Source organism: Mytilus trossulus, chromosome 12 (genome assembly GCF_036588685.1).
Source record: "Mytilus trossulus isolate FHL-02 chromosome 12, PNRI_Mtr1.1.1.hap1, whole genome shotgun sequence".
Classification (NCBI taxonomy): domain Eukaryota; kingdom Metazoa; phylum Mollusca; class Bivalvia; order Mytilida; family Mytilidae; genus Mytilus; species Mytilus trossulus.
Genome location: NC_086384.1, coordinates 54,026,979 through 54,171,157, shown reverse-complemented (window position 1 = coordinate 54,171,157; position 144,179 = coordinate 54,026,979). Strand labels below are relative to the sequence as shown.

Below are 144,179 nucleotides of genomic sequence, written 5' to 3'. Positions count from 1 at the left end.
GTTTAATAAGTTGCTATTTATTTAATCTCACTTTTCGGGTTAAAATTCCACAGATAAACCCCATTGAGGTGTAAGAATTATTATAAATTTATATATTTTCGTTATAGATATGCAAAAAATTATGTCTGTCTAAAGAATTATTTTGATTTGAAATTATCTGTTAATCTGCAAAACATATATAATTAATTAATATTGCAATGATTAAAACAAATATATTGAAAACTAAAACGATTATAAAAGTTTAACTTTGCACAAAATTGTATATGAATATTCATATCATTGCTCTCTGACGTTAAGTAACTGTGCCTGGAATAATTTTCAATCAGACATGAATTAATTTTCAAACGAAAATTCCAACGGCCTATTTAATTTAATGGGATCTTACTGAGTCTCGCACTTATATATGATTTTAAATCAATGTTTATTTCACAACATTAAATCAACACAACACGTATTTTAAAGTTCTGTACTGGTTATACAAACTATTGAACTGTATACGTAAGAATAGAACAAAACTTACCAGAATTACCTTGTTCCAATAGAACTTGACAGTGTGCACTTTTTCGGTACCATTATTAATTAGATTGATTTTCCTTTTCCAACAATAAGCAAGGACATTTCTTTTCTAAAAACGAGGAAGTTTGTCGACATTAAGTATTCTACATACTGAAGTAAATCTAATGAAATGAAACAAATTAGTTTAATCAGATGACAGAATTTGTTTAGACATTAAGTATGTCAAAGTTGGTTTAGAATTGATTATCATTGTTTGAGATTAAAGATCACAGAGAATCGGTGCAGCTAGATTGATTTTTTATTTCGTCAAATAGCTATAGTCTTTGAAACAGACAAAGGAGTAGTGTAACAGATTTAGGTTTTTATGTAACAAGCAAAGTTACTTTATAACTCATATTTTTTTGTATTGACAACGTGCATCAATTCAAGTGACAGAATTAAACATATGAATAAATTAATAGTATTAGGGGGGTGGGAGTATTCCCTTTCACATGTAATTTCTTTCCGGAGTACCTGAGTTCAATGGTATCGTCAATCAGTTATTAGACTTATTGCACTATCGGTCTGCTTGCTCTCTTTTTTTAATGGAAATAGAAACAACACAGCAACCAGCAACACGCACTGAGTTCCTGACTGAAAGAAATTGATAATGCAAGTATAGGGAATATGTCAAAGAGACAATAACCTGACCAAAGAACGGATAACAACCGAAGGCCACCTATGGGTCTTCAACTGGGGAGATAATCCCGAACCCGAAGACCAGCATATCAAGACTAGGACGTTCAACAATCTTTTTATCGGGAACATTGACAAACATAAAAAAATATATATAAAAAGTCAGTTTAAAATGATTGACATATCAAATCGTCATTTTGTACACTTGTGTATATGAAATAGATCAAAATTTTACTATAACTGGTATATATGAAGATTGTAAGATGCGCATGTCTGTTAAGAGCATCATTTACGGAAATGGAACAAGGCAAAAAGAAGAAAAAACATCCGATTCAGTCCAAAAAACACGACAAATATTTTTGCATTCATAATTCATCTGAATGAAAAAAACTATATCTTTCTAGTATCTTTTTCCAACCTTTATTCTGACAGGTGTAGAAAATTAACGGGTGTCTTCTATTCCGTCCGCAATTTTACGGAAAGTAAAGTCTATATTTAGAATCATGCAGTTGAAATTGAAACTACACATGTATGATATAAATAGAACATGTTATTTTCGCTGTATCAAATTTAAATTTCGAAGGGATAGCAATTGTTTTTATCAAATGCAATTTTGAAATAAATACAAAAAAGAAAGTGTCACAGTGGTGACGAGTGGTGTTATTGTAAGTGACAAGTGAACATGTTTCTTCTCAAGTCTCAATTTAAGATAATTACTGAATATAGTAATCATTCTCAATAATTATAAGGGGCCCAAAAATAATGTGAAACTTGTAACGGCCGTGATTTTAACTAAAAAACAGTTGTATCTTATTTTCATTACGTCAGCAGAAATACTAAAAAAAAATCTATGTTTAACGAACTTCAATTAACAGTTTAATGATTTTGCTCAGTCAGATCTATTTCGTCTCATGAGCCGTGGTGCTTTGCACCAATGGTTTTGTCGTTAAGTTTTTAATTGTATATTTTAGAATCTGGCCAACAGACCAATAAATTGAAAATCTTGATCATGTTAAGCATCTGCCAACTTTAAAGCTTTTCCCCATGTAGCATGTGTATTGTTGACGTGTTATGCTTTTAATTTCAACAGCTCGTTTCTCAAATCGAAAGTCAGTTACATCCATGTTTTGCCCCTGCAACTGGGACAATACCCCTAATGCGCCTTGACATGAGGAACACAAACGTCACGTGTAAACCAAAAATCTCTGTGTAGTGATATTTGACACATTTCTATGATAAACAAATGACTGAGCTGAACCATTAGTGTTAATTTAGAAAGTAAGGGAACACAGAATAAATGTGTAAAAACCATGGAGCTATTAAATGTGTTCAAAGTATTAAAATTTCAAAGAACTTATTGTGTTAAAAATGGGATTTTTTACCATGAGGAGCCACATCGCAAAAGGATACTTGGGGTTCGCTAAATTACGGAAAAATGAATCACACTTCGTACCCCGAAAATTTAACCACATATGTAAAAATGTCTCAGCTTCGAAACAAGTCATCATACATATACAAGTTTACGATATGGGCTGAGCAACAGAAGAAAACGTTACCATTACGGCCTATGGAGAAACGATTGCGCATATTGCCCCAACTGAAAGTCGGGGGAGGGGGTATTGTTTTACCCCTGTCCGTCTGTCCTTCCGTTCGTCCCATTATTAGTATATAGTTATTTGGCATAACTCTTCATACTGTTTGATTCCTAGGACGTTTTCACTTTGCTGTCTGTTGAGTTGTTAAGTACGTACACTGCGCTTTAAAATAAACGATTGCCCTTTCAAACAACATGTCCATTATGTATTCCGTGTGTATTGAATGGATTGACATGTCATAAAATGTGTCTATATTGTTTATGATCGATTAAGCTTGTGTAATATGATTTTTCAAAATAAATATGAATTTATAACTTCATAAAAGTCATGGCTCGTACAAGTGTCTCTTACCAAAAAACACAATTACCGTCCTTGAGGTCAAAGTTCAAGGTCACATGAAGTTCAAAATTTTAAGAAGGCACACCACCTCATGATGCTACATACACATGCCAAAGATGTACGGCCTAGATCAAAAGGCAAAGAAGTTATGGCCTACATGGTTGTATTTTTCACGTAAACAAAAACCATAAAGTTGACCTTGAGGATACATTTAAAGGTCACTCAAAGGTCATCATAATGCAAGACACTTAACCCTGTGATGATACATTCACATGCAAAATAGCTAAGGCCTAGTTCAAAAGACAAACAAAAATATGGTCATTATGTACTTTTTGAATATATTTCGCTCTTATTTCATGAACCAATTTGATGGTGTGGCGTAATTTAAACTTAAATACAAAAAAGTCTAACGGTTAAATTTAATAAAAAATTGCACGAACAACAACCGACTAGTATAGCACTTAAAATGCTTAGCTTTATGAAAAAATAAAAAATAAAAAATTCTTCAAATTTTAGAAGAACAGCATTCACTTTTGGGGGCTAATTCTCATACCCCCTATTAAAGTTCTGGCAAAATTTTAAATCCAGAACAAAAAACTTACAAGAAAGGGTATCAGTGAACTAATATTTACCACAGATATCATTATTAGCTATGCTATTGTCAATTTAAGATTAAATTTTTTTTTTTTAGCAAATTTAACCCTATACCCATATTTCAGAAACTTCCAATTTTGACCGATACTAGTATGTAAAAGATGCCATATGTGAGTTGCCAAATCTTTTAAACCTATTTTTCAAATCTTTTAAAAATTTTACAAGAAGTTAAGGTTGGCCTATTTAATCAATGAAAAAAAATAATAAAAAATAAACGCAGACTTTTTTTGGGGTAAAGTGTTGGGTACCCCCTTAAATGTGTCACATTTGCTTCATGTAGTTCTGTTGTTTGTTTACTATACAGTCAGTTAAGTGCTTGATTTTATCGCAGTGTTAATTATGAAATAACTTCCGCAATGATCTTCATAAGAAGCATTGTTTGATAATTGTGTCCGCATTTTGGCTTTAAATGCATATGACATTTCATACAATAGTATTGAATATCTAAAAACAAATCAACTACTATAGAGAATACGTGTAATTCACATGCATGAATAAATTCTTTTTAAACCAATATAAAAGCATATGGTATGATTTCAAATGAGACAGCTCTCCACAATAGAACAATTGATAAATATGTTACTAAATTTTTGGTCGATTGTTTATTGTTTCTTCCCGTTTAGAAGTTTCAATAGTGTTGGAAATAATAAATAAAACAAATTCAATGAAATATCCTGTTTGCCTTGACGCGTAATGATATTCAAAACGTTTTCTTGAAACGATTTTTATTGCTTTTTAAAATACTCAACAAGCAGGGTTTTGCATAATGAAATATAGAGATTTCATATTTGGTCCGTTTGATACTAAGTAACGTTACACAAATTCTTTCAAGTGCTGTATATAGTTTAAACATTAGTTTAGTTATTGTTGATTATAAAACAAGTCATTAAAACTCCCATTTAACCCCTTTTCACTTTGCAGATGCGAGGACTGCATTGTCGCGTCATAAGCTTGCTCTTTTTTTTAAATCTGCAAAGCTGTCTTTTACGTGCAAGACTAAAATATTACTATCTCTTAAAAAATGTCATCTATTTATCGTCCCCTACCAAAGGACCATTACCGTTTCTCAAATCGATAGTCGTAAATAGTGTAAAGGAAGAGCCCGAAATTCAGGCGAAACGGGAACAGAGCCATGAACCTTTGTGTTAGTAGTCCGAATGTTTACTTCCCATGAGAAATGTACTTTTAATCAAATGTGGGACATATGTTTTTTTTTGGTAATTATCTATCACTAAGCCAAATTTTGTTATCTTGTAAAACAACATTTTTAAACAACAAATATTCCAACACAGTGTTATAATGTGAAAATAACAATATGTGATGTAAAATAAGATGATATGATATGAAAATGACATCATCATTTCATGATGTTAAAATGACATTATATGATATATAAAAAATAAATAATGAGCTCATATGGCATTAACTTGATGCCTGTTCACTTGTAACTTATGATTAGAAATTATCCACTAACCTTATGGGTCAACTTAGCTCATTTACCGCATCACTACAATTAAAATAATTCCAAAAGGGAAACTAACGGTCTCATCTATATAAAGAAAAACGAGAATTGAGAAACACTTATGAACCACATCAAATAACGACAACCACTGAAAATCGGTTCCTTACTTATGACAGTTGCAAACATATGCAGCGTGTTTAAATGTTTTAAAAGGTAACAACTCTTAACCTTATCTGAAACAATAGTGTAACATCATAACATAGAAAGACACATTTTAAAATATCCCTAGTCTGTTTATACTGAGATTGCTGGAACTCTGGCTTTCACTTATTAAAAAACTGTCCGTTACGATACAACAAAGAGTACCTAATATGGCATTAAACACAAACAAATAATCTCCCATGTTGATGTGATTCTTTATTTCAGATATATTCAACAGAAGAGGTTTTAGCCAGATCGCGCCTTTATCAAGCGATAATGCGAGCGCGGTATTCAAATAAAAAATCACTTTATTGTTAAAACAATTCAAAAATAAAACATAAAATGTATTAGTAACTAGAAGTCATTGCCACTTCAAAGGGATATTTATTTGAACTTATTTTCTGAAACTGATAAATACATTTAGTTAATATTTTACAGCAACTGTACCAGACCCACCACAACCAAATGGTGACATACACATTCAAGGAACGCGTGTTGGAAGCACAACAAAATGGCGATTTGACGATGGACAAGACATGAAATATTTTCAATGGAATTATGGAAAAGGTCAGCCGCAACAAAGAGATGGAGAAAATCGGCTAGCTATGCAAAAAATATGGGGTAGTCTGTGGCATGATAATCTTGCTTCTACAGAAGCAATGTTTGTATGTGAAATCCTACTATGAATGGACAGGTTTTTGGTCTGTATTCAAGTCTGGAAGAACAAGGATTGTTTATTTGTTTGTATTTTTGCCAACGAATGGATATCGCTTACTTGTTGCACATGTTCAGTTTTACTTGTAGATTGCAAAAATAACATTTAAATAAGCAAAACAAATACTAGTAACTTTTTTAGGTTAATTAAAGTAGATTATTTATTGTTTTTTTTCTCTCCAACAAATGGATATCGCTTACTTGTTGTACATGTGCTCTTTTGTTGTTTGTTTAATGAAAACGATACTATTTAAATGAAAATGAAATTAAAGAAATAAGTCTGAGTAACACAACGTAATATAATAGATTTCGAACTTACAAATCAATTATAAAAGTTTTGTACCATATTATCTTTAGGTTTTTGTTTTAAGTACATCTCAAGAAATTCACAAAGCGTTGGCAATAAGTAGTAACAAAAATAGTGAATGATAAGTCCTGCTTCCGTTGACGGGTATAGAGGTTTTCCAACTGATTTTTCTTAATAATGATGTTGTTTGTTTTCAATTTCTCAAGCGGCATGTTCTGAAATAGTGAAATATAATTGCATTGATTAACGTTATAGGAATGTTACTTAGGGGGCTTATGTTTACGATTTGATAAAACAAAAAATCTCTGTATTAAAGTCTAAAATAACTGATTTGTATCTAAAGTTTGGCCAACAAATAATTATCGTTATAACTTGCGGCGTCTGTGCTTTTTTATACCCTTATTTTTTTTTTACCAACAATGTCGAAAGAAATAAAAGTTGCTAAATTTAAGTTTGATTGAAATAACTTCAGATCTATATTTGCATTTTGCAAAAGACTTCATAACGCTAACTTGTATTGCATGTGTAAAAAAACCAAAACCACATAAAAAAGAATAAAACATAGCTTAATTTGAGTGTCATTGAAATAGATGATTTATTTATTTGTATTTTTGCCAACGAATCAATAAATAAAAGCAATAAATAAAATAATAAATAGCTTGAATTTACATTATATTGCAATGAATTGATTTAATTGTATTTGCTAATTGTTGTGCAAGAGATAAAAATGTCCTCATTTGTTACTGTTATATGTAGTTGTAGAAGAACTCAATGATAATAGATAAGGTGTTTTGTTTTGTCTCTGTAAACAAATGATACATATCGAGTTATGTTCTATACCACGGGTTCAACCGAACAGGAAGCATTTATACAAAGCAGAACGGCACAAAACAAAAACTTTCTATTGGATGTAGAGTTTTAGCATCCAGTCGTTTAATTCATTCGAAACATAATAAAAACATGCAAATAACTGTTTCTCTTTACTAGAAGTTTGATCAACCGTGTACATCACCAGCACAATCCAAATTAAAAAAAATATTTCCAACAATTCACTATTACATGATTGAAAAAAATAGTATTTAATAATTACTGTAAATTTAGCAGTGTACATGTTAATCTATTTAATTGTACAATTGTTCAACCCACATTTTTTCCTGTAACAAGTGGAAAATGGCCATTGTTATATTATAGTTCGTTTCTGTGTGTTTTACATTTTAACGTTGTGTTTCTGTTGTGTCGTTTGTTTGCTCTTATATTTAAGTGTGAATTCGCATTGCTATCAGACGTATCACGGTACTTTTCTATGTATTTAGTTCTGATGTTATATTTGGTATTCTCATCGAATTTTGTATAATGCTTAGTTCGTTTCTGTTTGTGTTACATTATAATGTTTTATTTCTGTTGTGTCGTTGTTCTCCTCTTATATTTAATTCGTTTTTCTAAGGTTTAGTTTGTAATCCGGATTTTTTTTTTTTCTATTGATTTATGAGTTTCGAACAGCGGTATTCTACATGTACTGTTGCCTTTATTTACTGGGCCCTTTATAGCTTGTTGTGCGATGTGAGCCAAGGCTCCGTGTTGAAGGCCGTACTTTAACCTATAATGGTTTACTTTTTAAATTGTTATTTGGATGGAGAGTTGTCTCATTGGCACTCACACCACATCTTCCTTTATCTGAAAGTCATTTGAATCGAGAGAGTTGTCTGCAACTTGGACAACAATAAGCCATTTTTAGAGCCGACGAGAGTCCTAAATTCGCTCAAGCGGTAATTTTGTATGTAATGCATTGGATTGTTCACATAATGATGTATTTTCTCTTATCTTTTAACAGTTTCACGTTGCTTAATATGTAACCAACACGTATAAGGAAATAAAATCCATGAAATACAATTAAATGTAAGAGGGTTTCCTTGTTTAATTTATACAAGCTACAAGTGAACAGGTTAGTAAAAACCTATTATTTGCATATGAGCAACACATATAAAACTATTGAAGTTACTATCCCGTTATATGTTCAGTACTAAAATTTCAAAATATCAAAAAACGCGAATTATGATGAATATGCTGTCAGAAACAACTGGCCAGTTCCGACACTGATAAACCAAATACAGGCGATTAATGTGGCTAGTTTTTTGTCTACTAATTACTTCGTATTGTTATATTATGGTTCATCTATATGTGTATAACATTGTTATGTTGTGTTTTTTTGTGTCGTAGTTCTCTAATATTTGGAGCGTTCCTTCAGTCTTAGTTTGTAACCCGAACTTGGTTTTGTTTCAATCGATTTATGCATTTTGAACAGCGATATACAATTGTTGCGTTTATTTAGTGACTTCCATCGGAGAGTTAATTGTTATAAGTTAAGAAAGTCTATCCAGTAATAAAACACGATAGGCACAACAATAGTCAAAATTTAATAATAAAACTTTTCAGCCGCATAGAACATATTTAAGCCTTTTTGCTTTTGAGGGAACACCTACAGGAGCTACTAACACTGCTGTATTTGGAATCCCCAATAACCTTTCAATTATGAACTGAAATATTTTCTTCACCAAATTACTCATAAAATTTTAATTTTATCATGAACATTTGGTTTGAGGCCTTTAACCAAACTTTGAGCTATGATGGTTATTCTATTCATTTTTTGTTTATCATTCTACAATAGTAAAAGATATTTTTGTTTTATATGAAGAAAAAAAAAAAATCAGTAACACTCTTTAGTCACTGGATATATACATTTAGAAAACGATTCAAGAAACTTAACAGGTATATATACTAATATATAGTGAAGAAAAAAAACAACACAAACAAATCTATTATTACACTTTGATGCATGGTTAGACAAAATGTAGTCTGTTCTGAACACAATATTTTGAGAATAATAATATCAAAATAGTTTTTGTCGATGTTGCACTTCCGTATTTCTATTTTCACTAACAAAATTATTAAATATATATACATATACTACTCGTATAGGTTTGAGTGAAAGGTTTTGTGTTTATTGTAGACAGAATGATTTAAATAAACATGTCATTGAAGATATAAAAAAAAAATGTTTTGCTAGAGTGGTAATAATATGCAAATTTGTTAACGATCCCTTTTAACAGTGTAGAAGGTAATATAATCTATTTTGTTTAATGAGGAAGATTTTATTTATGTTTCATGATGTCACAGCCAAAATCTTACATGAAGTACTTGCGTTTATTTTATACTCATAATTCCTTACCTGTATATGATGTTGGTTGCTCTTATGGTATGATTATGACAACAAAAGATTTTTTTTTTTTTAATATTATGGTATATTTTCAATGTGGGTTTTTCAGTCTCTTTTTAGAGTGGCTCTTCTATAAATTGATCTGTTGATATTCTATAATGTTTTATATCAAATGTTAACTGTAATAAATTATTAGTTGTTGTTGTATAACTCCTTGAAGGACATTATTACAGTTATATAACACCTTACAGGAGAGTATTACAGTTATATAACACATAACAGGATATTATAACAGTTATATAACACATAACAGGACATTATTATAGTTATATAACACATAACAGGATATTATAACAGTTATATAACACATAACAGGACATTATTACAGATTTATAACACATAACAAGACATTATTACAGCTATTTTACACATAACAGGAACTTATTACAGATTTATAACACATAACAGGACATTATTACAGTTATTTTACACATAACAGGAACTTATTACAGTTTTATAAAACATAACAGGACATTATTACAGCTATTTTACACATAACAGGAACTTATTACAGTTTTTTAACACATAACAGGACATTATTACAGCTATTTTACACATAACAGGAACTTATTACAGTTTTATAAAACATAACAGGACATTATAACAGAAGCATTTTGTAACGACACAATCATCTGGTCGTAATTTTTAGATATAACTGTGTGAACTTACTTAAACCATGTATAAGTTTTTTGGATATAGAGAGCGCGACTCGCAAAAACACAAATCTTATTAACCAAGTCATATATATGTATGCATAAAAGGGATGAAAGATACTAGAGGGAGAGTCAAACTCATAGATAGAAAATAAACTGACAACGACAAGACTAAAAAAAATTCAAACAGACAAATGATAGGACAGAAGACACAACATAGAAAACTAAAGACTTAGCAACATGAACCCCACCAAAAATGGGGGTGACATCTGGTGCTTTGAAAGGGTAAGCAGATTCTGCTCCACATATGGCACCCTTCGTGTTGCTTATGTTATTACAAATCCGGTAAATAGTCTTATTCGGTAGGTCAAATTTCGTGAAAAGGGAAGAATATTGTAGTTACGACATTCGAAACATATCCGATATCATCTGTGGAACGTTTATTTCATAATAGTCAACTAACTTGACCATGATCGCACCACGATCACCACGTTCTGAAATGTATTCAGATCGTGGTGAGGTCGCGGTGTGATCGGCTCGAAAATATTAATTTTCGTTGTTTTCACGATGATACTATGTCCTTATTACGGTTCTCCAACGATCCCTATACGATTAAACCTCGTTCTCACCGCTCACTTTCAACGATTATCATGATCCTACAATGTTCATTACGTTCTAACTTTGACAATATCACGAACTATAGGATTGCAACACGATCTTACTACGCTTCAACTGCGATTATAACACGTCCCTACCACGATCATACAACGTTCATACCGCAATCTCAATACGCTGTAAGCAATAACGTCAACATCGTGTTTCGTATTAATACTATTTTTTTTAATTTTTATTTATGAATAATACGTAGATTTCTCGGAAACAACGCAGCAATGTCACCAAAATCTACCAGAACACTTGCGTGTGGTGGTAGGGGTAGATGTTGAGGCTGAGGGAGCTCTGATAGTAACGAATCCTGATCCAGTAGAGATGACCGACCGACGAATCAAACCTGACTCACAATCTATATCAAATGACGATGATGATCGCAGTAAGGTCGTAATAAAGTCGTTGTGAGATCGTAGTGTAGTCCCTCCGAATATAATCACGCTTTTACTACGATATCGCTACGTTCTTATTGCCGCTTATACGATCCTACCGCCGCGAAGTACCTGCGCTCTAACTACGCTTCTTCTTCGACCTGATTTCGCCTCAGCCACACTAGGATTGTTTTAACACGTTCAAAGTTGGCCACGCTCATCATGATCTTAAAGTTCTCACCACGACCATGCTTGGACCTTACTGCGATCTTAACGATGACACTACGATCGTCAAAATCTTCATTTGTTCACAGATCGTAGTGCGATCGATTCGTAGTGCGACTGCGGTATAAGTATCTCTATCCTTTTTATAGTATACGCACATTCAACTTGTTTGCCATTTACACAAGTATTTCCCTTTTAAACTTAAAAAATATGAAATAATTAGTCTTTTTTGTATACTTGTATAGTCGACTTTAAAAGGTGCCGAAATGAAACAAATGTACCGATAAAATTGAGAAAAACTTACGGCTTACTTTATATCACAATAGTTTGGTGTATGGATGCTTTCTTAATCATGTTGCATAATGTCGTGCTTTTCTCTGTCTGTTTTTACACTAAATCCAATGGACGTTGAATGTGTTTTACTCACTTTATTTCATTTTTCTGGGCAGAGTTTAGCCAGTTCGCTCATAATAAACCAGTCCTTCTATAGATAGATGTTTTGGAATATGCTCATCAATGAGGTGTCCAATCATCCTTTTGTAAATTGCTTTGATGACACTGATTGGTGATTGAATGAATACTTTCAAAAAGGAAATAAATGCTATAGAAACGAAAACATATTTACAACATGACAAATGATAAACAGCAGAGATCAATACATATAAATCAATACAAGAAAGCAAATAACATTAAGTAACAATATGTAACACAAATTTTTAAGATGTAAAACAGGCTATAAAAATTAGAAATCATTTATCATTATAACGGCAATCATTCTTATCACACACATCTTCAAATAGACTGTCATTATGCAAATTAAAACGTACGCTCCGCCCGATCAGTTGAAATAACATTGGTAATACGGATTGATGATTTGGTAATAGATGAATGATTTTTTATCAGTTTATTGGCTTTGAACTAGCTGTCAGTTAACTGGGAATACTCTCAAATTTGTTCCTAGTGTATTTTTGTTGTTTTGATATACAAGTACCCGGCAACGTCCACTTGTATTTTTGTACATCTGATGAGTTAAGCCTTTTTCAACTGATTCTTCTAGTTCGGTTTTATGTTTTACTGTTAAACTCATGTCCAGGTTAGGGGGATGGTTGGGATCCAGCTTACATGTTTAACCCCGGCACTTATGTTTCAATGTGTCTGTCCCAAGTTAGAAGCCTGTTATTCAGTGGTTGTAGTTTGGTTATCTTTTACATATTTGTTTTTCGTTCATTTTTTTTATATAAATAAGGCTGTCAGTTTTCTTGTTTGAATTGTTTTTTATTGTCATTTCGGGCCCTTTTATAGCTGACTATGCGGTATGGGCTTTGCTCAATGTTAAATGCCGTACGGTGGTGACATAAAATTGTTAATTTCTGTGTCATTTGGTCTCTTGTCTCATTGGCAAGCACACCATATATTCTTTTTTATATTATATCTAATATATTTTTATTTTGTAAATAGGGAATCAAAATAAAACATAAAAAAAGATCTAATATACGCTTTGTTTAATATTCTACAAAAGAAATATATGACATTACAATATTGTACGATATTCATGATATAAAAAGTGAAAAAAATTATTTTCATGCATACTAACTAAGATAATTTTATACAAACAGTCGGAAAGCTGACTCCGGTTTGACCCCATTTCTTAAAGCAACAATGGAAGTCATGTAATTACCATACATGTATATGGACTTTTTTTTTAACACAAAAAGTGAAGCTTTTAACTTATATTTTGGAAAGTAGTTTTACTGCTGTAATCAAATTATTTCAACACAGAAATAAATTTCTACTACATTAATATAAGGGGTAGCCATTAGAAACGACCGTTGTTGCTACTTTCCTAAGACAAAAATGGGACTGATATTAAAACTCGCCATTCTGAAATTGCGTTAATTTCGCGGAACAAAAATTCGGCGCCAATTTGGAAGGTTTGTTGTCTGTGTCTTACTTGGCATTAAGGTCAGAAATAGATTACTTTCGATTATTTAAGAATGGATTTTATTATTTAAAGAAAATAATACTTAAACATTTCAAATTGGCCGTCTTTTAACAATTCCGTAATGCCGGTGATCGTTGTTTATAAATCATGCGAAATTGTCTGTTATTTTTTCTTCTTTTTTCACAAATTTACAAAGAATACATAGACTATACAAAAATATAATAATACGTATACCAAAGTTAACAAAAAGAATCAAGTATAACGTTCTATCACCACTAAGAAACCCCGTTTGTACTAAATTAAAAAAGATAGACATTTTTTGATATAGTAGTTTTTTTGGTCTTACACATCGATGTCACCTCGCATCTGAACACAATGTACACACATTTAGTAATGACGAGTTTAGCTGGAAATATTTGGCTGGATTAATTATTCTCTTTAAGTCAGTGAAATGTTTGACCTATCTAAAACAAGGTAAGAAAATCCTATACTGTCTGTGCTAAACCTTAACTGCTTTAGATGACTAACACAAAACTCATACATACTTTATGATAATAAACATTTTTGTGATTAATGAATCCTGATCAATCCTGCAGGAATAAAATAAAAAAAGTCCCATCTTAAATATTAACTTAAAAACAATCTATGCCAGACTTGCATTTAAAACATGTAAATACTGACATGAAGTGTGACTAACTTTTGACTTGCGATCTAAAACATAATTGTTGACTTAGCACTCAAAAACTGCTCTGAAATTCTTATATATAAATATAAAAATGCATAGTTATTATTTTTTTTTAATAGAAAAAGAAAAATATGAGAACGAGTCTTTATGCTCTTATTTATTTCAAGTTCATGATTAGAACCATTTATCTATAATTGGTTTGGTGGTGGTTTTTTTGTCATAATGTGAGACCATTTATTAAAAATTGCATGGAATTAACGAATAGAAATGAATCACCGTGTATAACGCCACATGCGGGGTGTCGGCTATGTTTGACATGGGGTGGCAAATTTGAAGCGACGAAAAAGTAACAAAGTAAGTTCAAGCATCAAAATTTCTTATTTTAGGAACTCTCAGTACCATATAATGTATTGCACGGAAGGAACCACAATATAATCTATTTTCTGAAAGCAGTCGTTTTCAGTGCTCAGTTTTCTCAAACACTTCGACCTAGTTTTCCGTGTTGCAGATTTTAAGGCTTTATATGCAAATTTCTGTATAAAAAACTACTTTACACAACTACACTCAGTATTATTTATATATAATTGTATTCCTCCCATGGACTTCTACCAAATTCCTATTTCTTAGTTAAAATTAATTGGTTTTAAAACTATTATTCGTCAGAATGTAAAGTGTCGCTCGGGGTGTCAGATTTTGCATCTCAAGGGGTAGAGGCTTATCATAAAAAAAGATATATTTGCATGTAAATTAGTCTTCATATGATACATTTTATTTCAAAGGCAACTTCTTTACTATGACAAACTAAGGGTACTTCCTTTTGCCTGTTTTTAGTCTTATAAAACATGTGCTTTAAATTTCATTCATAGTAAAAAATGGCTCAAAATATTTAGTTTTAAAGCTGGTAAATAATTTCAGTCATTACTATGGTCAGAAATAGTCAAGGCTATGGCTCAATAAATCTGAACCTGAAACCTGAGGGAAAATCACATAATAGTCCTCAGTTTAAGATCTGCCCGAAACCTCCACCAACCAAACTGCATCATACTTCATCACCAGGTCTTGTGAACTTTGTTCATCGAAAATTGAAATGGTATAGACTATCTCTGCCGTTACAGCCGTTATAAGATAAGATAAAGATAAGATAAAGATATTATAGATATTATGCTTCAAGATGAATGGTTTGGACACATTCGTTCGTGCCACCTCAGTGAGCTGGAATACGAATATGTTTTTCCACAAGCGCATCTGTATTGTTCTGGATTTTGATGCTTACAAATCAAATGCTTCTGCAAATATGTTTTGCACAAAAAAATAGTTTTACAGATGTCACATGCATACTGTCTTGTCCTTTTATTGTTAACTTTACAATTTTTAAAGTGCTGTACAACATCTCTGAAAGAGTGTTTGCATATTAGGACATTCTTTCTTTGTTTTATATGCGACTTCTGGTGGCGCTTTGAAGCATAGTTGTCTTTAAAATTCTTGTCACAAATTGAACAAACCAATGATTTTTGTCTATGCTTAAACCTCACATGATTATTCAATGCCATTTTTGCATTAAACCAAGCACCACACTCAGCACAAAGGTGGGTAGTTTTTTTTTTATGTGTGTGTCCTTCTTTTGTGTTTTTTTAGTAGGTCCATCGTACGGAATGACTTTTCACATTTCCTAGCTACAAGGATGCTCCTCTCCGTTATGTATCTTTATGTGCTTATTACGGGATGACACGTGCTTATGTCTTTTGGTACACACATGACAAACAAAATGCTCGCCAACATTCTCTTCGTGGTCTATTTCAAATCCTTCTCGTTAATTCCATTACTTTAGCAAGAAAATATATCAGTTTATGCATTTATATAATGTCTTAACAACAACTAATCTATTTGGGTGTCAATCAGTTTGTGAAAATTAGTTACTAAATAAAAAAATTATAAAATCATTAACGATCTCGAATATACATTAGCATTTACGGAATTGAAAAAAAACATAGAAAGATTAAAGATTGGTCTGTGCAAAGCATTTAATTAATTTTATTACTATGCAACTTAATTTAAATCATTAATGATTTGATAATAAATCGGTTACACCCTTCTTCATTCATACGTGTAATTTTCATACTCTTACGTGCATTTGTCAATATTTTTGTTATTTAAAGGTATAATATAAAACAAATAACATTACACTTCTATCCATATCCAATTATACTTCTACTTTGAGGCTTTATTTGCTATGTTTATCAATAAAATGCACATTACTTAAAAGACTAAAATATGGACCAAATGACATACCATAAGTTTGTAATTTGTCATCAAAACAGTGTAGGCGTGTTTGAATAATAAATTATCAGATAGAGACCGATTTATAAGAAAATGTATTCTTTTTTTATGACAAGCATCTACCCCTTGAGATGCAAATCTGACACCCCGAGCGACACTTTACATTCTGACGAATAATAATTTTAAAACCAATTAATTTTCAGTAAGAAACTGGTACTTGGTAGAATTCGATGAGACGAATACAATTATATATAAATAATACGGAGGGTAGTTGTGTAAAGTAGTTTTTTAAACAGAAATTTGTATATAAAGCCTCAAAATCTGCAACACGGAAAACTAGGGCGAATTTGTTTGAGAAAACTGAGCACTGAAAACGACTGCTTCTGCTTTCAGGAAATAGATTATGTTGTGGTTCCTTCCGTGCAATACATAATATGGTACTAGGAGTTCTTGAAATAAGAAATTTTGATACTTGAACTTACCTTGTTACTTTTTCGTCGCTTCAAAATTGCCACCCCATGTCAAACATAGCCGACACCCCGCATGTGGCGTTCTACACGGTGTGAGTTGTTATATATATTTAGTTTGTTCATACAAGGATTGCAATTTAATTTCCTTTCATTTCAAATAATGAAGAATTTACATTCAGAAAACTTTCAGTATAATCTCTTTTAGGTTTGAATGAAAAAGGTAGGACCAGGTATCAGAAATAAAAAGGAATTCCTTTTTTGATCAATTTAATCCTGTCTTGATCCAGTTTCCATGATATTCAGCTACCCCTTGAATTAATGTAATAATTTATTTCTGTGTTGAAATAATTATGTTCAAGCAGTTAAAATACTAACCAAAATATAAATTAATTCTTGGAATAACAATATTATGAATTTATATGGCACATAGTCATAGCCTAGGTCTTATTTCACTGAGAATGAGTTCTGAAAAGTGTTAATATGTGTTTCTCTACGTTCGGGTTGTTGTGTCTTTGACATTCTCATCTCCATTCTTAATTTTATTCTCTATTTTTTACACATGTTTTTAGTATCAAAATATATTGAGTAAAATTATTTTAATAATATCCACATGTAAATAACAACAGTTCATGAGAGTGTCAAAAAGGGACGTAACTCGAAAATTAATATCGGCCCCGCCTCGTCAGAATTATCGACATATCGAAGTGGCAGATTTGCGTATTACACCGTATAAAGTGGCCCAAATTTGACATATCATAGTCAAGTTATGTTACATAATATGCTTTAAATTCAGATAACTTCTCGAGAAGTTTAAAAAGAAAATTACGATTTCAATTTCTTGTGAACGATTTTTTGGTCAACACATAGACTTTGAAGACAAATGTTAAGAGAAAAAAAGTAGTTTAATCCATACTTGAATTGCTCAATATTCTTCTTACATACTCAAGCATGTTTACCTAAAAGCAAATTAGTTTAATTTTAATTTATGCAAACAACTACATATTCAAAGAAACGGGCTTCACTTTTTTTGGTATACAAATGCTCATATATGTATGTGACCTCCAATGTTGCTTTAAGAGATGGGGTTAAACCGGGGTCAGCTTTCTGACTGGATATACGTCATTAGGAATCGCCAATTTGCTGGGAGCATTCTGTACAAAACTGACGTCATGTGCTCTTATTGTTAGTAGATGATGTTTGTAATTAATATTTGTTGACAGATTTACAAAAACTAGAGTGGAAAAAAAAAAAGAAATTATTGCTGAATGAGCTAAATGTTTTATTACAGTGTTAAAAGTAATGGGGGTCATTTATCAGGATTAAGTTCGAATCTACAGTGTTTGTAAACATGGCCGTTTGAATGCCGAACATGCCGCATGACCTTTAATTTTGTCTTTATTGTTGCAAAAGATAGGGCAACATTGTGTACCTCCATGAATGATATATGAAAGCTTAAAGTTTATAAAGGTAAAACAGGTATAAATCTAATTTAAGACATAGATAATCATTAAAGTCTATGGGAGATGTATTTACTGAATTTATCCCTAAACCCAGATAAACAAGAGAAGTGTGTTTAGTTACCTCGCTTTCTACATTTCTGTATCTTCATATTCAGGAGAAAACTTTACAATAATAATGCTAACTTAAACAGTTGCATTAGGGAAAATATCTTCCCAAATATAAAAAATGAAATAAAAGTTGACATAATATAGACAAACAATCAAAAAAGGACCCTCAAGGGAGAATTTTAAACGTTTTCAATTACTGGTCAAATAATGGTGTGTATTTTGTCATTAAGAAGATGCAGTACAATAACGATAGTTGTAATGTTCTTTATTGTTTGCATTATACAAGCATTGTATATTGGAAATATTCTTTCATATTACACAGGGAATATATACTTGTGAACATATTTAGAATTTAACGATTCGTTTGTACCTGAACCAATAAATCAATAGGCAAAAAGAAGAAAGTATAGTCTTAGATAAATGATTTGTATACATTCGTTGTTTTATGCTATGTACTAGCATTTATGAACTGTGAGTACTCCCTGATCTGTACTTTGTGCCTTTTTTCTTATAAAATTTTGTATGCTTTGTGTTGATCTGATCAGATAACTTTATGATCTGTTAACAGTATTGAAAACAAAACGTTTAATAATTTCTTGCGTCCGAAGCGCGTTTCATGATTAACATTCATAAGGAATGCTCAAAGGCAAACATTTGAAATCCGAAGATGAATAAGTATCGAAACTGTTGAAGAGCTATATGTTAAAAATACCTAAAATAAATAGCCAAATTCATCTAAAGTCAACTTTGCCTGAGTAGAGGCAGTTGAAACCTTATTGAAACTTTCTTAATATTTTAAAAATTTACAAACGGACAATTTAGGTAGAGTTGAACAAATTTGAAGTCTTGTGTTTTTATTGTTGGTAGATACTATTGTTCAACATATTTATTGATTTCTTACTAAATTTATACGCAGATAAACAAGACAATTGTGTTGAGTTACCTCGCTTTCTACATTTATAAAGGTATACATTGTATTTAAGACATAGCCTAAAATATTGAGAAGATTTTTTTAGAAAATCCCTGTACACGGATAACCAGTACAAGTTTTACCTCGCTTTCTACATTACATTTATGATTTTTCATATTTTTCAGGAGAAAACTTTACAATTATAGTGCGAACTTAAAATCATTGTATTAGGGACAATATCTTCCAACATGTCAAAAATAAAATAAAAGTTTACATGACAACAATAAAACAATCAGTAAAGGACCGTCGAGGGAGAGTTTTAAACGTTTTTAATTATTGGTCAATTAACAGTGCATTTTGTACTTTCAAAGATGCAGTACAATAACGTTAGGTTTACTGTTTTTTATTGTTTGCATTACGCAAGCATTATATATTGGAAATATTCTTTCATATTACACAGGGAATATATACTTGTGAAAATATTTAGAATTAAACGATTCGTTTGTACCTGAACCAATAAATCAATAGGCAAAAAGAAGAAAGTATAGTCTTAGATAAATGATTTGTATACATTCGTTGTTTTATGCTATGTACTAGCATTTATGAACTGTGAGTACTCCCTGATCTGTACTTTGTGCCTTTTTTCTTATAAAATTTTGTATGCTTTGTGTTGATCTGATCAGATAACTTTATGATCTGTTAACAGTATTGAAAACAAAACGTTTAATAATTTCTTGCGTCCGAAGCGCGTTTCATGATTAACATTCATAAGGAATGCTCAAAGGCAAACATTTGAAATCCGAAGATGAATAAGTATCGAAACTGTTGAAGAGCTATATGTTAAAAATACCTAAAATAAATAGCCAAATTCATCTAAAGCCAACTTTGCCTGAGTAGAGGCAGTTGAAACCTTATTGAAACTTTCTTAATATTTTAAAAATTTACAAACGGACAATTTAGGTAGAGTTGAACAAATTTGAAGTCTTGTGTTTTTATTGTTGGTAGATACTATTGTTCAACATATTTATTGATTTCTTACTAAATTTATACGCAGATAAACAAGACAATTGTGTTGAGTTACCTCGCTTTCTACATTTATAAAGGTATACATTGTATTTAAGACATAGCCTAAAATATTGAGAAGATTTTTTTAGAAAATCCCTGTACACGGATAACCAGTACAAGTTTTACCTCGCTTTCTACATTACATTTATGATTTTTCATATTTTTCAGGAGAAAACTTTACAATTATAGTGCGAACTTAAAATCATTGTATTAGGGACAATATCTTCCAACATGTCAAAAATAAAATAAAAGTTTACATGACAACAATAAAACAATCAGTAAAGGACCGTCGAGGGAGAGTTTTAAACGTTTTTAATTATTGGTCAATTAACAGTGCATTTTGTACTTTCAAAGATGCAGTACAATAACGTTAGGTTTACTGTTTTTTATTGTTTGCATTACGCAAGCATTATATATTGGAAATATTCTTTCATATTACACAGGGAATATATACTTGTGAAAATATTTAGAATTAAACGATTCGTTTGTACCTGAACCAATAAATCAATAGGCAAAAAGAAGAAAGTATAGTCTTAGATAAATGATTTGTATACATTCGTTGTTTTATGCTATGTACTAGCATTTATGAACTGTGAGTACTCCCTGATCTGTACTTTGTGCCTTTTTTCTTATAAAATTTTGTATGCTTTGTGTTGATCTGATCAGATAACTTTATGATCTGTTAACAGTATTGAAAACAAAACGTTTAATAATTTCTTGCGTCCGAAGCGCGTTTCATGATTAACATTCATAAGGAATGCTCAAAGGCAAACATTTGAAATCCGAAGATGAATAAGTATCGAAACTGTTGAAGAGCTATATGTTAAAAATACCTAAAATAAATAGCCAAATTCATCTAAAGCCAACTTTGCCTGAGTAGAGGCAGTTGAAACCTTATTGAAACTTTCTTAATATTTTAAAAATTTACAAACGGACAATTTAGGTAGAGTTGAACAAATTTGAAGTCTTGTGTTTTTATTGTTGGTAGATACTATTGTTCAACATATTTATTGATTTCTTACTAAATTTATACGCAGATAAACAAGACAATTGTGTTGAGTTACCTCGCTTTCTACATTTATAAAGGTATACATTGTATTTAAGACATAGCCTAAAATATTGAGAAGATTTTTTTAGAAAATCCCTGTACACGGATAACCAGTACAAGTTTTACCTCGCTTTCTACATTACATTTATGATTTTTCATATTTTTCAGGAGAAAACTTTACAATTATAGTGCGAACTTAAAATCATTGTATTAGGGACAATATCTTCCAACATGTCAAAAATAAAATAAAAGTTTACATGACAACAATAAAACAATCAGTAAAGGACCGTCGAGGGAGAGTTTTAAACGTTTTCAATTATTGGTCAATTAACAGTGCATTTTGTACTTTCAAAGATGCAGTACAATAACGTTAGGTTTACTGTTTTTTATTGTTTGCATTACGCAAGCATTATATATTGGAAATATTCTTTCATATTACACAGGGAATATATACTTGTGAATATATTTAGAATTAAACGATTCGTTTGTACCTGAACCAATAAATCAATAGGCAAAAAGAAGAAAGTATAGTCTTAGATAAATGATTTGTATACATTCGTTGTTTTATGCTATGTACTAGCATTTATGAACTGTGAGTATTCCCTGATCTGTACTTTGTGCCTTTTTTTCTTATAAAATTTTGTATGCCTTGTGTTGATCTGATCAGATAACTTTATGATCTGTTAACAGTATTGAAAACAATACGTTTAATAATTTCTTGCGTCCGAAGCGCGTTTCATGATTAACATTCATAAGGAATGCTCAAAGGCAAACATTTGAAATCCGAAGATGAATAAGTATCGAAACTGTTGAAGAGCTATATGTTAAAAATACCTAAAATGAAAAGCCTAATTCATCTAAAGCCAACTTTGCATGAGTAGAGGCAGTTGAAACCTTATTGAAACTTTCTTAATATTTTAAAAATTTACAAACGGACAATTTAGGTAGAGTTGAACAAATTTGAAGTCTTGTGTTTTTATTGTTGGTAGATACTATTGTTCAACATATTTATTGATTTCTTACTAAATTTATACGCAGATAAACAAGACAAATGTGTTGAGTTACCTCGCTTTCTACATTGATAAAGGTATACATCGTATTTAAGACATAGCCGAAAATATTGAGAAGATTTTTTTAGAAAATCCCTGTACACGGATAACCAGGACAAGTTTTACCTCGCTTTCTACATTACATTTATGATTTTTCATATTTTTCAGGAGAAAACTTTACAATTATAATGCGAACTTAAAATCATTGTATTAGGGACAATATCTTCCATTATATCAAAAATAAAGAAAAGTTTACATGACAACAATAAAACAATCAGTAAAGGACCGTCGAGGGAGAGTTTTAAACGTTTTCAATTATTGGTCAATTAACAGTGCATTTTGTCCTTTCAAAGATGCAGTACAATAACGTTAGGTTTACTGTTTTTTATTGTTTGCATTATGCAAGCATTATATATTGGAAATATTCTTTTATATTAAACAGGGAATATATATTGTGAAAATTTTTAGAATTTAACGATTCATTTTTACCTGAATCAATAAATTAATAGGAAAAAGAAGAAAGTTTAGTCTTAGATAAATGATCTTTATACATTCGTTATTATATGCTATGTACTAACCTTTATGAACTGTGAGTATTCCCTGATCTGTACTATACTTTTCTACATTGGTTAGAGGTATAGGGGGAGGGTTGAGATCTCATAAACATGTTTAACCTCGCCGTATTTTTGCGCCTGTCCCAAGTCAGGAGCCTCTGGCATTTGTTAGTCCTGTATTATTTTAATTTTAGTTTCTTGTGTACAATTTGGAAACTAGTATGGCGTTCATTATCACTGAACTAGTATATATTTGTTTAGGGGCCAGCTGAAGGACGCCTCCGGGTACGGGAATTTCTCGCTACATTGAAGACCTGTTGGTGACCTTCTGCTGTTGTTTTCTTTTATTTTGGTCGGGTTGTTGTCTCTTTGACACATGCCCCATTTCCATTCTCAATTTTATTAGTGCCTTTTTTTCTTACAAAATTTTGTATGCTTTGTATTGATCTGATCAGATAACTGTATGTTCTGTCAACATTATAATTTGCTTTGTTGTTATACTGTTATGTTAGGGGGAAGGGTTTGGCGCCAAAATATAGGTTAGTGTGTATTCATACCCACAACGAAAGTAGTTATAACATATTAGAGAAACTTCTCTGAGCTGAATTCCCTGTTTTAAAGGAGCACATAAGTTTCCCAACAAATATTTTAGAACAGATTCATAAAAGGGCGATTCAATTCAGAATATGTTACAGTGCAGTAACACGCGAAGATCAATGAGACCAAAAGGAAACTGAAAAACAGACGGATTTGCCACAGAAAATTCTGGAGGTTAAAGACTGGCAACATTCTAGATTTGATATTGTCAAATTTTTCAGGTCAGAATAGATTGTTATTTATCTCCCAATTGATACGATATTCCCGTGCTTGCATTTCCTATCATGATTTTCTTGATAGAGGGTTACTGCTCACAAGGAAGCTATTAAACCAAGACTTCCAAATGATGAAGTTGAAATCATCCCTTCGTTAATTTAACGGACGCCATCACGAGTTGGTTGACCGTTAAGGAATTACCGTTTCACAAATGATATCGGATATGTTCCTTACGTCGTAACTACAATCCCCTTCCCTTTCATGAATTTGACCTACCAAATTAGACTTTTTACCGGATTTGTAATCACATACGCAGCACGACGGGTGCCGCATGTGGAGCAGGATCTGCTTACCCTTCCGGAGCACCTGAGATCACCCCTAGTTTTTTGTGGGGTTCGTGTTGTTTATTCTTTCGTTTTCTATGTTGTGTCATGTGTACTATTGTTTTTCTGTTTGTCTTTTTCATTTTTAGCCATGGCGTTGTCAGTTTGTTTTAGATTTATGAGTTTGACTGTCCCTTTGGTATCTTTCGTCCCTCTTTTGTTCTTGGAAAGAACAGATTATTTAAGAAAATGTTCTGAAAGAGGAGGATTGATATATTCTGGAATATATTTCAAGAGAGGGTAGAGATAAACCTAATCGAATGTTCAGAGCTTCATTCATACTTTTCGTAGTTCACTGCATTTTCCTTTATTTTGTTTAAAAAAAATACCTGTAGTGTTCAAAGTTGCTTTCCGTTTCATTATTCATATTATCATCTAATAAACTTCTCAAAACACGTCAACCAATCAAAATCGCCATTACAAAAAATATATTCCAGGATAAGAAGACAAATTAAAACTGGTAGGAATATGACACAAACTATAATATTTTCGTTTGAAAGAACCTGGTACTAAGAGTCAAATGAAGAAAAGAACAGGCAGTGAGACATATATGCAAAATACAACAGACATAAATATGTTATGGTCAAAATAGGTTTGAAGAAAACAATATATTAAGCTACACGCAAATCTTAACAATTTAAGAACAGTGCTAACAAAATACAATGATCATAGAACTTTATGACAGAAAAAAAGAAATGCATATGCGGTTTATTTATTAGATGGGTACCCTTGAACACCTTATATAATCACAGATTTGATATCATATGATAAAACAATATAATGCGTCAAAGGAAAAGTAAAGTGTACAATTTAGCTGAAAAATTAGTCACAAAGAAAACAAGGTTATAGATTAAACAAAAGTGCCAAAATAAGTAAATACAGATATTGATAATAAGACACATCGCATATATGGAAAATAAGTCAGTGAAACACATTAGTTTTAGCTAAGTTTTACAAAAGAAGATATGTGTATTTAGTTTTACTTGTCACGAAAAACATTTTTACGTAGCATTCAGAACTTCTAACATCAAACAAATAAAAAAATCCTGGATAAGTTTTAGACAGTATTTTGAGTTCATTTCCAGTATTATACAGATACAGACCATATTGAATACTATAAAACATGTGAAAGTACTTCTAGGTTGTATGTATGTAAAGTAAAGTCTTTGCATATGACATTTCTTGTACGTGTGTGTCCTTTCTACCATATTGCCGCAAAACAAGATTGAGAATCGTTTATATACATATCAAAATGAATCATCTCAATCGTTTTAGTACGAAACGAGACGCGTACTTTGCGTTATGCTTTCCTGAAAATCTATCTCTCTGTGAACTAAGTTCGTCCACTGAAAGATTTATATCTCAATTTTGAGCTTTTAAAAAATTTAACCATTGTTCCATGTTTTTTACTGACTGAAATTAGGTATTTTCAGATACGAATCATATTTGGAACAACTTTTAGGAATTTTTGGGTCCTCAATGCTCTTCAACTTTGTATTTGTTTGGCATTTTAACTGTTTTGATCTGAGCGTCAATGATGAGTCTTATGTAGACGAAACGCGCGTCTGGCGTATTATATTATTATCCTGGTACCTTTGAAAACTATCGTTCTATTTTTCGTCTTATTTTTTTTAAATATCGGTCAGTTGCATGTCGCAGAAGATATCATACTTTAACGTGTATGTATCAGAAACATTTTTTAATACCATAGCCGGAGTACATGTTCTCGTAATTGTTATGCAGGAAACCTTTCAGTTGTGTTAATATGAATATGCGTATTGATAATTGCCCTCAGCATTCATGTTATATTTATTGACAATTATGCCGCCGGAGTACATGTGCTCATAATTGCAACTCAGGAAAAATAACGGAAACATTTCAGTTGTGTGTTAAGCTATGAATATGCGTATTGATAATTGCCCTTTGAATTCATGTCTTAATGATTGACAAATACAAAACAACCATAAACTATTTCTGATTATAATTTTGAAATCATTAAAAACAAAGCTTGCCGTTCCATCAGGCAAAGTAGCCTTTATTGGTTATATTCAAGTAATTTATCCAAGTTGTTGCTGTCAAAGGTCTGAGTTAGTACATGAAAAAAAAACATCGGACGTAACAAATATATGAAGGATTATTTGCAAGTTCTAGCTCTCAGCCGTTGTCAGACTGTGTACATTATGGTGTCTAATAATTACTATATTTGTTATTATTCACACTATTTGTCTTTATATTGTCAATGTTCTGTTCTGTTTGTATAGTTGATGATTGTAATTATATGTTAGGTTCTGTATCAATAGATACTTCTTAATTGATTTCGACAGAGCATCAATAAATCCAAACTAGTTCCGGCTTTGATGAATAGGAGAATAAACTGTTCTTAGGTAACATTATACAACAAAGAAAGCTAAAAGAATAGGTAGTTCTTCATAACATGGCTTTGATGGTACTGGTTTATCCCAAATTCATGTATTTGGTTTAGATGTTATATTTGTTATTCTCGTGGGATTTTGTCTGATGCTTGGTTCGTTTCTGTGTGTGTTGCGTTTTGGTGTTTTGTCGTTGTTCTCCTCTTATATTTAATGCGTTTCCCTCGGTTTTAGATTGTTACCCCGATTTTGTTTTTTGTCCTTGGATTTATGAGTTTTGAACAGCGGTATACTACTGTTGCCTTTATTTGAATAACAGTACACGTGCACTGTTGCATGTGTAATTCTTATTAATAAAAAAATATTGCAAATGTACCCACTTTGAAAAAATGATGGTTTTCTTCTTCTAAAAAAGTGTTCTACTGTATTATCATATTATTGTGTGTTAACTTGGTTTTTGTTGTATTCTTGTTTCACATATTTTGCATAAACTTTGTGGTTCTGTATAGAGTATCTGTTTGTCATTTTGTTTTTCTTTGTCAACACAATTGTTTGTCTTTTTAGTGATTGAAACTACAACACAATGTTGACTGATGTACCCCAATTTCAGACGTTTTTATCAACTGTATGTGTTTGTGTATCTCACACATTGATTTCATTGTAATTGAATTCTATGAGAGGTAAAATACAAAGAAACATCTTTTGTTAATAATTAACATACAAGTGTAAGTCCCGTCCGGAGCACATGAGATCACTCCTAGTTTTTGGTGGGGTTCGTGATGTTTATTATTTAGTTTTTTATGTTGTGTCATGTGTACTATTGTTTGTCTGCTTTTTTTTCATTTTAAGCCATAGCGTTGTCAGTTTATTTTAAATTTTTGAGTTTGACTGTCCCTTTGGTATCTTTCGTCCCTCTTTTGTAGCTCTCCATACGTTTTTTTGTGTTTACGCTGTTAATTTTGCCATTCAATAATGAACTTTTCGTTTTAAATTTTCTTCCAGTAATTTAATTTTAATTTTAACAGTACACGATTATATTGTACAATAAACGATAATTACTCAAACTTCCCAGTTTGAAAAATCAAAAAGGAAGGTCTATAATCAATTGTAAATGGCTGAAACACATAAAACGATTCACATTACTGTCTTGGCAGAGGCATTTTGTTTTGTAAATTACAGTGAATTAAACCTGGTTTTATAGCTAGCTACACCTCTGACTTGTTCGTAAAATTTTATTTCATTGATTACAATGTGTGACAAAATCAAACAGACATAATAGGTATAAATGTCTTAAATAGGTGAACAGCAGTCAACATTGTGTAACTATTCACATTACTTTATAAACAAGCAAATATATAAATAAACAAAAGTTTACAAAATGAGTTTCAATAGTACTGACCTTGTACATATATATTTTTCCCCATAAACAGTAATACATAGTAAGGGTTTCAACTTAAAACTCAAAGAACTACTCAAGTACTGGTAAAATTATGATTATGAATTGGCACAATGATTTGGAAAACTACTAGTATCCAGCATCTTTAGGTACAGTTTCAGTTAAAACTATCCATATGATCCGTATAATTGCCAATGAGACAACTATCCACAAAAGACCAAAATGACACAAACCTTTACAACTAAAGGTCACCGTACGGCCTTCAACAATGCGCAAAGCCCACACCGCATAGTCAGCTGGGACAATACCCCTAATGCGCCTTGAAATGAGGAACACAAAAGTCACGTGTAAACAAAAAATCTCTGTGTAGTGATATTTGACACATTTCTATGATAAACAAATAACTGAGCTGAACCATTAGTGTTAATTTAGAAAATAAGGGAACACAGAATAAAAACCATGGAGCTATGAAATGTGTTCAAAGTATTAAAATTTCAAAGAACTTATTGTGTTAAAATTGGGATTTTTTACCATGAGGAGCGACATCGCAAAAGGATACTCGGGGTTTGCTAAATTACGGAAAAATGAATCACACTTCGTACCCCGAAAATTTAACCACATATGTAAAAATGTCTCAGCTTCGAAACAAGCCATCATACGTATACAAGTTTACGATATGGGCTGAGCAACAGAAGAAAACGTTACCATTACGGCCTATGGAAAAACAATTGCGCATATTGCCCCGTCTTGTGAGAAAGGATCCAGAGATGTCTTAAGCTAATTTCACCTTGTACACCACAGAAAATTGTTAAAATGATGGTTAGTAGTTTTTTTATTTATACCTAGTTATCATAAATAATTTCAGATAAATATTATTGATAAAGAACAGCAAAAATTCAATAAAATTTTCACTTTTAAATGAATTACTGGCACGGGGCTGAACACTTTTTTATCACAGTCATAATTTTGTTTACCCCCGAGAGATCCGAAATGAATTGTTTATTCAATTGAAAAAGGCAAGAAAAAACGTACATGTAATATAAATAAATTGTAAGTAAACATGACACAATATAGTCTTTGTTATGCAATTATCACTCTGGTCTACAGGAACAGCTTATAATCAAGGGAGATAACACACTTTACACGAGTAAAGTGAGATACATCATACATGTGCTTTTATCCAATGATTTGACCCTGGTCAGTAGATATCATATGCAAATAAACAGAAAAAAAACATGTACATGTATTAAGAAAATCACGAATTACTATTGTTAATGCACACGAGCAAAACACAAGATATTGTCATTTCTCAGTGAAAAAGGGGGAGGGTCAAACCTTCTTGAACACAATATTGCTATTCAACTACATGTTTTAAGCTAGTTAGCTACTACTCATTGCTTCTAATATAAACACTTTAAATGAAGGTGGCTAAGCCACAAGGGAGAAGCATTTTTCTTTCTTTGTGATAAAATTTCCAAGAATTAGATTTTTCTCTCTCAATAATACTTATGTATTTAAATTAAATGATAACACAGTTTGAGTTATTTTTTTGGGTCTTATTTCAATTCCAGACATATCATTACTTTTAAATATCAGATGACAAACTAAAGGTTTTAAAAAGTCATGAATAACTGGTAAGCATTTTGATTTATTAGGTAAGCTCTAAATTATTTATTTATGGTATTTGTGCAAATGAAATTACAGTCGGTATGTTAAAAATATGCTTATATGAAAACTGTTGCTATGGTCTTGCTATTAAATGAAAAGGCTTGGTTACTGGTCTTTTCGACTCAACATTTCGAGTTAAATTTTGCGTCAACTGATTCTCATGTAACACTGCAAACTCTATTTAGCACTATTTTGATCTGTCATTATTTAATGACGCCATAATACGTGTGATGTCACAATGTTTCCTTTAATACCCCATGTGGATTTCTCACTGATAAAGGGTTTTCACTGATATACATGTAAAAAGCCTTTTTTTCTCAAATAGAATTATGTGAATGGACAAGTTTTGAAAATTTGCACTTCATTGCACTCTAATTACATGATAAGAATGACTTTCCCAGTAGTTTTGAGGGGTTTCCACAGTATTATATACCAGATGTCCACTAGTAAGAATAGTTATTTTGCTGGTTGTTTTTTTTATGAAATCTACATTTTTGCATAATTTCTCTGTCAAAATGTATTGTTATTTAAGGTTATCATCAGAAGTTTTGTCCTTGTTTTGACTAGTAAAGGTATACTGGAAGAAATTAATTATACATGCACGTTGTATTAAAGATAAATGAATATAGCGATAAAAGTGTCATTGCCATATAGTGCTGAAATGACTTTATTTTTTTTCAGAAATGGACAAAAATACACAGATTTATCCAGAATGTCATACCGATGAAGATCACCTAAAAATATTTGGAAAATCAGAACTATGGATTTCAATATGGGACAATACCCCTAATGCGCCTTGAAATGAGGAACACAAAAGTCACGTGTAAACAAAAAATCTCTGTGTAGTGATATTTGACACATTTCTATGATAAACAAATAACTGAGCTGAACCATTGGTGTTAATTTAGAAAATAAGGGAACACAGAATAAATGTGTAAAAACCATGGAGCTATGAAATGTGTTCAAAGTATTAAAATTTCAAAGAACTTATTGTGTTAAAATTGGGATTTTTTACCATGAGGAGCGACATCGCAAAAGGATACTCGGGGTTTGCTAAATTACGGAAAAATGAATCACACTTCGTACCCCGAAAATTTAACCACATATGTAAAAATGTCTCAGCTTCGAAACAAGCCATCATACATATACAAGTTTACGATATGGGCTGAGCAACAGAAGAAAACGTTACCATGACGGCCTATGGAATAACAATTGCGCATATTGCCCCAGCTATAAAAGGACCCGATAAATAAAGGCAACAGTAGTATACCGCTGTTCAAAACTCATAAATCCATGGACAAAAAACAAAATTGGGGTAACAAACTAAAACCGAGGGAAACGCATTAAATATAAGAGGAGCACAACGACACAACACTGAAAACCCACGAGAATAACCCATATAACATCTAAACCAAATACATGAATTAGGGATAAACAAGTACCGTGTCACGTCTTATCTTAATATCTCAAAAATAAGAGAAAACAAACGACACAACATTAAAATGCAACACACACAGAAAAGAACAATAATATAACAATGGCCATCTTCCTGCCTTTGTACAGGACATTTTTAAAGGGGATTTTAAAAATCGTGGATTGAACCTGGTTTTGTGGCATGCCAAACCTCACACTTTAATGGCAAAGTTAAATATAACATTAAAATGACAACATAATATTACAGGACTACAATACAAACAAATAGGAGAACATACTAGACAATGTAAAACAATTCAAACGAGAATACTAACGGCCTTATTTATGTAAAAAAAATCAACGAAAATCAAATATGTAACACATAAACAAACGACAACCACTGAATTACAGGCTCCTGACTTGGAACAGGCACATACATAAATAATGTGGCGAGGTTAAAAATGTTAGCGGGATCCAAACCCTCCCCTAACCTGGGACAGTGGTATAACAGTACAACATAAGAACGAACTATAAAAATCAGGTGAGAAGGGCTTAACTCATCAGATAGGCAAAAAATACAAGTGGACGTGGACGTGTACTTATACATCCCGACACAAAAAGACACAATGAACAGTTCTGAGAGTACTCGCAGTTATCTGACAGCTAGTTCAAAGTCACTATCAACTAACAATAAAATCATGCCTCTAAGACTAAACACTCAATCCGTACACATCCAACATACAATGTATTTAGTGTAAAGACGTCATAAACAGCCAGAGAAAAACATGACCTTGTGTAATGCCAAGTTACATATTCCTTACGTCGTAACTACAATCCCCTTCCCTTTCATGAATTTGACCTACCGAATCAGACTATTTACCGGATTTGTAATCACATAAGCAACATGACGGGTGCCGCATGTGGAGCAGGATCTGCTTACCCTTCCGGAGCACCTGAGATCACCCCTAGTTTTTGGTGGGGTTCGTGTTGTTTATTCTTTAGTTTTCTATGTTGTGTCATGTGTACTATTGTTTTTCTGTTTGTCTTTTTCATTTTTAGCCATGGAGTTGTCAGTTTGTTTTAGATTTACGAGTTTGACTGTCCCTTTGGTGTCTTTCGTCCCTCTTTTACAGGTATCGACAGATTGTAGATCCATGAAAATGTATATGTATATAACATACTAGTAATATTTAGTAAGCTTTTAATCTATTGATAACAAAATCAATATTTATACCAATAAAAACAATATTCAATGATCTTATTACAGATTTGAATAGGTAACCTTTTAGAATAAGTTTATTTAAAGGATCAACAACTTTACATGGATCATTTCTAAATTTCCGGGTACGGTTAACAAAGGTTAACAACATTTTCCGTAAAAATGATGATGTGCTATCCCGTTTGAAATAAGTTTAATACAGGTACAACCAAACTTCAAAACCAAATATGTATATCTATGGACAAATTTATTAAGGTTTTAAATAATTCATGGTAACGATATCCCTGGTTTAATAATTCACCAGTAATAATAGGTTGCGTTCGTTAAAATCGAAAACTTCACAACAGACACGGACATAGCGAACAAGTTGTGAAATATAAACACCGTAAGATGTTGCCAAAGAAACCTAACCATCTAAAAATGGAGAATTAACAATAGGGAACGTACAAAATTCGTCTCGTTTGTCGTAAATTTTTGTGTGTAGTTTCATGGTGGTCTACAAAGCCTATTCACGATTTTCTTCCGTACTTTTTTAGAGTTAATTGACACGAATAGGTGTTGCAGAACATGATAACAGTTCGTGTATTCTTACCTATCTAGGATGCGTCAAAAGATTCATTTATTGGTAAAAATTGTTTTGAAAAAAACGCAACCATTACTTTCTGTGAAATGATTTGATACTTTAGATTCTTTATTTTAGAAATAAATTAATCTTAAATGAATGAGAAACTGTGAGTTTTAAACATAACACATAACGCTATATCTGTTCTTTTTTGTTTTGCATTTTTTCATGGGACAATTTTTCTCCTTTATAGCACACGACTTTCAATGTCATTAATTTTAAAGAAAAGCTTAATTGGTAATCAAAGGTACCAGGATTAAAATCTGTTTCCCTTTTCAAATTTTCTTCCTATTATTATATATAAACACGAAGCAAAATGAAGGTGGACCTGCAGATATTCCATAAAGCACCTATAGCTATATAGATAAGCGTGCCGATTCTATTTTTGAAATTTATTTATTATGATTTTTCTAAAGTATTACAACACATCAAACACACATATGATTATATTAAAATTACACTTTACTACATGTATATATTTATTTTTAAAAATAGACACTGTAAAAAAATCATATTTAGATTTATATGAAAAACATGCCAATTCTTTATGAAACAGCTATAATTATGTTTAATCAGAAATCATGTGGTAGAATACTTTAGAAACGTTCCCTATATAAATATATGAAATAATATCTATTTTTTTATGCTATGATTCTTTTATTGTATGTTTGTTGGTCTTTTTCATGACATTGTCAATTCATTTTCGACTTATGACTTTAAATGTCCATTTGGAATCTATAGTGTCTATTTTTCAAGCAAGTCTGCTATTTCTTTTTTAAATAGTATTGTCTTGCACATTCTGATTTATTAATTAGGATTTTATATATATAACCTATCATATGTTTTTCCTTCTTTTTCTTTTTGATACTCATCCGTTCGGCTTAACGATGTGTAACACAATATTGTAACACATTTCAACTATACTTTATTTTGAAATTTGATATTGAAACAGCTGAACACAGATATTAATTATGTTGTTATTTGACTAGTAAACCTAAGAGATAACTTTGATTATAGCCTAGGTCAAATAGCCATTATTAGCTATTTAAAGGTGTTTATACTTTATTTAAGTTTGATGCTATATATTAGTATTAATCATCTGCTTTCGTGAAAACGTAATCACTGCTACTATAGTTTCTGTAAATATTGACAATGCAATTTCCAATAGGAACTCCCTTTTACTTTTACTACGATTTTTCTTAACTACCCCTATCTGGAATGAAGTGTTACCACATATTTCAATGTTAACAATATGCACATTTATATTTACTGGCAACATTTCCAAGTTATGTCTCTATGAGATTGAGAACAGAGAGCATAACTGGGAACCAGTATGTAAACAAAATTTATTGTCCATGAATATTCTAGATCTTCCCACAAGAGGCGTTGTTTGAGAAACAGCTGTATTTACAAATTGCAACCTATAAATAACGTTTTCAATAAGCTACATGCCGAATACGAAGCCTCTATAAATCCCAATTATGTTTGATCATTCTTTTGGTGTTTTTGTTTTTCTGCAATGAACTCATCGTTAGTCTCAGGGTATATTGTTTGTCCCTAGTGCGGATGTTATAATTTCGGTGGTTAAAAACAAAGATATTTGCTGCTTCTCAGATAAGCAATGGACATTTAGAAATAAGAGAACAGACTTGTTGACTCAGATTCAGAATAATGTGAACTGACATGTTCATTGTAAACCTACAGATTTTTGTTAAGTGAACTACCAGGGTAAAGATCAAGCTAAGTTTGACGGTAAATTACAAAGCATGGCTAACATACATTAATTTACTAGAATATGCTGATAACGTTCCACCTAGACTTTAAACAGACAGTAATGACCATATTCTCTGGCATAAACACCACTTGTAAATCACATATTTACCGAATTTAGCATATCATTAAACATTTATAGTTTACAGCGTATTATTGCATCATGATCAGGATCCGGACAAGTTTACCATTCTGGAGGACCTAGAATTACCCTATTTGTTTTATGGGATTCGTGTTGCTATCGACAATCTTCTAAACGATGCTTTGTTCTACTAGTATGTGTGTGTTTTTTTTTTTTTTTTAAACATTTTTCATTATGAAATGATTCATTTTGCCTGGTTTTCTCCTACTTATGTATTTTTATTGTCACTCTGGGACATTGAATCCTGTCTGTTTCTATGAAGGTTTTATTCTTTAATTAACGAATGACCCGTGAATTGTGTAGAGGGTAATTTTAAAGTGTGAACCACATTTTTTTATGTCATTTCGAATAGACAGGAAAATTATTACAGTCATTTTTTATAATTTATTTCTAAATACCATTTTAAACCGGAGCATACGTTGATGACGTCATTGTCACTGTGACAGTGAGGCTGGTCACATGACAAAATTATGTCTATGAGATGATAACCATAACAAGGTCAGCCAATAAGAAGACGCGTTACATACGAAATTAAATTATATTTAAATAGCATTTTTCAAATTCTATAAGTGAGAGGAAAATAAATATTTTAGTTTGTACATTGACATAGATTTCACATTTGTGTATTCACAAAGAATAGAAGGAGATTATGTATATTGTAGGAAAATATCTACGGAATTTCATTAAATAAACTCATCATAGATACCAGGAATACAATTTTATATTAACGTCAGACGCGCATTTTATCTACAAAAGACTCGCCAGTGACGCTCGATGCTTACAATGACAATTATGCGATTTTAAGAAATGAGAATGCATGGTATTTTTCATCCCTCAAGGTGAATATGCCTAGCTTATCCGCATGAAATGTACTAGCATGATGTAAGTCACACCTTATAACAAATTTTGCAAGACTTTGTCGTGTCAAAATGGGATATGAAACTGATAAATATATAGGAATTTCAAGTTCATTGTTTTATTGATTAATTTATGCTTTTTAAGAGCCAATCTGCCTAAGAATCAGGCAGTGGTGAAAACATGACAAAAAAAACCCCACCCAATTTGACATTGATTTCAGTTCATAAAAAGTCATGTTGAACATATAAAAAATAAGATTGTTAGAATATGACTTGATTTAAAGAATAATATATGAACGGAGGCATTACACTGAAATCGCTGTAAAGTATGCTTGGCACATATAGCATTTTAAATCAGAGTATCTCATGGTCATGGTATTGATTTGTATTTCCGAACAGTTCATCTTAAGACAAAAACCGATTTAAAGAAATGTGTATAAAAGTATATACAATTTTTGTAATTTTGGTTTGATATTTTTACAGGAATGTTTCCATTGCTTTGTATTTCTGAGATGCAGGAGGTGTCTGATAAATTCTATAGATATAACCCTATCTACCAGTAACCTTTCTTTCTAAAATTATCCAGCTGTCTATTTCTTTCTTTAATGGTGAATTGTATAGTTTATAACATATTTATTTTTTTCTAAATTTAAAATTACTTTGGTTTTTTTGTCAATACCTTATTTCTTCATTCATTTTCCTATAGCAGTGAATATTACATTGTAACATATTCTTTTATCATTATATTCATCAGAGAATATTCTACATCAGAGTAAATCTGTTTAAGAGACAAATATAATATTTATATAACATGATACTATCTCAGAACAAACAATATTTGACTGATCCACTGTTATTTGATAGCTAGATATTGAGAAAGATTGTTCTCAGTCAAATAAAAAGCCATAATTATAAAAATATGGTAGCCAGCTTGTACATTAAGACTAAAATGTCACGAATTATAAAACAAATGATCATTTCTTATCTTATAACAACGATCTATTTTATCTCTTCTGGACAGCCAGGAAATATAATTTCAGCAATAATGCAACTCCAAAAACAGATAAGAAAATAAATAAACCCTTAATTGATAGCTAAATTAGTACAGAATCGCACTATTGAATAATAATTCGGACTTTTCGTTTATAGATTATGTATAGTGTGTTTCTTATTAGATAAAAATGTCCTATTAGGTTTGAAAATTGGTTTGACATAGTGTCAAAATGTCCTTGATGTAAGCGAAAAATATTAGTTGGTAAACAAGGCAGATAATTGAAGACGCTGCAGAAGAAGAAAACAAGATATATTTGTTTATTTTCAAACTATTGTCCATTATAGATATCTGTTTGTTCGATGCTCTTCAACTTCGTACTCAATTTTGCCTTTTAAACATATTTCGACAAAATGTTCGATTCGAGCGTCACTGATGAGACTTTTGTAGACGAGAAGTACGTCTGGCCTAATATAAAAAAATGTTAGTCCTAGTATCTATGATAAGTTCATTCGTATGTATGCGTAGACACCCATTCGAGTTTGAGTTTTTCGATTTTCCGTTTTTAATATTCCTCTGAGTTCAGATGATTGTGATTTTCACTTGTTTTTGCATTAAATGTGGCAGTGAAAGGAGCCAATTACATAACAGAGCATATAACGATAAAAGATTAAAAGAACTGTACAATATTAAGATATATATATATTCTAAACTATTGTCTACCATAGATGTTTGTCTGTTCGAATGTCTGCATAGACACCACTGTAATGCATTAGATGCCTCAGTGAAAGGAATTGATCACATTATTCAGTTTATAACGATAATATATTAAAATAAATGTACAATGTTAAGATGCATTTATTAACTTTCAAACTAATGTCTATAATAGATGTCTGTCTATTCGTATGTCTGCGTAGACACCATTTTAATGCATTAGATGTCTCAGTGAAAGGGGCCGATCACATTATATCGTTTAACGATTAAAGATAAAAAGAACTGTACAATATTATGATGTACTTATCTATTTTCAATCTTTTGTCAATCGTTGATGACTGTCTGTCTGCATTTCTGTTTTATAGTGATTTAGATTATAATACATTGGTGACAGCTGTACTTCAAGTTTTGATATTTTTACTTATAATGTCTGTTTGGTTTGCTTACGCAATGTTGTCAATATGATTGAATTATAAGTGTCTGGCATACAAGTGAGGGATTGAACTAGCTACGAAACTAGGTTTTATAAACCATGTTCCGCACAAGGTAATGCCTGTACTTAGACAGGAATATGAAAATAATTTCCATGTCGTTTTATCGGTTGAACTTTTCTTAGAGTTCGGTATTTTTAAATGCACTTGATGTCTCTATGAATGGAGGCGATCTCAATATACAGTATATATTACACTGAGATGTCAAGAGCACTAGTGGTACAATATATGAGTCTTGCGGATATACATTAAAAAGAAATCAAAAACCTATTTTGTCAGGTATAAATTCAAATTCGATAATTGATACATTCATGATACATTTTCCTACATTTTTAAAGTTCTTCTAGTTCTGAAAACATTGATTTGTATTTACGGCTGTTTATAAAAGTGCAAAATTACCTTTTACCATTTATCCATATTAGTTTACAGATAACTTAAACCTTTTTTGTCTCAGAAGAAATGAATATTCTGATCTTCATATATAGTATAAGTTCATTTTTAACAATAAATGGAGACAGTTGTTAATAGTTATCACAGGTACCAGGATTACAAATAAATACGATAAACGCGCGTTTCTTCCACACAAGACCAACCAGTGACGCCCAGTTCAAAATAGTTATAAAGCCAAACAAGTACAAAATTGAAGAGCATTGAGATGTTCAATTCTGATAAATCGAGTTTAATGTTACACGACGGGTACCACATGTGGAGCAGGATCTCCTTACCCTTCTTGAGCACCCGAGATCACCCGCAAGGTTCTGGTGGGGATCGTGTTGCTTAGTCTTTAGTTTTATAAGTTAAAAGCAAAATGAAGGATAAAATTTGGACTCAAAAGTAGTCACTCTGGTGTGGTGATATTGTCGAATTGACGACAATAAAGGATGGTCTATTCAAAAGAATAGAAATAATAATGTTATGTCTTTTCTTTTCGTGCTACGAGAATCGATTTTTAATAATATGTCACTTTTCGTATCTTAACTATTGTACATATAGTAACAAATATTTTAATAATATATCAGTCTAAATGCCCGCGAAACCGATTTATTCAAGTATTTCCGTAGTTTAAAATTTGATTTTAAATAACAAATTCAAAGTGAATTTAACGTTAAAGAACAGTGTATACTTTTATTAAATCAGCAAACGATAGAAATGAACTAAGCCGCCTCAGACATCATATAAAGTGGAAATTATTCAGTAACATGATTAGATAAAAGACGAAATTATATCAGCAAATTGAATATTATTAAGGGATGGACTGGTAATTTCTTGAATGTATTATTCTTTTACGTAATGAAACAATGTTATGGTAAGTTCTTTATTAAGTAACTTCAGAAGTAACACATAGTTCTTCGAATCTTCAGAAACATGTGTTTTCAACATTCATTTAATTGCATTGCCCAAAACTGTCCGTCGTTTTTGCCCGAGAAGGGCGCATCGGTAGACACCCGAAAACGGTTATCTGTAAAGGTATTTGCATTAAACTAATGTTTTAACATAAGAATTTGATCATCAAAAACAACAAGATAACTAATTATGATTCATGGAGATCTGAAGCATTGGTCACACTGATGAACAAAAAAAGAGCGAAAGCGGTTTTAATTATTGTTCATTCATTTCATAATCAAAAGAAGACGACAATTAGTCTGGAATCAATCTTTTGATTTAAACAACAGTAAAAACATGAAAAAGGAATACAATCAATTTGAAGTGAATTTTAATCTTAATCTACTGAGCCTAACTTCCAAAATTAAACTTATGAAGAATGAATTAACAATTCATCATAAGTTTACTCTTTCAATCATTTTGATTTTATCACCCATGACATCTATCTACTAAATTCAATTCAACCTAGGCATAATAATTTAACGGACAAAACAACATTCAAATATTCGGGGAAAAAAGAATACGAATATACATTCCTGACACGAAATGAGTATATGTATAACAAACACGACAAAAAAGCAGAGGAGCTTCTGTTTTATTGCTGTTCTTCATTTTAAAATCACAGAAAGGACTTAAACCAAAAGCCAAAACAATCACTTCTCACTGCAAGTTTAAGACGGTTCGTTATACTGGTTTATTATCTGTCAGTATATAATAAATACTTCTAAAAAAAATTAATTTAAAAAATAGGTTAAAGTAATAATAGTTTGTCTTTATTATTCTTTAACCTGAAATTACAAAATTAATTTGTTTTTAGTCAGCCTTTTTTTACTATTGTTAAATTTTTGTCTTTTTTTCTAATTTTGGAAAACATTGTCTTTTTTATATATGGTATTGTGAGTTATGCTTGCTCTATTGTGTCTTACATATTGTCAATGTGCTATATGTTATGTTGTGTACAAGTGCGTTATGCAATTTGAGATATAACATATATAACGCTTTCAAATGCGGATTTATGGAGCTTTGCTTTGTAATAAAACATAACGGTTCCTGTATAAAGCAAAGCGTGAAATTTTGAAATTGGATTTCTTACAACTTACAATTAAAGTGTCTGTTTGCCAGCTATAATGACATCATGGAAGATGTTATTCAATTTAGTTAAAGTTAAAACGGAAATAATTTTCTCTGAAATAGTATGGAATTTTAAGTAAAGTGACAAGTTAAAATTGAAAAGTCTCTTTTTTCCATCAGCCAAATATTTCTTCTTCAAGGTGAGAACAGAAATTGATCTAAAAAGCAATTTAAAGATAAATTGAAAAAGAAAGATAATTCACTTAGCACTTCTTTTGAAATTATAAATGTTCAAAACAAAATGATAGTTTACGAGTTAGGCCATTTCATCAATAATTTAAAAATCTCCTTAGCCTATATAGCTAACTTTTTTTTTCGCCACTTTTTTACATTTTGTTCCCTGAATTCGAGACCCTGCACGCGCCCTTTGATTTGATCCTTTTTTCATTCGCTGCAAAAAAAAACACCTCCCCCATCAAAAATAAACAACAGAAATTTGAAGTTCTTTACAGTGATATTGGACATTTTTGGTCCAGAAATAAACAGATATTCATCAAAGTGAACAGAAAGACAAACACGAATGTTTCCCAAGTACACGGATGCCCCATCCGCACTATAATTTTCTATGTTCATTGGACCGTGAAAATGGAATAAAATCTCTAATTTGGCATTAAAATTAGAAAAATCATTTCATAGGAAACATGTTTGATACGTTTCAAGTTGATTGAACTTCAACTTCTTCAAAAACTACCTCGACCAAATCTTTAACCTGAAGCGGGACAGAGGGACGGACAAACAAACGAAAGGACAAACGGACCAGAAAACATAATGCCGATAAATGGAGCATACAGATACCGAAATCAGCTAATTTTATCATGGTATCTAATATAATGCTAGTGAAGCGAAAATTAAGAAGAATAATTACCACAAACAAATTGCACATAACGACTTTAAGAAGTAATGAATATAAACAGCAGGTTGATTGAAAACAAATTTTAGGCTGTTGAAATAATGTGTTATTTTATGCTAAATTTAACCAAACTTAATGACTACATTCGTTCATTATTGCAAATTAAATTCATCTTTCAACTATTTTCATTAATGCATCTGGTTCAAGAGCACACAATCGTTTCGAAGTCATGAATGAGAAAATGTATCAAAAATTAGAATTGTATTGGTTTCTCATATTTGACTAGCTAATAACCAATCAAACATGACAGAAAGATGCCGCAAGAATACTAATATCTACAAAACAGACCATTGAATACCAAAGATTACGAAAAACAAACCACAGTGTTTATGTGTTACATATTTGTTTTTCGTTCATTTTTTTTTTGCATAAATAAGGCCGTTAGTTTTCTCGTTTGAATTGTTTTACATTGTCTTATCGGGGCCTTTTATAGCTGAGTTTATGCGAAATGGGCTTTGCTCACTCTTGAAGACCGTACGGTGACCTATAATTGTTAATGTTTGTGTCATTTTGGTATTTTGTGGATAGTTGTCTCATTGGCAATCATACCACATCTTCTTTTTTATACATACCTAATTTTCGGGTGATATCGTGTGCTTCGAAGGAATTGTAAATGCTTCAAGAACACCTTACCTGTATAAAAAAAAGAAGTGCACATTTAATGTGAAAAAAAGAGACTAGATACATTTTGTATAAAAGTGACACCTTACATCCACGTATTCCAACATCAATCCGAATTCCGATAGCAAACAATCTTATTCGGAAGACTCCGTATACATTCTATAAGTATTGTATTGTAAATATATTACAAAATATTGATCACATGATGCTAGTATTACTAGACTTGCAATTTTTTTCCATAAAAATAATATTAAGAAAACATACATAAATAGAACTAAACTAAATAAATAAATAAATATAACTATATAACCAATCTAAACGTTTCGTTTAAACTCTCAGCTGTGTCTATCGAGTATTTCAAAGAAGAGAAGAAAAACTGTTACAAGCAACAACAAAAAACACATTGTAAATGAACGTCTGTACCATGGTAGGTATAGTGGCAGCTTTAGATAGTGTTTTGTTTTCTCTCTCGAGTAATTCAGTCCAGTTTGTATCATGTACGACATAATTTCTATAGTGTAGTTCAGGATTTCTACAGTTTAGTTCAGTTTGTTTCATTGCTTCAAGTTTAATTCATTAACAAACAACCCTTTGCAGGTTTAATAGATTCTTCGAGAATTATAATATCTAAAACATATATAACAAAAGTGTATGCTGCCTGCATCATCCACAAGGAAGTGGATTAAGAAGGAATAGAGGCCGAAGATTAATTTAAAACAGATAAGACGAAATGACTCACACCACCATATGCAAAATGGAATGAAGACAAAAAGGTTACAACAAAATACTTCAAAAATTACAGTCTGAGCAACACGACCACTTTCTTGTACGCTGATCTGGGATTGGAATTATGCAAGAAACATTTTTGTCTGGAAACAAGTTCACTTTTATACTTTTGCAAAAACATTTTTTTTTGTGTTTTATACTGTCTTGTTTTGAAGCCATATATCATTGTACCACAGTTATTTTATAGCACTTTTCAGACAAAGCAGTATTAGTCATGCCATTACGTGCCATTGTTTAAGAATTATATCACTAAGATGTCTTAAAAATTATTTCCAGTTCAGATTTTTAACACTAAATATAATATTTTGACCAATTATAGTTGTCGGACATGATGTATCCTGCTGTCATTGTGTCATTAAATTAGAAAATTCTAAAGCCGGATGCAACATAACAGACGCACAATACAACGGAAGTCATCGGTTTAGGAACAAAATTCAATAGATCTCAATTATAAATAATCTTGATAACATGAGAGATATACATCTCAATGGTTTTTCCATCAAAATTAGGTAAAATGAATCAAAGACTTAAAGAAATGTTTGAAAAAAAAACGTTTGAAAAAGAAATTCTAACTTTTAGGATTAAATCTATATTGCAATATACACATCCATATCATTTTCGATACAGTGATATTGGACATTTTTGGTCCAGAAATAAACAGATGCATCAAAGTAAACAGAAAGACAAACACGAATGTAGATTTGAAAACGATTTATTTTCCTGAAAATATATTTAGTTCTTTTAAGACAAGAAATGTGAACAATCATTCACACTGTTTCCAAATAACAGGTTTATAAATGAAATACAATCGTTCTGTTTTGTTTATTATGTACTGTATATGGACATAAATCTGTTAGAAAATTTGATATCACAAAACAAACAACTATTCCGTATCCGCCTAAAATAATCATATTATAAGCTTGGTATTTCACTTCACATAGCAAAAATAATTTAATTTTGGATGTAACGCGTCTTCTGATTGGCTGACGTTATTTTGTTATCAGCCCATAGAATATTTTAGTCATGTGAACGTGACTTCATCAACGTTTCTTCGTGATTTTAACGGTTTATAAAAAGAATTTAGAATTAAATTATAAGAAATGACTGATATATTTTTTCTGTCTATTCGAAATACCATAAAACCTGTGATGAACACTGTTAAATAGCCCGCTACGCGCGTTATTCTGTGTGCACTAATTTTTATATGCTATTTCTGACATAAAATATTACAGTCATTCCTTTAATAATATATGTTGGATAATTGATTAAATATTAAACAGTAAAAATACTTTGCTATATTAACATTGAGTTTTCCTTTTATCCTTTATTTTGAAGAAGCTTCCTACTTTAAAATTATCAAAAGGAAGTAATGGCTTTTTACACTTACATGTAAAAGCTTCCAATAACGATGTGTTTTGGTTTTGGTACAAAAGTTAAGAACATTGCTTACCGATATCGAAAACAACATTAAGGACGTTCTTTTTTCAGCATATATAAAAGAAGTTTTCATGAGACTAATATATATTGATAGAGAATCTATAGAGGAACCGAAAAAATGAAAAAAAAATATATTTAGGTCAATGTGCTTGTTTTAGAGATATTAGCAATTGAAATGTTGGCGGAAAAATGTTAACTCTTGAATTTTCATAGCTATATTATTGACAAGTTCAGTCAAAAGCTATTTTAAAATAACAAAAAAACAACAAAAACATGACAAGCGAACATTCCTAATGAAATTAAGAAATTAATAACGTGTTGTTTTCAATATTTTACATCACTGGCTCGATACCTCTGCTGGTGAACTATCAGTCCCCGAGGGTATCATCAGCTCGGTAGTCAGTATTTCGGGACTGACATGATTTAACAAACTTTACTAAAATTGTCCGTTTATAAATTTATAAATTATTAAGAAACTAGGGTTTCAACTCCCTCAGGCAAAGTTGGCTTTAGATGAATTTGGCTATTTATTTTAGGTATTTTTGACATACAGCTCTTTAACGGTTTCGGTACTTATACATCTTCGGATTTCAAATGTTTGGCTTTGAGCGTTCCTGATGAAGGTAAATCCAGAAAAGCGCTTCGGACGCAAGAAATTAATAACGTGTTGTTTTCAATATTCTTAAAGTAAGTCTGTATCGACATATGTTTGTAAGATACGTCTGACTATCAGACACACATCTGATTGTAAGATACGTCTGACTATCAGATACGTCTGACTATCAGATACTAATCTGATTGTAAAGATTTCTATCATGCTGCATTTTACAATGTTTTACACTTAGAAAAGTTGTTTGCAACTTTGTAAATAAACACTAAAAACAGCTATTTTGATAGTTTTCTTCGATGCGTCTAGAAATATAGTTTTGTCGGCTTCATCTAAGGTGCCTCACATATTTTATTCTTTCGTACCACTTTCCTAAATTGACAACATTTGTTTTTTCATAACTCGGTATATTTTTTCTGTTTACACACCATATTTTTCGCTGTTGTTACAAAAATTATGAAAAAAAAGGTTGGGGTGAATGGCCAATTTTTTTTTAAGGCATTCAAATGGATACAACCAGAGAATTCTAAAAAAAACTGACAAAAAAAAACTTGACAAGCGAACATTCTTAAATATCTGATTGTAAAGATTTCTAGCTTGCTGCATTTTAGGATGTTTTAGCGGGGTACATACTAAATTTAGTCCTGGTATCTTTGATGAGTTTATTTACACTTAGAATATTGTTTGCAACTTTGCAGATAAACACTAAAAACAGCTATTTTGATAGTTTTTTTCGATGGTTCTAGAAATATAGTTTTGTCGGCTCCATCTTAGGTGTCTAATATTAGATATCATGTTAGAGAGACAGTTATGATATTATCATTCTAATAAAAATTGGTAAGTTATCCCGCAATTTTGTGAAATTTTTATGCTTTCGTACCACTTTCCTAAATTGACAACATTATCTTTTTTCATAATTCGGTATATTTGTACTGTTTACACACCATTTTTGCCGCTGTTGTTGCAATAAAGATTCGTTATGGAACTTGTTGATACAATCTGTTTATCGGTAGACACATTCAGAACCCATATGCTTTTAATTTGAAGACATGGTATTCAATATGATTTCATTAAATGGACAGATTTTCTATGATGTAATCTTACGTGTAAAAAATATAGTGTTTGCATCGCTCCTATTTTCAACACGGATTATATTGTTAAATGTCTCAATCCATAACAAATAGATTGGCACAAAATGCAGCGAACTTGCAGAATTCTCGCACGTTGAGTGTTTAGAACATCGGAATACGTCAGAAGTGATAATAGTTTGCAATTCAAATGAGGCCATAAAGAAAGTGTTTTACAGAAAACATAATGAAGATGAAACGTTTTGGATTCATTTTGTTGTTTTCAAATAAAATTGTTCATTTCAATAATGTTTTTCTAAATATTTTTTTTAATAAATACCTGGAATTAGTCAAAATCTGTCAACATTGTACACCATTCATATTACTTGTCTAAATTAGAAAATTTAAATCGAAATAAGGTTTGTTAAGTTGACTTGCAGAGAGAGAGGCAGTTATCCTTCAAATTATAATTCACCACTAGTAAATATGGCTGTCTAACTTAATTTGAACCTGAACTGACATACGCGCCCTTTTTATTTTAAAGACGTACTGATGATTGTATTGTGTCTTTTGTCGTACTATGTTTAGCTCTTCACCTAATTCGGTTCTTATATTACCTTGGCTTTCAAATATTCGGCTTTGAGCGTTCCAGGTAAAGGTCAATCCAACAAAGTTCTTCGGACGCATACAGTTTATATCATAATGTTTTTTTTTTTGTTCAATATCTTCATTTCCCCGGCATCCTAGAATAGTAGCATCGTGGAAATGAAATATCAAATATTTTAGTTCATTTATATGTTTCGTCGGAATGACAGCTTTCGACGTTGATTTTGCGACTTTCGCGAGTAAAAAAATAACGCGAATATAAATCGTCGCGAAAATGAAAAAAAATGATTTTTCCTTTCTAAACTACATCATATGAATTTGAAAATCGCGATATTAGAAAGCCGCGATGTGGACTAGAAAGGGTAAAATGCGAAACATAGTATCTGCGAAATTAAGTTAGTTAACAGTATTTGTTTGAAGTAACTCTGCTGGTTGATTGATTGTTAGTGTTTTAACGCCAATGTTGGGCTATGGGGCCACAGTGCCAAGAAAACCACCGACCTTCAATAGGAAAACAAGTCAATTAAGATCGGAGTCGAGTGCACACGCACCGGATTGATTCGAACTCACAACCTCAGTGTTCACTGTCTAGTGATAACAGTAGTTTGTTTAAGAAGTAAAAACGGACAAATGTGTTCGATAAAACAATAGATTTAATCGCAACAAATATAGTTAACTCAAGTATATTAAAGTACGATCCGGTACACTGAATTCGTATTACTTTAATTGCACATCAAAATGAGGATGAATATGGTTATCATACTAAACGCTGATATTCTACCATTTTTATTAAACAAAAGAGAGATAAGAATAAAAACAAAATAGCTCGTTCATCTATTCATCTGCTTTACAACGTATTGGAGAAAAAACGTGAAAATTAACACACCGATATCATTACTCAGAATATTAAGTTAAATTAACTTTATTGAGACTGTTTGATTACATGATAGTTGCCATAATAATGATGAAATGGATCTTAAAAATTAGCTAATTAGATTGCTCTTTTTGGACTTAGTTAACATATTTATACTAGGTTTCTGCCACAGCTCTATTTCAGTCGATAACATTTGTTCTTCTAGAAATTATAACACGTATCAGAACTTACGTATTCACACAACATTTGTACATCCGCCTTTGCGATAACACTCTGAACAGAAATTATTGATATCAATATTGTATTACTATACACATTCACAGGCTTAAATCAGATGCTTGTTTTTTAAAACTGTGGTCATACGAGATCAATAAAGTATTCATGTAGGAAAAATGTAAAAGTTTTTTTTTACCCAACAAAATGTTTCTTCACATCATAATTGTGTGTTCTTTAATATCAAGGGAAGTCATAAGTCCAAACAAATTTCCAATTCCCGTTATGAAAATAATCCTCGCAAAATTAAGTTGATCCTGATCTGGAAATTAACTACAAAAAGCTATGTGTATGGAACAGTGGTGTATGTAGCCACCTATTACCACAAGACATATTTTTTGCGTCACTTTTGGTTTAATTTGGCCTACCATATATAACTTTAATTTTCGTTTAGATATTCCTTCCAAGTCACAAATTAAAATCCGTGTGCAGCACTGTTGTCTAAAATGTTAATTTTTAAATCCCCTCAATTTGCGAAAATAGTTTCAGCGGGAACATTTGTTGGCATGATGTAAGGTGTATGGTTTTTGGTGTAATACAGTAAGATATAAAAAAGTAAAATCATAAAAATACTGAACTCCGAGGACAATAAAAATGGAAAATCCCCAATCAAATGGCAAAATCAAAAGCTCAAGCACATGGACAACAACTGTATGATGCATAGTGTTTTTTTTGTATTTGACAGAGTGTCTTGTAAAATGAGGAATAATATATGATTGATTCGAAAAAAAATGTATTAAAATGATTTACAAACACGCTACATTGTGCGTTGAAACATTGAATAAATTTGTACAGTGGGAAAAGGGGAAAGGCACATTTTATGTTGTGCATTGTTTGTAGGGAATGGTGTCTGGTTCAATCACATGTGTTCGTTTTGTGAAGTCTGTACCCTAAAAGGACTGTTCATCCGCATTTCTTTATTTGGCACAACTTTTGGGAATTTAGAATCTCTTTAACTTTGTACGTGTTTGGCTTTTCAACTATATATTTTGATATGAGCGTCATTGATGAGTCTTATGTGGACGAAACGCGCGTCTTGCGTTCTAAAGTATAATCCTGGTACCCTTGATAACCCTTGACAACTATTGTAAAACCATGTGTTGACATCTGTTGACTTATCCTGGTATCTATGATGAGTTTAATTTCATGTCTTTTATATTTGAATTGACTTGAAATCTCATTTCCTTAAGTAAAAGTAAATAGAACAGTTTTGCTCACAAGTAAAAATTTTTTGTAAATTATAGAATGACTTCCACTTAATTCTAGTTTGACAAGTAAAACTATATTGATACTTCTTAAAATTGTAGATACACAAATGTGAATTGGTGTTTCATATCTAAAGGACTTATTGCATGAAAAGAAAGAATTAGGAAACAAGCCATACTTGTATCACAAAATCAATACATCAATCGTTTGCCTATAATATTTTAATAAAATTTAGAATGTAAATAGGGAATGTGTCAAAGAGACAACAACCCGACCATAGAGCAGACAACAGCAGAAGGTCACCACAAGGTCTTCAATGTAGCGAGAAATTCCTGCATCCGGAGGCGTCCTTCAGCTGGCCCCTAAACAAATATATATACTAGTTCAGTGATAATGAACGCCATACTAAACTCTAAATTGTACACAGGAAACTAATAACATGCATGACAGCTGTATAAAATACAATGATTTTACGTCACAGCATTAACCAATAGCATTAACATAATTCATATCATTTGGTTTATATTAACTCTATTGCAATTATTTTATTATTTGATTACTAGCATGATAACGATGAAATGCATTTTAGAAAGCTAATTATAATGCTTTATTCAAACTAATCTGCAAGTTAAAATATTTAAACAAGGTTTCTGCAACAACTTAATTCCATTAGGATTGCATCTGCTGCAAGACATGATAATGTTTTCAATAGTTATCAAGGAATTTCTTAAAAACAATCATTCTATAAATTTTGTAAATGGCAAACATCAGTAAGATGGCTATTGAATCGATTGTGTGACTAGAAAAGTTTGAAAATATAAACACAAGTTGTTAATTGTTTCGAGTTATGCAAGGGAATAAACTGCATGCTAGATAACACATGAAACTTTTGAAATCCGAATGCCGTAGACGATATCTGAATACTTAAATCTCATTCTCAAATTTCATAGCCTATTATTGTCAAATAAGGTTCCTTTGTTATATAACACAATACTTGCGCAATATACTAACGTGGTCACATTTTCTGAATCAAATGCATTAACTCTCAAATGAATCATAATGTTCTCCTTGAATAATTTATCATTTTGTTCCTATTTCTTAAAGTATATGATAAATTAGAGTTAAAGTTGTTTAATTTTCATTTTTGTTGATTATGGTACATAACTACTGTACACCTTAAATAAGTATCGCCGATTTTAACTGGTTACCAAACATTGTATTTGATTTCTTAATTCACATTTTTAAGACGAGAATCGTTTATATTTTACTACAGCAGGGGTTTTACTTTGATACAATTATTTCACGTTTACCCTTTCTGTCCTAGCATTTGCAAAAACTTATACGCCTCATTAACCCTTCATGCAGGCTGAAAAGTTTTCCGCTTTATTAAACACAATTGCGTTGGTATTTTCTTGATTGCAAAAATTAACGATAATAACTGTCTTATGTTTAACTAGCCAAAGTTGAAGGTCGGGGTTTCACAATTTCAGAAAGGCCAATGTTACTGATTATAGTAATTGTAGTCCAGTTCTACGTATTTAAATAACCAGTGGCAAAGGTCGAGTGGTCAAAATCTTAGAAGAGTCAATTGTTACTGATTAAATTAATTGCAGTTCATTCCTAGAATTATTTGTCCGAAATCCTTAAAGCGTATTTAAATTGTAACTACTTACATCTCTAATTATTGAATACATAACTGGTTTTCTGCACTTATGATGAGTTAACCCACCCGAGTAAGTACAGTATACCTGTAGTTATGGAAAACGGTGTAGCCCTATAACATCAAACCCAACTGGGACTAATGCCATGACAAGTCATAAAAGAAACAGATGCTAAGTTTTGAATAAGGTCATACATCATGTAATGGGAATAAATATGAAATAGTTAAACCTGGTTTTACCAAATCTTACATATACCGAAAAACTTGGCTAAACAAAATGTCTTCTTAAGGCCAGTCATTGTATCATTAGAAAAATAGTAATCCGTAAATTTAGCAAACACGAACAATACATCATGCAGTGTGGTTTTAGATATGGGTTTCATATAACCACGGATATTTATGAAGGGTTTCAAGTGGTAAGGTAAAGTCCAAACCTTTACGGACGTCATTAGAGTTGGTTGACAATTGTTGAATACCTATCACTCATATAGGATTTGTTTCTTATTATGTATGACAATGAACAGTCAATACGCGTCTTATCTTTCCGAGGCCCCTAAATAAAATCTGAGTGTGATCGAGAAGCTTAATCCTAAGATAACAAAAAAATTTTCTGTTTTTCTTCTTTTTTTGTGTGTTAATATTGATAAGGTCGTAGTGTTGTCTTTTTTTTCTTTCCTTCTTACAGGTTTTAGTTGACTAATTGGTGTTTTTCACAAATTAAGTTTATTGATTTAATAATTTATGTTTTTTTAATCATTTATCTACATTCAATTCGATAACATTGATGAAGATAATTACATGTCAAAATATAAAGGCGTACATCTTAAATGACATTTTGTACTTGCGTTGGATGTGTTGATTTTCAGTAAACAACCACATGCATATCAGCATACAATTCCTCAAGACAAGAACATTGTCTTTAATGGAGTGCTTTTATTAAGTGTAGCCGGACCGTTGTACCCTCTCTATATATATTACATAATAAATTGGAGTTCAAAATTGTTTATATTTCAATTTTGTTGACTATAGTATATAACTACACCTTACATAAGAATTCTCGAATTTAGTTGGTTACTAAATATTGTATTTAATTTCTTTATTGACTTTTTAAAGAGGAGAATCGTTCATATTTCATTACAGCGGGAGTTTTCCTCTGATATTTCACGTTTACCTTTTTTGTCCTAGCATTTGCAAAAACGTATACGCCCTATTAAACCTTTATGGAGGCTGATAAATTTTGCGCTTTATTGAAGACAATTGCAAAGTTAAGTTCTTGATTTCAAAAGATAAACGAAAATAACTGTCTTATGTTTAACTAGCCAATGTTGAAGGTCGTGGGTTCACAAAATCAGAATGTTACTGATTAGAGTAATTGTAGTCCATTTCTAGTTCCCTAACAAACCAATAGCAAAGGTCGTGTGGTCAAAATCTTAGAACAGTCAAATGTTACTGATTAAATTAATTGCAGTTCATTCCTAGAATTCTTTGTCCGAAATCCTTCATGCGTTTAAAAAATGTAACCACTTACATCTCTAATCATTGAATGCATTACTGGTTTTCTGCACCTAATGATGATTTAACCCTTCAGAGTAAGCACATGACACGGGTTATGTTCTTCTCATATATGTTATGATGGTATGATACTAAACCCCTAACGGGAAGGATTGTGCCTGATGTTCATATGATGAAATCATAATCTTTCAGTCAGTTTAATTGAAGTCTGGAGCTGGCATGTCAGTTAACTACTAGTAGTCTGTTGTTATTTATGTATTATTGTCATTTTGTTTATTTTCTTTGGTTACATCTTCTGACATCAGACTCGGACTTCTCTTGAACTGAATTTTAATGTGCGTATTGTTATGCGTTTATTTTTCTACATTGGTTAGAGGTATAGGAGGAGGGTTGAGATCTCACAAACATGTTTAACCCCGCCGCATTTTTGCGCCTGTCCCAAGTCAGGAGCCTATGGCCTTTGTTAGTCTTGTATTATTTTTATATTAGTTTCTTGTGTACAATTTGGAAATTAGTATGGCGTTCATTATCACTGAACTAGTATATATTTGTTTAGGGGCCAGCTGAAGGACGCCTCCGGGTGCGCGAATTTCTCGCTACATTGAAGACCTGTTGGTGACCTTCTGCTGTTGTTTTTTTATTTGGTCGGGTTGTTGTCTCTTTGACACATTCCCCATTTCCATTCTCAATTTTACAGTATAGTTAACGGTGTAACAGTAAACCAAACGGAGACTTATGCCATTACAAATCATAGAATAAAATAGATGCCAAGTCTAAACAGGTAACACTACAGAAGAATATTTATTTCTGAAACAAAGTAAATCTAGATATTGTTTTTATCTATGATGAATTTATTCATAGAAATGTTATGGTACTACCACCGTGATAACTACCTACAAACGACCAAAGAGTACATTCTCCTACGGTTCATCGAACGACGATCTTTAATTATCGACTACGTTCAAACTGTTGGATAAGATATACTTAGCTTCCGGATAGAAAATTTAATACAACTCATATGAGAAATATAACGACCTGCAATGAAACATTTCAGACGTGAACAAACTACAACCACTTGACAACAGGCCTCCAGTTTTTAATACATTATGTAACTGGAATAAATATGAAATAGTGAAACCTGGCGTCAACAAATCTTGCATATACCGAAAACCCTGGCTAAACAAAATATATTCTTAAGCCAAGTCATTGTATGCGTTCCAATGGAACCTGGTTATAAGTGGCGTGAGGGGATCCCCCTTGACCGAGATGCCTAAAGCGACTGATGTTTATGTCCGGGCCTTCTTTGAAAAAACTCTAGAGATACCAAAGGAGCGCATAGAAAAAATGATATTCCAGGCCGTGCATAGGCTACCAGGAAAAGAGAGCGACAAGGAGAAGAGAAAGATCATTGTACGGTTTAATAGCCTTATAGATCGAGATGATGTTCTGGCTGCTGGAATGAAATTAAAACGTGGAAGTGGTTACAGTGTCGTTCCCGATGTGCCGCCGTCTGTTGCAAAACTAAGATTTAACCTTCTGAATGAAAGACGTGCACTGTCTTCATCTGAACAGAGGAACGTCCATCTAGTGTACATTAAAGATTATCCGTTTGTTATGCTGAAAAAAAAGAGATCATCATAGACTTTTTAGCTTACCTACTCGTGAAAAAAACCAATGACAACTTTTAACTGAATTAAACAATTTGAACACTCATAGTATATCTTTTTAGTATTATTGTATGTTATAACTTTGTTTTTTTGTGTTTTTTTGCCATTGTGTATTTTGAAACTCTCTCTAAATTCGTTTTTTTTTTATGTTGTTAATTGAGTGTCCCGGTCAATCTGCACATGGCTAATTTGCATATTAGGTAGACATGCGCAAATAAAACCGGATGTTTTGACTCGTGCAAGCTAATCAGACATAAACACTGATAGATTCATTACAGTAATATTGCCTACTCTAAACTAAATAAATACACAATATGTGCCTTTTGAGAGTAATTAGGCAAAAGGTAATCCAGTTACGTAACATGTTTGAACTTGTCCTATTGGTGAAAATAGTTTTATAAGTTTTAAGCGTGGTCACCGGCGGTAGATCATAAAATCCACATGTCAAGATACATATCACCACATGTTGCACTTTTTCTCTATTTCAAAGAGCCCTACATATAAGTAACATGTCACTTAAGAGTATTTATAAAACCCTAGTATCTTTAAAAAAAACATGTCTACCTGAGAGACAAGTCACAAGCAAATAGTTATCTGCTTTCCACAAAAAAAGGGGGCACCCCTGTCAAAAATATTCAAACTTCCGAACCTTAATCAAACACTATTAAAATTAACTGGGAAATAGATTTTACACCATATTTAAGGTTAAAAAACTGTTCTTTTAGAGGCATGAAGAAAACAGACCAAAAAAAAATAATAAAAAAGATTTAGACAACACTATATTTTGTTTACATAAATGGCTGGGGAAGAAGGAAACCCACTGTATCTTCGTTACATAATGTATTTGATTTAAATTGTATTTGCTGCAATACCATGAAACGGGAGCATTTTGGTAGTTATTGTTTAAATGGTTGGAAAAAAGCTTTTTATGTCACTTTCATTTCTCTCTATTTATTTGTATTTCATTTTTTTGTATTGCTCTGAATATGTTTATTGACTGTATAATTTTAGATCATTCATCCGTTACAATTGTAAGTGATATAAAATATGGGTAGTTGAAAATTGGATGCATAAATTGTAGAGGCCTGTCTTCTGATAAAATTAAAAGAAGAGATATATTTAGTATAAATGTAGAGAAAACTATGATATGGTTTTCTTGGTAGATACTCACTGTAAAAAAGAACTTGAAAAGTATTGGCAAGCAGAATGGGGGTATAAAATAATATTTGGGTCGCATACCACGAGCAGTAGGGGCGTGGCTATCTTATTTAGAAGCACTTTTTCTTTTGAAATTTTTGGACAGAAAGTGGATCAAGACGGGAACTAGGCAAGTCTAGATATAAAAAATTTCAATCATAGAATGACAATAGCAGTAGTATATGGACCCAACGAGGACAAACCAGCTTTTTATGAAATACTCCAAAGAGATATTGAAAATTTTGGTAATACTTTAGTAATAGTGGGGGGTGATTGGAATTTACCACAAAATTATGATATGGATACTTTAAACTATTTGCACAAAAATAATCCTAAAGCCCAAAAAAAGGTTAATGAAATGATGTCAGAAATAGATTTGGTTGATGTTTATAGGGAATTATACCCAGAGAAAAAGAGGTTTTCCTGGAGAGGACCTAACAAGAAGCAGGCAAGACTGGACTACTTCCTTGTCTCATCTGATTTTCAACCACTGATAACCTCGTGTGATATTGGTGTTGCATATAGGTCTGATCATTCACCTGTATCTCTGTCCATTCAATTTAATACAAATGAAAAAGGCAAAGGGACGTGGAAATGCTTAACAATGCTTTATTATACGACAAAGAATTTATTGCTAATACTAAAACTTGTATTGCTGATTGTATTGATCAATATAAAATAGTTGATTCTGAAAATAGGGAAGAAATAGAATTTTCCATTTCAGACCAACTGTTTTGGGAAACATTAAAACTGATGATATGAGGAAAAACAATATCTTATTCATCTTTTAAAAAGAAAGAACGCAGTAGGGAAGAAGAAGAACTAGAAAGTCAATTGAACAATTTGAACAATAATGAAAATATCAATGATAAAAGGGAAGAAATTACACGTATTGAACTTCAGTTAAGGTCTTTAAGAGAATCTAGAATAAAAGGGGCAACAATGAGAGCAAAAGCAAAATGGCAAATTGAAGGAGAGAGAAGTACAAAATATTTCTGTAATCTAGAGAAAAGAAATTATATTGAAAAAGTAATTCAAAAATTAACTCTAGATAATGGTGAAACTATCACTGATCAAGCAAAAATTCGTGCGGAACAAAAGTTATATTATGAAAATCTATATTCATCCAAGAAAACAATTATAAATAATACACACAGAGCTAATTTCTTTTCTCTGGAAAGCCCATTTATCAAAATTCTCTCTGATGAACAAAATATTAATTTAGAGGGGGAACTAAAAAGCTCAGAAATTCATAATGCATTAAAAAATATGAAAAATGGAAAATCTCCCGGTCTGGATGGTTTTACAACTGAGTTTTATAAAAAACAATTGGCACAACATTAATCCTTTCCTACTGCGTTCTTTCAAAGAAGCATTTCAAGGAGGTAAATTATCAATTTCACAAACACAAGGTGTTATTACCTGTCTACCCAAAGATGGTAAACCAAAACATTTTCTAAAAAAATGGCGACCTATTTCATTACTTAATGTAGACTATAAAATAGTATCAACATGTATTGCAAATAGAATTAAAAAAGTCCTAGATCACCTGATTAGTGAAACTCAAACTGGCTTTATGAAAGGCAGATATATTGGTGAGTGTACAAGACTTATATATGACCTCTTGAAAAAAGTAGATGAGGAAGATATTCCTGGCTTGCTTGTTTTGTTGGACTTTGAAAAAGCTTTCGACTCTCTTGACTGGAACTTTATATGCGAAACCTTGAAATTTCTAGGTTTTGGTGACACAATAGTGAAATGGTTCACAACTCTTTACTTCAATTCAAAAAGTTGCATTCAAAATAATGGCTATCTATCTGATTTTTTTGTAATAGAGAGGGGGGTACGACAAGGGGATCCGCTGTCTCCCTATCTTTTTATTTTATGTTTGGAACTGCTTAGTGCATCAATAAAATATGACAACAACATTAATGGTATAAAGATTAAAAATTCTGAATTTTTACTCAGTCAGTATGCTGATGATTCGACTTTGATCCTGGATGATAGTGAAGAATCTCTCAACAGTGCTCTAAATAAGATAGACTTGATTTACTCATGCTCTGGTTTGAAGGCTAATTTTGAAAAAAAAACAAGTTATATGGATTGGGGCAAAAAGGGGCTGTGGTGAGGAGCTAAACACAAATAAAACAATAATATGGAACCATTCAGGAAATTTCAAACTCCTAGGCATTCAATATTGTTTGTCAAAAGTTGATATAAGTGTTGATAATTATTTAGAAAAAAATCAAAAAGTAAAAAATCTTTTAAGTGATTGGTCATTCAGAAATATTACTATATATGGGAAAATTGTAGTTGTGAAAACTCTCGCCCTACCAATTCTAATTCAATGTTTTACTGTTTTACCAGATCCATCCCCAGATATATTAAAGCAGTTACAAGCTATGCTATACAGATTTGTGTGGGATGGTAAAGGGGACAAAATTAAAAGAAATATACTTATCTCAAATTACGAGGATGGTGGTGTAAAAATGCCACATATTGAATCATTTATAAAATCACTTAAGTTATCCTGGGTTAAAAAAGTTTTAGACCCCACAAATTATTCCTCATGGAAAGTTCTATTGGCAGATCACCTTGAAATGAATGGTGGAGAAAATATGTGGCATCTATCAAAATCAGCACTCAATGAAATTAAAAAAGAATTTAACTCTTTTTGGCAAAATGTAATTTCATCATATGCCTCACTGTGTGAACCTCTGACCACAGCCCCAAGTGATATCTTGTCTCAACCATTGTTTTTCAATGAAAATATTATGATTGATGGAAAAACAGCTTTTTATAAAAGGTGGATACAGAATAATGTATTTTTCATAAATGATCTCATTAAGGAAAATGGAGAATTTTACAATTATGATGAATTCATTAGAAATTATAATATAAACACCTTCTTAGAGTTCTATGGACTAATCTTGGCTCTTCCAAGGGAATGGAAGAATATAATTAATTCACAAGTATTTATCAAACTAAATACTGTCAGTCACAAAATTGTTACCGCCATAAAAACAGTTGATAAAGTATCAAAACGCCATAAAAACAGTTGATAAAGTATCAAAACATTTGTATAAAATTTTTCTAGAGAAAATAAAGGAAACCCCATCACGCATACAAGAGAAATGGAAAATAAAATTGGGAATAGATATTGTGGCCGAAGAATGGAATTATTTTTTTAGTCTTCCTTTACTTATAACTGAAGATCCCACATTAAGGGCATTTCAATACAGATTACTCCATAGAATTCTAGGAACAAATATTTTTCTTATGAAGTGTAAATATAGTGAAACAGAACTGTGCACTTTTTGTACAGAAACTAAAGAAACATACATACACCTCTTTTTTGAATGTAGATACGTTCGAACATTCTGGCTTAATTTTTTTCAAAAGTTAGAAGATGTATGTAATGTAAGCTTTCTCCCAACCTTATCAAGTATAATCTTGGGTGTTAATTATCACATATTTAAAGATATTCTTAATACATGTATTCTGATATTGAAGAGATATGTTTACTTATGTAGAGTTAGATTTACAGTCCCATATGTTGCTGAAGCAATTAAATGGCTTAACTATTATTATAGGGTTGACATGGTCTCTATGAGCTTGTGCTCTACCAATAAAGCAAAAAGAATAAAAGAAAAATGGTCAAACATTAATAATATTATTAAGAAATAGAGCTCAATGCAGATGTATTCTGTATTCTGTTATTTGACTCTGTACAATGTATTTTATAATTTATAACAAGTATGGTTAACCATATGTTTAGGATGTATAGCAGAATAATTTGTGTGTACATCTTTATTTGTAGATGAGATTTGAAAATGATATGAAAAAATTAAAATACATATTACAAAAAAAAGTCATTGTATGCGTTGTAAATATATATCTGTAAATCTGTCAAACACGGACAAGATATTAAATCCTAACATTTGCCAAAAGCGGTTCGCATAAAGAAAGGGTAATCACCAAAAACATGGGATAGCTCAACATCAATGACCAACACTGGACTATTCCGGATATAAGCCAAGTACAAACTAAAATATACAGGAGGCAACAGAGAATAAGTGTTGACAGTCTGACTTTTAGCAATTCATGCAGTGCAGTTCAAGATACGTGTTTCAGATAACCACAGATATTTATAAAGGGTTTCAAGTGGTAAAGTAATCGTAGCACCTTCCAAACTTTAACATACGCCATAACGAGTTGGATGGCCGTTTCTGTATAATATCACTTTTTGGGCCTCAATCCTAAGATAAACAGAAATTTATCTGTTGTTCTTCTTTTTTGTGCATTTTGATATGGTGGTAGTGTTGTCTGTTTTTCTTTTCCTTCTTACAGGTTTAAGTTGACTAGTTGGTATTCTATCAATTTAATAATTTATCGATTTTTTTCCATTGATTTGCATTTAATTCGATAACATTTATGGAGATAATTACATGTCCAAATATGAAGTCGTACATCTTTAGTGCGTTGGATGTGTTAATTTTTAGCAAAAAACTACATGCATATCAACACACAATTTCTCAAGACAAGAACATTGTCTTTAGTCGAGTGTTTTTTTTCATTGGAGCCGGATCGTCGTACCCTCAAAGAGCACTTGCAATCAACCACATTTTGATACAACCATAACATAATTTTCAGTTCAGTGTCATGTTTATCAGATGGGGAATGATCTCAAGTGGAAAAATTTCGGAGAGTTTGGCGTCGAGATAATTTTTTTATATGATGACCTGTCTTTTTCTTTTCAAGATATTTATAACAATTTACTGCCTCACTGACATCAAAAGCCCATCTCTTCAGCTCATTTGAATAATATATCAATCTAAGCATCTCAGAAGTGATTTATTATTTCCGGAACAAAACGTAGGGTTGTCATTTTTAGAGATAAGCTTTGTTTAATTGTTTATGAGTTACAATTGACCATGATAAATTGAACAGAGATATGAATACATATATTCCCTTGTCACCATCTTACGGTGTTTATATATCTCAACTTGTACGATTCGCTCGTGTATGTAACAATGTTTTAGATTTTAACGAGAGAAATTTATTTATTACTGAAAAATTATTACACCAGGGTTTTCGATATCACAAACTAGTCAAAACATTTACTAAATTTTATCATCGGTATAAAGACATCATTCGTAAATATAGCTCAACATGCAGACTTTTTATACGTTCAGGTATTTCACATCCAATTTTTTATGGAAATATTCTTTATAAAGCACAAAGGTGTCAGTATTCACCTCATAAACTTACAAAACCTTTGAATAGACTTATTAAGAAGGGATATAATTACGATACTGTTGTCAAGTCATTAAAGATTGCATATTTTGGCGTTAATATTGAGTCACTGATAAGGTCTTTGCGTCGGAACTAAACACATTTATTCTAAAAACAGTTGTTGGCATGACACGGGTTATGTTCTTCTCATATATGTTATGATGGTATGATACTAAACCCCTTACGGGAAGGATTGTGCCTGATGTTCATATGATGAAATCATAATCTTTCAGTCAGTTTAATTGAAGTCTGGAGCTGGCATGTCAGTTAACTGCTAGTAGTCTGTTGTTATTTATGTATTATTGTCATTTTGTTTATTTTCTTTGGTTACATCTTCTGACATCAGACTCGGACTTCTCTTGAACTGAATTTTAATGTGCGTATTGTTATGCTTTTACTTTTCTACACTGGTTAGAGGTATAGGGGGAGGGTTGAGATCTCACAAACATGTTTAACCCCGCCGCATTTTTGCGCTTGTCCCAAGTCAGGAGCCTCTGGCCTTTGTTAGTCTTGTATTATTTAAATTTTAGTTTCTTGTGTACAATTTGGAAATTAGTATGGCGTTCATTATCACTGAACTAGTATATAATTGTTTAGGGGCCAGCTGAAGGACGCCTCCGGGTGCGGGAATTTCTCGCTACATTGAAGACCTGTTGGTGACCTTCTGCTGGTGTGTTTTTTATTTTGGTCGGGTTGTTGTCTCTTTGACACATTCCCCATTTCCATTCTCAATTTTATATGCATGAACGAGTAATTTAATGGTATTTCATTATTAATGTTGTTATGAAATATCGCTTAGTATATTCGAATAATTCTTTCTTTTATTTAGAGGCTATATGATCTTGAAATGTATGACAAGAACGTAAATAGCATATTTCGTAACTATAAAGGGTCTGGGTGGGTCAAAATTGCAGGCCATTTATTCTATTATTTTTGTCCCTTATTCTTTATATGTTACAAACTTCGTTCATATTTTCGTTTTTTGTTTGTTTTTTGTTTATTTTTTTAATATATTTGGCCCTATATTATTCCCTATTCTGTAAACCCCTATTCACACCCTCATATGCACAACTAATTTTCCATAGATATTCAAAATGAAAAAGTCTATCAAAAAATTTAGATTCTAACGATGAATCAAAAATAATAATAAAAATAGGATTAATCCCTGTATGCTTTGTATAGGTCTTTCTGCAGAAATATTTAAAGTTAGTTGTTGTGATCTTGTCGTAGTAACTTTATACATCAGGCCATTGATATTCTCATGATTTGTTTCGCATATTACTATTATAAAGCTTTTAACTATACACCATGGGTTAATCTCAGTGCCAATGGCCACACTGTGACCTATAATTGTTACTATCTTTGTCGTCTGATTTTTACATTGAAAGTTCTTTCATTGGCAATTATACATTATCTCTAAAGAACAGGAAATGATTTTAATTCTTAAAGAAAGTATGACATTTCTCAAGTATTTGTATAAAGGCAGAACAATGGATTACTTGTTCTATGTTTAGCTCAAAAATTTACCACTGGTTTTAAACTTTGGTCGCCGAATATAGCATCCGCCTACTAAAAAGAGTGTGTCAGAATTGATTAAATGCAGTTTTGTGTTCAGAAGACTCCTGTACTATTATACGACTATACAACGATTTTAGCTTTAAACAGTCAAATATGTACTGTTTATTTACTTCAATCTGTTGATGTTATCTCGGGCAAAGAGAAAATTCTGCAATTGTATCCTCCGTCTAGAGGACCAAGAGTTTTGTACTCTTTTTTGATTTTTGCAATGCTTTATTATGTTATATACTAGTAACAAATATTCTGATGGATGCTGAAACTGAAGTTCTTATTTGATAAAGGCAGGCTGCAGCTGATCCCTAAACAAAAACGTGTACTAGTTCAGTGAAAGTGGATGTGATACTAAACCCCAAAACATATAAATGAACAAAAATTTAAAAAAAAAACATCATACAAAACTGAGAAAAGCGTGACTTGGTGTAGGAGCAAAAAATATGGCGGTGTTAACATGTTCAGTGAGATTTTAACCCTCTCCTAATTCTCTAGCTTATGTAGATAAAAAAAAACACATAGCTAGCAATACGTACAGTTAAACTCAGTTTAAAAAAAGTCCGAGCCCGACAGCAGTTACTTGCATATCAGCTCCGAACCTCAATTAAACTGATTGAAATATTATGTTGTCATCATATGAGCATCAAGCATGCTTCCCTTTTATAGCTGACTGCGGTATGGTATTAACTCATTGATGAATGCCGTTCGGTGACTGTGTCACGTTGGTCTCTTGTGAACAGTTGTCTCATTTGCAATCATATCACATCTTCTTTTTTTTTATATTCCCTTGAAAAATTGCAATTGTTTTCTCAATACAGTCACTACATCTATTCTTATCTTGTTGATGTTATATTTCTCAAAAGTTTTGATTCTACAAACTCAAGACATCTACCAGGTTTATAGAAGTCGGCAATTGTCTACACACCATTTTCTCTGTAAGATTATCACAAAAGCCTAAGTTCTTCTGAAATGTGTTTCATTATATTGTGAAAATTATCTTTCTGGAACGAAGCGCTGGAAATCCGATATAAGCGAAGTCTTTCCTGCTTGACCTAATTATTATGACGGAAGTCACACAGCTAATTATATCCTATACTTGCGTGACATGAATTCAAGAAACGACAACGTATTTACTAGAAAACGCTCATGTATCTCATTTAGCTCGGAAAATCTCGTGACAGGAAGTGATTTTTACCCGGAAGTGTAGCCTTTGACCAAGTGAGTGATAGACAATGACACATATAAAACAAAAAATGAACAGTTTTTGGCGCAATTTGGGATACATTTTACAATTCAGGGACATCCAGAAGGGGCCTTAAAAATATGAAAGATGTCCGGAGCAATTTGATAAATCGTAAACAATGAGTGTCTTGATGTTGGACAAATAATGAAGAACAAATTTAAAGGTCAAATCTCTAGAAAAGAAAAAAAAACAAAAAACAAAAGACTTGAAATAAGAAAAGATGTAAGTTATACAACATAACAAAGACAGGGTTGATTATAGCATAGTCTCCATAGTCCTTCTCTGATCCAAATTCCGCAGAAGGATCTGAATATCGGGAAGCAATTAATGCAGTTTGTAACAGTGGGTAGGTAAAACTTTGATCCGATTCCCACAGAGCATAATACCTCCATGGGAATCTGACAAAAGTAGTTCCTATCCATAATTGAAAACTTTTCATTAAATAATTGCTACTCGGTATTGGGATCAATCCGCCAATTTCGGACCGGGTTACCCGGTTCTGTCGTCATTTTATATTCTGCACCACTTGATCTAAAATTTTGAGACATTGAAACTGCTGACGACATACAACAGTCACTTGTGCATAGTTAAATCACACTAACGCCTGAATTCAATATGAACCATGTGTACGTCCTTGGTTTCTATTTCATATGTACAAAAAGCGATAAGGTGTATTAAAATGTTCAAAGTAGAAAACGTAACTACTGTATACAATTATTTAATTGTGTGCATACAATGTAGGCACAGAGTATCATATCAAAGTCAATAAAAGTGCACATTTATTTTTATCATGTCAAAGTCTAAGTCATATTTCCATACCCTGTCATTGTGTAAGCGAACTGATTCAACATGTGAATTTAAGGGTCGAGACAATGTATTTAAACTACATTATAAATTTCAAAGAAGTCCATTATAGTTCTGATTTCACTTTTCCGCCATCTCTATGGAATACATAAGCGACGTGGCGCCTGTTTGATACTAGATTACACCATGGAAACTCAGATTTAAATGTGAAATTTATGTTTGTTTATATTCTAAATGAGAGAACTAACTCATAAATCCTTTTTTTTCTACTTAACCTCTGTTGATATATGGCATTGATGGATTTCATAAAATCTTTTCTGTTTTAAATTTTATCAAAATAAAAAATTAAGAAATGTTATAAATAATGTCAGTAATGCTTGCTGACAACTGAGCTTGTACAAAATGTAGTAAACTCAGCAGATAGCAATCCACTGGTATGGACTCAATGCTTAATAATGAATGAAGAAATCACTTTATTATTTTTGTGTGGTCAATTCGATAGCACAAGTTTTTGGTGAATTGCGTAATTGGTAGCTTTTTATTTACGTCCAGTGGAAAATATGTCATGCATTTTAATAATGAGAACAACTTGACAATAATTACAATTATTAATTAATCCTGTAGCAGGAATAGACCGTGTTGTAGAGCGGTTAATTTATACTGTCACTGGAAAATGTTGGGACAGGGACAGAAATTCAGCAACCTTGAGCTTTCAAAGAAATTTTGTGAGGCTGCCTAACTTGCAGAAACGTGCCACCCTCCCTTTAACGTTGCATCGAATTTAGTGTCTTTGTTCCTACAAGATATGGCGATGTATTGATACACTCTGCACAACCAAACAGATGCCCCTCTTCTGAAAAGTTTTACTGTATTTCCCTGTCAACTTACGGTTCATTTAATTTGCTTTGTCTAATATATAAGAACTCACTTGTAATGCTCTTCAACTTCGTCCGTGTTTGGCTTTATAACTATTTTTGATCTGAGCGTCACTAATGAGTCATATGTAGACGAAACGCGCGTATAGCGTATTAAATTATAACCCTGGTACCTTTGATAACTGCTTACACCACTGGGTCGTTGTTACTGAATGTTGAAGTTTTGTCCCCAAAGGTTTCACTATCCCAGTAGTTAGCACCGACATGAATATCAATTATATAGTCAATTTAGTAAATTTCCTGTTAAAAACTTCGAGTTGTTCGAAAAACTAAGATTTTTTCTATCCCAGGAATAGGATACCTTAGCCGTATCTGGCACAACTTTTTGAAATTTTAGGTCCTCAGTGCTCTTAAAGTTTGTAACTGTTTGGCTTTATAACTATTTTGATTTGAGCGTTACTGCTGAGTCTTATGTAGAAGAAACGCGCGTCTGGCGTATTTACTGTAATTATAATCCTTGTACCTTTGATAACTATTTACACCACTGGGTCAATGCCACTGCTGGCGGACGTTTTGTCCCCGAGGGTATTACTAGCCCAATAGTCAACACTTCGGTGTTCACATGAATATCAATTATATGGTCATTTTTATAAATTTCACTGTTACAAAACTTTGATTTTTTTTTTTTAAATTGCCTTAGTCGTATTTGAAACAACTTTTTGAAATTTTGGGTCCTCATTGTTCTTCAACTTTGTATTTGTTTGGCTTTACATATATTTTGATCTGAGCGTCACTGGTGAGTCTTATGTAGACGAAACGCGGGTGTGGCGTATACATATAATAATTTATAATTATAGTACCTTTGATAACAATAAACAATTGTTAGTCATTCAATATTGAGTTGTATAATGAAATAGTGATAATGCGTTTAAAATGCCAGATGTTTTATGGTTTATAAACAAAATTAAGTTCTATGAATTTATTCAAAATGCCAAAGTGAAAGTAAACAAAGAGCACATTTTTATTTTTTATTTAAAAAAACTATGTGTATGAAGAAAGTTTAAAATGAAAAAGGGTATTAAATTTAGGAAATAAAGAAAACGACCAAGTTTAAAAATAAAGTAAGATGTTAAATATTAAAAAAGGAAAAGAATTTAACTTAAATAGGATGCTTCTTACTTTTGTTTTTTTAAAAGGCGAGGAATTAAATTCTAAAAAGGATAAGGGTTAAATTTTACACTCAAAAAGGTAAGGATAGAATTTAAAAAGGGTAAGAAAATAAATATTAAAAAAAGAATAAAGATAAAATGAAAAAAACCCAGACATTGCATTTAAAACATGTAAAAAGAATAGAGATTAATTTAAAAAAAAATTAAATTGAACTTAAAAAGGTAAAAAATTAGTAGAATTTGAAAAAAGAAAACAAATTTTTTTATAACTAAGATTCTAGACGTTGAAAAGTAAAAGGGTACATTTAATTGAAATGGGAAGGATACGTGTAAGATAATAAAAAGATACTGTGCAAACAGACTTGTAATATCCAGCACCGTATCCTATGTAAAGCAAGCACTGGCCAGTAGACAGTTTCATTTAGAAATTAATTCTCGTATATCAATTAAATCCTTACACTAAATCCCTTGTCGGCTCCCAGACGATTCTGTTTACTCACGATGATGTGACATTTCAATTATAGGTTGTACATGTTTTGGTTTATGCTAACATGATTGATATAGGTCAGTAAGTTGATTCTAGGTCTATCACATGATTATATAGGTCAGTTGAATTTTCAGATATATAAGCAGCAATATGTAAGACGTCCTTTAAGTTGTTTGTTAGCCATTGTTATATTGCATATTTGTGTATGTGTTGCATATATTTGATTTACGTTCATTTATATAAATAAGGCAGACAAACTGACCCAGCCACATTATCTATGTATGTGCCTGTCCCAAGTCAGGAACCTGTAATTCAGTGGTTGTCGTTTGTATATATGTTACAAATTTGTTTTTCGTTTTTCAATTTTACATAAATAAGGCCGTTAGTTTTCTCGTTTGAATGTTTTTACATTGTCATTTCGGTGCCTTTTATAGCTGACTGCGGCATGGGTTTTGCTCATTGTTGAAGGTCGTACGGTGACCTATAGTTGTTAATGTCTGTGGCATTTTGGTCTCATTTGGTGAGTTGTTTCATTGGTAATTATACCACATCTTCTTTTTATATATACAGGTCAACAAAAGAAATGATACACAAGTCTGAACTCAAATTTGTCATAAAATAGAATAAATAGGAAACAAATTGCACACTGGTACATATATATACAGTTTATTATTTCATTATATGTAGAAAATACATTGTCTATTATCGTTTCCATTGCTAGCAATAATATGTCGTATGTTCCTCTTGTTACATCGTTTCTAATCATAAGTGAGTAATACATTTTTAAAATCTGGAAGAGCGTTTCTTTATATAACCAAAAAAAAAAAAGCCATGTCGGTTTAAGAATTTGACAATATTATAAATTTTATGACGATAAAGAGGATATAGGTACACAAGTTCATGTTTTCTCTGGCTGATCACGACGTCTTTACACTAAATCCATTAGATGTTGGATGTTTACGGATTGATTGTTTAGTCTTAGATGCATGTTTTTTTTATTAGTTGTTAGTGGTATGAACTAGCTGTCAGATAACTGCGAATACTCTCAAATCTGTTCATTGTGTCTTTTTGTGTCGGGATGTTCAAGTACCCGTCCACGTCCACTTGTAATTTTTGTCCATCTGATGAGTTAAGCCTTTTTTAACTGATTCTTATAGTTCGTTCTTATATTGTACTGTTATACCACAGTCCTAGATTAGGGGGAGGGTTGGGATCCCGCTTACATGTTTAACGCCGCCACATTATTTATGTATGTGTCTGTCCCAAGTGCGGAGCCTGTAATTCAGTGGTTGTCGTTTGTTTATGTGTTACATACTTGTTTTTCGTTTATTTTTTTACATAAATAAAGCCGATAGTTTTCTCGTTTTAATTGTTTTACATTGGCTTATCGGGGCCTTTTATAGCTGACTATGCGGTCTGGGCTTTGCTCATTGTTGAAGGCCATACGGTGACCTATAGTTGTTAATGTTTGTGTCATTTTGGTCTTTTGTGGATAGTTGTCTTATTGGCAATAATACCACATCTTCTTTTTTATATAGTCAAATTTGTCGTAAATTAACTTAACCTGCAGTAGTTTGAATACTAGTAAGTTTTGTTAAACTTTTGAATTGATCAACAGGCAAAACACATGCGATAAGAAATTTAGGTTCTTTATAACCGGAAGAAAAGTGACATTGGGAACTTTTACAATAATTCAAAACGAGAGTTCATATGAATATCAAATGTAAAACGGGAGTTCATATAAAGCACTTTTCGAATTATTGTAAAAGTTCCCAATGTCACTTTTCTTCCGGTTATATTAATATAACCGGAAGAAAAGTGACATTGGGAACTTTTACAATAATTCGAAAAGTGCTTTATATGAACTCCCGTTTTACATTTGATATTGATATGAACTCTCGTTTTGAATTGAATATTTATATGAACTCTCGTTTTGAATTGAATTTATATGAACTCTCGTTTCAAATTGAATACTAGTATTTCCCATTTTAGTTTTAAGTTGAATATTCTTATTTTAAATGTTCCTGTTTTCTTAAATATAATGTTTCTTATTTCAATGTCCAAAGAGATTATAGAGTTACTATTTTACAACTTAATCCGATGGCTGTCAAGAGTGTGAGAGATAATACATGTATCTAACACTTGAACTACAAAAGCAATTATCGCTATTTTATAAAGTTAAGCCGGAAGACAATGATCAGCTTATTATTACATAAGATTGGACAATTATATTTATATTTTATGAGAACCTTTTATAATGTTTTAATACCCTTATCTTTGACTTAATTTATGTTTTGTAAACTGTTGCTTGGGCAGTCTTCCCCGAGCTTTCGAACTGTAAACTTGTGTGAATAAATTTGTATATATATTTTATACGGTCTTGCGTTTAAAGCAGCCATAGTGTCGATTATAGACCTACAGACTCTAATGTAACCCGTGCCGAACTTCACGGACTCATGCCGCAAGTTCACGGGGTTATATCTTCTTCGACTTGTGCTAGGTTTGTCCTCAGAATCTCAGTGTTAACAGCCTAGTGAAACAGCAAATGGTTTTAGACCATCCTGCCCCTTCCCCTCCTCCCCTGTATCATTTGTAATTCCTTGTTGTTAGTCTTTTTTTGTATGTAAAGACGTCAATGACGGTGTGTTCCGTTAGAGAATCGGCAAAACTCGGCTGGGTTGAATTGTGACCTTCGGCTCTTTTCCAGTCGATCTGTTGAGGCAGTCTCCATTTCAAACTCAATTTTTAGATACTATATATTGTAACAACATTTATTTAGATAAATATATACTATAATACAATGTTACATATGTTATTTCATCTCATTTTTACAGTGTATCTTTTTTCAAACATGCTTTTTTCAAAAATAAATGCAAATATAGGTAATGGGTAAACAAACGGGAATGTTTAGATTGTATCTAAAAATTATCATATGTAATAAAAACTTACATTGATAAGAAAATTAAAATGAGCGAAGTTATTATATATAAATGTCGACAACGAGGTTTAAATACTTTGACTGACCATGATTCATGAGGGTCTTGCGCAGTCGGATATATAAATTTATCTTACCTCCTATTATTTTCTAGAAATATGATTGGTTAAATGCGTCCACGTGGAGACCGTTATATTTCATATTAGGTTAATGTTTCCTAAAGGTATAGAAAGATGAACGAGGATTTGTTAATAGGTTTGTAGAGTAAACCAGGTGTATACTGTAATCATCTCAGATAATAAATAAACAAATTAAAAATCATTTTAACAAAACACACTACGTTGATGGTTTATTTAAAATGTATAGGTATTTTTGTTTTTCAGTAGTTCCGTTAATTGTCATAGTGTATTGATACTTATTGAGCTGTGAAACAAGACTATAACGTTATATGTACCTTAATAAACATCAGCAAACTCACTCCCCGACAGATACAAAAATGATGACCATTAAATAACATTTTTGTGACGACATGCAACACTTTCCAGGTATGGTCCAAAACAAGTGTTTTATTCATTTCCAATTTAGAAGTTATTTGCTTAATAAATGACTATTACATGTACATTGTATGAGTGTCAGATTGGTGGTTACAGAATGGGTATTACATGTACATTGTATGAGTGTCAGAATGGTGGTTACAGAATGACTATTACATGTACATTGTATGAGTGTCAGAATGGTGGTTACAGAATGACTATTACATGTACATTGTATGAGTGTCAGAATGGTGGTTACAGAATGGGTATTACATGTACATTGTATGAGTGTCAGAATGGTGGTTACAGAATGACTATTACATGTACATTGTATGAGTGTCAGATTGGTGGTTACAGAATAGGTATTACCGGTAACAAAGGGCTGAATAAAAGGCAAAGAAAATAAAGAATAATAGAAACAAACGAATAAGTAAAATACAGAATAATTGGGGGGAAAATAAAGAATAGAGAAAAATAAAATATAAAAATAGAATATAAAATAAATTAAACCCAATCCCCTCCCCCGCATTCAGACCCTCTATTATGGAATAACAATTAACCATTCTATATAAAAAGATCCTATTGGTGTTACGCAGTTATTCAATAATTAGAATTCCTTATTCTAATAATCAGTTATAATCACAAATCAATATAATCAGAGATTGCGGAATTAATAATTTAAGTGTCTTAATGATCCTTTGTAAAATTTCGTAATAGATTTCTCTCTTGAGAATATTGTAATCATTATAATGTACGAATTATAAATATTTTGACATCAACCTTTATATAACAAAAGTTGCCGTCAATGTCTTAGTGAGGAAACCATCATATTATATATTGTGATATTTCACTATTATTTCATGTAAAGGTGAAGGTTGGTACCTATAATAACGTTTAACCCCGCTGCATGAGTGTACCCCTGCTATTGTCAGCAATCAGTGGTTGCCGTTTATTCATGTGGTTCATAAGTGTTTATCGTGTCTTTTCTTGTTTATATAAATTAGAGAGATTGTTTCCCGTTTGAATTGTGTTAAAGATGTCATTCATGACTTCCTTTATCTGCTGTTCGGTGTGAGACAAGGCTCCGTGTCGAAGACCAAACTTCGACCTATAATGCTTTACTTTAACAAATTGTTACTTGGATGATAAAGTTGTTTCATTGGCACTCATACCACAGTCATCTTCTTTTATCTATAAAATCCTATCAAAAGTAAAATTTTCTCAATAGCCTGTTGTTTTTTTTAGCCGACTATGCGATATGAGTTTTTTCTAATTGTTGAAGGACATGCTGAGACCTTTGGTTGTTATCTTCTTTGTCATTTGATCTGGTGGAGAGTTGTGTCAGTGCATGGCAGTCTTATCATATCTTCTTTTTTCCTATGATGTATAAAATAAAATAAAAGACCATGAAAGCAAACATTTATCTGGATGATAAAAGTTGGTTGCTGTTAATCGTCCAGTAGCAAATATTACTTGCATTTCAGAACGAGAACGTATTGATATAAAATTATTAAAAAAAAAGATACTTTAAAACGATATGTTGGATTGTGTGATAGTTCAACAAGACTCATTTATCAGGACGACTGTTCTAATGACATATCCGTAAACATTATTGTACGAGTCAACCAATATGTATTGCCGGTCAAAAGTCGTGGAAATATTGAACTGAGTTGACAGTACTACCTATGACCATTATGACATATCCGTACACATTATTGTCCGAGTCAACCGATATATATTGCCGGTCCAAAGTCGTGGGATTATTGAACTGAGTTGACAAGACGACCTATGACCATGATGACATATCCGTACACATTACTGTCAGTTTGATCTTTGATTGTGTTAATTAACCAATAAATGTTTAATGTATCATGGAAAGTTTCAAAGGTAAAACAAACAAGAGATAAAGAGAGCGAGTTTGCCTTTAACTTTTAGTTAGGATTTAAGCATGTCGACTTTAGAATAATATACTTGAATATTTCATTAAAATAGCTTTGAAAAAAAGAGAAATATGTATAAAAATTATGTATGACCAACATCCAAGCATGATAATGTCAAAACACAAACAACCATACCCACATCCACACGTACACACTCGTTCAATATTTGAATTATTAATCAATATATGGCTCAAACTCTAATCAATATTTTTTTTCGGAAATATAAGATAATAACTGTCAGGGGCCGTACCAATCAACGAAAATATGAAAATATAAATATACCTATTATCAGTAACGTATGTTCAATAAATTTGTAAAGACTTCTTTACTTTGAATTTTGACGATAGAAAAGAAGGATGCACCATTTGATAGACAAATGCTGTTGTCATGATGAAACAATATCTACAAACAATATTAAGCAATGTTTATACATCAGAATCGCGCGTAGCTTGTGTATCTTGCGCCGTTATATAAGTGGTAGTTTTACGTACACCATTATTAGCGCCCGTAGATTTTTTCACAAATATCTTAATAAATGTTTCACGGAATTGTTTACTCATAGTACAATACAAAACAAAATTTATACCATTATTCAGCAATGTCATAATGTCCAATAAATCTCCTAGCGGCATGTACACGTTATGAAAAAACTCATCTATAAGGCCGCTTAGGACACTAAGGATACCTTGTGGCGTATTTGTTATGATAAACATAAAAACCACAGTAAGCAACATGCGAGTTGTTCTGTTGCTTCGACTTGTCTTTTTTATTTTCTTTCCGGTATTACTTCCACTGCTTAGAGCACCACTTTCTCCGTCAGACAAAGGAACTTTGTTGAGAAGCCGCTTACGTCTTTTCTCAGCGTCTCTCATTGTCTTAAGTAGCAACAGACTAAACACTGTTAGAAGAAAACATGGTAAAAGCTTTATAAAAATAGCCTGAACCCAGAAGTTTAGATTTTTGAAAACTTCCCAGAATCCCGTTGCACTTTTCACATCAACCCAATATACAGTTCCATTAACGTATGATCCGTCCTTTAATGTAATATTATAATTCTCCCCAACTATCTCATAGGTCAGTGAATTTGGCAAGCAAACGAATAACACAGCCGCAACAACTATACCGCATGCTGTTTTAGCTCTTTCTATGTTACAAAGTCGAACACCCCGTCGCGGGAATCTGATAAAAACATATCGAAAGACGGCAAGCGTCACAGTCAGCCATATCGATACTGAATGCACTATTACGCTCATTATAGCATAAGCCATTTGGAATTGAGCCAATTGATAAGTATCCCTTGACGGTCGAGCTTCAACACCATTTATAATGTACATTCCTAATGCCCATGGAAAATACAATGCCATTGTGAGTCCATCCGAAATTGCTAATCCAGTTAAAATGACGTTTGTTGACGTAAGCATATTCTTCCGCGTCAGCACAACTATATTTAAAATATTCGCCAACACTCCAAATACACAAACACACGCGGCTAAGTAGCCATGTATAGGTTTATAAAAAGTCTCAAATTGTTTCAATTCGGAAATCTCTTCCACTGACGCTACGTAGTTTCCCATAGTACTCGTTTCATGAAGCATGTAGATTTCTCCACTAACATTGATATTTGAATTTGTTCCGTTATTAATAAAATACTTAAGGGAGCTATGTAACATAATGGCTGAAAACAAATTAATGTAGAAGTTGATCTTTGAGACCTGAAGTAATTAATCACGTTTCAATTTAATTTGTTTCCAAGGAACTACTTCTTTCCTCTTCTCTTTTGATATCGTCTCTTGCGGACGTTGACGAAGTGATTCAATATTTCACTTTGACTAATGCAATCTTTACACACCACCGACTGAAAATAGAAAAAAAATATGCAATTTAAAATGTGTGAAATTCTAATCTCTAGCATGCAATAAATATATCCCGGAGACACATTTAAATTATGAACCTCTATTGATCGAATATTTTAACAACGATTTCCACTGTAATTAAGAAGACAAAATAATTGACGCGAAGTCAATTTGAAGATAGAGTACACAATATAAGGATACTCTAAAGGGTTAGATGTAAAGACTAAACTAAAAGAGAAATCGTCATGTGCAATGCAGTTTAAAAAAGCGAAAATTTTTATAAGCAGCTGTTATATTCCTGACTTGGTACACGCATTTACTTATGTAGAAAATAGTGGATTGAACTTGTTTTTACATCTAGATAAACTTATCACTTGTAAGACATTCGCATACATTTTTTTGAAAAGAAACATCAGATGCGGATATAGCTTACGGAGATATCTGTAGAATAATTAAAGTATATGCATAACCATACAAGCTTCATTGGGGACCATGCTTTTAAAAAAACCATCACACAATAGCTTTTACTACGAATATAATCACAAAAGAAATTCAATGATTCATTATTATGAACCCCATAATTTTCATAACAAGTATAATATACAATTGACATCACTAGTTTTTAGTGATATTTAAGTCATTACATACGACGAATCAGGGAGAACCACAACAAACAGACTCTATTTTAAAAGAGTAAAATCCATTTTATTCCTTTTTATAATGTTTTTCAATGTTTACCATAAATTGAATGAAGATTTCATAAAGAAACACACATTTTCTACAACATTCCATGTTTTCATTCTTAAAATTGATAAAATTTACATTTATTGTTTGGGATATTTCCCAAAATAAATGAAAGTTTCAAAATATTTGTAGTAAAGATGTATGTGACAACAAGTTATTCGGGAAATGTCCCGAAATCATTCTCAACATTATTATTTATTACATATATGTTGGCAGAGCATTTTAACAAACAGATCTGAAACACATTTCAGGAAATATCCCGACAAAAAAAACTAAGTACAACATGTATAACAAAGATGTCTTCAAATATTTCGGGATTTATCCCGAAAATTCAAATGTATATGCTAGACCTCATGACTTATAATTTCTTTTCACATTTCGGGAAATATCCTGACAAAAATAAACTAAGTACAACATGTATAACAAAGATGTCTTCAAATATTTCGGGATTTATCCCGAAAAATTAAATGTATATTATGCTAGACCTCATGACTAAAAATTTCTTTTCACATTTCGGGAAAATCCCGAAAAATTTAAATCTAATATCAGACACTTGTTACATAGATTTTTTTTACCCATTTCGGGAAAAATCCCGAAATAAAAAGTACAAGAAAAAATTATGCATTTGGGTTTTTTAAACATACTGGGGAAAATCCAGAAAAAATCAAAATCATTCAGATTTCACAACACTAATAATTTTGATACATAAAAATAAGTTTTTAACTGAAAAAAATATGTATTTTGTTTATAACCATACTTTTCATTTCTTTTCAAAAAAAGTATTTTCGTAAGATATAATATACTGCATCCCTTTTGTCATGCTTCAGTAATTCCCTAAATATGATATCAACCAAAATAGGGGGCCTATAAGTGGTCTTAAACTTAAACTGGCCTAAGCATTAACTTTAACATATAAACAGAAAACTGCAAAAGATTGTAAGTTATAAAAACCATGATTTAGGGTTCAGGATTATTAAAATCCCTAAGCACATGTATTGTCCAAAAAATTATTCAACTGCATATAAATTATCCCTATCCCACTTTTAGTGGTTCTCCTTAAACTGGACTTATCACAAATATTTCAGTGTAAACTAATGAAATTTTCAAAGTCAATATGCCATTACTGAGAGGCTGGTGAGGAAGGTGATGCTCTATGGAATTGAGATATATATACATGTAAAATTGAGAATGGAAATGGGGAATGTGTCAAAGAGACAACTCTGTTTCCACAATCAGATTTCCATGTTTAATAACTTATTTGTCGTTGTTTAAAATACACTGACTTCATAATGACCACTTGAAAGTACAAAGTCTAAGTTTATTTGACCATTACATCATAGTAAACTATTGTACACAAAACCTTAACCTACTCTACTGTTGTACATCTTGAAAACAAAATAATTGATAAAAACTAGTTTCAACTCATTATTTCAAATTCCAATGAAATCTTAAAATAGGAATGAAAAAAAACTCAAACTCAAAAATATTCAATAATATAGCCTTTAATTTTCCTAATTTGCACATTTTTTTTTGTCACAGAAAACATGGAAGAAACTATCTTTAATTATGTTTTTCTAAATTTCTTTGATATTCTCTACAGCAAAATATAAAAATTAAAATACTGTTCTAAAGTAAAATACATGTACTTTTAATTTTACAAATACATCCAATAGAATATAACTACAAATCATAGTATACATGTGAATAAATCTTCATAGCATGTGCAATGTTTGCTATATATTCAGATGGAATTATTACATATTGATATAAATTGATCTGTTTCTTTACTGATGCCTAGCTTTCTCTTCCTTTCACTCCTGCCTATAAGAGAAAAGTAAATTAACATTTAATAAAATATAACAAAAACATTCTTTTCTGCTGAACATGCTCAAAGTAAATATTAACTGTGAAATCAACAATTTTGATTATGTTGAGACTATAACCATTTGACAATTATAATAAAACTTCTTCCCCCCCCCCCCTGACCATTTTGATTGCCTTGTGTGACGTTTCACACAATCACACAATCAAAATGATCATAATCTACATAATGTTGCTTAAATTTTTATAAATTAAGATAGTATAGCCAATAAGTTTCCTGGCAACCTGCATTCTTTTATGTTACTTTTTTCTTTTTACAAACACTGATCAAGATTTAAAAGGGGAGCAATATTGAGTTTGCATGTGGCTTTTCCAAGTTGGATCTTAAGGAGACTAGAGGGTATAAAAATTCAGCAAAAATTTAAACATTTTTTTTCATTACAAATTTTATTTCTTACACTATCAGAGGTTAATATATGATATGGTACAAAAACCAACCAGTCTGGCCAGATGAATTTTGAAAAAAAGTTTATCATTAAAAAAGCTCTAAATTATCTCCCTTTGATGAAAAAATGCCATTTTTTTGCATTTCAATTGAAATATCTTTTTTAACTCATGAGTGACCTATATTTTTCATTTTTTTTTTTAATAAGCTGTATTAAAACTAAACTATTCTAAAATTTAAGCAATTTCTGTTATTTAGTTCTTTTTATTTTGACATTGCATTTTTTTCCTTGTACATTTTGTCCTATTACATGATTTAGTTCTTGAGAAAAAAAAAGTAGCTTAGTAAAAAATACTTGCTTCTTTCGAAGGCGAATTGTGAGCTTATATGAAAAGTGACCCTATACTTTTATTTTTCTATTAAGTATAGGATAAAGTTTATTTCTAGAAAAAATTGCAAAGTTCTATGTTTAAAAACAACAATTGGTTTATACCTGCGATCCCCCTTAAAGCTTTTGTTTTAGGGAATTTGGTGTTGACAGTAGATGTATGTGTGTTTTGGGTTATTCATTTGACAATAAATGCTTATTCAATTCTACAATCTCTTGTTGATCATTTCAAGACAGTTGACCTATAAAAATATGATGCTGATTTTTATAGTTTGTTCTTATGTTGTGCTGTAACACAACTGCTCCAGTTTAGGGGAGGGTTGAGCAACCAAAAACTTGTTTAACCTGCCACATTCTTTGTGAACCTGTCCCAAGTCAGGAGCCAGTAATTCCATTAAAGTTGTTGGTTTACTTATGTCATATATTTGATTTTTCGCTACTTGTTTTGTTATACATTATATAAATTAGGCCGTTAGTTTTCTCAAATGATTTTGTTCATATTTTTACTTATCGGGACCTTTTATAGCGTACAATATATACAGTATAGGTTTTTCTCATTTTAGAGGGTGTACAGTTACCTATAACTGTTTATATTCAAACTTTTGTGAATAGTTGTCTCATTGGCAATCATCATTATTTTTATATAAATAAACATGGTGTAGGTCAAAACTGCATCTATGCTGTTTAGTTATTTTTTGTGTTGTTGAGTTGCTTTTCATCTGTAATAAACAGATCAAAATCCTTGAAACAATAAGTTTTATCTATATGAACATCATGGATTATTTTTTCCTTAAATTTTCTGAATAAATAAATGATGAATGGGTCCATGGGACACAGATTATGCCCCTGCTTCAGTGGGGGCCCACTGACTGACCTAAGAGGGGGCCCGCTCCAGTCATGCTTTAGTGATTCCTTATATAAGCAACCAAATTTTTTCCCAAAAAGGGGGGGGGTGCGGGCCCCCTGGCACCCCCTAAATCCGCCTATGTGCTTGCATATAACATTTTAAAGGTCATAATCAAGAATGGTAAAAGTGACACACCGTACCCAAATGAGTACTTGATCTGAGTTTTGTGGTAATAAGCATTGTGTTTAAGTTTCAGTACATTTGGTTAAGCAAACTTAAGTTTATAGTGAACGTAAACAGATGTGCCATGTGAACAAGATACCTCCGTCGCTTTTTCAAGAGTAAAGTTCAATAACTTCTCCATAAAATTGAGAATGAAATTGGGGGGGCGAATATGTCAACGTTAACAACCTGACCAAAGTGCAGACAACAACCGCAGTCCACCAATGGATCTTCAACACAGTGAGAAAATCATGCACTATAAGTGTTTCTCTTTTCTCTTTTTTTTATATAGATTAGACTGTTGGTTTTCACGTCTGACAGCTGGTTTTACAATAGTCTTTAATAATAGCTTACTGTTTGGTTTGATCATAGGCTCTGTGTTGTAGACTGTACTTTGACCTATAATGGTTTTCCTTTTACAAATTGTGACTTGGATGGAGAGTTGTCTCATTGGGAGTCATACCACATCTTCTTACATCTAATATTATGATGTACAAACATACAAGGATAAAACTTAATGCCCCTCCACTACGATGGGGCATAACAAAAAGCATATATATAGAGCAGCAAGACTCTTATTAAGACTGAATATGACAGTACCTTATTCTGCATTATTTCATCCTATCCCCTGATTGCTGTCAGACATGAATGGTTCTTTATTTCTATACTTCCAGGAAATTTTGGCATGAAAGCACCATATTTCAAGCTAAGTGTATCCATGGTTTGTCCTGGGCGTATTTTGATAAAAATGATAAATGTTGACCGCATTGTTTGGTGTCTCTCTTGAAAAGCAACAATTCAAAGCCTCTGTCATGTCTGTGTGTTGTTCAAAATTACAAATCAAGGGAATTAATCAGTAACATAAATTGTACTATAATTTCACTTCTGAAATAATCCTGACCGGTAACTGTATAGTTTCAGCATATTTTCCTTTGTTCTCAATTTTTCTGATATTTAGCTGAAAGCAGGATCAATGAGAATCTTCATGTGTGTGGCCAACAGGTACTTATGATTAGCAAAAGAACCTGAAAAAAAAACATCTGTTGAGTTCTTGACTAGTATCATTTATTTATCCATTAAAGAGATAGAGCTTTGTTAGAATATAGGTGGAAGCAGTATAATTACTTTAATACACTAAGATATGTAATAAATAAAACAAGAATGTGTTCATGGGACACAGATGTCCCTGCTTGTAAATATATCTCTAATTTATCCTTTTTCCTATTAAAAAATAACATATTCATGATAATATGAGAATGAGGAAAGTGACTTGATCAGTGTTTGGTGTTAACAAGCATTGTGTAAACATTTCACAACACTTAATGGTTGAGGCAAAGTAAAGTAAAAGTGCAGTTTGGGTTTTGAACAAGTTTTCAATTACTTCAAGTTCCATTAAATCCCTGATATATTCATTAATGTTGGTGTTTTTTTGCAGTACAGAGACTTAATACTAATAGTCTGATGGTTCAAGAGAGCACAAAACCACGACAACAACATGTTTATCAAAATATCATTTTCATTTTGTTCTTTCTTAATATTATAAAACCACAGAAGAAAAATAAATTTCCATGTCTTGCGCTGTTAACAAGTTGTAATAAAAATTATTCATCAAATACACAGGATAAGAATCTGTGGGTAGTGATTTGAGGTTAAATAATTGACTTATTTTCATAGGTTTATGACCACTGACCAGCTATAACAATATTGGCTATAGAAAGTAGAGGCTCCAAGGGGCCTTTATCGCTCACCTGATATTCTCATTTACAATTGATGATGCATGAAATAATGCAACTGTTATACTTTTGCTTTAGTTTCAGAGATATAAATAAACACTGCATTTCCCACCTATTTTCTATTTTTAGCCATGTCTGCCATGTAGGTTGGCAGGGTCATCAAACACATTTTAAACTATATATACATACCCTAATGATGATTGTGGCCAAATTTGGGTAGATTTGTCTCAGTTGTTTCCGGAGACGACTTTTCTAAAAGATTAAAAAAAAATATGAAAAATTGTTCATTATTTATTCCTTTCAAAATTCTCTGAATAAATAAATGATGAATGGGACCATGGGACACAGATTATGCCACCACTTGCATATAACTTTAAAAAAAAACACAAAAAAAACCATACAATAGATTTTATACCAATATGGGAATTAAAATATTAGGGTACAATGTAATATATGTTTCTGTTCCAAGTTAGGAGCCTGTAATGCAGTGGTTGTCGTTTGTTGATGTGTTACATATTTGTTTTTTGTTCATCTTTTGTACATAAATAAGGCAGTTAGTTTTCTTGTTTTCTTGTTTTACATAAATTTGTCATTTTGGGGCCTTTTATAGCTGACTATGCAGTATGGGCTTTGCTCATTGTTGAAGGTGGTAGAATGACATTTAGTTATTAATTTCTGTGCCATTTGGTTTCTTGTGGAGAGTTGTCTCATTGACAATCATACCACATCTTCTTTATATAAGCATAAATCAAATGAAGTTAAGTACAACATTTAAAAGTGTTGACAATGGATGATGTTTATTACATTTTATCAGATTTTCTTGAGGAGAATAATCTAAAATGTGATTTTATGAGGGCTAACCCACTAACATGTTTAACCCTGCTATTTTCTGTGCCTGTCCCAAGTCAGGAACCTGGACAATCAGTGGTTGTTGTTTGTTGCTGTGTTGCATATTTGTTTTTAGTTATCTTATTTGTATATTAATATCAAGGTCATTAGTTTGGAATCATTTTACAATTGTAATTTCAGGGCCTTTTATATATATATGACTATGCAGTATGATCATTACTGAACGCTGTACTTTGACCTATAATTAACTGACCAACAGAGGGACAGGTGTCAACTTTTTTCTTACAATTTCATACATTTCCTATATCATTGAGTATTTTATCATTACTTACATCTGTCCATTATAATGCTGTCTTTTAGGTCACATTGCATTTCAAGCTGATGTTCAATACTTGCACAGTTGTACACCTAGAAAAAAATATATGCAAAATTAAGATTGAACAGTCTTGTGTTACTGTCACACTAGTTTAGATAGAGAGTTGTGTGAGTTTCTAACAGAAAATTTACATCACATCAATGAGAAATTGAAAAAAGAAAATAAAATTATACATTTGTCACTATTGCTGTTGAGGTTGCATGAGTGCATTAGCTGCCTTATTTTTACATGTTCACAAATCAGTATCCAGGAGAGCAGTAAAAATATAGAGGCTCTGCATCCTCCCCCTGAAATTTGTGCTCTCAAGGGAACCAGGTGCTTTTTCTAAGTAAGGAAAGAGTTTTAAAACTATCCATGCATGTCCTAGTTCAAATCTAATTTATAAAAGATGATTTAATTGATCATTGAAATGTGTATCAAGAGTAATTTAGAACTTCTCAATGTTCATTTTTTTTTTTTTGGGGGGGGGGGGATATTTATTACCCTAATTTAATATTTCTATTGTCTTTAATTAAGTAACTGAGACAGTACTGAGGATAACATTTTCATATCTCTTCATTTATATACACAAGTTCTAATGATGTTTCACATCCTGGGGGATTAAAATCCAGATTAAACCCATGAAATTGAAATTTTTCACACATAATTGACTTGTAGTAGTAATTGGGAATGTAAACATGTAATAATGTTTTCCCAGTAGGCAGTTTAACCAAACTTAAGATAGATAAGACATATATATAATAAATCTATTATATAATATACACAGCATGCACATGACATGTGCTCCAATCATTTGATGAACTGAGTCCATACTGTCCCTTTAACATGTTTAACAAATAATGCAAAGTTATTTTTTCTTATTTAGATTCTGTGATATTTTTGCTTGAAATAGATATAAGTTATATACTTTATCATCTGTAGAATATTTTTATTAATGAAAAAAAAAAAATTATCAAAGCTTGTCTAGATATTGCTTCAGATCTACTTTTAAGCAAATAGAACAGTTTTCAACATTCAAAAGATCAAAGACTTTTTTATTATCTCCCTTTAAAGAACACCTTTCACTGTGAAAAAGTCCTCTTATTGAATGTCAACCATGTAGGACAGAATTTAATTGTACTTTATCATGAAATAATTGAAGGACACTTTTTCACACCATCGGACAAAATAAAATATTTACATTTTCTGTGAAAAAGTGTCCAGGTGGTTGATAGTAAACAAATTAGGTATTATTACTTAAAGACCAAACAACCTATTCATTTCTACCAGTGATTTTTCCTTAAAATTTTATGTGAAGGTATTTCATGATTTGAGGAACAAAATGTGATGAAAAAAATTGGAGTCACCAACATATTTTTGTCACTATAGCAACCTCAGTTTCGTGTTTCCTGAATATTAACATAGTATTTGCTTGTTATCTAAACTCTCAGAAAAATCCTTTACCCAAACCTACAAGCATAGTTCTTGTTTCACATTAACCCTTTCCTCCATTGAATTTTTTTTTTTGCATACTTGATTCGCATAGGATTTTTTTGATAAAATGCTGAACTTATGCTTTGAAGTATTAAGGCATTGTGAAAAACAACTATTTCATCAAATAAATTTAAGTCAGATATTCCTATGATATTCCTTTTCATATTGGATACAAACTTTATTAAGTCAACTGCAGACACTTTGTAGTCAAAGTGTTTCAACTGAGGTACTACACAGGCGTCAAAAGGCGTCATTATGGAGTAAGGGGGGTGGCGTCAAAAGGCGTCATTATGGAGGAAAGGGTTATACAGTAGATTTGTATCCATCAAAAAAGGTTCAAAAATTTAAGACTCGTATGGTTTTGATCTTTCAAAATATGAATTATTTCATTCCCGCCAAAAATAAAAAGTAAAAATGAAAAATGTTTCCATTATCAAAAATTTTCATCCAGTGATTTATTCATAACAAAATTTCAAGAAGGAAAGTGCCATATGTAATCTTCTAAATAAAGCAAAAAAAGTGTATGTCATCGACCTTTCAAAAAAGTTATGAGTAATTTTCATTTTTTTTTCTTGTCTGTTTTGATTCTTTTGAAGAAAAGAGATGTCTTTCTTTAGAACATTGCATGCTAATGAACTTGGTGATGAGTTTCATTACTTATTCAAGTGTACCTTTTTCATCAATGTAAGAGCTGAATTTTTACCTTTATAAATGTCATAACCCAAATGTTTTAAAATTCAAAGAATTGATGAATACATCAGAATTATTTACACTTATACTGGAATAGCAAAATTTAGCAAAAGTGTTATTAAAACCTTTTATTACATGTGCTTAATCCTGTTACTATAATTTTTACTTCCTGTCAAATATCTGTATTAATTATACTATTATGGCACCTTTGTTAACAATGCTGTTCTAATGTAAATTTGTTCACACTTTTATTGTTTGTTAAAAAATGTTGTACTAACATACCCCATGTGGGGGCTTTAGTGAAATAAAATGTCTTATGTCTTTATGTCTTATGTCAATATGCACATCTACATAGCATGTCCTTATTATCTAAAAAGGTTTCATGGAATTCTGTTGTGTAGTTTCAAAGGAGTTGCGATGACAAACTCACTCAGTTGCAGTAGTACATTGATGCAAAAAAGTTCAAAGGGGCGTAACTCCTAAAAAAAAAAGTTGAATCGTAATTTCCTGTCGATATGCACAACTACATAATAATTATATGTCCTTTTAATATAAAAAGGTTTCGTGAAATTCTGTTGTGTGGTTTGAGAGGAGTTGTGATGACAAGAAACAGGACTGACGGACGGACGGACTGACTGATGGACAGACAGACTGACGAACAGACGGGTCAAAAACATTATACTCCGCAACTTCGTTGCATGGGGTATAAATACGAGAATAGGAAACAATGTGACAATGATAGAATTTAGTTTTGTCAACCTTGTGATTATGACCCGTGTATATATAGCAAATCCTGTCTGAGATGCAGAACATACAGATAAGGTATAGGTAACAGGTGAATATACTATTAGTAACGGTATCGGATTCGACCCAGAATTTTTTAATTATTTGCAATATTAATTATGTGAAAAACAAAAGGGTCTGAAGTGGTGTAATTTTAAATTAACACCTTTGTCCTATATTAGCTTTATATATATGTTCCGGAACATATGAGTATTTGGACCATACGCGTATGGTCATGACCATATGGGTATAATACTCATATGGTCCGACCATACGTGTATCTATAATGAACTTGGCCCAGTAGTTTCAGTGGAAAATGTTAATAAAAATTTACAAATTTTATGAAAATTGTTAAAAATTGACTATAAAGGACAATAACTCCTTAGGGGGTCAATTGACCATTTCGGTCATGTTGACTTATTTGTAAATCTTACTTTGCTGAACATAATTGCTGTTTAAAGTTTATCTCTATCTATAATAAAATTTAAGATAATAACCAAAAACAGCAAGATTACCGATTCAGGGGCAGCATCCCAACAATGGGTTGTCAGATTCATCTGAAAATTATAGGGCAGATAGATCTTGATCTGATTAATAATTTTACCCCGTGTTGGATTTGCTCTAAATGCTTTGGTTTTTGAGTTATAAGCCAAAAACTGCATTTTACCCCTATGTTCTATTTTTAGCTGTGGCGGCCATCTTGATTTGATAGTCGGGTCACCGGACACATTTTAAAACTAGATACCCCAAAGATGATTATTGCCAAGTCTGGATTAATTTGGCCCAGTTGTTTCAGAGGAGAAGATTTTTGTAAAAGATAACTAAGATTTACGAAAAATGGTTAAAAATTTACTATAAAGGGCAATAACTCCTAAACGGGTCAACTGACCATTTCGGTCATGTTTACTGATTTGTAAATCCTACTTTGCTAAACATTATTGCTGTTTACAGTTTATCTCTATCTATAATAATATTCAAGATAATAACCAAAAACTGCAAAATTTCCACAAAATTACCAATTCAGGGGCAGCAACCCAACAACGGGTTGACCGATTCATCTGAAAATTTCAGGGCAGATAGATCTTGACCTGATAAACATTTTTACCCCATGTCAGATTTCCTCTAAATGCTTTGGTTTTTGAGTTATAAGCCAAAAACTGCATTTTACCCCTATGTTCTATTTTTAGCCGTGGCGGCCATCCTGGTTGGTTGACCGGGTCACGCCACACATTTTTTAAACTAGATACCCCAATGATGATTGTGGCCAAGTTTGGTTCAATTTGGCCCAGTAGTTTCAGAGGAGAAGATTTTTGTAAAAGTTAACAACGACGCCGGACGCCGGACGCAAAGTGATGGGAAAAGCTCACTTGGCCCTTCGGGCCAGGTGAGCTAAAAAGCTATGATACCCTGTGGAAGTGAATGTCGCCCAAGCCTAAATACAATAATGTAACAAGCGATGAAAAATACATGTATGGCATCAATATTCAATTTTCACGTAGTTTTGGATTATAAAATTGATAAATTGTCATGTAAACATCACTGCTTTTTTAGATAAGGTTTTTATATTATTTTAAAAAACGTTAATAATGGAATTTGAAAAAAAACTATATGGTCCTAATACTCATATGGTCCGGCCCGTTAATAACCAAACGAGTATAATACTCATATGGTCCGACCATACGCGTACGGTCGGACCATACGCGTATTGTCGGACCAAATTAGTATACGCATACAGTCATGACCATACGCGTATGGTCCAAATACTCATATGGTCCGGAACATATATACAAAGTTGAATTCTTTGATTTGTCGTTTTTATCCCATGCCGGCTGACAAATTGGACCTCTTTATTTTAGTAAATATAGATATCAGCACGATGCTTAATTCCTCTCATGCCAAGTATTTCTTTATTTGAAACAAAGATAAATTCTACACACGTTTTTGAAAAGTGCAAATTTAACAAAGACTAATAGGGGAAAATCAATGGTGGTATTACACCTAATATACATGTAGGAAGCTGTACATTCACCTTTGACCTTTGATTAATCTCATGTGTTAAAATTTCTTGTTATTTAAGTGAAACATTACAAAATGAAACATCTGAGATCTGAGTGGATTGTCTAAGTCTTCAAAACACATTTTAAGAGAATTATTTTACTTGAAATTGTTTTTGTTTTGTTTTGTTGTTTTTTTTGAGGGGGGGGCTTTTAAATTCTGCTAAGATAGAACATTTTCTGAGGAAATACTTAAATAAATATCAGTTAATGAAATTATTTTTAATGCTGTAACGACAAATTATTCTTTAAAAGAGAAGCCTTTTATGTCCCTCTCTGGAATGCTGCGTAAATTTAATTTAAAGAAGGGACTTATTGAAACCTCCTTGGAGACAGTAAACTAATATATGGATTGTTCATTCTGCTAAAATACTTCAGTTTATACTCATTTCTGGTAACATTTCTATCATGAATGAGTGAAAGTTACCCCATTATGTTTACTTATTGGCCTGAAAAGTTGACATTTTAAGGAAATGAGAGGTATAAATTGACAAAAAGAGACCTTAAAAAGGGGACAATGAGGTTCATTAGTGGTATTTATCTTCTTAACATCTTCTTAAGTATCATATTCAACTGTTTATAGGCAGATAAAAAATTTTGGATCATTTATTGGTCTACACTATATTCTATCTTGATGCGGATTTGTCGAAGAAATTTTGCTTGAATAGCTGTAGATGTCGTCTTTCATAAATGCTAGATTTTTCTCAAACTATGAACTGGTTATGACAAAACTCAACAGAAATGGTTGAAATAGCCAGTGCCAGTATTACAAAGGAAAAAAGTCACATTCAGTTTATTAAACAATATTAATAATCAGATAATTTCTTCTTTAAATTTAGTCCTATAACAACCCTTACTGCTTTTACATCTTCATTCCAGGCAGGGATAGGGGAAACCAACAATAATTTTTGCATTACCTGATCTGGGCGAATAGAAAATAGGGATTGTATGCAAGTAAAGCTTAGATTTATGTAAAAAAAAACAGAGAATTTTAATTAGTTTGATCTATTACAGATTTTCATTGTGATTAAATCACTAATACAAGTATGATATGTTCATGCCAGCATTTGTTGTTTACAAAGAGTCCTACACAACTTTAATTTAAAATACAATCAAAAGTCAAGTACACCCTGGACCCAAAGTCAAAGGTGCACTTGAATATTGTTGAATAGGTCTATATATTTGGTAGATTGATTTAATGAATTCATAACTTTATTTCTGAATTTTAATTTGTTTTTTTTTAAACTGTGTAAGATAAATAATTGCTCTATCTAATAAACATTGACCAGTTGACAGTATTGTGGTCAAGCAAATGACAAAAAAATATTCTGAATCCAGATTTACCCCATACCTGTCACGGTCAGGCAACCTGAGGATTCCCAAAACCGAAGTGGTTCGTCTGAAAAAGGTGGAATTTACAGAATAGGTGACGGGTAATAGGTTTGTGGATGGAACAAACATCCTCACCTACAAACTGGTAAAGTTCAACTTCTACAACAGTCCAGACATGGACCATAATTTGCTATTGGGCTCCGTTTCCTATAACTATAGAAAAGTGATAAAATGTGAATTACTGTAAGAAAAGTTGCAACTACATCTAAAGATGCCATTATTTTTATCAACATACAAGTGTATGCTACACTTCCCTAGAAAAAAAATTAAAATATACGAATTTCAAAGATTCTACAACCGTATTTTTGTGTCGTTTCTCGCGTTATTTATTGCTTCCGAAGAGCATAACGCTGACTGATTTATAGATAATCGTCACCGGCAAATTCGTAACTTTTGCTTTCAAATAACAAAGAACATCGACCAATAAGAATAGTGAGAAAAAAATGCCGAGAACTATAAGTATTTATGTAGCAGATGTAAGAACAGTGGCGTGATTTTTGCGTCCGATTTCATAACGCAATTTTTAGATGATGTAATCTGCTTTGTTGTAATAGAATTCTTAAAAACAATATGCAAATATGAACTCTCGCGAGATGTTCAAACAGGTAAATCCGAGATGATTTACATTCTTGTTTTGATCTTCGTAATAATTAAGTAAGAAAATTACGTTGCCGTTATGCGTTACATTTCACACGAAACAGAAGTCCAATTATTTATTAAAATTGTTTTTGTCCTTAAGTTCTAACCATTTCCGGTCATACGTGAAACATGTGACTAGCATGTGATCACGCCATTACGGCCGGATGTACGAAATACTAGGTCTGAACATTGTTTTTGTTTCCAACGGGATGTTAGCAAACATAATCTGTAGACTTGTTTCGTCTTGTTTAAAAGGGGAAAAGACAATTGTCAAAGAGATTGCGCCGGTGGTCTGTTATTTTTCCTATGTGCATAATGTTACATACGATCCTGTGTGAAAATAAATGCCCAATGACTTGACAAAATCGATTTCATATTTGACAGACGTTAGAACACACTTCGTTTCCCGATAATGACGTGAAGAGTCCTTGGAAAAGTCAATCGAAATTACGTCTCTTATCATTGTACCAATGCTCGTTGGATTGATTTAACTTCAGCAGTAAATATTACTGGATATTTTAGGTGAATAAATATAATTTAATAAAAAATACATGGTAATATACCGTTACACTTGGAATGTACAAAGTTGGAATCCTGTCACAGTTTTTAATTAATATTTTTTATTCATGTTCTGCAAACACTTATCAGAAACGCAATAAATTTGTCAAAGGAGAAGTAAACTTTTAGCATGCATGACTTGAAAGGAAGTACTTTATTGATTTTAGCCCACTAAAGTAGGTTAAAATGTGGAAACCCTGTAGATGGTGTACATGTCACAAGTATCACATTGTGTCTATTTTAAAGATTTTAATTCCAAGTTAAAGGATTTTTCTTTACTGGATTTAAAGAATGTTACATTGCCAATGATTTGGAATAAATTGTATATATTAACTGGAAAATCAAAACCAAATATAAATACATTTTTCTGCTTAAACATCATGATTCAACGATTATGGTATCCTATATCAATGGAGAAAATATGGAAAATTCTGAATAAAATGTACTAATTGTTTTCAAAACAAGCACATATTTAGAAGTTTTATAATACTGTTACATTTAAGATGGATTTTAAGAAAAAGTATACTGTTCAGATTAATTTAAGCAGATTTTGCAATAAAATAAAACTAAAAAAATGCTTTCGGTTTCTTATGGTTTCCTGTCAGGTTTAAAAAAAACTTTAATATAACATTGAAAATAGATTTTAAATATTAACATGAAGCAAGTAACACTAGTAATGGTGTTTATTTATGCCTTTTGAATTATATTGTGCAAAATAAAGAAAATAAAGATTGGTTTCCTGTTAGGTTTCATGTCACGTAAACAGTGAATCAAAATGTATTAATTTTTTCTCGAAAAACTCAATTGTTCCATTCATACTATTCTAACACCAACACAACCCACTAAATAAAAGTTTAAATTTTAGAACTTATAAAAAAGGATACAAAAAGAAACCAAAGGCCGAATACCAAATTATGGTCCACATGCAGTGCGAAGAACGTCTGTTAACCAATGTATGCAATCAGGGAACCAGTTCAGGTAAGACCTTGAACTTGAAGATGCAGAGCTTTGCTGAATGAAAACTTGTCGGTACGACAGAAGCCTGTTGAGTGTAGTTGAAATTATTTCAATATATATGTTCCTATGGTAAACATTTAGTTAAAACAAATGTGAGAGCATTATTTACGTTTAAAGAGGGACTGGGTGTTTTGTTTTGTCCTTTTTTTTTCTTTTTTTTTTTGGGGGGGGGGGGGGGGGGGGGGTTGAGATCGGATAAGGGTATAAGGGTAGGTCACTAAGCGTGAAGTTTGTGGTAAGGGGGTGCTTACACGGGGACAAAAACTCTGATCAATTCATTTGAATGGGGACATATAGTAATATATACCCCCAACCCACCTATGTCCGTGGTTGGGAACCCTCCATTTCAAAATGGCTGAATCCTCCCCTACTTCTTGTATATATTAACTTTATGTTTTACTTTATGTTTTACTTAATATTCCCCAATTTAGTATACACATTTACAGCTTTTAAAAAAGTATTTTTTGATTTAAGTGTTTGAATTTTATTTGAAAAATACTGAGCACGCAAAATCAGCATTTGAAAATCACGATGCACGTAAATTTTAATTAGCAGAATACATTGGGATTATTTGCACAAGGCACCAGTCTTGTAAAACTGAACATCAAATTAATAAGTTGAAACACATTGAAAAATACTGAGCACGCAAAATCAGCATTTGAAAATCACGATGCACGTAAATTTTAATTAGCAGAATACATTGGGATTATTTGCACAAGGCACCAGTCTTGTAAAACTGAACATCAAATTAATAAGTTGAAACACATTGAAAGTTCAAAGTAAAATAAAAACACAGGGATCACATGGCAGCAATGCAGGAAAATAACCCTTTACCACTCTCTGTGAAAGGTACCTACATCCTGCATTCTATTAGTTGTTATGTATTTTTTTTGTATTAAAATTGAGAATGGAAATGGGGAATGTGTAAAAAAGACAGCAACCCTACCAGAAGAGTGTACCAGTGAACTGTCTAGTTCATTTTAGCTTATCCTGCCCTTTTTTTAATAGTCATCCTACCTTTTTTTTTCGGCAAAGTGTCTCATCCCCTTCTTTAATTCTCCAAACTCACAGAGTTCGCAAAAATTGTCAGTCCTCAGGATTTCACCACCAAAATTTTGCATAGGACCGACACAATTTTAGTATTTTTCAATAGATTAATAGTGAGGACCAGCTGATTTTCTTCAAAGACCACCAGGGGAAAAAAGATTTCGCGAACTCTGAAACTCCTGTCCTGGCCTTTTTCAAATTGCATCCTGATTTTTTTATATTATTATTAAGTCTAGTTGCATAATGTTATTATTACTAAAACCTCAATCTTTATCCAAAACTTCATATTGTATATGTACCAGACCATATGAGTATTTGGACCGTACACCTATATTCATGTGGTGGGACCATATGTGTACGGTCAGACCAATATTTTATGAGTATTCTCATACAGTCTAGTTAGGAATAACTGGCCCCTATATGTATTTCGACTATACAGAGTTCGCGAAACTTAAATATGTGATAAATAGACAATATCATGTATTTTTCATATTAATTAGCCCTGGTATCATCCCTCAACCCATATCGGCCCTCGGCTAAAGCCTTGAGGCCGGTATAGGAGTCTCGGGATGATACCAGGGCCAATATGAAAAAGGGCATGTTATAATCCATACATATGAAAATTAGATGAATGGAGTGAAATATATATATCATGATATCACCAACCCTAATAATCTGGAAACAACTATTATTAGAGAAACATTAAAGCTACCTCATTTATTCTTTACACTAGTTTTTTGACACATTTTTAATGTATTTTCTCTATGTGTTTTCAAGGGATTTTTAATAGTTTTTGTCATGAATCTGTGGAGTTTTTGTAGAAAAGTTCCTAAATATTCTAAAATATTTTCTTCCAACATTATGTTTATTCTGATAACTTCAATTTCAGCCAGCATAATAATTAAATCTCATGTATTAACTGACATGCTAAATGTACAGGAGCTTAACAGAATAATTTATAATGATACTGTTCCACAACATTTTAGGGTCAGAGAAATTTAATGCATGATTGGGAGCAATTATTTGTGGTCACTTAAACTGAAGAAATTTATTGCTTTTAATTGATTGACCATGTGCAGCTGGTAAGCACATAATCATAATCAGCTGATTTACTAAAATAACATTGATTACCTTGAATATTATTATGGATAGAGATAAATTATAAACTGCAATAAGGTTCAGCAAAGTAAGATCTGTACAAGTAGGTCAACATGACCAAAATGGTCAATTTACCCCCGAAGGAGTTATATTCTATTTAAAGATTTTTTTGTAAATTTTTGTAATCTGAAACTACTGGTCCAAATACATGAATTACATGAAATAGAATCAAAGGAGTAGGGGCAATAAAGGTCATTTTTTTTCGTCCAATTTTCCCTATTATCTTGAAAACTATAATAGATAGAGAGAAACTTTGAATGTAAAAATGATCAGAAAAATACTCTTTTGTGTGTGAAGCAAGAGCTAAATAAGATCATGAAGATAGAGAGAAACTAAACAGACTTCAATATAGTTACGATACAATTTTTCGTAAATTTTTTCGTTTTTTTAATAGTATTAAAAAAGAACATTAAAAAAACACACACAATATAATTTAAATCATGCACATGTATATATAAACTTGTCTAAACATCAACCCAACAATGTTAGGTCTGTTAATTTGCTTTTGCAAATTGTTTTTTTTTTCAGCTCTCAGAGAGATTCAAACTCATGCTACTGAGAAATTGTAACACTAAATCCCCTGCACTTTATTGGACGTGCTAGACCACTTGACCACCTGGGCTTCACAAAAATAAATCTTTTGGTGGCTGGGTCCCCGTGTTACCTTTCCTCCTCAGTTTTTTATTTAATGTTGTAATACAGTACACGATATATTTAAAGATAAGGCATGAACATGGAATACATACGACCTATTAGTGACAAATGCGTTTTGTTAAAATATACTTTTTCACTTTTTTGTTTTTTTTGAAAACGTTGTTTGTGCTGTATTTAGACCCTTCTTTAATGAAATTTGTTTAACATGCACACGTACAATTTGCGGTTTTAATTCAACACAATCATAGGTTTGAATGTAGTTTTCAATTTTAGATTTGTATATATTTATATATATGTCAAAATATATTCCCGAATCCAACTATCCTGAGCCAGTTATTTCATTAAAACAGAATTACATTTGTATATTAAGTCATACTATGTTCTAATTAGGGAATGATGTGTTACTGTAAAACTTCAAACCCAATGTTATTCAACTTTTAAAGAAATATTTGGTAGAGAATTGTTGACATTATCTTGTAATATTATATTGCTGTATCTAAACTTCAAAGTGAAATTAATAAACTTGCCATTTTCTTCTTTGAACTGTTTTCCTCCAGTGCATGGTTCTCCACAAAATCACCACAAAAACAATATTGTAATAAATTGAAGATAGTTATAATATGATGTGTAACTCTTGATGAATTTCAACATTTTATTTTGCTCTACACATTTTATGATGTCCAAGTAATGAGGTCATGACATCAATTTGAATCCATATAGTAACCAATGAGATAAAAGAGAAATTCATTTAATGTCTTCTTAAAATCTTTGGATAAAAACAGGTCACATGCATTTACTGGTAAATGTTGTGTGTATTGCACTTAAATATAAAAACACAAGTAAATGTTATACATATATACTCTCACCACATTTGATGTCATTGATTCAATGGACTTAATTAAGTATAATGGGAATAGGTCTATTAGTGTAAATAAAAGTGAAATAATTAGAAGGATTAGAATACACAGTATTGTATATATATGTTCACAATGACCATAGTCTGGCATAGATGTAGTGGTATTACATCTATGCAATGATGTACAGGAATAGAATTTAAAAAAAATTATTGTAAGTAATATTCTCATACTTTATGTCAATAATTGTTATTTTTTTTGTTTTGTGTATGGTCTCCTTAAAGTTTTATTTTGAAGAGGATTAAGGGGGGTAGGGCTAATGTGCCCACCAGACACCCCTTTTTGATAACATTTTGTTTGATTAGTTTATTTAGGGATCAAATTAACGAAGCATGATTTGAGAGAGATCTGCCACAGACATGACAGAAATTTAGGATGTTTTATAATTTTTAGAAATTCTTATACATGTAATCAATTAAAAAATATTTATATTGATATATGGGCATTAGTAATACATTTAATAATCTGTCACCTAAGGATATTTGCCTATGAATGTTTTATGTCCCAACCTTTGGGCATTATGCCTTCTGACGAGTCATGAGTATGTGTCTGTCCAGCTTCAATTTTAAGTTTTTGATGAAGTTGAATCTCAATCAACTTGAAACTTAAAAAATGATGTGGTACATTTTCCCTATGATATGATCTTTTGTAAATTCCTATTTCATTATTTTATTATCCAATTAGAGTTTTGCCCCAAATTTCATGGTGAACTGAACATATAAAACTGATAGTGCTAGTGGGACATCTGTTCACTATGGACACATTATTGTTATTGATTTAAATGCAAAGTATTAAGAACTAGTTTCTGAATTTTAGGAGTTGCTAATTGCCATCAATTTAAAATTCAAGAATTTTGTACAAGTATGCCACTTGAAAGTATATTTGACATGAATTAGAGTTTAGATGGACAGGGTTTATAAAATAGAGAATAACAGGCAAAATGTACAGAATAAAGGTAAAATAAAAATAATAGGGAAAAAAAGGAAAACTAAAACTAATTTAATACATGTATTAGAGAATAACAGGGTGCTGAGATGAAATATAAAATATAGAGATTAAAGAAAAAAATAACAAAAGATTAAAGAAAACAATTTAATATACATGTATTAAAAAATAAAGATACATGTATACAGAACCCCTTATCTAGACCTTAGGAAACCAAGCCATATAACATGTATAAACACATAAATGACAAATTCTCTGATAATTGTGTTTAGGTCAGACAGGAGTTCGTCTGCAAAAGTAACTCTCCAATAAAAAAAATTAAAGGCCAAATAATTTCCAAAATTAAAAACTCTGATAATCAAGAGAAAAACTGAGAAAGACTGAAAGGACATGATTTATACATAAAATACAAAACTTAGAACCTCAATTAGTATATTCAAATTGAAAAATTATAAACAGTCAGGGGCGTCTCTTAAACAAGTAGTTTTTTCAAGTTACTTATATATATATATATTAGTAATTTTTGTTTTTGAGAACAGTGGCAGATCCAGGAATTTTCATAAGAGGGGGCCCGCTCCTGTCACTCTTCAGTTATTCTCATATAAGCAACCCAATTTTTTCCCTAAAAGGGGGGCCTGAAAATAATAAATATTAAATTCTGACAGAAACATAGATTAAATGTAGTTTTAAATGAGTTTTTATATAATTTTATATCCTAAAATAAAGAATTGGTTAGATTTGAGAGGAGTACAATGGAGTATGGAGATAAAGGTTTAAATTAAAAATAATGACCAAAAAAATCCATGATAAAGTTATGTTATATATTTTTTGAAAAAAAAAGTAGTAACACTTATTTAAGGAAAACATGTAGTTGATTTGGGTTATCATTTATAAATAACTTGAAATCTCAATTTATTTACAAGTATGTATAGATCTTCAAGATTTTGGAGGAAAATGATAATTTAATAGTCCCAAGAGACCAATCTTTGATCCTGAAGCATTGGTATGAAAGATAAGTGATAAGAACAATCAGTAAGTTAATTAGTGTTTCAGAAGAGCTATATTTCATGGGGAAAATAACCAGATGACTGAAAATTTGTTAAAGCTAGTAAAATCTGCATTATTGGACACCTATAAAAATAATATTTAGAAAAGTTACCTATATAAGTAATATTTCAAATAGCCTTGTTTTCAACATAACTTATACAGGTGATTTTAAATGTTACTTGTTTAAATAATACCCCTGACTTTAATATAATTTTTTTTTCTATTTGTCAAAAGTTTTATTTTCTATTTAGCTCACCTGACCTAAGAGGCCATGTGAGCTTTTGCCATTCCTTGGCATTAATTGTTGAATCATCCATTGTCCATGTTGTCTGGTGTTAACTTTTTCATAGATCTTCTCTTCTGAAACTACTGAATTAATTAATTTTAACCAAACTTAGGCTCAATCATCCTTAGGGTATCTGAGTATATATTTTGTAACTTTTAGCTAACCGGGGCCCATAGGGCAATGTGTGAGCTTACACCATTACTTGGCTTCCGTCGTCGTCTGTCGTCCTAAACTCTTTATAAATCTTCTCCTCTAAAGCTACTGGGCCAAATACCTTCAAACTTTAACTAAGTGTTCCTTAGGGTATCTAGCTAATTACTTGTATCCAAAGTTTAAAGTCAATTTTACACAATTTGTTGATCAAGTTTGCTCACATTTAAAAATCTTCTCATCTGAAATACAGGTGAGCTATTTATGCTCGTGAGTGCCTCATGTTAGGGTGTCCTTTAATTAAGAAACACTGCATAGTTTGGTAAAAACAATAACTTTAATATTTATAGTAGCATTTTAAGATTAATCTGCCTTAAAAATTAAGACCAATCTTGACAACCATTGGCTATTTGAAGTTATTGTTCCTGAAATGGCAAGTTCCCACAATTTATACATAAAAGGCTATTAATTTTTAATTATGGAATTTGCTTGATTTCTTATTATTGGTGCTGCGCACAACACTTTCTATTACAAAGAAAATAGTATATTTTCAATAGAATGTACTGTGCCACGCACAACACTATCTAACCAAAATACATTGTATGGAAAGTGTTATTAACCACTCAAAAGATTAATTTATAATACCAAATAAACATGAAATTTATTATAAATTTTAAACACAAGAAATCAAGCAAATTCCATAATTAAAAATAATTCCAAGTTCAAATAATAGCCTGTCACATGTTATATATATATGTTCTTGTTAGAAATGATTGTCATATTGAAAACAATTACAGATATCATAAAGATAAATTTAAAACAGCAACACAGCAGTTAGGATCCTTATATGAGTTATTGCCCTTGACGGACAAAATTTTAGCAGAATTTCAAGTTTCTTGCAGAAAATATGATAGATGTAGAGACACTTTATTTATGTCCAGCTATTAAGTTCTGCAAATAAGCTTACATTGACCAAAATAGTTAATTGATCCTTTATTGCATTTTTTGTCCTTAAGAAATTATTTTACCAAAAGTAGCCCGCACCAAATTATAGGGGCCATTGGCGAGTGGGCCCCTGCTAATTTCAAACCCTGTAATTAAGTTTTTCATAGTAAGGAATTGTCGTCATCAGAATTACCGTTAACATACATGTGTTAATGTTTACATTAATGTCATTAATTAGTTCTGCACAGTTAAATGTTAGAAGAAACTCTTTAGTTCACATAAATAATTTTATAGCTGTTGGTACCTAACACTTCAGGGAGATAACTCTATAAAATCAGCAGAACGTTTAAATGAAGTTGTGTTGTTAAGGGAATATTAAGCTTCTCAATGATCAAAATAAGTGTTTTTTCAAACTGCTATATAACCAGTGTAATTTTTTCATAATTAAACGGTTGGTTCAAGTTTTTTGAATTTTTTATATTTTTGTCCAAGGGTCAAAGTAAATACTTTGTCAAAAATTTAAGAAAATTAAACGAGCCAAATTAATTTTAGTTAAGGTGTTGGGTACCACCTTAGCAATATAATTCACCAAATGTTTCTATTTCTTTTGAATCCTATTGATCATGTTGATAGGTTCATTATTGAAATTGTCTCCTGTTGTAGAATCTAATTTGATAAGATTCCTGAATACTGTTTAACGTTTTCTGGTTAAAAATTCCATTGATTATTCGTAATGAATGATATATTATTTCTATTTTCAACTTTGTTCTTTTTCTAGACATAAATTCATAGAAATTGATCCAATTAATCCACCTATTAAGGTGAAAATCATAACTCTGTCCTGATTTCAAAGACAGAATTTCATAGAAATCAATCAAACATCTATCTAGCTATTAGTGTAAATCCCAATTTTAAATTGATGTGCCTTCAAGCAGTTAATGTGTAAAAAAAAAAAAAAAATGGGTAAAGAAATATTGTACATTTCGCGGATATTTGTTTCTTTTGTTTTGTCAAAGTCTGTATACAACCCTGAACCCGATGACAAATTTATATTTTGTTTAACATGGTTCAGCTGTTTCAATGAAAACCACGAAAATTGGTACCCCATGAATAACAATAAATCCACAATAAACATTTTCAGCAGGAATGATGAATTTTATGCCATTCTGTCCTTATTTCAGATTGACATATCCATAGGACATGCAGTTAGCCTAGACCAATAGGAAGAGAAAGGTCTCTGATTCAGTTCTCAAGTCTTTCTTAGTCTAAATTGGGAAGAATTGAAAGGTAAGTTTGAAAGTTTGTAAGTGAGCAAAAATATGTTATTTCTAACAAAATGTGCTGTTTCACAAATAAAATACTCTTAGACACTTATCAATTAGGCCAATATATTGGTGTATGAAATGATTGTAGGCTGTATTTGCCTGACCAGATAAACTGGCCATGCTTTCATTTCCATGTATCATTTATGGATCAAGTTTATGTGATATTATTGAAAAAAATGTAAAATTTTCAATCATAAGTAAAGAAGGCTTACTTGTTAATTTCTGTGTCATTTGGGCTCTTGTGGAGAGTTATCCCATTGGCAATTATACCACATCTTCTTTTTAGCTCACCTGGGCCAAAGGGCCAAGTGAGATTTTCTCATCACTTGGCGTCCATCGTCGTCTTCTATCATCGTCGTTCGTCATCGTTAACTTTTACAAAAATCTTCTCCTTTGAAACTACTGGGCCAAATTAATTCAAACTTGGCCACAATCATCTTTGGGGTATGTTGTTTAAAAAATGTGTTCGGTGACCAGGCCAACCAACCAAAATTGCCGCCATGGCTAAAAATAGACATTGAGGAAAAATGCAGTTCTTGGCTTATAACTCAAAAACCAAAGCATTTAGAGCAAATCTGACCGAGTAAAATTGTTTATCAGGTCAAAGACCTATCTGCCCTGAAATTTTCAGATGAATGGGACAACCCGCTGTTGGGTTGCTGCCCCTGAATTGGTAATTTTAAGGAAATTTTGCCGTTTTTGGTTAATATGAATATCATTATAGATAGAGATAAACTGTAAACAGCAATAATGTTCAGCAAAGTAAGATTTACAAATAAGTCAACTTGTTAGTTGACCCTTTTGGAGTTATTGCCTTTTATAGTCAATTTTTAACCATTTTTCGTAAATCTTAATAATCTTTTACAAAAATCTTCTCCTCTGAAACTACTGGGCTAAATTAATTCAAACTTGGCCACAATCATCTTTGGGGTATGTTGTTTGAAAAATGTGTCCAGTGACCCAGCCATCCAACCAAGATGGCCGCCACGGCTAAAAATAGAACATAGGGGTAAAATGCAGTTTTTGTCTTATAACTCAAAAACCAAAACATTTAGAGCAAATCTGACATGGGGTAAAATTGTTTAACAGGTCAAGATCTATCTTCCCTGAAATTTTCAGATGAATCGAACAACCCATTGTTGGGTTGCTGCCCCTGAACTGGTAATTTTAAGGAAATTTTGCTGGTTTTGGTTATTATCTTGAATATTATTATAGATAGAGATAAACTGTAAACAGCAATAATGTTCAGCAAAGTAAGATTTACAAATAAGTCAAAATGACCAAAATGGTCAATTAACCCTGTAAGGAGTAATTGTCCTTTATAGTCAATTTTTAACAATTTTCATAAAATTTGTAAATTTAAATTTTTTACTAACATTTTTCACAGAAACTACTGGGCCAAGTTCATTATAGATAGAGATAATTGTAAGCAGCAAGAATGTTCAGTAGAGTAAGATGTACAAACGCATCACCATCACCAAAACACAATGTTGTCATGAATCCATCTGCTTCCTTTGTTTAATATTCACATAGACCAAGGTGAGCGACACAGGCTCTTTAGAGCCTCTAGTTATATGACATTTGAATGTTGCATTTTATATATATATACGTATTGCAATCACACATTTGCTAGCCAATTGTTTATTAGCATCCATGTTCACAATCACAAATTACTACATTTGTGCAATTAAGGGACATGCTAAGGAAGACATTTTTAATGCCCCTGCAGTAGTTTTACCCTTGCCCTTCTGTATATACCTCCTTCCATACCTTCCGAAGTTGGTTACTGTTCTTTAACTTCAGTTTGCCTCAACCAAATGTTATGAAACAACTGATACACAATGCTTATTACCACAAAACACAGATCAAGTTTGAATTTTGGTGGCGTCATGTATTTTAACCATTCTAGAGTTATGTTCCTTTACAAACAAACAAAAATGCTGACTTTTTTGTTTCCATTTTCTAACTTTAGTTTGCCTCTGAACAAAATGCAATAAAACTAATACACAGCAATGGTTATTACCACAAAATACAGATCAAGTATGAATTAAAGGGGATGCGATACTTAACTGTTCTGCAGTTATTCCCCTTAACAAATGAAAAAGATGCTTATATTTATAGTTTCCGTTCTCTTACTTTGGTTTACCTCAACTAAATGCAATGAAATCTATACACAATGCTTGTTACCACAAATACAGATCAAGTTTGAATTTTAAGGGGGTCACTTTAACAGTTCAAGAATTATGCCACTTCTCAAATTAAATGATTGCTGAAATTTTAATTTCCATTCACTAAGTTTATCTTGCCTCAACCAAATGATATGATATTGTAGACAATACTTATTACCATAAAATACAGATCAAGTTTGACTTTTGAGAGTTATGCCCCTTTGAAAATGGAAAAATTGCTGAATTTTTGTTTCAGTTTTCTAAATTGAGGTTGCATAAACCAAATTTTATGGAACTTATACACAATACCTATTACCACTAAATCAGATCAAGTTTATTTGGTAGAGTCACATTTACCATGTTAACTGTTCTTCAGTTATGTCCATTTATAATTACTTTATATGAAATGCAAGCGGGGGCATCGTCTATGATCCATTGATACATTCCCCTTTTATTTTTTTGTTCAACACTTTATTTTTTTTTGCTGTCGGAGCCTATAAATGCACCATTTTTGTGTAAGTAAGAATTGATAAAGTAACACACATATATTTATATTTATTAAAAAGATGCAGTATGATTGCTAAGAAAACAACTGTCATAATAAGAACAAAATTTAAACATCATCAGAGTAGTAAGGCTTCAATTATTAAACAAAACAAATGACATACAGTAAGCTATGAAAGGACCTGTGATAACAAATTCATTTATCCTGATTATAAGACTGAATAAGTTATGTCACGAAAAAAAGTCATGAATAATATGCATGAAGGACTTTAAAGTATTGAACTTGAATTGACTTTTCTTTGTAGGATACATATATAGAAATCTTAGAGGACATATTGGCACGAGTCTTAAAAGACACAGATTTGAGGATAATAGAGAGAAAAAGAATGACAAACATAGTATAAAGGACTGCAGACTTCCTGATATCTTTCAAACTGTTCTTTTGGTATAAATGTAATAATGCAATATCATTCATCTTATTTGTATAGGTATACCTCCTTAAATGCAATCACTATTAGTAAACATTGTTGTGATTGTAGTTCTATATGTCAGTTTATTAGTTAACTAGCACGTAGTCATTGCATATATATGCATTATTATATACCATACCTTTCAGCAATCTTAGTCTTTTCAATTAGGAAATAATTTTAAAACAAATTATTCTAATGGAATTTTATTTTCTATGTTTAACCTGTTATATGCACTTTGTCAAATATAGCATGTTGCAAATGTGATACAATATAGAGCAACCTTTATATTTCTTAGAAAATTCTTTTTTCTGAACTGTAATGAAAAGTTTGGTTATGATCAAAATACTTTTTTTTTAAGTGAGAGATATTTTAAATGAATCATTATATTTCAACAAATGTTAGAAACACAACTTAACATAAAGAATTTCTTATGTATCAATATTCTGTGTTGTAAAATCTTAAAGATTTTGTTTTTCCCAATATGTTTAAAAAATTAAAATGCATAATTTTAGCTTGTAAATTTTATTTCGGGATTATTCCCGAAATGGGTTAAAAAAAATCTATGCACCAAGTGTGTGCCTGATATTAGATTTATAATTTCGGGATTTTTCCTGAAATGTAAAAGAATTTTTTATGCATGAAATTTAGCATGTACATTTGATTTTTTTTCGGGATAAATCCCGAAAATATTTGAAGACATCTGTGTTATACATTTTATTTTTGTCGGGATATTTCCCGAAATGTGTTTCAGATCTGTTTGTTAAAACGCTTTGCCAACATTTATGTCATAAAATTTAATGTTGATTTCATTTCGGGATTTTTCCCAAAATGGGTAAAATAATCTATGCACCAAGTGTGTGCCTGATATAAGATTTATAATTTCGGGATTTTTCCAGAAATGTAAAAAAAAAATATTAGTCATGAGATCTAGCATATACATTTAATTTTTCGGGATAAATCCCGAAAATATTTGAAGACATCTGTGTTATACATTTTATTTTTGTCGGGATATTCCCCGAAATGTGTTTCAGATCTGTGTTAAAATGCTTTGTCAACATATATGTCATAAAATTTAATGTTGAAAATGATTTCGGGACATTTCCCGAATAAATAGTTGTCATATATACATTTTTACCACCAATATTTTAAAACTTTCATATATTTTGGGAAATTTCCCGAACATTTAATGTAAACTTTATCAATTATAAGAATAAAAACATGGAATGTTGTAAAAGTTGTGTATTTCTTTATGAAATCTGCATTCATTTATAGTAAACATGGAAAAAGATAATAAAAAGGAATAAAATGGATTTTACTCTTTTAAAATAGAGTCCGTTAACAGCAATTATCACTTAAAAGTACAATATTCCATTTACAATTGTATATAAATTCCATTGATATTCCATAAAAATATATACAATAGACATAAATACATTAGGAGATAACAAAGTCAACGTACTCCGCCTACATTAGTTTCAATAATCTTGCAGCAATGTAAAATTTTAGAGAAATAAATCAACTTTATCTGAAGGGTTTAGTTCCTAGTAACGCAAATTTTAATAATGTAACGTTTTAGATTACAAATCTGAGAACAGACTTCGTGTTATTGTATTCGCTATAAACATACCGAGATAACAGTACATCCGTGATTGTACGAATAAATACAATAATTATTTTATTACGCAATTTTATCTCGACGGACCTTTAACCGTAAATGATTTCAAATGTATTATTTTTCTTCAACAGTATTTCTTAATTCAAAAATCGTGCTTGTTTCGCTAAACAGAATCAATTAATACAACAACAAAATGTTTGCGCAGCCATATTCTTCTTTGAGGTCAAGCTGTTTGAAATTGACATGTACCTTTCAATTTATCGCTTTTAACAATAGAATTTTTGTAGAAATTCAAAGTAGCAGAAGTATAAATATAGTTGTAACGTTAAATGTACCGAGTCCTGCTATTGTTAAAAAAAAACCATTTTAGACTGTTGTACCATTATCTAAAAGACAGTTGTTAAAAACATTGACAAATAAATTCCTTTAAAAATAGCAAAGTCAGATTAACCATTTTTTGTGTGTTTATATTTGTTTGCCACTGATATATACCTTCTTTAGAATTATAAATAGCGTCACAACATTTCCTATTATCTATTTTTACCACCAATCTTTCTCTTTAGATCTTTTTTCCGCTTCCTTATTTTGTTTGGCCCTCCATATTTTGTTTGGCCCATTTATCTCCCTATACATCTGAACATTTAACTTTTGTAAATTTTAAACATGATGATTGAAAAAGGAAAATACCATTTAGGTTAAAGTAATGATTCTACATGTATAGTTTAGCTCAAATAAATCAACTTCTAAGTGGTTGAAAAGGGTTTTAAACTTTTTATACGGAATAATATATCTGATGACATTGATGGGTGCGTTTGAATAAAGTGCAATGGGTTTCCTAATGGTGTTTTGACAATAGAAAATAAATTGTTTCACAATGTAGGATTACTTTTTCTACAACTGCTGTCAATGTTAATTTAAATTCAGCTGAATATGAATTGATGAAAATGTTTGAATGAGAAAAATCTCATATTTCATTGCAATAGATACTCTTAAATGATTGTTTTTGTAATTCTTTAATATATCCTTCGTTGATAGAACAACTGTAGTTTTGACGATTGGTTTCTATTTTTTGTTCTGTAGGTTTGATAATAAGACAACTGCTCTACTTCTGTAGAAAACATATAAAATACAATATGTTAACTTTCAATCAAACTAAAATCAAACCTCAATATAAAGGAAAAATGTAAAACTATATTTTAATTCATCGAACCTATTTTTAGATTTTGATAAGAATTTCTGTAACTATATACACAGATACATTATCTATCGTAATTTATAAAGATATCACCTCATTATAGTTGTCATTAACAAATAAGTTGCACATGAAATAATTCCGGCAGAACTTACATATAAAGCTGTTTTAAATGTAATTTAAGGGACATTTCGCGAACGTCTGCAAGTGTTGTCCAGCTCATATTTTGCGTTTAACTGAAACATTTATCTGCAAAGACTCGATTGAAAATATATCCCCCGTATCTAACTGTAGCAACATTTCAATTGGTTTATTGAAATATAGGCAACTTGTTCTATAACTACAATGTTTTTATTAAATTTTGCTGATGAAATGGTTTTCAGCATTACGGGGGGGGAAACTGGCCACTATAAGATCTTATCAATTTAAGCGATAGGTGAAAGATATCAAATTCTCAAACTAATAAGTCGAAAATAAATAGATGACAACCACATGGATAAAATAAAATGACCAAAAGACAACATTATAAAAAACACATCATAGAAAACTGAAGACTGAGCAACACATGACGAACCGTAAATACCAAAAACAGGGGATGTTCTCATGTGCTCCGGAAGGGAAAGAAGATCCTGCAAATCGATTCTTTTTAGCGAATGATTACAAAGGATATGGAAATAAATGTCAAGTGATACATTTGTATCTTTATAATTCTAAAGGCAGACAGAGAGTCTGTGACATGTGAGATGAGGAGTCTGTGTAGTTGAGAGGACTGACTTAGTGTGTGCGTATGCTTTGGAGAGGGGAGAGGGAGAACGTGTGTGTGTGAGTGAAAGAGAGTGTTTATATGTGTGTGAGAGAAAGTACCGTGTGTACTGGTGGATGTACACGTAAGAGAGAGAGAGAGAGAAGAGCGAGATCATGGAGGGTTTTGGGTAAAGACAGAGTGTGTGCGAGGAATGAGTGAAAGAGAAAATGTGAGTGTAAGAAAGAGAGAGAGTGATAAGATTTGGTGGGAAGGGAGAGACAGAGGATATGAGAGAGGGGAATGTAAATATGATAAAAAAAAAATGAAATAATTGATTCCACTTGTTGCAAATGTATTTAAGAAAAAAATATCTGATAAACAATAATATAAATGTAGATCACCTTAAAATTGTTGACTTTCGTAAATCTTGAACAAAAATGAAATCAATGAAAACAAAAAAAATATATAATTATATAAAGATTGTAACCTGATGATTTAGAGCTTTCTCAAAGTTAGCACTACTTTAATTAAGGAAACATCAAATGTATACATAATTCACTAAAGCTATAAGATACAAATTATGTAAGATCCATAAAGCAATTGAAATCTACATTACATATCAATATAAACGATAATACTTGTAAATAAACAAACAAACAAACAAACAAACAAACAAACAAACAAACAACAAACAAACAAACAATCAAGAAATAAATTAAAAAAAATGATAGATAATAAATAAATAAATAACTAATAAAAATAAATATCGTTACTGTAAATAAATAAATAAATGAATAAATTTAAAAAAAAAAAAAAATTAAACACAAACAAACAAATAATAGAATTGATTACAAACAAACAAACAAACAAACAAATAAATAAAAACAAAATAATAGATAATAAAAAAATAAATAACAAATAACAAATAGATAGTAAATAAATAAATAAATGAAAAGAAAAGTGAAAAAAAATGAAAAAATAAATATCAAATAAATAAATTAATATAAAATAAATTAATATAAAATAAATTAATATAAAATAGACTAATTAATGAATAAATAAATAAATCAATCAATCAATCAATATATAAACAAATAAATGAATTGGAATGAATGAGACAATCAATCAAAACATTACTAAAAGAATTATAATAAGTAAAGAACGACATTGCGAAAATGTTCTGTAGTTGATAAAAAAAAACTTAATCCGTTTTCGTACGTCTTATTTTTTATTGCCCTGTTTACCAAATTATTCAATGAAGGACACGTAACAAGATTGGCTCTACTAAATCAAATTCAATAAAAATGCCCATCGAATGTGTCTTGACAGGAAGCGTTTGTCAAAAATAATCCTTCCTTTATTCAATTTACGACGCTTAGAAAATATCTCCGGATATGAGAGTATATATATTTATTCTAAATCAGTGCATTTAATGTCGGACATTTCAAATCCCCGGATGTAGCATTAACAATGCTCTCATCCTAATCAGCACGACGTTTTAGCTCTTTCTTTTTAACTATTGAGTTAAGGAATTCTAACACACGCTGATTTCTATAGCACTATATACCACATAGATCAATACATTTTCGATTATTGTTCGTCTTTTCTTGTCTCACGCAGCAAAAAACAATATTGTTTTGTTATGATAAAGCCTCCATTGCGCTGTTTTATTTAGATTTCAATTTAAGTTTAGATAAGCAAACTTACATGAGAAATGAGTCAATTAAAAAGCGCACAGTAAACAGAAAGAAGTACAGTTTGAATTAACTGTTATGAAATTGATGTCGTTGTTAAATGTAAGATTCTCAAACATAAAAAAAACAGTGCATATAAATTGTGCAGATTTGAAACATTATGTAAGCACTTTTAATCGCGGCATCAATCGTTATAGATGCCCTTAACATTTATTTATTTGCTCAGAAACAGATCTTTACGCGTACATTCTTGATGAAGTTACCGGCTGTACAATTTGATAGAATATTAAACACGCCGCAACGTTGCGGAACATTTTACAAGTATGATTTGCAACAAGGCAGTGCCGTCAGTGTTATGCGCAAGTGCAAAGGTTGCGAAAAGAATTATTGATTTTAGATTGATAAGATTTTGTAATTGATTTTTTTTTATTGATCTTTTTCTTCGTATAGATAATTTCGTCCTCATAGTACTTTTTATGATATTGATGGTCGTTGTTTAAAGAATAACTAAAGTGACTTTCTAATCAAATAAATCAAATACGCAATCACTTCCAGTCAGATAAATTCAATGCTTCTTGCAAGAAAAACTAAACACTCACAGCACATTGATGATATATTGCAACGTTGTTTAGGGATCTGTTTAGATTCAGTCCAAACCCACATATGTTATGATTCAAGTTGTCCTTTACCTTTTGTAAACCCTACTTTTTCTATGTACTATTTTATTGTTTTTTGTCCAGAATATGCATGACATATTTGTAACTAGACATTTAAAAGAGAACAACCAATGATCTGTGGATTAATTTAATAACAAAATATAAACCCCTATAAGAGGAGGGGCAATAGGGAGTCGGTTAACATTTTAACAAAACCTCGATTTTGGCAAAAATAGTTAACAAAAAATGCAAAAATGCTGATAACAGTTAACAAAGTGGGTTGAAAACAGTTAACATCTTAAATTGATCTCAGATAACAGTTAACAACACCTTGAAAAAGGCCAAAACAGGTTAACATAAAAAGGTATTGCCCTCTTCCTTTAAGTTATAAGTGCGTTTGATATTTTAACAGCAAACTAGGATTTAGAAGATCTAATAGGAACAATCACAAACTATAAGTTGAGCAAAAACAAACGATACCATTGCCAAACAAAAAGCTATAAAATGACAAAGACTGTAAAAATGAACTTATTGAATATAATGAAAAATGGCTTTGCTCATTGTTGAAGTCCGTACGGTGACCTATAGTTGTTAATGTCTGTGTCATTTTGGTCTCTTGTGGACAGTTGTCTCATTGGCAATCAAACCACGTCTTCTTTTTTTATATTTGCATACATACAAGGTAAAAATGTGTACGCCAGGCACGCGTTTCGTCTACAAAAGACTTATCAGCGACGCTCGAATCAAAAGATTTGAAAAGACCAGATAATACCAATACACGGAATCAACCTAGATTAACTTTAATAATAAAAAAAGCAATAAGCTAAATATTTTGTAAACACGACCATGATCTTCAGTGCAATCCGTTATACTATAGCTCATGTCTTCAATATAAAACAAACACCATGTTGTTGATATAAAGCAAGGTCTACAAACGACTTATCAGTGACGCTCTAAACAAATGATTTAAAAGACTAAATAAAACAATACGCATAATCAACCAAGCTTAACCTTACTCAACCAATATTACCATTTAAAAAAAAATGTCCACTAACCCCTACCTTTTTTCTAAAATTTGATTTAACATATTATAGTGTAAATAGTCAGCCTTGAAAATCTTTTAAAATCCTTGATATTTTTGCATCGTTTTCAAAATAAAAAGGTGCCAATGTTAATTGTAACTATAAACAATATAAAGAGAATTAATTATGTCCCGCCAAATTTTCAATGGTATAAAATATCAAAAACAAGCACACGGACCCATTATTTGTTTTCCGTTTTTCTAGGGTTTTTAATTATGCTATTTCAATGTATACAAATCTTTTAAAAAGCTTGTTAATTCAAAACAGAGTGGCGCGAAACATCTTAGAAAAAAACTAAATATTTTCTAAGCACGACCTTTTATTTTGAGTGCACGTGGTTGACGTAATGTGAGTTTAGAACACTAATTATTAGAGTGCACGTGGGTGACGTAATGTGAGTTTAGAACACTAATTATCAGAATGCACGTGGTTGACGTAATGTGAGTTTAGAACACTAATTATTAGATTGCACGTGGTTGACGTAATGTGAGTTTAGAACACTAATTATTAGAATGCACGTGGTTGACGTAATGTGAGTTTAGAACACTAATTATTAGAATGCACGTGGTTGACGTTATGTGAGTTTAGAACACTAATTATCAGAATGCACGTGGTTGACGTAATGTGAGTTTAGAACACTAATTATTAGAATGCACGTGGTTGACGTTATGTGAGTTTAGAACACTAATTATTAGAATGCACGTGGTTGACGTTATGTGAGTATAGAACACTAATTATCAGAATGCACGTGGTTGACGTAATGTGAGTTTAGAACACTAATTATTAGATTGTAATTCATCAATATCTAGTGTGAACACCTGTATCATCTATTGGGCGTTGGTTGAATGGATCACAATCAATTCAAGGTTTGTTTTGATATATTAGCTTAGGTGTAAATAAAAAAAAACATAAAAAGGACTGTATAATAAAGGAAAATATATGTACATGTATACATGTATTCATGTTCTCTGTAACCTTTGTACTTGCATGGTTTTATGAGAATAAACTATTTAATGTGTTGTACAGAGACTTAATTGGGACGAAAGCAAGTCTTTTTTTTCTCTGGAATCACTAATGCATGTGCCATTTATAATTGTTTATGATTGATTTTGTCATATTCTATACATTATATTTACCCGATTGTGACCAGTAAGATATCTTTAGATAAGCCAGACGATGATCTAATTTGTCGCTCGCAATTTACCGCTCATCATTTCGGAACATTATGCATGTTATGCATGTCTTTGAAATTTGCCTATAAGAAATTAGGATTTTATTTTTATTTTTGAAATTTAAGTATCTCGAGTCGATAAAATTGGATAACAACGGGGTATTATGGTATAAAACTTACGATTTATTGAATTAAGCATTACGTTGTGAGATTGAGGAAGATCAGGATGTAATAGTGTTGGTCAAGATCTGTCTTGTGGGAGTTATCCTCGTTTGACCTGGTGAAGCATTACGTGAAATAAATTTTTATTACATGATCAGGTGTAATGAGTATAGTTTCTTATCCAGTTGACCTTCCGACAGGTTCCGTTCAATCTCCCATCAAAGGTGACAATACAATCAGTTTGAAAATACCATTGAATTTTCATTACAGTTCATTTCACGTCAAAATGAACGAATTTCTATTTACAAGTCTGTAATCGAGTTTACAGTTGTTTCTTATGCATTATTCTTAGTAAAAGAATTAAACACGTGACAGATACATCGGAAGCAATTCTTATTGACATTTGATATTTAAACATTATTATTGATGCGCATTTGAACCGCATCAATGGTCCCATGATAGCGTGTTCGTCCCGTATTGGGAGGTCTTTGGTTCGACCCTGACCAGGTCAAATAAAATATTTTAATTAGTATTTGCTACATCTCCTTTAAGCATGTATTATTGAGGAGTGAGATATTACTATAGACTGTTCCGGACGGAGTCAGAATAATTTGTTCGGGTAGGGAACATATCTTGCGGTGGACTGTTACCTTGTGAACTAGCATGGTTTATATCCATATTACCCCAACATGTTATCGTTCTGAATATGCATTAAATGCTGGACGTTAAACAGCCGCCAATTCATACGTCATTGCATACACCATTTTAAATCACATTGTTGACCATAATGCACTGACGAAGTATAGCTTATTTTTAAATCCTGTTCAGACAATCATGAGTTTTACGCTGTAAACACATTTTATGATCTTTGACCATATATCGAACACTCGGTGGTATTTTTGAACGCAGTATAGATTCAGAGTGAAATATCTTTGTAAATTTAAAACAGAAAACCAGACATGTAATGCCCTGAAAAGATTTACAATCTATTTATTAGGAAAAGGAATCAATAACTTTAGAAAAGATACGAGTTGATGCACACGAGTCAATATCTAACATATTTAAGAGGGTTTGGATGGGGTCATCAATTTCTGTTTTTTTTTTTCTTATTCTATTTTTTTTTATATTTAAAGCTAATTCTTTGAAAATCTGATAAACATGATTTTACCATTTCTTTAGTCTGTACATAATTCATTCCTGCTATCATTATTTATTATCTAACTTTTTTTTCCACAAATATTTTTTTATATTTTTGCACGCCATTATTCTCTATTTTATATTGTATGCTAACTTTTTCTCTATCAATAATAGTCTTTGCCATTATTATCTTGTCTATAAACGACATATAGCTAGACCCTCATTTTGCGAGTGAAGGCATACCAACAGATGAAGATCGACGCCCACTGCTAGATTTCAGTATTATAAAAGAATTAGATTTAATCATAGATACATGCAAAGAATAGAATTGAAAATGAAATATACTTTGCTTTTTTCTGTTGAAAACAAGACATGTAGGTTTGTTTTGTTCTGTATATCTTTCTGATGAGTTAAGCCCTTTTCTACTGATGTTTCCTTATAGTTAATTTTTTTTTTCGTATATCAACATGAATTAACAAAAAAAGAATCTTTATAGAAGAACATGACATGTTTGATATCAGACCCCTTATCGGCCCTAGGTAAATGATATCAGCTAAAGAGCCGGATCGAGGGCTGTTTCATAAACGAGGGTCGATAAAAGGTCTGATATGAAAATGACAAGACAAGACAAGACAAGACAATATTTTATTTGAGTCTCACGGTCTCACCTCTTATAAAACATTTACATATTATTACAATTTCCAATATAAAACAAGAGCCACTCTAAAAAGAGTTATGAGAGACTTTAAAAAATAGTATATACATTTACATATATATATACATACATAAAACATAAAACATAAAGTAAATTAAAAGTATACAAATATTAAGAATAGCATAAAACATGTTATGGTCTTTTAATCCGGTGCTTCGCTTTTGCGCCAATTGGCATTTCATTTGCGCCACAAATCATATTTCATTTGCGCCAATATTACAGGAAAATGCACGTAATAGTATGAAATATAGTTATGACTAAAAAAAATATAGTAAATGCGCCCCTTTTTATTATATACTTCAGCAGAAGAAATACAGAAAACTATTAAGATTTTGTCTTTTTTGAACTTTCAGATAATGATTAACAGACAACCAAGTACACATTTCTTAACTTGTATTACTTATTTTTTTATTGATATTACAAGCATTTTATTTGTCTTGTTATCACAACAATTATCATGTTCTTAGCTTCAAACAAAATATTATTAACTTTCCTCCGAAAACATGTGCATAATTTTCCTTTATGATTGTCGCATCTCACTTATGTCTGAAGTTGTTGGAGATTTAACCTGTCTAAAGTTTGAATAAAAATTTGATATGTATTTCAAATAAAACATGTTTAATCCTCAACCAATATGTTAAAAGTCTTAAATCACTTTCGGTTTTCCGGACTGCGCACTAGCATGTCGTTTTGTAAAGACTCGAGAAACGCATCCATGTCGTCTTGTATTTTTACAAACCTGGAAATGCACGAAGTTGCATGTGCTAATAAAATTAACGGTACCAACTTTTTTGCACCAGATGCGCATTTCGACAATACATGTCTCTTCAGTGATGCTAACGTCACGGAAAAATAACGGAAAGACATGTGATAACATTTAAGAAGCTCAGAAGCAGTCAATAAATGTTGGTGTATCAGCCCGTATACGATTTTTTTTAGGAATCTGGTTAATCCTTTTATACCCTTGAATATTTTTAAATGTTGTTGAACTGTAAAATTTAGGTGACATTTTATACATTACAAGGGGTTCGCGTTGTTTATTCTTTAGTTGTCTATGTTGTGTTATGTGTACTATTGTTTGTCTGTTTGTTCTTTTCATTTTTAGCCATGGCGTTGTCAGTTTATTATCGATTTATAGGTTTGACTGTCCCTCTGGTATCTTTCGCCCTCTTTTATAAAAGTATCTGATACTGAAACATTCATGTCATGTGACTAAGGTAATTAAATCAATGAGTAATAGATTTCTCTTAGAAGAATTCTAAAGGTCCCAGTGAGAAATCTATACAAAGAACAATAGCCATTGTATTTATTAAATAGGACAGGCGAACTACAAAAAGTTTAAATACCTTGACCAGAAAGAGATGGCACTGTGGAAAACTTTCATTGGGTTCGAAATAAATATATCTGATCTTGAACTGTTCTATGTTGTTTTATAACAAATGCATAAAAATGTCATGGAACGATAATCTCTACAATTTCTTTAGATTTGCTGAAGATTGCAATCACATTTTTGTATAAAGATACATAGATGATAGGATGGCCGCCGTACAAAACAATATCCTTTTGCTGACACTTGGTATGTGAATTACGGTGTGTCCGATCGTACTTCCGGAATGTCCTTGAAAAATATGGTATCCTTTAATTACTGCCGAGAAATAAGTGTCCTAATTTCAATAAAATTGGTTGTAATTTTAATATCTATTGGCATAATAGATCATGATAAGTCTATAATTACATTGTTCTTATCCAGATAATTTTAGATTTACTTCCGTCAATTCCATACAAGTTTGAAACGTGAAATTAACTTTCCGTTTTCTTACTACTGTTCTGAATACTATAAAGATTCATGTTTAATACATTTTGGAATGTGATTCAGTTCATTGTCAATATTTAGGGGACGACCTTTTGATTTATTGGGGAAAGGGGGAGCATGTTTCCACACATGCGTATTTTATTCCAGGAAACTTTATTTGCACTTGTGTACACGATTAATTCCTGCACAGTGCATCTTAAATGGTAGAATAGTCATTGCCATCCAGTCTTGTGTACATGATTCTTTTCTCTGCTTTACCAGGCAAGGATATTCATCTTTAACGCGTTCTCTTCCCCGCCCCCAAAAATCAACAGATTGTCCCCTTATTTATCTCAAAGTCAAATCATAACAATTGAACAAAAGACATATTTTAAACCTGCTGGGAACTAATTTGAAAACAAAACATAAATTGGTTCTTTCAGATATTTTGTTATTCATACTTTCCAACTTGTAGTTATTATGATATTTTCGAAAAGCGACAAGGTTGTCCGAACGAGCTAAAACCCGTATTACAGATCACGTCTTTCAATTACAAAAAACAGATTACGGTAATGCTAAGTTCAGGATATTGAAGTCTGATAAGTATAGTTAACGAGGGGATTTGCTTTCTTAAATATACATTTACTACCATTAACTAGGAAATGATTAGTTTGTCTCGAACAGAATCAGTTTTTGTATTACATGTTTGAAGAGATTTGTCTGTACTTATGACAGTTACCCTCAGATACAATATTTCTTGTTTGTTTTGAGCTTTGGAAGAATATAAGGAGGTCTGAATAGGGGTTCCTTCAATTTTGTTTTTTTTAATTTTTACGTCTTTTTTCTCTATTGTTTAATCATTATGCCCATTAGTCTCTATTCTTTATATTTCAACGTCCCATTTTACTCCATTTGTTGTTTTATTTTTGTCCTTTTTGGTTTTTCTGTAATATTAGCCTTTCTAGAAAACCAAGACAGACCCTCATATTTGCACATTTAGCATTCAGATTTATCCTATATTCTAAATTGAAATTTGTATTGCTCAATTTAACGATTACGGTATGACTATTTTTGGCTTTATTTGGTTTTATTTTCTGTTTACCATTTTGTTGGCCGACTTTCTTCGTCTTATTATCTTAAATTCTACTCATAGCCGCATTAGTTGCGGAATCCTTGCCACTAAAATCAACTCTATCTCTTACATGTGATTTAAGAGATAACTGCATAGTATTTTAAGCTCCGACAGCAGCAATTGGTGATTTGATGGTCGCAATTTAAGTTTTCTGGTGACGCGTCGAAGCTTAAAATACAATTATATTGTTGTCTCCATTCTAATTTAACTGATAGAAAACAACGTTAAAACATGCATTTAAAATCTGTCAATCGTCGTCTGCACGAACGTTTTCATAGAAAATGTCTGACATTATCCAATCAAAATGATCGTTACAAACGATAAAGTTAAATTCCTAATCCTCGGTTTCTTTCTTGTCTTTTGAACTATGTCTCAGGTTCTTTTATTGGGAAAATGTATGCTTTGTTATACGAAACAGGTTTTGCTCCTTGTTGAAGGTCGTACACTGACCTGATATTGCTTAAATCCACGTCAGATTTACTATGTTGGATTGTTTTTAATTGGCAATCCTACCACAATACCTTATTATAAATTAACACATGGCATGAGTAAAATTTTTCATCTTAGCTTGAACTCCTTCGTCGTTCGGGTTAACAAGGGTCACCTGAGCTGTGCAGATTAAATTCTATATACCGACTTGCTTGGTCAATAACTATAACAAGTAAATAACAAAAAATACCGAATTCCGATGGATTCAAAACGAAAAGTCTCTTATTAATTTATAAGACCAAAAGCTCAAACTCATCTACCGAATTTCATGGTCCTGACGTGGTGCATATATTCAAGTTTTTAATGTATGACACTTTGTATTTCGTCTTATATTGTAACAGTGATGTTTTTCGATTGTTGTCTTATTTTTTAACCAATCATGACATGTGTTTGTCTAGGTCATATATATAGTTTGTGATTACCATTAAATATCCTCTAAAAGGATTTGATTGAAATATCGTACTTTCATGTTTGTTTTTCGAAAATACAAATTAGGCCATTGGCTTTCTATTGAATATTTAACCTCTTTTGTTTGAAAAGAGCAAAAAAAAAAAAAAACGTAATACCATTTGCTGGATATTGATAGCATCAATTCCTGCTGAGTCATTAATAATATAATTTTTCATTTACCAAACTATTTGTAAATAAGCCTTGACAAGGGCATCACGGAAGTAGAGTTAGTCAAGTGTTTAACTCGGAAATAAAGTAGTTCCAGAGTCCTTAATGATACAAATTATGTTTTATTTAACACATTGACAGCAACTTTACCGATTTACAGAAAAGGTCAAACCGTTACAATACAATTTATTTTAGATTGATATTAATTATACTTCTACTTTTCAAGCCACCGTGGAAAAAAAACGGATCAATTTCAAAAACAATTACAAAAATGTTTTAAAAACATTTGAGTAAGGTTTTGAACATTAGTTAAAAAAAGATATCTAACGGTTAAAACCAATTGTCTGCTGTCAGTACTAAGTGAAGAACCAAGAAAAACGTGAAATATGCATTTACACTGTTTATTTTATCTGAACATATACTATACATCATGGCAATTGCTGTAGTTCTTTACAAGGTCATATTGTTGTTTTGTATCATTCAGTATGTCAACACTTTTGATGATTCAGTTGTCTTAGATAATAAAGTCTACTTAAGATGGCAAGAATAAAGAATGAATGAAGTTTCATAAGATGGACAAAATAGAAGCGTGGTAATATGGCAATGTAAATAAATGTGTTCACCCTTATTTATGTACGCTTGATCCATTATTATTTTAGCGTAAACCCAAATGCAAACACTCCTGTGTCCATTGAAGTGTTGAGGCATTGAGGTGTATTTTTGTCATTCTTTTAAAATGATAAGAATAAACCCGCTTCAAATTTAAGCACCTGTCCCAAGTCAGGAGGCTGTTGTTCAGTGGTTGTCGTTTTAGTGTAAGGTGCTAAGGTGTTTCTCGTTTCTTATTTTTTATGTATACTAGCCCGTTTGATTTTTCGGTGTGAGCCAATGCTTCGTGTTGATGGCCGTACATTGACGTATAGTGGTTAACTTTTACAAATTGAAATTTTGATGGAGGGTTGTCTTATTTGCACTCATACCACATATCCTTAATTATATTGACAAAGAATAGAGAAAGGAAAAACTAAAGAGGAAACGAGGAAAGATCAATCGATTTGTAACGTGTGAAAGTCTCTTTTAAAATCAGAATTACCATTATTTTCCTTGAAGACTTTGCACCTATGTAATTAAATGATCATTAAAAAAAGATTTATTCTTAATTCAACCAACTTCTACCATTTAACATTGCGTTTCTAAGCAAGTCCCTTACCTTCTTCCGAGACTTCTTTAAGATTTCAGGAACCATTGAATTGCAAAAATGTAAATATGTATTTTTTTTTTGTTTTTTATGGTGTCTCCTAATTAATTCAGTAATGAAACAATATCCTGTTATATAAGCCTATAATTCTATAGAGTGAAAATATACAAAGATAAAAGGAATGCAAATGCAAATTATTTCCCTCACTTCAAAAATAAATTTTTAAATGACTTAACATGTGTCGTCAGTAGTGATCTTGTTTTAAATAAGTTTTTTTTTATAGAATAAAGGATTTTGTGTTTTGACGGATTCCTTTGAAGAGCACGAAAATTAATGAAAGTAATGCATAATATTGGTGCAAATTAATCAAACTTCAAAGTTTATAATGATAAAAGAATGTTTTTTAAAGATTTTATTCTTAGAAATGTCAATAGTCTGATTTTGTTTTTATAAGATTTAGATTCTTATAGTGTCTTTTGAGTTAATCAAAAAATAAATCGTGATTTTTATGAAATTTTCAAATCAACATTTTTACATAAGATGGAATAGGAAAACAAAGATGGAATGACACACAGTGTTATTTTTAGATGTCGAATGCGATTTAATATTATCTAGACTAAGTTTTTACCTGTCAAAAGTAACACAACTAATTATATATAATGCGCCGCGATAGGAACAGGAGTTTTTGAGAAATTTGGGAAAATTAGAGGACTGCAAATATTGATTGACCACGTGATTCACCGTCGTATTGGTATCAGGATGTGAATTCGAGATTTATTACGAGACTTTAACTTCGGGTTTACTAGCATTAAGAATCCTTGAAAAAAATTAAAGAGGCAAATGCTTTAATTTTGAATTAATATTTGCAATTATATGGCGCAATTTATCGATTACTCTGGGCATTCGCAACTCTTTTATAGAAGTGTCCAGTGTTTAATAATAATCGAAATGCATTTTAATCGGGATTTCACGAAGTTTAAAAAGAGAGGCGAAAAATATCAAAATGACGTTCAAACTCAAAGTCGAAAAGTTTCGTTGTTTATATTCTAATAATTTATAACACTATTTTAAAAAGCTTGTTATATTAAAGAATAAGAAGCAAAAAAAGGACGAGAGATACCAGAGGGATAGTCAAACTCATAGATTGAAAATAAACTGACAACGTCATGGCAAAAAAAAAAAGACAAATAATAGTATAGAAGACATAACATGGTAAACTAAAGAATAAACAGCACGAACCCCACCAAAAACATCTTTGAAAAGGTCAAACTAAATGTTTGATTTTCTCTTTAAAATGACATTACAATTGAGTCGTTTCGGATTCGATAACATTTCAATTGAGTCTATATATAAAAAGATGATCATCAAAAGTCAAATTGACATCAACATTAAAAAAATATATTTACAGTCACTTAAAGATTGGTTGTGTCTGGACATTTGATATTTAGTTTCTGTTTATGCCATTACAACTAGTATACATACACCATCAGAATGTTAAAGGATTTCTTGATAAGAGTACTGGGAAGTTGAGAAGGATTTACCCGTTTCTGAAACACGTTTTAACCCTGTTACGTTGTATATGCCTGTCCCTAGTCAGGAGGCTATTATAATTCAACGTTCGCCGTTACTTACTATCTATATGATTTTGTTTATTGTTACATATATAAATATATATATTTCTCTTTTTTGGCAGGATTGGACCGTCTTGCAAACATATTGAACTCTACCACGTTCTGTGTATGCCTGTCTCTAGCTTATATCACTTTCTGTATATGCCTGTCCCATATCACTTTCTGTATATGCCTGTCCCTAGCTTACAGATTATAAATCAATTGTTGCGTTATTTGCTGTCTATCATATTCGTTTTGCGTTTGAAGTTGAATGCATGAATCCATTAAGTTTTTTTTTTTCATATTTGAACAACAGTTTTAGAGTAAGTTCTGTCCCATTACCCCTGGCTCCTATACGTCCCTGGTTGTGTTTCATTCAATACTTCATACATGATGTCAAACATGTAATAAGTAATACAATTTTCAATCGCATATAAAAATCTTAAGCAGTATTATACTTAATAAGAAGCTTAATTAATGAAATATAAGGCTGTGATAGTATGGTTTATATGTTCCAGTTTGGTTAAGTATTTATTCATTAAGATTCATTGCTCAGTATAAAAAAGGCAAAAGTCAGCATATTTAAGGAAAAGGGAAGTTTGTCTTCTGTTAACAAATTGATAACTTTTTATACTTACGAACGAAATATTGTGACGCTTAATTTCAATGGAATTGTACTCAATAACTGAAATGGTAGACTTTAATAATTATTTAGAATTACAGTCTTTAATAATGAAATGCTGCAGTTCAAATGCATCTGAAACACACTGATAACGTATATAAACCATAAAGACAGGTTGATGAATTTAATATTGGCTGCTTAACGTCCAGTGGCAAATATGTCATGCATGTGGAGGACAGAGACAAAACTTTTGTGTCTCAACTATTGGGTCAAAACGACAAGAATGTTTTCGACCGCTGCTTACGTTCTTAGTCAAAGTTTATCAGCCGAAAAGAAACGGGTTGATCGATTTGTAAACCATTACATGTATTATAAATTTACGTTTTTGTTGGTTAAGATCAATATAGTCTAAGAGCTTATATTTTGTAGTAAATACCTATACCGAAAATGAATAAAGCTTTCGTTTTCGTATAATCACTTATATTAGCTCAGTATCTTCAGGAGGGGGAGTGAAGTAAGAAAAAAACAAAAGAAAAAAAGAGGTATATTTCGGAAGAACTCATCAACGTCCCGGATGAAAGGTTTGAAATGAATGATGGATACTTACTTTATAAATCTTCACATTTTTTTTTCACAAATTAACAATCTTACCTCTTTATCAATTGAAACTGTCTTTTATATGTTCTCCACTTACAAATTGATTAATAAACACTTTTATGTAGCCGATCACCATTTAACAACTTGTAGCCTCATTACAATTGAGCATATTTTAGCACATTTTCACTTAGAAAAATCAAACCAAAAGTCGAATCCAAATGTTTGTTATATGATGAATAACATAACATGAAATGATGAAAAACTAACCACCTATTTGATCTTATTACAAAAGTGATGAATGTGAATTATTTATTGTGAGGGGGCATGAATTTTAACAACTTTCCCCAATACAATTAGTGGTCATATGACGTTTGAACAATCGAATGCCTATACCGCAACGTCAATAATGTGTGAAAGATTTTAATGAACAGAACTTCCAATATTAACGCAACCTAATGATATAGGTCAGTGTATGTCATTAGGTTGCCACAAATCTTAAAAATGCAACCAATACGGAAAGGTGCGGTGGTCAAGGTCACATTCCTTAATACATGGATTTCTATTCTCAATTTCATTCATTTTGTTTTTAAGGATGTGCGCTACTATGTTTTAGAATAACAAACTTTTTAAAAGAATGTTATAAAGTGATAGGCACTTAAAGAACAGAAAAATGAAGGGTCCGTGTTATTTCGTTTTCGAGATTTAAGCCATTAAAAATTCGGCGGGAAATATTTCTAGACATTTCTTGCATTTTACATTACCACTCTTTTTGTCTTTAAAATAATATAAAGATATAAGAAGGATTTTATAGGAATTTCAAATATGAAATTATATGTAATATAATCATGAAACATAAGGGTTCGTGTGGGAAATCTTTAATGGCACTACATGGATAATACCAGAGGATCCGAATATATGACAATAATTCAAAAACAAGAGAAGTGAAGATTCCTAAAGGTATATTACTCTGACTCTTGACGATTCATTATTACTATTTCTTGTAAAAAACTATAACAAACATACCAAACTTCATGGTAAATCAATAAAGTGCAAATGGTCAAAACCCCGGACGTCTTCAAAATGTAAACATTGCAAACTAGCTAATGTATGTAACGCCGTATATAAGCACACCGAACCATAACTTAAGGGGAAATGATAGTTACCATTGAAAATCAACTCAATGTACCATTTTGCTCTTTTTGTTGCTTAAGTGTTTTCTCAATGACAAATTCAAAACATCCTGTAATGATAATGACAATTGTCTTCCAATCATTTGATGAGCTAAAAAAGAAGTATTTTGATAAAACACTTTCCGTTTTTAAGTTTACTTGGAGCACCGCTTGGTGTGTTTTCGTTTTTAAGTTCACTTGGAGCTCCGTTTATTGTTGTTCCCTTTTTAAGTTCACTTGGAGCTCTGGTTGCTGTTTTTCTGTTTTAAAGTTTACTTGGAGCTCTGGTTGCTGTTTTTCCGTTTTAAAGTTTACTTGGAGCTCCGGTTACTGTTTTTCCGTTTTAAAGTTTACTTGGAGCTCCGGTTGCTGTTTTTCCGTTTTAAAGTTTACTTGGAGCTCCGGTTGCTGTTTTTCCGATTTTAAAATTCACTTGGAGCTCCGGTTGCTTTTTTTCCGTTTTTAAGTTTACTTGGAGCTCCGGTTGCTGTTTTTTCCGTTTTTCCGTTTATTTGGAGCTCCGGTTGCTGTTTTCCGTTTTTAAGTTTACATGGAGCTCCGGTTGCTGTTATTTTTTCCTATTTAGGGAGTTATTTATATATACACAGGTTTTGTTCTTATAGCTATTTAGTTGTTTGACAATAAGTAATAGTGATGATATCAAATAAATTGACGTCTTTTTTGCACTGCTATATTTCAGATAGTTATAATAAAGCTTTAACGAGAAGCGTGTTGTGTCTGTCGTATTTAAATTTTATAATAAGGTATTCAGATAAAAGCCTCATCCTACTATGTTCACACTTTCTTTGTGTTTACTTCTCGCACAGTAAATATGTGGGGGTTTTAAGGATCTAACCTTATGATGTCGTATTTCTGGACAATTTTTATATCTTTTTTTTAACACATGTCCATAAATTCAAAATACCATTCATTGTTATTAAATTATCACCTCGTAAAAGGTAGGGCTAATTTACACTTAGTCTATTTATATTTTCATTCACAAGATAAAATAACTCAAAAACGTTAATGGTTTTCAAACACTATTTTTTTTACATTTTTCAAGTTCTTTGCAAGTTGTTTTTATGTTCATTAAAAGTTCATTGCAAGTTACTTTCATGTTCATTACAAGTTCATTGCAAGTTACTTTCATGTTCATTACAAGTTCATTACAAGTTACTTTCATATTCATTACAGTCAAGTTCATTGCAAGTTACTTTCATGTTCATGACATGTGCCCACTGCAAGTTACTTTCATGTTCATTACAGTCAAGTTCATTGCAAGTTACTTTCATGTTCATTACAGTCAAGTTCATTGCAAGTTACTGTCATGTTCATTACAGTCAAGTTCATTGCAAGTTACTTTCATGTTCATTACAGTCAAGTTCATTGCAAGTTACTTTCACGTTCATTACAGTCAAGTTCATTGCAAGTTACTTTCATGTTCATTACAGTCAAGTTCATTGCAAGTTACTGTCATGTTCATTACAGTCAAGTTCATTGCAAGTTACTTTCATGTTCATTACAGTCAAGTTCATTGCAAGTTACTTTCACGTTCATTACAAGTTAATTGCAAGTTACTTAAATTTCATGTTCGTTACACGTTCATTTTATGATCAGTAATAAATTCTTTTCATCTTAACTTTATATTGTCCATTTCATATTCATCGCCTCGCTATTCCAAGTTGCTTTGATGCACCAACAATCAAACAATCAAATTAATAAGAAACACAGAACTAAAAGCAATAATATCAAGCTAATGTATATGTCTAAGTATGTGTACTCCATAAAGGTTATGTTCTTTGATGTTCCCACTGCAATTGGAAAAGACGATTTCAAATTGAAGAACAAATGATTAAAGAGCCCAAGGTAAATTCTCAAACAATGGATTATTTTAATGGCTTTTGTTAGAAAAAGTAAATGTGAAATGTACTGTATTCTTAATGAAAATACCAATGAGAAAAGGAGAAGGTGGCAACAAAGTTAAATATACAACACAATGGTTAACGAAATCAATACACAGGAATTGGCATCATGAACCCTTTGAAATTCCAGGGATGAATATCCAACATCAAGAATGAAATGATAATTACCATCATGATTCTAACAATAATAGATAAATGAGTAAAAATATAAGTTATAACTTCAACTTAGACTGTATTTTGCTCAAATGGTCAATTGTTTTATGACGTCATCGGAAACGTATAAAAACAACAGCTAATCGAGACAACTGATTTAAAAGATGGCCACAATGACATATCTTGTTTGAAAAATATTCTGATCCCTTATTTGCTGAAAAAAAGGAACTTTCAAATATTGTGGCCAATCAGATGACAAAGAAAAAAACATTCTGAATCCCGATTTTCTCCATACATTTGTACCTTCAAGTGTCAAATTTTGAAATATATTTTTTTACTAAAAATGTTGAAAAATTTAAATACCCGTTCAAATATGCCTAACTCAGACAAAAATCCATTATCCCCTTTTTAAAGTTAAATGGTTGTCCCTTATCGGAGACGGATAATCATTTCCTATGCCTGACGCTCGGTTTCGTTAGAAAAAAATAATCACTCGAATAAAACAAGTTAAAACGGGCATATACAGTTCGAAGCTGAAGAAAATTGAGGACCCAAAATTTTGAAAGGCTTTGCCAAATAGAGCTAAAGTAATCTATTGTAAAGGTAGATAATCTGTTGTATTTCGAACAATTCGAAGTTCTGTCTACTATAATTAATAAATATGACCATACCACTGAGAAGACGTGACAACACAGAAGTGCTGACTACTAAGTAAACATCGTGATGGTTTTATTCTATAAGTTATATAGTATTATATGTGTTGTTGTGAAACTTACAGAATACGTGACAACACAGAAGTGCTGACTACTAAGTAAACATCGTGATGGTTTTATTCTATAAATTCTATAGTATTATATGTGTTGTTGTGAAACTTACAGAATACGTGACAACACAGAAGTGCTGACTACTAAGTAAACATCGTGATGGTTTTATTCTATAAGTTATATAGTATTATATGTGTTGTTGTGAAACTTACAGAATACGTGACAACACAGAAGTGCTGACTACTAAGTAAACATCGTGATGGTTTTATTCTATAAGTTATATAGTATTATATGTGTTGTTGTGAAACTTGCAGAATACGTGACAACACAGAAGTGCTGACTACTAAGCAAACATCGTGATAGTTTTATTCTATAAGTTATATAGTATTATATGTGTTGTTGTGAAATTAACAGAATACGTGACAACACAGAAGTGCTGACTACTAAGCAAACATCGTGATGGTTTTATTCTATAAATTATATAGTATTATATGTGTTGTTGTGAAACTTACAGAATACGTGACAACACAGAAGTGCTGACTACTAAGTAAACATCGTGATGGTTTTATTCTATAAGTTATATAGTATTATATGTGTTGTTGTGAAACTTACAGAATACGTGACAACACAGAAGTGCTGACTACTAAGTAAACATCGTGATGGTTTTATTCTATAAGTTATATAGTATTATATGTGTTGTTGTGAAACTTACAGAATACGTGACAACACAGAAGTGCTGACTTCTAAGTAAACATCGTGATGGTTTTATTCTATAAGTTATATAGTATTATATGTGTTGTTGTGAAACTTACAGAATACGTGACAACACAGAAGTGCTGACTACTAAGTAAACATCGTGATGGTTTTATTCTATAAGTTATATAGTATTATATGTGTTGTTGTGAAACTTACAGAATACGTGACAACACAGAAGTGCTGACTACTAAGCAAACATCGTGATGGTTTTATTCTATAAGTTATATAGTAGTATATGTGTTGTTGTGAAACTAACAGAATACGTGACAACACAGAAGTGCTGACTACTAAGCAAACATCGTGATGGTTTTATTCTATAAGTTATATAGTATTATATGTGTTGTTGTGATCGATTTTGTTATAGTATAGCGATTGTATATCTCTTCATCACCATTAATTTGTCAGAAAGTCTTCAATTACAGCTATTCAATTACCTTAATACGATGTCGTATACGAGATCTCTCTGCTTTGGTGTAACATAAGTAACGACATAGAATAATGCTTAAAACAAGCACTAAGTCAAGTCAATAGGGTGAATGTTAAATCGGTGAAGCCCTACTCATGGTCTACTCGTTGAACTGTTTAGACTGAGAATAAATATAGCATTAATTGGTCCTACTCATTGATACAATTTTACACTCTACTTGTTCACCTATATGTACAGCATAATTTAGGGAGCTACCATTTGATTGTTATGGGGGGTGGGGGTGGCTAGGATGAAATTTGAAAAAAATAGTCAGGACAGGAGTTTTGAGTAAAAAAAAAAGGCAGGATGAGACACTTACAAAAAAAAAAGTCAGGATGACAATTTATTTAAAAAAAGTCAGCATAAACTAAAAAAAAAAGCAGGACCGGATAGAGTGAAAAATGAAAAGGCAGGACAGAGATTACAACTAAAAAAAATGCAGAACAACATTTTTCATCCTAGCCCCCTAAAAATCAAATGGTAGCTCCCTAGTCCTTCTCATTGAAACAATTTTAAAGTCTACTTCTTGACCTATTTAGAGAACAAATATAGCATAATTACAAGTATTGTTCCTACAGGAAACTTTTGCGAACGATATGTACAACGTTCGTAAAATGGTTTTGTCTTTTCACAAAGTAGTGCTTTTTTAAAAATTAAGTTGCTGTTCAGAAGTGATTCTTAATTTTAGCATTTATAGTTTGTTTTATATAGATCAAACAGATAAACATCTAGTAAATGAAAAGGTAAAGGAAATGTGAGGCGGACTTGAGATGTCTCCTTATCAAAAATGTTTTTGCGAAAATGGGCGTCATACTAAACTCCGAAACATAAAAATCTACCAAAACTACTGATTAAAAAACATACACAACTAACAAAGGCCTTGTAAATTGATTCAGATTATTTTATCAAACTGCATATATATGTGAATAGTTTTTATGACTTACTGGATTTAAACATTTGGTACAAACAATAGATCTATGAAGATGTGGTATGAGTGCCAATCAGACAACTCTCCATCCAAATCATAATTTATAAAGTTAACTATTATAGGTCAATTATACTGTGTTTAACACGGAGCCTTGGCTCCCAGGTACTCCGGCTGCCTCGATCATATGAACTGGCCGCCATGTCATGGCTCACTATACTGAAAGTGGCGTTAAACTCCAAAGTTCAATCATTTATCAATTCAATACATACCATTTGAAATTTTACATGTGCCATAGCAAAGGGAAAATACATTTTTTTTAATGATTTGCGATGTGTTTACGTTATTATACAAGAAACGCTACAACTAAATGTATTTGAGATGTGCGCCACTATTGTTTAAAATTCAGCTATATGTCTAGCCTAGACCGATTTAAATACTTGTAGTTACAACATGGAAGTAATGAAAAATCAGGAAAATATACACTGTTCCCATAGAAAATTAAAAAAAGGCACAAGAAGCGGACATTGCTAGGATTAAAATGAATTAACTTCTTTACGTGTAAGCTGACAATTTGAAGAACAATAGTCGATTGCTTTGAGATAAAGTTTAAATTGTTACAAAATTAAACAACAAAAAAAAACAAAGAGGAAACTATAGCTGTCCCACCACTATGACAAGGAGATGTCCAATGACCTAACTTCTGTTGATAAATTTATTAACGACTTTTCAAAATCGAGCGATTTAGAAGTTGAAATATCACATAGATATATATAGAAAGATGTGGTGTGAAAGCCAATGAGACAACTCTCCATCCAAATAACAATTTAAGAAGTAAACCATTACAGGTTAAGGTACGGCCTTCAACACGGAGCATTGGCTCACACCGAACAACAAGCTATAAAGGGCCCCAAAATTACTATAGTGACCATTCAAACGGGAAAACCAACGGTCTTATCTATATTTATATAAACAAAACGAGAAACGAGAAACACGTATATATTACATAAACAAACGACAACTACTGTACATCAGATTCCTCACTTAGGACAGGTGCAAACATATACATAATGAAACACGAAAACTTCAACTCTACATGCCATTGGTGTTGATATGGTATATTTATAAACGATTAATGGAATATTTTCATATTATCGAATTTTGACTCCGATGTCCATTTTTTTTCTACAGGTTACCTTCTATGTGGTAGGACCTCCTTGTACTCGGTAAAGTAAGAGCAACTAAAAGAAGGAAAATCAAGCTTACAATCGCACTTTGGGAAATGTGAACTGTTTCCGCTGATTTTGCATGTAAAGAAAACAAAAGACATATAATCTTCCCCACTATGATTTGCTATTGGAGGTTCTACCAGAATGTCCAACAAAAAAGAAGCTAACCTTTCGATAAAACATCCGAGTTAAAATTCGAATACAACAATCTTCCCCAAACTTGCACATTGTTTTCCTAATACATGTATGTTGATCTTACTTGACCACTTCTTGACCATTAGTTGATCTTACTCGACCGAGTAACAAAATGTCAAACCAAAAAGTAGGTAAACTGTCGAAATGTCAATGGAGTCAAATTTCGTTTATACGAGATTAGTCTATAAACCCAAGTATTATGTATTATAAATCTTACCGTATTGAGTTAATTGTTATCTATTAACCCAATTATTATCTATAGTCTTACCGTATTGAGTTAATTGTTATCTATTAACCCAATTACTATGTATAGTCTTATCGTATTGAGTTAATTGTTATCTATTAACCCAATTATTATCTATAGTCTTACCGTATTGAGTTAATTGTTATCTATTAACCCAATTATTATCTATAGTCTTACCGTATTGAGTTAATTGTTATCTATTAACCCAATTATTATGTATAGTCTTATCGTATTGAGTTAATTGTTATCTATTAACCCAATTATTATCTATAGTCTTACCGTATTGAGTTAATTGTTATCTATTAACCCAATTATTATCTATAGTCTTACCGTATTGAGTTAATTGTTATCCTTATCCGAACAGAGTCACATGTTCACTTATCAAACCCACATGGAATAATAAAGAAGACCAACTATCTCATATATAAAGTTTGGAGTTAAAATATCCTGACATAATGTTATAAATTCATAGACAACCATTGCGTTTCAGATTTACATTGTCAACTTAAAGCAAAATTATGATCAATAGCCATTTGCAAATGACACACTTCATAGGTGTTAAATGGGAAATTCTCACAAAAGAAAAATTAACTTCGGTAACTTGCGTGTCGAACCGGATTACGTTCCATTATTAGAATTTATAAGCTCTGCTGTTTCTTTTTAACGTTGTAACTAATTATGCCGAAATAATAAATCTTTTTACTGTAATTCTAAATGGTTTTTATGACAGAAAGCTGAAAATTTCAATAATGTCAAAAGACACAAGGGACCGTTAATTTAAATAGCAAAATTTAGAGGAAAAAACAGTAATATTTTATTTGACATTTTCGTGAACATTTTTGTAATTATCAAAATGTAATCTACAAGACAGAAGAAAATACAAATCAAATACCAAAACTACAACTCAATTGAATGTATAGAATAGATTAATTAGATCTTTATTCTGTTTCCTCTACAATTCTCAGAAGAAAAAAATACGTTCAAACATAATTACATTTCAAGTTTGCATATTTTCAATACAAATAAATAAACCTAGTAGTTTATTCGGTACTTTCAATTCTATTTAATCGAATGTTAAATGGCTTAAGTAAATATTTGAGAATTGTACATTTTTCAAAGCAAATGTTGTATTAATCAGCATGGCATGGTTCTTTTAAATTATAACACGCATAGCATATTGAAAATATCAAGTTCATTAGCTACATTCTTTCGACTTGTTACATGTAAGAGTTCAATGTTTGAAGTCAAATTCAAAGGTTATTAGTAAAACGCAACAACCACATGTGAACACAATCAACCCTTACCACCAGCTTACGAATGGTATTATACCGTATATTTCAAAATTTTCAAACATCTTTACGTATTGTTGATTTTTTCAAGGAAAACACGCGCAGTCATGGAGACATCGTTTGTTGAATAATTCAGTGCTCATTTTTGTTATCTTATTGGAATGTGTTGACATAATTACATTTTGTACAATGCGCAAAAGCTGGGAAAATTCAAAAAAGAAAGTCCTTAATTTAATGACAAAATCAAACGCTCAAAAACATCAAACGAATGGATGAAAACTGTCATGTTCCTGACTTTGTGCAGTTATTTTCTTATATAGATAGTGGTAGATTGATCCTGGTTTTATAGCTAGCTAAACCTCTAACTGACATGTCAGTCGTATCAAATTTCCTTATATATTGGGTATTTTAACCTTTGCCGTGGCCTTCCAAAGGAGAAACTATCATGTCATATCATTGTTTCAAGAGAAACACACAACACAGCATTACAATGGATTTCAAATATTTTGGCCACGAGCATCACTGAAGAGACATGTATTGTCGAGATACGCATCTGTTTCAAGAAAATTGGTACCGTTAATTTTATTACTACCACTGGGTCGGTGCCTCTGCTGGTGGACTATTAGTCCCCGAGGGTATCACCAGCCCAGTAGCCAGTACTTCGGTACTGGCATGAAATTACGAAATGCTTGTGCTATTAAAATTTGCTGTTACAAAATATTAGAAATTCTTATAAATTATGGAATGTATCTCCCTCATGCAAAGCTCGTATTCCTATCACGGATTTGGCTCTACTTTTTGGACCTTTTGGATTATAGCTCTTCATCTTTTATATAAGCTTTGGATTTCAAATAGTTTGGCCACGAGCATCACTGAAAAGACATGTATTGTCGAAATGCGCATCTGGTGCAAGAAAATTGGAACCGTTAATTTTATTACAAGCACTATTGTCGTTTTACATCCCATTGAACAAGAGTGCACATGCTTAATTGCTCACCAGCTGTACCTAACTAAACGGCATCTCTCTTTGACATAATCATGTAGAACTGATGTAATTATATACAGATTAGTTGTACATATTAACCATTTCAAATCCAATATAAAAATCATATTACAACCTTTCATTAAGATGGTGAGTTATATAGCCAAGTTTTAGCTATCAAATGACCACTAATATAGAATTAATGTATATTTGTCGGAAATATGAAATTGATATATATTAGTCGCCATTCCATATAAAAAAGAAGATGTGGTATGATTGCCAATGAGACAACTATCCACAAAAGACCAAAATGACACAAACATTAACAACTATAGGTCACCGTACGGCCTTCAACCATGAGCAAAACCCATATCGCATAGTCAGCTATAAAAGGCCCCGATGAGACAATGTAAAACAATTCAAACGAGAAAACTAACGGCCTTATTTATGTTAAAAAATGAAAGAAAAAAATATGTAACACATAAACAAACGACAACCAATGAATTACAGGCTGCCATGGGTTTTGCAGTTTCATAACGAGAACATATGAAAATGATATTTACCTATAAAATCCATACATATATATATTGTATTAATCTTTCCTTTTAGCATTGTCGCGTTACGTTTTGTTCTGTTACGTCCACTATACAACGATCGCACCACGCTAACCGCGATATAAAATAAATTTAGGTCGTGGTGAGCTAGCAGTAAAAGCGGCATGAAAATGTAAATTTTCGTTTCAATCACTTTGCTACTACGTCCCCATTATGCTTCTTTAACGAGCCCGCTACTATTATATCACGTTCTCACCACGCTTATTCTGCGACCTCACAACGATTATCAGGATCTTTCTACGCTCATCACGTCCTCACTACGACCATGTCTCGGGTCATAAGAACAGCGTGATGAGGACGGCATGGGCACGCTAAAATCATACGATGGTCTTGAACAGCGCGGTATAAGCGTGGTATAAATGTGATATAGTCGTAATGGAAGCGTATTTAGGTCTTGGTTAGAACGTGATTGTCATAGTAGGTCGCTGTTAGAACATAACACAGTTTGCCCGACGAGAATTGCGCTTTCGCTGTCGCTATGATCGATGGAACAGCGACCTTTTCGATCTTACTACGACCTTATTGCGCTCTCATTACGCTTCTACTACGACCTGATTCCTTACCACGATTGTTTTGAACATGTTCAAAGTTGGCCACGCTCAATATGAAGACCTGACCACGATTGCACTACGACCTGACTGCAATCTGTACGATCGCACTGTTTTTTTTAACAGATCGTAGTGCGAAAGTGGCCTAGTGGGACTGCGGTATAAATTCACATACGGTTTCTTTTTTTTAGATATCGAAATGAATTAACCTGGGACCACGATGATGTCTACTCAAAGCAGCAAGGTCTTCAATACCGGTCGGGCTGAAAAGAAGAAGGATAAGAACGGATTTGAATTGTAAAAGAACAATTAAAGGAAACCATTATCTGAATACCTGTCTTTACAACAGCTAGCTGGTTGAGTTATCATAGTTCATAATTTGAAATACTCGAAATGAGAATTTTTTTTTTATAGACGTTAAAATGTTAGTCAAGCAGATGTCTCCAAAATACAAGTGACATGACGTAATATTAGTACAGATTATTAATGCGGGTGTTATAAAGCCTTTGCAACCGTAACCGATATCGCTATCTCATATAGCGTTAATATTTTTTTATTAATTTTATCACACAAACGATGTATCCGTACTTACATATACAAATTTTGGATTTTATATCAATAAACTCTTTGACTTTGACTTTGTACTACTTAGAATATGAATATACCATATAAATGCAGCATGTAAAGTGTTATGTACAAAACATAGTCTGTATCATAGTAATGTTATCATTGGACAGTATCTTGAGAGAGAGAGAGAAATAATGAATCCACAAATAAACCATCTCAACTCCTTAACTAAGATAACGACAATTTTCCGGATAAGCGAAAAATACTTTTTTATATAGTCTAGGTGCGTGGCCCAGTTTTCTTACCACAATGATGACGGCGTTTTCTTTCCCCAATTTAAAAACAACTTTTTCGACTCAGATAAGGAAATCCGAATTTTATATACATATAGAAAAAAGAAAAAAGAAAAATGTTTTACACTTTTTTCTTGTCACGTGGTAAATAATGAACGGATTCCTACACGTCATTGCAATATGACGTTCACTTCAAACGTAGACGATTCGCCGTCATAAGCGTTGTACAGATTCTTGATTTATTGGTAGTAATGTACAAATTATGGCGTCACCTAAAAACACAGATGTCAAAGTTAATTCTTATATAGGTTATTCGATCACAATCCACAATCTATTTCAGTCAAATGGTACGAAGGCACCGAAAAGTTAATAAAAGCATTAAATGATTTTACCAATCTAAAAATGTCTTAAAATTGTCTTAAATATGTGTCTTCTTAATTCTCGCGGAAATTGATTTACGGGTTTGTAATACATTACTGAATTTCAATTTCCGATATTTGTGATGCGAACTAAAAATTGAAATTTACATGACTTTAAATCAAGTGTTAAATAAATGAGGCAATTACCATCAGCCGTTTAACAGTAGCTGCACTTTTACCGAAATTGTTTTGTAAATTATCTATTTTCATTGCATATTTTACGTTTGCTCATGGGATATTATGACATTCCTCATTTGTAAACGGTTCTATTATATCATATAATTCGTATTTGCTCTGAAGCATTTTAATCAAGATGACATAAGAATAAATATGATTGCCTCAAATACCTCCAGTTTTATTTAAATTTTACAATTTATTGTTTAACCAAACTTTTTAAAAGACTACTCTTGAGCAGTATTTTTTGCTAGTTAGCTGTTTCTTTGCTCACACAATGTAAACTAATTGTTTGATATAGTAAGCTTGCATTTAACAATTTAATTCTTTTAATATACACTTTCAACACCAGTTTTTCAAAAGACAATTTTTATACTATCGAAAGGTGTATGTCCAGTAAGACCCCTTTAAGGTTACAAAATATAGCAGTTTGATAAAATGTAAACCTTTAGATATATATTGAAAAGTAGAATGCTTCTGATACAATGTACAGGCACATAAATATGGGCTGTTTTTGACAATACATTGCACATATATTGGGTACTAGCATCATTAAGTCATGCTAAATTACTATAATCTTCACAATTTTAGCATTTTCGTTTAATTTTACATGGTTTCCGTCTTAAATGAAAGTGGTCGCATTTATGTTCATTTTTAATATTGAAATGTAAGTTATATTTTATTATAATACATAACACTAAAAGGTTGAGGATGAACATGGATGCGGCCACTTTCATGTTTGACAAAACACATCTGAAAAATGACATTTTTTGGCAAATTTGATAGATTTTTCATAGAATAGGAGTGTTTTTAATGAGTTAATCAGTTCTAATCTTTCACATAAACCAATTGAATCAACTGCCCCATTTCCATTCTCAATTTTATGAAATAGATTCTTGCGTGTTTAAGAGTGTCCAAAAATATTTCAGATGAACCTGATGTTGACTCCAGAGTTTATATATTTTAAAACTTAAATTCTCTGTGATAGGACATCCTGGTACTTGGTTAAGCTAGAGCAAAGTAAAGAAGTAAAATCAAGCTTTCAATTAGTACAATGTCTGAGGAAAATGGACCTACAGCTACAAAAAGATCGGTGTTTTAAGTTTTAAGAACTGTGTCATATTACATATTGAAATAGTTGTGAATATTCAAAGCAATTAATGAATTCATAGCCAGGAGACACTAACCAGGTATAATCCTGTATTTACATAAAAGATGCTTACACCAAGTAAATGCCACTTTTTAACAATTTGTTTTTCAAAGTTTTTCTAATTGATAATGTCGATCGTTTGACTTGGTCAGGATTTAATGACCCACATTTTTTTTAAATAACCGGTGAGTTTGTTTTTCAGTTAATACTTTTAACCGTGTCTTCAATATGGTAACCAATATGATACTTTTTACCGTGTCTACCACATTGCAACATATAATAAAGTGTATACATATTCCCATACGGTTAGTATCTATATATCTTGTTTTGTATCTTCCTAATGGATTTACGAGACGTGAACATCAATAAACTATTGTTGCATTTTATCAAGTTAACATTATTACACGAAAGTTTGACAAATGTTAGCTAATAACAACCATTGGACTAGAGTATACTCAATTGAACGATAAACAAATATGTAATACCTAACCAAACGACAACCACTGAATTTACAGGCTCCTGACTTGGGATTACACTTATCTTCAATATTATTGAAAATGAAAATACACAACAATGTGTGCCCCTGAATAAAGTCCGGCTGACTTGAACATTTACTGTTTGTTGTTTTTTGTCTTTATGTTTATGTCTATTTTTTCTACCATAGTCGGGTTATGCTTATCCGCTGTATTGTGTTTTGTTTTAATATTTCCGGTTAGCCTATTGTTAAAATATTAAAAATCAAAAGTATGTCTTACATCTATAATTTTTCGAACGTTTATTTGAAGTGATCTTTTGTTTGTATTCCTTATGTTTTGAACTCCGAGTAAAATTCAAAGGGAATTATAATAGAGATCGTCAGTTCATTCTTGAATTATAAAATGTATTTGTACTTTCCATGCTACCGTTATGTCTGAAATGGAATCTATTTTGATAATGTTTAATGAAAATAAAGTGCATCATATTTATTATTATCTATAATGTTAATAAACGACAAAAAAGGTAAACAAGGTCAACCAGCCGTCTTAAGCAAAGACCAAGAGTCTGTCAAATATGTCAAGCTGTCAATCGCACCTTGTGTGGACGTGTTATGACAAATAATTCATAAACTTTCAAAGATATGCTTATAACATCACATTCCCTAAGGAATGGGAAATCAAATACCAAGATATGAAGATATAACAGGCTGTATGTTTTGTCTTAGGAGCAACCACCGGTCAGAATAGGGACGTCAAATCTAATGCCTATTGTAAAGAACTATTGAACTTATTCTCTTAAGGTGCGTAGGTGACCTGTTGCAAAGGCAAATTACTGTTCCAGAAATCCAATCATAAACCTTTTACACAAAGTATCTTCAGCTGTTCGTATAAATTGTGTAACTATGAAAAACTCTTTAAAATTAACATTTGATATTTCCAAAAAAACTGTAGGCAGGTAGACAATTTGAAATCAAATGTCAATACACTATGGTGATATATCAATAGTTAAATTTACTTTGAAAGAGATACAAATAATAAATTAAACGATGTGAGTGTAAGTAATTATAGGTAAACGGACGACATTCAACACTGACCAAAATACTTAACGTTCGTTCAGCTAAAAATATAACATGACAAATAGAAAACATATAAAACCAACTGCCTTTTGCCAGCAATTAATGAAGTTTACTTTTATAATATTAAGTTTTACACGTTTGACAAAGGTGTATATAAACCCAATAGTTTTACTTTACAACTGTTCAATAAACATAAAGGCAATTACTAATAGAAAAGTAGTTTTATTTATCTGCAGCTCTTACTTTTAGTATTTCGTGTCCTTTCTATTTCTTTTTATTATATCTTTTTTATTAAATTCTTTTTTTTGCATTTATTTTTTTATCTATTTGGTTTTTGCATTATGAGATAAGAACAGAGAATGAACAACCTAGTTATCGTTCAATTCAAGGCATTTAAACTAGTTGGAAAAAGATAAACAATAAGGAAAATCCAAAACTGAAAGTCCCTTATAAAATGGAAAAATCAAAAGCTCCAACAAAAAAACAACACCTGTCATATTCATAACTTGATACAGGCGTTTTCTTGTGTAAAAATGTGCTTAACCTCTCATTTGGATAACAGTCGAAAGCAAGTCTATTATATTGACACCAATGTGTGAACAACATTGATATGAAATATTGAATATCATGTTTGTCCTTGCGAAATCATATTTTCACATAACTTACAAAACATTGGAAAAGGAAAAGACGTCACGTGTCAATAAATGAAAACCCTAAACAAATACATAGTCAAATTTCCCTTTTTCTCAGGGGGATAGCAGATTTATAAATTAGCACGTTCTGATAATAAATGGCTGTGATGGTCATCAACCCAACTGTTTAGATAAAGGTCGATAGAAAGTGATAATTCAGGACATTAACACGTGAATCAAAAAAGAAAAGAAGGATACCAAAGAGACGTTCTAACTCATAATTCGAAAAACAACAAAGAAAAGAAGGATACCAAAGAGACATTCTAACTCATAATTCGAAAAACAAACCAATAAAGGAAAGCAAAACCAAACAGTACATTAATCAAAATAGAAAACCCCAGACTAAGTGAATAAACCCCACCAAAACCTGTTGGGTGATCTCTTGTATTCTGGAAGGGTCAGCAGGTCAAGTTGTTAGAGGAGTGTAGCTTTTCATTTCTTTTTGTTCTAATTAAAACAAAAGAGGCTATACTATGTGGGCACATTTATATTTTTTACTATTTAAAAAAAGCTAATCAAAAGACTATTTGTAAAATATTAATCAGAATACGAAGTACTTTGTAAAATCTTTTTTAAGAAAACAAATTAAAATGCTGTTGAATTTAAGAGTGTTGTGTTTTTAATAAAAATAGAAGAAAAAAAAATTTATTATATTGTGAACTATTTAACTCATTAATTTTACTTAAATCATACTGTTTCTTTTTAGAATTTTGAAATTAATTATTTACACTTCATATACTCAAATAATTAGCACATCATTTTTTCTATAAAGATAAAAATTCTTACCGTAAGAGCTTTGCAACGATGAAACTTTTAATACCTGTAATCAGAAAAGAACTAAACATCAGAAGTCTTGAATCAATAACTTGTAACTAAATAAGAAGCTTCCAATTCTAAACAATCACGTGACTTTCGTTAAAGGCTTTGATTGCTTCGTCTATTAATAACCTCTAGTTATTCATATGTCTAAGTAAATAAATGATAAAATAACTGTTAATTTTCTTATGTATTAGAAAAATAAAGACACAACTATATAATATAATAGAACGGTGGGAGGAATGAAGATTTTCTTCAAACGAGACGAACTAAGAATCGGAAATTATTATTAAATAATTAAGTAGTGCACATTTGTACATGAAATATGTAAATAAGTTCATGGATAAATATTTTGTGACCCCAAAATTTGCTGAGAAAACAGATAAGTTTTTTAATCATTTTTTAATTATACGAAATTTATTGATAACCGAAAAGTTGCAATGTCATATCACTGTGATTGAATATATTTTTTTTTAAATTGACAGGGGTCATCTATTTTTTGAGAATATGTATTTCAAAGCAATGAAATTTGGCAATGTTTCCGAAACACGCGAAACTCAGAGAGCTAATACAAAAATTTCTGCTATAAATATACTTGTTTATATCTGAGGAGAAGAAAAATAAAAACACACGAATAATATTATTTTTGGATTTCGTGAAGATACCTTCAGCACTCTTTCAATAAAGATATTTTCCAGAAAGAGTTATGTCTTCTGTCCCAATTTATATGTATGTCATTTTTTTATTTCAATTGATATATAAGAGCGAAGAGTTTCACATTAAACATATTTCGTTTGCAGTACTTTGTTTACATGAAACACTTTTTGTGACATTTTGACTGGGATTTTCGCTGCATGGATAGGGATGTATGCATAAAAGGAGAGCACTATCATGTTAACCACTGCTGTCTCCAATGTTATTTTCTTCGTTTGTGATGTGAATGATTATAAATATGTTGAGATCTCATAAACATGTTTAAACACGCCGCATTGTTTGCGCCTGTATAAAGTCAGGAGCCTCCTGCCCGTTTTTTTTTTTTTTTTTTTTTTTTTTTTTTTTTTTTTTATAAAATTGAGAATGGAAATAGGGAATATGTCAAAGAGACAAAAACCCAACCAAATAAAAAACAACAGCAGAAGGTCACCAACAGGTCTTCAATGTAGCGAGAAATTCCCGAACCCGGAGGCGTCGTTCAGCTGGCCCCTAAACAAATATATACTAGTCCAGTGATAATGAACGCCATACTAATTCCCAAATTGTACACAAGAAACTAACATTAAAATAATACAAGACTAACAAAGGCCAGAGACTCCTGACTTGGGACAGGCGCAAAAATGCGGCGGAGTTAAACATGTTTGTGAGATCTCAACCCTCCCCCTATAATCTAACAAATGTAGAAAAGAAAACGCATAACAAAACGCACATTGAAATTCAGTTAAGAGAAGTACGAGTCTGATGTCAGAAGATGTAACCAGAGAAAATAAACAAAATGACAATAATATATAAATAACAACAGACTACTAGGAGTTAACTGACATGCCAGCTCCAGACTTCAACTAAACTGACTGAAAGATTATGATTTCATCATATGAACATCAGCCACAGTCCTTCCCGTTAGGGGTCTTTTTTAGTCTTGTATACCTTAAATTTTAGTTTCTTGTGTACAATTTGGAGTTTAGTATTGCGTTCACTATCACTGAACTGGTGTATATTTGTTAAGGGGCCAACTGAACGACGACTCTGGGTGCGGAAATTTTTCGCTATATTGAAGACCTGTTGGTGAACTTTTGCTGTTGTTTTTTCGATGGTCGGGTTGTTGTTTATTTGACTCATTCCCCTTTTCCATTTCTAAATTTTATTATTTAGATAAAAGGTAAAGGCAGATAATTTTAAGCTCATTAAGTAAGAATAACATTGAAATTGGAAAAGAAGATTGTGTAAAGAAAAAACAAAGCTGCAGAAAACAGCTAAATGCAACTAGAAAATCCTGCCACCGGAGGTTGACTTCAGCTAGCATCTGCACAAAAATGTGTACCAGTTCAGTAAAAATAGACGTCAGACTAAACTCCAAAAAATATAAAAGAACGTAACAGAAAAAAATCCCATACAAGATAAACAGAGGTCTGAGGTTCCAGACTCGGGACCAATTGAACATTAAGAAAGAAGAATTCTTAGTTATAAAACAAATGAAAATGTTGTTTTGACAGCACTATTAACTCACACCAGACTGTGTTTAAACTTATGATATGCTATAGAATGTTACTTGAAAGCAAAGTAATACGCAATCAAGGTTCCATTAACACATATATCATTTTTGACTGACAGCGTATTTTATCAAATCAAAGCTGAACGTCCCATTAAAATGCTCTCATTTATGTTTATATTTCTTTAATGGAAAAATATAGAGTTCACGTTTAATAATCTTAACGATTTAAACCTAGTCCTGGAACAATATCTTTAATAGTAAATTTAAGTTTCTTTTTCAATCGCACCGAAGAAACTTTGTTTCATATTTGATTTTACATATTTCTCAGTTTTATTCATCAGATTTCGATTTATTGTATAATATTAAGATGAGGTTATGTAACCCTTGTGAACAGCAACATAACAAAATACCAATCAAAATTTTCTTTAATGGATAGATGTCTCATTGACGTGACGTTTTATCCACCACTGCCTTCATTTCTTTAAAGAAATAACATAAGATAATCATTTTAGTGTTGAAATGTTATATGTTTGCTTTTCAACTTCATGGAAGAAAAACATAATTAAATGTCAATCAAAATATAAGCGCACGTTATCTGATATCAATGTTGGATATTTTGATATAAAAATAGAAATTAAAAAAAGCAATACGAACCTGAAAATAAAGACAAAAAAACCATATTGAATTGTACTTGATATTGGTGTTACTCGTCTATATCTATAAACGTACTATATCTACTTACACAAATATGTCATTAAATGAAATAGATACACTGCATTTATCATGCGTTTCGATAACTTGTGGTAATTTCGACGAAAGACCCTCTGCTATTAAATTACTAAACACTATCATTGATCATCATTCTGCATTGACAATATTATCTGAGTAAAATAACGGGAAAACACCTTCCAGGTGTGTTTAATATATATACCTATATTATCACCAACTATTCTACTTGAAACAGATGTTTTATGTTACCATTAATCTCTTATATATTTGGTTAGAAGATTAAATCTTAGATGGATAATTAAATGTAGTATTCTGTCAATTCTATACTATCACAAAACCTCTGTATCATATTGAACAATAGAAATATGTGTCTGAATAAAGCATGTGATAATATATAATATTATCAGGTTCTATTGAATGATCTGAACGTTTGTGGTTCTCGTCAGACACTCCGGCTTCTCCCGCCAATATAATCTAAGACAATAACAATCAAAACCAAGAAATAAACAAAGACTCTCCAAAACCAAAGGACATTTACATCAACAGTTATAAATAATAATTATAAAACAACACGAACTCCACAAAAAACCGGGAGTGAAATCAGGTGCTCGATCCGGAAGGGGATGCATTTCCTGCACCGTATACGAGTGGTTGCGTGCATTGTAGATAGTCAACGTTAAATAAACAATAGTTTACTGATATTCAAATCTCTCTTATCGATTTTAAAGAAATAAAATTAAGTAAAAAAACAAAACAAAAAACTTCGGGAACTGAACAAAATGAGTAGGATTTGGGTTTAGACACTTTACATTCAGTCAAAATCGGCAATAGAACACACTCATCTAAATTATATATAGATGTTATATACTGGTACTGTACATCAGATAATAAACATGGACAGTTGTCTCATTGGCATTCATACCACATCTTCGTTTTATATATGTATCATCAACAATGTGGAACTCTATGGTTACGATTCATTAGGTTTGCCGTCAAATCTGAGAATAACGTGTTCAATATATTGATGGTATATCTTTAATCATTTCAATCTGTTAAAATTATAATATTTTTTAATTTTATTCATATTTTGAATATTTAAACCCTCATATATGTCCTTTTCATTATTCATAAATATAACATTTATTTACACCAAGTCGATTTTCTAGTCATTTTTTTTAAGTAAACAAACTGTAATTAATAGACAAACAATAAAGAAATATCATTAACCCATAATTTTCTACATACTAAGAAAATGCCTGTGTGAAGACAGGACTATTACACTTGTTTTCCATTCTTTTGATAGGTTGGAGATTTAATTTTTGCCATTGATAAGAAACATTTTTTTTGTTTTTTGTTTTCGTTGGAGTTCGATATTTTTGAAATTTACTCGGTATTTTTTAGATTTTTTCTTTTTACATGAGAAACGCGTGATTTAGAATAATTTGTTTCATGCAAGAGTATGATAAATTAAGGCAACAGTTGTTTAACTAGTTACAAATCTTCAAAGGATTACGAATTCAAATCAATGTAATACAAACCAAAAACTTAGGGAATTGCAGGAATTTGAAAAGTCGGACCAGGGCCGTCGAATTGAGAAAATTGTTACTTATGCAGAATAGCAATATTTTGTTGTGTTAACACGATGAGTAGTGGGAAGATGGATATAGTGAGCGTCTCTTGCTTAACATTCATTACAAAAAGGACAAAAGAAAAGTGGCGGGAAATACCAAAAAGATAATTTGATGACAATTTAACAACGTCATGACTGCAAACAAAATATCTAAAGAAAAAAAAAAACGGAAGAAGAAAAACGAACGACTCAGTAGCACACAAAACAAACACTGGGATGATCTCGTGGACTCCTAAAAGGTATGTCTTGATAGGCAAACTATAAAACGACGGTGAGAGCAATACATTAACACTTCAATGTTTTAGATCGTTCCACTGATACATCTGTGATCATTTTTCTTGTTTCCTACTAATGCCAATTTAAATATATTTTTGTCGTTTTCCTCTCGGTCTAAAGATAGTTTATAATTTCTCTTAGAATTGTCAAGGTTGACATGACTAATGGTTACAACTTGAAAAAAAAGACGTGTATTTGAAATTAACTGCCTAATCAAACGTCGTTTTAAGGCTTACTATATATTAAAAAAAGTTGAAATCCAAATCGGAAGAACATATTGCGAAGAAATTGACTTGAAATAATTTACAGAAATCGGAAATATGTCTGCCTTCTATGCGATAAGTTTTATAATGAATGGTAAATTAGCGGAACCTGGTATAGCTGAATGATATCACGTAAACATTGAAATAAAGTTGATTATACCATTCTTATCAGTTGTACATTAAGGAAGATATAATAGTAATCTGAAAATAAATGGATTAAAAAAAATCTAATGAGCACACATTTTTATCAATTGTAATTTAAAATAATATAGTTAAACAAAAGACATAAAATCGAAATGTTGGCTTATATGAAGTTATGGCTTAAATAACTTTAAAGATAATACCATAACATCATTTTAAAAGGCATAACAAAATTCACAAATATACGGAACCAACAAAATATTGAAAAAGAAGCAAATACTTAGCAGTATACCTTAGGAGAAAGAATTTATATAATATTAGTACCAGTTTTCCTGCACCAGATGTCAAGCGGTTTGTCCGTTAACAAAACCTCATATTGTGCTTTTTTCGTAGATTGAGAGTAAAGATATTTGACGTGATTGTTTTAAAGAAGCATTACTTTTTATTCATTGCAAAACTTTATTGTAATACAATTTTACTGTTATATGAAGGGCACTCTCTGTTCTCGGGTGGTATTACCAATGTTAATTCAACTCGTCGGGCGGAGCTTACGTACCAAATTGCATCAGAAATTTCTATTTGAAGATGTGTGTGATAAGGATGATTGCCGTTATAATTATTACTGATTTCTAATCACCAATCAGTTTCATAAAAGGAATTTTCAAAAGAAATACTGGACATTTCATTTTAATGAGTTTATCCCAAAACACCTACAGGTGGACTGGTTTATCATGAGCGAACCGGTTAAACTCCGCCCAGTAAGGTGAAATAAATCGAGAAATATCAATTGAGCCAATAAATGAAATCACATTGCGCCACAGTTACCATGGTTACCTATACATTTTTTTTTTTACCTATATCGTATATGTGCTATGATAAACCTTTCCTCTTAAGATTGAACTGAACACTTATCAAATTTAAGAAAACTCACCAAAAAAATTGTTAGTAATAGAAAAGTTTTTCACGTGTAAAAATGTCTAATATACCGTTCAATAAAAATATAGTCTGATAGAGGAAAACCTGCCATCGATGTTGCAAAACACAAACGCAGTATCAATTGTAAAGAAGAATAGAGAAATTATATGGAGATGCATCGTTAAGTCATGTTGTGTTGTTGTAGGCTATTCAAAGATGAATCGTATACAGTTATTTTGAATGCCGAACTATATCATATTCATGACACTAGTGTTTAGAAACTAGATAGACAATTTTGATAACTGTATGATAAAGAAAAGCAGCCGATATGTTGGTAGAGCGACCTTTTAAGAAACATAAATTCAGAGCTCTTCAAAAATGAAGAAGAAATTTAGAAAAATAAGATTGTAATATGTTTTCGTTACTTCTTGAAAGTTGCAAAAAGATAATCAGCCCTTGACTATTAGCACCTTTAATCTAGATTTTGAAGATCGCCATTTAGTAATGTAAATTCGATCTTGGTTAGCCGTGGTGGAGGAAAAAACAATCGTTCAAAGACTGCTTAATTATCTGCACTTAAAGTTATGTATCTACGTTACGTGAATATTTATATCGATATTTTGTTTTTTTCATTTTGATCTATGGAATATGGTTGTACAAATTTATAAATATGGCAATTGTTTTGCAATTGATCTGTTGATTGATAACGCTTTATTGTATCAATTTCTATAGATTTCTCATTTTTGAATTGACCTTGGAGCTCTATATATTTGTTATGTGTTTGTTAATATCTATATTCCTTTCAGTTTTTGTTATATGTATCGCACTACAAATCCCAATGTGTATTACATTTTTATAGTTCAACTACAAATTGACAAATACAAGCCGTAATAGATAAACACTGGTGTTGATTGACAGTTGAATATACTACTTATAATCCTTACAACTACATAATAATAGATATAATAACCGTATTAGTCTTAAAATGACATTGCAAAATTGTCGCCTTAGAGAATGAGATCAAAATGAGATTTAATTTAGGTAATCAATAGCTGTGACATTATTACTATAGCTTCTTGAAATTTGAATCTTAAGTGTTAATTCTGGAACACGAGCCATATCAAATTAAATCGAATGTATCAATGTACAGATAGTGGAAGACCGTTCGATTACCTAAATATGTCATATTCTTTGTCATTTGGTGGGATAGTTTCGATCGCAGTCATACCACATCTTCTTATGTTTATTTATACATAAATCTCTAAGTGCATGTCATAACTTAGATATTGTTTCACTGTCTTCATATTCACTGTGTTATTTGTCTAATATCATTTTTTTTCTGAAGATAAACTCCGCTGTAAAATTTCACTCATAAAGGCCACAACCGCAAAGTAAAATTCATTTTTGACATTATTGGTATTGTTAGATTATTATTTATATCGCTTAAAATTGATATACGAGACAATGCTAGCACTTGGAAGGAATAGTTGTTTTTTCTCTATTCGAAGTAAATGTGATGTT

General features: G+C 31.5%; 1 protein-coding gene and 2 long non-coding RNA genes across 4 annotated transcripts; 1 reads left to right on the top strand and 2 right to left on the bottom strand.

Annotated features, from left to right (window-relative positions):
* Positions 1-71,147: 71,147 nt before the first annotated feature.
* Positions 71,148-136,517, bottom strand: LOC134692855 (G-protein coupled receptor dmsr-1-like). Its single transcript, XM_063553462.1, has 2 exons — positions 136,469-136,517; positions 71,148-73,710 (listed from the first exon to the last, which is right to left on the bottom strand). The coding sequence occupies exon 2, from the start codon at positions 73,523-73,525 to the stop codon at positions 72,281-72,283; it is 1,245 nt and encodes a 414-aa protein (XP_063409532.1). The 5' UTR covers positions 73,526-73,710; positions 136,469-136,517; the 3' UTR covers positions 71,148-72,280.
* On the bottom strand, positions 74,392-87,643 carry LOC134692853 (uncharacterized). 2 transcript variants are annotated; one of them, XR_010102283.1, is made up of 5 exons: positions 87,601-87,643; positions 81,090-81,165; positions 80,098-80,160; positions 78,776-79,200; positions 74,392-76,273 (listed from the first exon to the last, which is right to left on the bottom strand). It is a non-coding gene; the product is annotated as an uncharacterized LOC134692853 (long non-coding RNA). The 2 variants fall into 2 exon arrangements; XR_010102282.1 differs by having other exon boundaries at positions 87,485-87,640.
* LOC134692854 (uncharacterized) lies at positions 89,695-102,586 on the top strand. Its single transcript, XR_010102284.1, has 3 exons — positions 89,695-89,808; positions 98,067-98,172; positions 101,188-102,586. It is a non-coding gene; the product is annotated as an uncharacterized LOC134692854 (long non-coding RNA).
* Positions 136,518-144,179: the final 7,662 nt, after the last annotated feature.

Bases quoted from the DNA above. Each gene is read 5' to 3' on its own strand.
- LOC134692855 (XM_063553462.1), bottom strand. From the start codon at position 73,525: ATGTTACATAGCTCCCTTAAGTATTTTATTAATAACGGAACAAATTCA.